Below are 144,179 nucleotides of genomic sequence, written 5' to 3'. Positions count from 1 at the left end.
GAGGAGTCACACGCCGATGAGAGCAGGTGCATGGCTGCGCTACCGACCTGCCCTGGGTGTTTGAGACATAAAAGGAGTTGGGCCCAGCCCAAGTTCAGATGTGAATTATTCAAATGGGTATCTGCTAGGCTATAGAACTAGTGAGAATAGCACCAGTCCTGCTAAAGGGGCCAGCCACAGGGACTGCCATGGGACCAGCACACACAGGCTGCTTTTCAGGGCGAGGGCCCTAATCCCAAGCCCCCTCTGCTGCTGGGGGGCTGCGGGCGCCCTGCCTGGGAAGGAGAAGTGTAGCACTTGGCACGTGGGGGGCTCAGTACAAGTACTGTTTGTACTGGACTGACTCAGGGCAGCCTCTTGGAACAAGGGAGAGAGTGCAGCCCCTCCAGAACCAGCCTCAGTCTGACACCGAGCTGGGGTCTTCAGTTTGTGCCTTGTGGCACAAGCTGGCTGGTGATGTGACAGTTTAATCCAGTGGATCAGGACTTCCTAGCTCCATAGAGAAGAGATTAACGTGCAATAGCCAATAACCATCCGTCCCATCCCACCTTTCCCCCTTATGACTGAGGAGCTGTTGGGGGCCACTTCATCTTGAAAAGTCCTTTGACATGTGTGTTAAACTACTTATGCTAAACAATCTGTTCCACCTTGTATTTAGCAGTGACACTGAATATATGTCCCAGACCTGAAGAAGAGCTCTGTGTAAGCTCAAAATCTTGTCTCTCACCAATATAAATTGGTTTAATAAAAGATATTCCCTCCCCCACCTTGTGTCTCTCATAACCATCCTTGTCCCAGAATCCGAACAGCAGCAGTGGCTGACTGTTACCAAGAGGCCCCTCTGATTGGCCTGAACACTCTTATCAAGCGACATTAGAGAAAGGGAGAGGTGAGAGTTGGGTCATTTAATTATTGCTACGCAACAGAAACTTGGTAAACTTTGGCCCTGTGTCAGTCATCAGGATTGAGGATGAAGTGTTCTGATTTTATGGCTGTTACCTGCACAGTTGACTGAATTTTTTTCTTCCAGGGGAAAAAAAAATGAAGCTTCAGTGACAGCTAAATATTTTGCAGATGTGTCTGTTATGCCAAGTTGTTTTGGTTGGAAAAACCCTCAAAGATTTAGGAAAAACAAAAAACATTGACTTTTTTACTCTAAACAACGGTTTCAAAATTTCCTTCCATCTTAAAAAGAATCAAAAAAGTGTTTTAGATGGTCAAAACAGAGGCACAAAAATAATCAACTTTTCAATTCATGAAAAGTTGATTAAAAAATTATTTTCGGTTTGTCCCAAAACAGATTTTTTTTATTTTTCCAAATGGACAGTGAAGCACACACACACACAAAAATCCATTATTTGCCTCACTCTAGTTATTTGCACTGTTGTGTTAGCTACATCAATGTAGCTGTCATTTATTCAAGTTGCAGTAGTGCCAAAAAGCTCCATTCAGGGGTCAGGGCCGAATGGGCTGGGTGCTGCACAAACACAGAGTAAAGCAAAGAGACTGACCCAAAAGAGCTCTTGGTCCGATGATGACAGGATGCAACAGACACATCCAAAGACAAACAAGAAGTGGCAAGACAAGGTGACAATGAAGATATTTGCATGAATGAGGAGTCCGAGCAGTCACAGTGTGTTTCTATGGTACAATTGCAATTAGTTTCTCTGCCTTTTTTGTGGGTTCTGTATTGTGGCCATAGGGTACAAATCAGTAGGAGAAAGAGTTTTATTTAGCATCTTCCATACTAACTGCCCCCCAGAATGCAACATGCTATTTGTCTGCCTTGATAGAATTCCATGAAGTTTATAGTAACGCTGAGCAAGGATTAATGGCTTTGCTAATTATATCACTATCAGTTGGCTACCAAGAGGACTGGTTATTGCTCAGCTGTATCTAAGCCCATTCATCTGGCATGCTGCTGAATTGCTATGTGCAGTATAGTAGATGTGCATCATTTTCAGTTTCAAGGAACTTCAAGCCTGCAGTGTAGTAAGAAAAAAAAATTTGCTTATTAACATCAAATGAGTCAAGCCTGGAATTCCTATTTATTCCAAGATTGCCAGAAACGAATCCTATCAATTCCAGGGGGCATCTCCTGGAGCAGCATTTCCAGATAAATACCAGCTATGATTTGCATTAAGTCAGGCTCAATTGGTTTCTCCTCCTGAGCGTATGAAAGCCCAGTTTCAGATCAACCTCCCATTTAGTCCTCTCTGCTAAATTGGCTTGCCTTGTTTGCTAGGTATGTGTTTGCTTTGACCTACAAGTCGTTTGTTTCAATTTGCCCGAGTAATGAGAGGAAGCATTTTTCACATTTTTGCACTGATTGATCTGCAATGAGCTTGAATCTCACATTTTCTTCACTCACCCACCTGCCTTCCGCCAGCTTCTTACACAAACAAGCTGTAAAACCTAATTGTCCTTTGTCAAATGTCTGCATTTCTTTTCCGTATGCCTTGTTAATAGTGCACTGAAGAATTTCTGTAGCAGAGGCTAATTTTAAAAACGCTATTAGCAGGGATGTAGCACTGGCAACACTCAGCTGGTAACCATCTCCCAACTGCCTTTTGCATTTTCAGTTTTGTTATCATGACAAGCACAGGTAAGATGCAGTTTCAGAGGAAAGTCAAGTATCGTATTTTGGTGCCAAAATAATTCTCCATCTAATGAATGGCCTATGGCTATGGCAACAAATGTTTTGTACTGAGAAGACGGCAGCTGTGTCATTTGCCTGGGAAACTTACTGCAAAGCTTAACTCAGTGGCAAAGGAATGTTTTGTTCAGCGACTGGCTGCACTGCAAACCTAAGTCTGCAGGTTATCCAGTTACGCTGCAGAGACAGACAATGTAACTTCCTTATACTGTCCTGGTGCCTTCCCAATCTTGATTTCGAAGAATGACTCTCTCGACTGTCTATTGCACTAAGCAGTACCCATTAGACTTTCCTGGAGTTGCAGAATAATAATGTGTCTCGGGCAAAAACTTTTCTTTTTCTGGTTTCACTGCAAAAGCAAATAGAACAATAAATAGACATTGGAGCTCGTCCCTTTATATAGATCACATTTTGTCCACCCCAGGGAAGGCAGTATAGGATTGCTCCCTACAGCACATTTAGTGCTTTATCACTTGAGAGACCTACAATTAAACCAGACAAAGACTCCACCACCGCTGTGGAAGATTGCTAAGCAAGATTTTAGCTCTGTCAAGGACATAGCAATTGCTGTGGATCAGGACCAGAACAGTCCATCCAGTTCAGTATCCTATCTCCAGCTATGGCTAGAATTAGGGTTACCATTCGTCCGGATTTACCCGGACATGTCCTCCTTTTTGTACTAAAAATAGCGTCGGGGGGAATTTGTAAAGCACTCACAATGTCCGGGATTTCCCCCCTCCCCCGGCAGAGCAGACCGAGCGGCTGGGAGGGCTGCAGGAAAGTCCCGGGCTGGACTCCGGAGCAGCTGTAGAGGAGCTGGATCCGCCCTGCATTCTGAGCAAGTGTATCAGTACAAAGTGCAGCCCTCCCCTTTTGCAACTGGGAGCGGTTTCTGCCATGCAGCGTAGCAAAACGGGAGCGAGAGCACTTTGTGCTGATACAAGGGCAGCTCTCCCCTGCAGCCCAGTCCGGGCCAGGGACCGGGTTTTGTTGTGCAGGGCCAGGGACCGGGTTTTGTTGTGCAGGGGAGCTCAGCCACGTGTCCGGCTCGCACAGAGCCCAACACTAGAGTTACCATACGTCCTCTTTTTCCCGGACATGTCCGGCTTTTCGGCAGTCAAACCCCCGTCCGGGGGGAATTGCCAAAAAGCGGAACATGTCCGGGAAAATGGCGGCTCTGTTTAAGAGCCCGGCTGCCTGAACGCTACCGGCTTCGGGCAGCCCCGTGCCTGGAGACCCTGCGCCGCTGGAGCCCGGGAGGGGAAGTGCCCGGCTGGGGGCGCAGGGTCTGGAGGCACGGGGCTGCCCGAAGCCGGTAGCGCTCCGGCAGCCCGGCTCTTAAATAGAGCCGCGGGGACTGGAGCCTCCAGCCGCCGGGGCTGTGTGTAACTGACACAGTGTCAGTTACACAGAGCCCCAGCCGCTGGAGGCTCTGTTTAAGAGCCAGGCTGCCCGAGCGCTACCGGCTTCGGGCAGCCCCGTGCCTGGAGACCCTGCGCCCCGAGCCGGGCACTTCCCCTCCCGGGCTCCGGCGGCGCAGGGTCTCCAGGCACGGGGCTGCCCGAAGCCGGTAGCTCTCGGGCAGCCCGGCTCTGTGTAATTGACACTGTGTCAGTTACACACAGCCCCGGCGGCTGGAGGCTCCAGTCCCCGCGTCTCTATTTAAGAGCCGGGCTGCCCGAGCGCTACCGGCTTCGGGCAGCCCCCTTGCCTCCGGACCCTGCGCCCCCAGCCGGGCACTTCCCCTCCCGGGCTCCGGCGGCGCAGGGTCCGGAGGCAAGGGGGCTGCCCAAAGCCGGTAGCGCTGGGGCAGCCCGGCTCTTAAACAGAGCCTAAGAGGAGCAGAGCCTCCAGCTGCGGGGGCTCTGCTCCTCTTCGGCTCTGTGTAACTTATACAGTGTAAGTTACGCAGAGCCGCCGGAGGGGAAGTGCCCGGCCAGGGGCACAGGGTCCGGAGGCATGGGGGCTGCCCAAAGCCCGAGCGCTACCGGCTTCACGGTTTGCTGGGCAGCCTCCAGACCCTGTGCCCCCGGCTGGGCGCTTCCCCTCCCGGGCACCAGCTGCGCTGGGGAAGCGCCGGCTGGGGGCGCAGGGTCTGGGGGCTGCCCGGGAAACCGTGATGCTGGTAGCACTGGGGCAGCCTTTTCCCCCTGGCTGGGAGTGGGAGGGAGGAGGGGGCGGGGCTAGGGGTGGGGAAATGGGCGGGGCCATGGCCCGTGGAGGGTCCTCTTTTTTTATTTATGAGATATGGTAACCCTACCCAACACCCTGTTCTGAGCAGCAGGGTAAGGGGGCCAGGGGGCAGGAAGGTTCTGGAGGTGGCAGTCAAGAAACGGGGGGGGGGGGCTTTTTGGGGGGAGTGGAGAAAGTTTTGGGCAGTCAGGGTACAGGTAGGGGGTAGGGTCCTGGGGGGCAGTTGGGGGGGTCTTAGGAGGGGGCAGTTAGGGGACAAGGAACAGGGAGTCTTAGGTAGGAGGTGGGGTTCTGGAGGGCAGTTAGGAGCAGGGGTCCCAGGAGGGGGCAGTCAGGGGACAAGGAGCGGGGTGGGGGGCTGAGAGTTCTGGGGGGGAGCTGTCAGGGGGCAGGAGTGCGGAGAGGGATCGGAGCAGTCAGGGGACAGGGAGCAGAGGGGTTTAGATGGGTTGGGAGTTCTGGGGGGGGCTGTCAGGGGGTGGGGAGTGGTTGGATGGGGCGTGGGAGTCCCAGGGGTCTGTCTGGGGGTGGGGGTGTGGATAAGGGTTGGGGCAGTCAGGGGACAAGAGGCAGGGAGGCTTAGATAGTGGAGTCCTGGGGGGCAGTTAGGGGCAGGGGTCCCAGGAGGGGGCAGTCAGGGGACAAGGAACGGGGGAGGATTGGGGGTTCTGGAGGGGGGGCGGGAAGTGGGAGGGGCAGGGGCGGGGCTAGGGCGGGGCTCCTCCCGTCCTCTTTTTTGCTTGCTGAAATATGGTAACCCTACTAGAATGAGGTGTAAAATGATCGGAATGGACAGTTGTACAATGGCATGCCTAAGAGGAAAGCCTCTTCCTAACCCCAGGCAATTAGTGGTTGGATTCTCTTGTGGTTTTCTTTGTATTCTGCCTAAATGTTCCCTTTCTTAATTCCATCCCACAGCTCCATGCACCTCCCTAAATAATTTCTCTTCATCCCCACATTTCCGCTTTTTAAAAAAGTTTCTTATGCCACGATAAATACATTGTTTGAGGACCGATCTTGGAACAAGTTGCACAACTTAACAAGATGTGCAAAAATGAGATTAAGAGTCCTCAAGCCAATTCAGGATTTATAGGGGAACAAAACAGGTCCTTTTGCTTCAGATGCTAGGAGACAGCAGCTACTGGCAAATGAGTCTGCTTATTTTAGCCCAGACCTTATGGTCCTAGGCCCCTTTCTGTTCTTGTGTCCTCCAAGAATGTTAGGTCCAAGCTAGCATGGACCTATCTATGGATAATAAGAACAGCCCCAGTTACTTTAGACAGGCTGTATACAGTTGGGAAGGGATGCCTCATCATGCTTCAGGGGATATGAGCTTTAGAAAGCAACTCCTTAGGGGCAGGGTCTTTCCTAATTGCCCACTTCAGGGTGTCCTGACCCTTCCATTGAAGCACCTAGTACACCTCTACCCTGATATAACACGACCCGATATAACACGGGTTTGCATATAGCACGGTAACCCCGGGGCTCCAGCAGCGGGGCTTGGCCGGCAATTTAAAGGGCCCGGGGCTCCGGCTGCTGCAGGGAGCCCTGGGCCCTTTAAAATCAGCATCGGAGCCCTGCCGCCGCTATCCTGATATAATGGGGTTTCACCTATAACGCAGTAGGGATTTTTGGCTACCGAGGACCGCGTTATATCGGGGTAGAGGTGTACTAGCCATGGTCATGAGCCAGGTTCCTGGCCTAGATGGCCCCAGTCTGATTCCATATAGCAGTTACCACCACCATGCCCATATATAAACACGTCATCAGTAAATCGCAAAAGCGCTTCCCAAAGGAGGTCTGCATCCTTAGCCCCGCTTTACAGATGGGAAAACTGAGGCACAAGGGAGGGAAGCAGCTCCTCCACGGTGAGCTAGGTAGAACCCAGGCCTCCTGAGTACCAATATAGCACTGCCTAGCCTATGTTCCCCTTGTAACGCTTACCTTACATTTCTGTTCCTTTGAACCCTGGACTTTTCCCAGTGCCTCGCAAGCTGCCATAACTATTTTTAAGAGCTAACAAGTGGCCCCAGGAAAGGTAATTAAATGCTACATAATCCCCCTTCAGTAGCACTGCCCAGAGTACACAGCTACCAACTCAGGTCCTCGTGCAATCCACAATAGCCATAGAACTGAGATACCAGCAGACAAACTACCTTTCCCTTTCCCCAGCTGCTCCATGATGAATAAACAACTCAACTCCCATTTGGTTTCCAAGGTTTCTCATTTTGATGTTTAACTCTGTATATTTATAGTGCCCCTTGCAACTGAACATGAGCAAAGGGAAGAGCAGATAAGACAGCCAGGCAGAAGTGTTCCTGAACAGAATGTTTTTCTGTTTTCCATGAGGCATCAGTAGCTCTTTAAAGTCTCCTCATTACCTTCCATGTTAGATGCAAAGTCATATTTCAAAGACACTTCAGCTTTGACAAAAAAAAAAAAAAAAATTAAAAAAAATATATGCAGGTTCTGTACTGAGCCACCTGCAAAGTAGAGCAACATGACCCAGATGAGAAGGAAACTTTGAAAGGATGGTGTTTTGGGAAAGAGGCTTGCCATTAAAAGCCTTAAAACCAGGGTGGGTGACAGAGAATGTACTACCTTCCGAATTAGACTCTTAACTTCAGTATTAGGATGTCATGGATTAGTTTGCTAATTTAGACGATCATTAAGCAATACTTAATGAATGTGGGTATGATAATTTCTTCTTTTGCAGAAAGCAGGTTAAGAACTCATTTATATCAGAGACAGGATAAATGGAAACAGTGCATTGGAGCCAACAGATAATCAAGATCCCAGCTCACCTCAGGAGCCGGCCTTCCTCACAGGTAATTAGATCTTCCTATATTTCATTAGTCTTGCTTTTTCTCCAACTAGTTCGCTCAGGCTGCCCCCTGGGCTTGAGAAAGGGCATTGCTGCTCTGGGAAGAACCTCAAGCAAGCTGGCTTTGAATTATGATACAAAGGGCCCTGCAGCCGGCCCCAGTTATGCATCTGCACAATTCTCTGTAATGCACAGGAGTCTGAACTGACAGGGGCCCTCCCCCTCTGTCAGATACGGAGCTTTGGGCACAAATGCACTGAGACAACTTTCTCCTTACAGGCTGGACAATGAGAGCAGCTGAGAGAACATGGAGCATCAGAATGGGTCCAGGAAAAGAGCCACTGTCAGCTTCAGGGGCATAGAAAGAATTTGTGATCAACTCCTTGCTTCATGCACTGCCCCTTGCACGTCTTTAACAGCACGGTTATGTCAGCATCTCGGGTGGAGAGATGATGACCAGGCTTCAATTCCAGCTGCTGCTTTCACTCAGTTCTGCGGCTTTTAGCCATGCACATCAGAGCGTCATCATCAGAAAATGAAGCAACACAAACAGCCCCTTGCCTGAATCACACACTAATTATACTGCCAGTCGCTCTCAGGACATGGGGAAATACCTAGGTCTGGCAGGAGCCCACTCCCAAACCCTTCGTGTATGCTGAGGGGCCCTTGGAGATCAGCATATTCGGCAATAATCACAGAGGATATTGGAGGAAATAGCCTATTTAGGCATCAAACCCCCATTCCAATCTAGAAGTCCCGTCAAAACTAGTTGTCAGACCTGAGCTGTCCTGCAGTGGCTCAAGAACAAAAGGACCAACCTCAGGGTAGACTGCAGGGAACCCGGGCACAAACCCCACACTGGCTGTGGGCTCTGCTTAGATTTCAGCAGCCAGTTATTTAACATGGAGTCAGACATGGGGTATTCCACACAGTGAGCCTGCCTTTGTGACAGATGGTCCCAGGCACCATGAACCACAGCAATATTCAGTCTGGTGGCACCTTAAAGACTAACAGATTTATTTGGGCATAAGCTTTCGTGAGTTAAAACCTCACTTCTTCGGATGCAAGGTTTTAACTCACGAAAGCTTATGCCCAAATAAATCTGTTAGTCTTTAAGGTGCCACCAGACTCCTTGTTGTTTTTGTAGATACAGACTAACACGGCTACCCCCTGATACTTGACAGCAATATTCAGGTTACTCCCAGTCCCAAAGGGTCAGTCACTTACCCCTTAGAGCGCACACCAAAGACAACCAGAGAGTTATTTACAAAGTTAAAGCAGGTGTAAACACACAATTTTATATAGAATATATGCGCGCACACACACAGACACACACACACACAAGTTCTAATCTTAAATTTCAAAAGGTAACAGATGCTTCTATAACAAGCAAGCTCTATACATCCTTTAGGGCTACCCAGACAATACACTGGGAGATCTTTTGCTTATTCCTGGTAATCCTTGCTTCCCAGAGCCCAAGCAGCATAAAGATCCAGTTCCTTCTGGTTAGGGGCTTTTATTCCCTTTCCCCCCTTCTGCTCTGAGCTGCTGACTCAGCTGACAAGAGGAATTCACTTGCACATCTCCTCTTCAGGAAAAGTGGCCGGGGGAGGGGGCAGTAAAAGTCTTTTGTCCTCTTTAATCTTCCACTCCGTCTGGTGTGGATGGGCCTTCCTTGTGGGACAGGACCTATGTTCTGTTGGCGAGTAGCATTTCCTGCTGGTTAATGTCTCTCTCCTGTGATTTACATAGTTAGAGGCTCACAACACGGATGCTCAAGTATTCCCTTACAATGGAGATAGAGATGTTATAAGTGAGATCAATGTCAGCAGCAACTCACAAGCATACAATAAACACTAAGCACATTCTTATAACTCTAATCCCTATTTTAACAATACTAACACCCAGGTGAGCCAGACGGATTCCAGCCATGTATTTGTCAGCGTTCCACTGAGCCATGGGGACCTTGGCAGGAGCTGGCACCTGCTTTGCCAGTGTCACAGTAACTTTACTAAGGAGAGACCTATAGACTCAAACAGATGGTACCAGTTTCCTCCTTACACTTTTGGATAGAATTGAAACCATAAAATGGAATATTGCTTGCTGGATAATTGCAACTGCTTCACACCCTTCCCTTGGAAGCCTCCCTGGGAACTTCTAAATCATTAAGCAAACTAATCCTCGAGTTGGCATGGCTGCAGGATAGAAACATAAGGAGGTGGCTCAAGGCACTCTCTGCAAGGAGACTGATGGGTTATTCCAGGGTAACACTTATCTGAGAAGAATTCGTTTACAGCCAATGATCAGGGTATTCTTTATGGAACGTCTACGGCAGTCCCGGCAAGTTACAAATAGAACAGCATCAGGCTATCCGCCCAAGAAGTGCTGAATGTCACCTTCTAGGCTGCATCCCAACCCTTCTCAGGCTCACTGCCCTGCCATGCTACCTTGACATTACAGAAACCTCTTGGCATTGTTTATCTACAGCACACCCAGCTCAGCTAGGCAGTTAGCAAACACAAAGGCAGGTCCCTGTTCCTAGAAGCCTCTCAGCCATCCAAAGTCTCCTAGAGCACTGGGCGGGGCATTTTATCTGCACTGTCAGTTAAACACCAATATGCAAAACCCCTTCGGCCAGCCCACCCACCTGCAAAATTAAAGCCTATGAAGCCTCCAGCGAGCCATGCTCCCAACCAAGGCAAGGCCCCGGATACAATTTCAAACTGCCTTGAAATCAGAGGGGAAGTACTCCAAGACCCTGGGTTTCAGCCTCTGGGGAAGCAGTTAGGGAAGAACCTCAGCTTAAAGCTATAGCAACGTATGACTTTAGACAACATGTACATGGCCCCAAAGCAGGTGCTGTGACTAGATCAGAATTAAGAGAAAGGGCTTGATTCTCTCCTCAGTGTGACCAGTGTACAGCAGGAGTGACCCACCATCATCAGTGAACTGCAGCACTGTAATGCTGGTGTAAAGTGTGAGCAGAATCAGACCAGGATCTTTCCTGGAGAGTTGTCGGAGCTCTCACTTGCCTTGTGTGAAATAGCACCTCACTTAGCCCTCGATTGGACACACCAGTCAGGTCTCTGTAGTGCCTATCACAGTTATAGTAGTACTTCCCCAGCAGGTAGGTCTGTAGGGCACAAGGTCTCCAGGGCAGGGAGTGTGTGTGTGTGTGTGTGTGTGTGTGTGTGTGTGTGTGTGTGTGTGTGTGTGTGTGTGTGTGTGTGTGCCTCAAGCACTCAAGTGCTGTAAAACGATAAACGACAATAACCTCAGCATGCCCACATAGGTGAGAAAGGCCCTTCTCTGTGCTAAGCAAATAACCACAAGGCCCTAGGAAAAGGGATGGCGTGATGCGTCTCTCCATTGCATGAGGGGTAGTGAAGTATCGATCGCAGAGCAGACCCTAGTATGGAGATTATAGTTTAAAAAAAAAAAAAAAAGAGAGAGAGGAATGTTCCCTGGGGTTTACCATTTTATCCAATTATCTAATTAAAACTTGCCCTAAAATTCCAGCTCTACATATTCTGTTTCAGGCTTTACCCTCAGCTCCTTACTCTGTTCAGTTTACATCTGGGGAAGTTTGGCTACGGAGCCAGCTCTGTGGGCTTGACTGCCCTACAGCGGCCTGCCTATGGCCACATGTAGTGACTGAATGACTTGTGGTCTGTTATAGGTGGTGTCACAGGGGGCTGCCTCTTGCCCTGGCTGGCAGAACCAGCACTGAACAGATGTATCTACATCATTATTTCTACGGCCCCTGAAAATGACGCTGATCACGGTGAGTCGATGTGGTTTGACCTTGCTCTCTTGCGTCCCTCTGCTTATCCTGATGCTGCGATGAGTCATCTTGATCAAAATTCCAGGCAAGACAACAGAAATCTTTTCCTACCATCTATTGAATGTGCATTCCCTGGGGGTCCTTGTGCCTTAAAGGCATCTCCTAGTGTGTCCAAGTTTCAGATGCTTCCTGAGTAAGGCACTTTATATGCAACCAATCGTTGTTTAAAGAACAGGAGTACTTGTGGCACATTAGAGACTAACAAATTTATTTGAGCATAAGCTTTCGTGGGCTACAGCCCACTTCATCGGATGCAACCCGATGCCCACGAAAGCTTATGCTCAAATAAATTTGTTAGTCTCTAAGGTGCCACAAGTACTCCTGTTCTTTTTGCGGATACAGACTAACACGGCTGCTACTCTGAAACCAATCCTTATTTACTATCACTGAAGGTTCTGACTGGCTGACAGGGAGGTCTCCACTTACAATGCAATTAGCATTCACAGCCACAAAGCAAAAATTAACTGACTTAGATTTTAAGATGCTAAACAAAAAAGCCAAGCTTTTATTTTTTGTTCCTTCTTAATTAGTTTATTAGTCTGCAAATTATGAATCAAAGAGTCATCTCATCTCCATGCCTCACAGCCCAGAGACTCGTCAATTTCTGAATTTTCTGGGGACCAACTTTTACCTTTTCATCTTTAAAAAGGAGAACTCTAAAAGTAGCAAGCAATTACAGAAACACATAATGAACCAGCTTGCGTGCTCCAGATTGGCTACACAATGAAGAGATTCCCCTGTAATTGGACTGAAATGGAACCTTTTGCGTGCTTCGCCTACCACCGCTCAATGATAAACGTGAGCAAATCAGATGGCATATTCTCATCAAAGCAATGAGAATTCTCACCCCGTACCAGCTAGAAACACAAAAGCTGCTTCCAGCCTTCTGACTTATTTAAAACAAGCCAATATTTAAAGCAAATTCAATCTTACAAAATCGGTCAAGAGAGATGACTGTAAGAAAAGCCCAGAGTTGAGGAAAGAAGCAATTTTAGAAGCATCCAGACTGCACGTATCCATGCCAACATTCTGCTCCGTGATAATCAGGGCATCTCCTTTGGCTTAGCTTGGGAAGTTTTAACCCCAGGGGTTTGGATGGACCAGGATCAACAAGGCCACGGTTACAATATTTATAATGTCCTTAAAATAAAAAGCACAAGACCACTCTCGGAGTTGATGCAACACAAACACCATTACTGAAACATTAACAAAACAATCAATATAAATTACGGTGCATTTGTCAAGGAACATTATTCTGGAGAACCATTTCCTAGCACACTGACTGCACATGTCCCCAATTAAAGATTGTTTTTGTGCAAAATGTGCCACCCAGTGGTATACATTGGTAACGCAGGAATCTTTTCAAAAGGAAAAACCAGTTTTTAAAAGCGCTCAGTGCCCATTTAGGCCCCTCAATAGCAAGGAGCAGATTTTCATCAGTGCTCAGCTCCCATTGGGACACTTAGGGCCAAAGGGCACAGCACCCAACTTGATAATTTATAGGTATTTATTTGAAGATCAATTCTCTCCCACCCTGCCACCAGTGCACTGACCCAGCCCATGTCCAGCTGCCAGCGATCACAACTTGGTTAGGCTCAGTAGGCTTCTCTGCTGCTCACTGTCAGTCACACAGCTCCACAGGTGGGCAGGGGACTTTGCAAACAGGTAGGAAGACAAGGTCCCTACTCCAAAGATCTTGCATGTTACGGGCCATGTTATTCCCATGTGGGAAATTCCCACCAACATTCACACATTTTCGCTTGTGTTAGAAACTCAAAGTTTCTGGGATGGGTGGGGCTGCCCATGGATGTGGCTGGGGTTTCAGTCCTCAAAACCAGAGACTCCCTTGAGATCTTGGGGGAAAAAAAAACAGAAAATCTGTGACTCCACACTGGCTCCCAACCCACCTCGCTCCTCTCTGCATTCTTGGCAAGATGATTCCTGCAGAGTCGAATGTGGGACCAGGATACTCAGCGAGGAGATCGGAGTGTAAAGAACACAGGACCCTCCCTAGGACATGCAATGCATTAACACATGGCATCCTGTTGGCTCCTTCCTCGACTCTGACAATAGTGCACATCAGGTGCATCTCTGCTGTGCTGGTGGATGGAACAGAGAAGGGAGGGACCCCTCACAAGGAGGGAGAGTGGAGAGATCTCTATAAGCCAGAAAGAAAGGCCCACTAGTCTAATTCAGCAACTGCATTGTGGTTGGTTTTATGTAGCTCCACTGGCTTCTTCCAATACCTTTTTCTAGTGACAGGTGCACTGCTGGAGTAGCTATTCCTATTCATGAGCAAAGTAAGATGATCTGCATAGAGTTTGTCTTGGGTCCCGTCCTAAAGCTAAAACTAGGAGCAGATTAAATTTTCTTCAGCTCAGTCCTAGAAAAGCACTGCTGTGCCTTCCAGAGCTATATAAACTTTAATATCTGCAGGCAAACAATGGCTCTTGTTCATAATTTACCTGCTGCTGTCTGCCCGGTTCTTAATTCCATTTTGTAATAGCAGAGGATTTGGCTTCTAGACTGCAATTTAATACTTGCATAAAAGTGACACAAGTATCCTGCCATTAAGTCAGTTTTACTTTGAGAAAACAGAGCATGTATTATTAGATGCTAATCAATTAAAGAGAGGGACCGTCAGGTTTACAAATGAATTGTGTTCAAAGGGAAACTGTTCTGTCTGGAGAAGCAGAAATCTCAATTATCTGGTGAAAGTCATTTCTTTAACTGGCTTTATGAGCAGGAGTTGCCCATAGCCTTTCCAGAAGTTTCTCGATGGCCATTAAACATGCACAGCAGGAGTTGAATGTACATTAGGAAGTTGCTCAGGAGAAGCCTGAAGTAGGAGAGGTTGATTATAGACAAAGAAAACCCACCTACTGCCTCATCTTAAAGAGGGGAGAGGGCTCTGGAAATAGCCAGCAGCTTTCAAGCAGCCAAGCAAGGCACTCAGACTCCAGAGCTTGTGAAAATCATGCCAGTTGTACTCGTTTAGATGCCCTTATTAAATCAATTACCAACCTGCATATTGTCACCATTGTGAGTGGAGCCAAGGGAGCACTGAAGGAAAAACGGTTTATGAATATTTATTCACATAAAAAAAGCCAGTTCCCCCCTAGTGAGACCCTCTCGCATTTGCCTTCACTGAACGTTCGCAAGCTTGAGTACGATTAGAGTGAAATCACAGTTCACACTCAAACACGGGAATATCTGCAGAAAGTGAATGCAAAATTTTACAAGCGGATATACCACCGGCAAATCCACATGAGTAGGTGTGCTGGTGAGGGATGCCAGCAATCCGATCAGGAACAGAAACAATAGCACCTAGCAAATTCCCAATTGTCAACTGGGAATATCCACAATGACCCACATGCAAAAATCATTTTGGAGGATGGCTGTGTTTGGGAATTTCACGTTCTGCCCAGGAAGGTGAAATTCACTCATCAGTCAATTTGTTCTGGATTATTCACTCAGCCCTGCGTGAGAGACTCAAGTTACAAGAAACGCCCTCTGGTCCTCTTGGGACAAAATTAGGGGTCCCTTCCCCCAGCCAAAGGGAGGAAGAAAAACAATTTATAAATATCCCTCTGAAAAGCTTATTTAGTAGTTGGGGCTTATATGTCACCTGACCAAGAGAACAAAACTACTACAGGAGGGCTTCCCTCTCCCTGCCAGAGTCCCTATCCCTGCCCCAAAGAGTGACAATCTGAGCAGACTGGCCAGGCAGAGGTGTGACAGAAAGGAAGTGCTAGTGCCACTCTCCCAGTTTGAGAGAGACAGAACGGAGGCACAGATATCAAGTGACTTGCCCCAGGTCACTCAGGACGAAGGGGAATCCAGCCCTTCTCGACCCCGTCTGATACTTTAATGACGAGACCATTTTTATCTCTGAAGTCTGGTTTCTGGCCCACACAACAGGTCAGTGATGACACTGATACAGAACCTCTCAATCAAGGACACTGTGTCCGTAAGGCCCTGTTCTTCCAGACACCCACGTCTAAGCCTAGGTCCCCCACTAACCGGGCCCACTTTGGAACACATGCTGGCTGTCGGCCAGCAGCCCAGCACTTGCTCTGCTGAGCAGACTGCATCTGCTGCTTTCCCTAGCTCTACTCTGTACAGTACTTGGCCTGGATTGCAGGGTCCATTTGTAAGTCAGCCTCTTAACCCGGCCTTGGAGCATGGGATTTCAGCTTGGTGCCTCAGTGTGAAGCTGATAAATAGGAGACTGTTTTTATTGATGCATATTCTAGTTAGAAAAGTTTTAGATGTCTTGGTGTTCATATTTCAATTGAGATTTATATCCCGGAGAACAATGCACTGTTATACGAGCGCTCCACTCTCCCGGCCAAGGCAGCTAATTCTCAGCAACATTTTTTCTTAGCTATTTTCTGGCTCCCAACTTTGACTCATTGTCTATTGTTGCACATCTGTCAAGCGTAACAAGGGGAGCTGTGTTGATGCTTACCCAGTTCAAGGGAGTTCCATTATGCAGTGAAATTTCAGTGCTTCGTTCAGGCTTTGTCTCTTAACCCTTGCACTGCTGTTCACGTGCACAAGGCATACATGATGTGAGCCGGAGCAAGAGAAGAGGAAGGAGACGCTGGGTCTCACTTTAGAGGCTGCCTCAGGAGAAAGGTGGGTGTCATACAGCCACCAGGTTCACACCTGAAACCTTCCCGGGTGGAACTTGTAGAAAAATCTAGTTCATTCATTGAGCTAAAATGGCAGAGTCCTCGGCCAGCTGCCCCGTCTCGCCCAATCATTCCAACTCCCCATGCTGTCTCCAGTGCACCTAATCCGACCTGTGTAATCAACCTGAAGTCGCTGTAAATGCTCAGCTCACACATGCTCCTTGCCTAAAGCCTGGCTTCTTCTCTGGGAAAGCACTAAACACACCAGAGAGAGCAGCGCTGACGCAGCTCTGGCCCACAGTCTGTAAGGTGCTCAGCATCCTCCCAGGATCAGGCCCCCTACTCAAGGTAAAGGGAAAACTTTTCTTAAAGGACCCCAGCAAATAAATTCAGTCACTACTGCCCCTCACCAGCAGATGCCCAGAACACAAACCCACACAAAGCTGCCACACTTGGTTCAGGTATCAAGCATCTTTCCTGAATGATGAGTGTTTATTACTAAGAAATGCGACGTATTTTCAGTTCAATTTCACTGAACAACTGGATTTTTTTTTTTCAAAAAAGAGAAATAGAATCTTTGTTTCCAGTGTTCTTTTTTGCTTTTGTTTTTTTCCTTTTCTGTCTCCCTCTCCTCCTCGCCTCCCCCACCCCATTCTGTTCACTGGGAAAGGGGGAAAAAGCAGCAGGGAGGGGATAAAAACAGAGAGCCAAAAATGTTTTGGTTCTCTTTTTTCCATTGGAAAAAATCAAATTAAACAGCTCTCCACGCAATGTTTGTTTGGGTGGACAAGCTGCTCTTTGTTTAAGAAACATTCCAACCACATGCCCAGCTCTCGTGACTGTCAGTGTAATTACTTGGATTGTGGTAGCACCCAGAGGCCGCAGTCTGGGGATCAAGGTCCCGCTGTGCTAGGCGCCGTGTGATCATGTAACAAAGGCAGCCCTCACCAGTGTCGAACATTTGTCATCAATACCACACAGACATGATGGGTTTGGCACTTTCAAAACTCAGAAGAAGATGCAGTACCTGTATTTTGGCTTTACTGGGCCTCATTGCATCAACTACCCTGTTCTGCCCTCTCAGCCATGGATTGAGAGCTAGCAGAGTTCCTGTAGCCAGGACACATCTCCAAGCTCCTCCTGGCGCTAGCTGGAAGTACCTGTTTACTGACTGCCCCAGCTGTCATACTAAGGGCTTGTCTACACAAACACACCCCTGAGCACAGCAAGTTTCAGCGCTGTAAAGCACAAGTGCTGGGAGCAACGCCCCTCGCGGAGGTGGATTTTTTTAGAGCACTGGGAGATCTCTCCCCCAGCGCTCTGCCACGACTACACAATTAACGTAGCCAGTGTAGACTAGCCCTCCAAGACAGAAGTCCCAGCTAACGAAAGCTATTAGCTCAACCGCTGGTTGCTGTGCTGCACCCAACTTTAGGTCAAAAAGGGCAGAAAAAAAAGATTTAGAACAAATGTTTCCCCCAAACTTTGAAAAATGTTAGCTATTCTACAAGCGGGTTGCAAAACAAAAGGGTTTCTTCAAAAATTGGCAAAAATTTTCAAATTTTTGTCTTTGTGATATTTTTTGCCCAGCTCTAGTATTCGATTTCTTTAAAATCGAAAGTACTTTTGAGTCACACTGCAAGACAGCACCATGGTAATCATCTAACAAGGAAAGAGGGGGCCAGGAGCACAGAGCCACGGGGCCACATTCGCAGCTGATATAAATTGGTGCAACTCCATTGTTGTGAAAGGAGATCCCACCATCTGTACCCACTCCAAATGTGACCCAGGGTAAGCTCTCCCTGTGCCAGCAATATCCTCTGTGCTCCAGCCATGCCTGCTGGGGACCTGGCCAGACTTGTGTTCAATATTTGATTAAAGAATGACTTGCTCCCCCCCCCCGTTTGAGTAACAAGTTGGTTTCTGAGGCCACGGGGGAATTGTTTAATATAATTTATGGGCATAGTTAGTAGAATTATTATTGCAGACTTTCCTTGCACACGCTGTCTCCTTGGCACTTCTCGGAAGGAGTTTGTCACTGTTGGTAAAGGGCTGACTCCAACAGATGTGTTTGTAAGCTGCAAAGGTTTGTTTTCCTGATCCGTGCAAGTTCCTTGTCCCCACTGTGCTGCCCCTTCCCCTGGGTCACACTGTTGTGCTGATCCTAGGAGCTGCAGAGCACCCTCCCACCTCCTTGGACCTCAACAGGGACTGGTCTGAGGAAGGTTTCACAGAATGGTTTCATGGTGAGGAGGATTGGGCCCTGCCACAGCCCCCATGGGGAAAGTGCATCCCTGGGTTTGTTTGGGGAAGAGGTGTCTGTTCCCCTCGAGCCATTCCTCAAAGTCCCATGCCGTAATGGCGTGACATGAATCACTATTAGTCATAACAGAGACCCCACCTCAGATCAGGGCCCTGGTGTGCTGGCACTGATCCCACCTGCAGCGAGAGACCTTCCCTATCCCAGAGAGCTCAGTCTAACTGGACCAGGGTGGTTTCATACAGAGGGAGCTGCAGTGAGGAAATAGCAGGGGCCAGGGTTTCATGAGAACTCAGCACCCATGTGTGTTTCTTTTGAAAGGTCTGTCCCAGCCATGCCAGGAGTTAACACGCAGCTCTTGAGTCACTGGCCAGCACCTTCCTCCAGACAGTCCTGCCTCCCTAGGGGCTAACGGTGCTTTGCCTTCAGGAAAGGTGAGCTAATAGCTGGCAAATGCTGCCTTTGCCCAAGGACTCTGCAGCAGAAAACTCACACAGGAACAGTGCCTTTTTGGCAGGACTTGGAGGTCATCTATAACCTCAGCGCTGTCAGCTTTCCCCCCTTCCAGTCATGAGAAGTGAGTGTCGCTTCCTCTCAAATGCTGAGCCATTGAGCAGATTAGCTTGCCAGCCCTGGCTAATGGGAGGCAGGCGAGACTCCTGTCAGGCTCCACTGTCACTGCCAGGGTCCCACCCCATGAAGGATGAGGGGATTTGGCTGGCTATCCATGGAGGAACAACATTGGCCTTGGGCTGAATCCAAAGTGTTCTTTGGCGGCGGGAGAGAAAGAAAAACATTGCTGTCGCCCAAGCTGCAAATATAGGTCCAGGTTTTCTGGAAAGACTGTATTTCAGTCAGAGAAAATAAAGCTCCAGCAGCTCCTTCCTCCTGCAGCAACACGGCCCCGCTGTGAGCTCACTGCTGACTTTGGCACAGGGGAAGGTGCCCGCTAATCAGAGAGGGATTCATCTCCCAGGTTTGCAAAGAACGATTCTGAAATTTGTCCAGAGCACTCAGCTGGTAACGTGCAGTGAATGAGGTGCCCAAGCCACTGCCTCTCCCACTCTCCTCCCATTGCCTTGGCAGAAAGAAAAATGAATGGGGGGGGAGGAGGAGGCTGTTAATCTTTATCTATGAAGTTCTCTTCCCTCTGCAGGGTAGGGGCCTCTGGCTCCTTTCAGAGCTTCCTTTTCATGCTGCTCCCTGGGATCCGAGGTTAAGACTCTCAACTCTAAACTAAGCACTCAGTCCTACAAGGAGAGCTGTGTGGACAGGTCCCTGCATCCATACAAGGTCCCATTGAATTCCAGGATGCAGGGGTCCATTGGCATCATGCTCTTAGTCCTACAACCTGTGCCTGCTCTCGCTGGAGTCAGCCCGGAGTGCTGCACACAGCTTCGGCAGGACTGGGCCCTGACTTTTAAACCTCTGGCAACCCTTTTGAAATAAGCCACTCCCTAGGGAGCTGTGAGGGATCCCTGTAGGAAGGGATTCCCAGCACTGATGAGACCACCTGAGAAACTCTTTCCACCTATTGGGAAAAGGCAGCTGCCATTTGCTATAGCAGATCAGAGAGAGAGCAGCGGATTTTGCATGGGTCCCCCACTGGTGAGAGTCCTTTCAGCTCAGTTCTTGCTAGCAGCGGGTTTGACTTACACTTTACCCTCCATCACCCCAGGCCCCCTGCAAGTCTCTGCAATACCAGAGATGAGTTTGCTCAACAGGCTGCTGTAACTCAGAGGAGCTGGAGGTGAGGGAGGGGGCTGTCTAGTCTATAATAAGCAGTTTTGCAAACAGGGAATTATATACAAACAATAAGACTTAAATAGCCAGGGAAATTGTAACAGAAGTTAAGAGCCAAGACATTCCAGGCCAAGTAATTTTTGTTTTCCTAAGGGCCCAGTCCGCATCAGCCAACTTTTAATGTCCTGTCTAATTCAAACAGGACTCTTATCACTTATGATAGATGGCTTTGGAGGGCTGGGATTTCATCATTTTGACTTAAGACAACGGAAAATTTCCTCACCCCACTCCCCTCTCTGATTTGCATTCATCAAATTCTAGATATTTGTGGGCCCCAACCTAGACTCCCTAATGGAGCTGATCATCATCATTATGAGATGCTAACGGAGTGCAACTGAATGATGTCACAGGGCTTGGACTACAACAATATTGCCATTTATAGTGTAAGCCTGTGTTACTTTTATTAGTGACCAACCACAGGAGTTCAGTTATTCCAACAATGGTTGTTTTACAGCCAGTAAGAAGGATCCAGGAAAACGTTTCCCTGTCTTTAAATGATTGCATCAAGCTGGCTGAAAACACAGCATTTGAAGTCCAAATAACATGAAGTTGAATGTTACCTGTCATAAATTGTTAGCTTTGACCAACATGGTTGGTGAGGCGCTGGCTGGAGTGAGGAGAGCGCGTGGAGTACTGTAGTTTAGGCAGCCTAACTAAACTAATTCTCTTCCAGGGGGGAGGGAGGGAGGGAGAGAGAGAGAGACTGCTGCAATCTACTACTTGAAAAGAACACAGACAAATCACAGAGCTTTTCTTAAGCCTCTTATTTGTATATCATGGCAGCATTAAGTGTAATTACAGGCTGTATAATCAGCAAGAATAAAGAAATATGTAGTAACTGATGCCATATTTTATAAATATTCTAACTGTTTAAGAAACTGAAAATGTTTTCAAAAGAAAGATGTTAGCATAATGATTATAAAGCCTTAAATGTGAGTGAGCTGCTTTCTGAGGCTGGGTTTAGACTCAATCTCAGGAACATAAATAGAGTTAATTACTTTATATGTGAGCGGGATGTTTGCACATTCCAGAAGAGTGTGCTTTTTCCAATGTGCCAATTCTAACACATTCCACCCTGTGCAATTTCTTCTTTTATGCACAGCACCTCTCTCTCTCTCACACACACACACACACACACACACTACAGTGCTTGTAGTGGTGAGCCTTGGAAATTGATTGAGACATCAACTGCCTACCCATATATTAACTGGATATTCAAGTGCAAATGGGGCTTTTCTGAATTCACCGTGCCAGGGAGACTGCGTTGATGTGCAAATCACAGGCAGCACAGAGAAGGAATTGCAGCAGCAGATCGGATCTGTACGAATGGTTAATTCAGGATTCCATTTTCTAATCAAGAAGCCCTTGCCATAAGGAGAGTGTAGAGGGCTTATTACTGAAAATGAGCCTTGTTATACTGGACGAGATTCAGGGCCAGCTCCAGGGTTTTGGCCGCCCCAAGCAGCCAAACAAAAAACAAACAAAAAAAAGCTGCGATCACAATCGCAATCTGCGGCAGCAATTCGGCGGAAAGTCCTTCGCTCCGAGCAGGAGTGAGGGACCGTCCGCTGAATTGCCACTGAACAGCTGGACGTGCCGCCCCTCTCCGGAGTGGCCGCCCCAAGCACTTGCTTGGTAAGCTGGTGCCTGGAGCTGGCCCTGACGAGATTCACCCCGAACAGAGGGGCCAGCCAGCACAAGGCTGATGGGATGGGCCTGCGGCCTTCAGGGGGAATTCAGCAGTGGCTCAGCCACTGGAAATCCCTGGTTACTGCATTGTGGGCAATGTAATCTCCTCTGTGCATGGCTGAGCTCTGTGGGGCAGGTACTGTCTTTTGCTAGGTCTGTGCACCACCTTGCACAGTGGGGCCATGGAGTGGGGCTGGAAGCTGCTACTGCAATATAAATCACAATAATAGCGCTCTGCATTATCCCATGTCATCAACACTCTGACCTGTGCTCTGCTCTTCATTACACCAGTATAAATCCAATCTGACTGCTGCGAAGTTCCTCCAGTGTAGGTGGCAGCAAAGTTCATCTGTCAGCCAGGGCTGGTGCTCTTACAACTCCGACTGACCCTTTGCTGTGAAGTGTTAGAGAGACAAGGCAGGTGAGGTAATACCTTCTACTGGACTAACGTCTGTTGGTGAGAGTTGGTCCAATAAGAGATATTACCTCACCCACCTTGTCCTGCTAACATCTTGGGACTGACATGCCTACAGTGACACTGCACACAACAATGTGAAGTTCATTAAGCAGTTAGAGCAGCTCAGATTCTGCACTGACTTTATCCTTCCAGCTCAACTCCTCACAATCGAGCTGGGGTTGCATGAGTGGTGAGTCCATGACATGGCTGGGAAGGAATATTCCTCCCTGAGGGCCATTAGACAACACCCTGACACCCACAGCTCATCTGCTGTATGATTCAGGTGCGAGTTAAATATGAAGGTGAATAAAATACAACCTGACTCTAAAGAGACTTTGTTGTTCTCAAAGGTAACACCACCACAGATTTTGTTCCACGGGATACAGAAACATGGCTAATTTGCAAGCCTTGGTAAAGATAACCAAAATGTAACAGTATGGATGTGTACTCAGTTCTACAGAGCGGGACACAACTTACTTGGAAAGTCATGACTGTGTAGATAGATTTGCAAAGATGCCCTCTTGCTGGGATCTCGGAGCCCAACCAGCCCTGGGCTTTCTGGTTTCTATGGTCAGTTGGTAGCTGGCATCCTCATTATCTCATTGCTTTTAATCATCTCCTCCAAGAAAACAAACCCTTCATCCTTTAGCCAGGCAGATCAGTTAATTAGAGTTGTCTACACATTTCCTACAGTGAGGCAAAGAGTGCCTCTCCAGACAGAGTGGAGTGCTCGGGATACCACACCCTGAGCCCTAGTACCTAATAAAAGCAGGGCATTTAATGCCCGCTACAGCCACAGACAATGTGCATACTGACTCTGCTACCCTCTGCCCCGGCACAGCGGCACCAAGCCCACATGCTTTCTGCCATAAGCAGCTTGCAGGGAGGAGGCCTGGGAGGAAGGTGACCCTCTCCAGAAACACCCGGTCACAGAGGGAACCTTTTACAGTGACAGCCTGATTAGCAAAGGGGACCCCCCGTAGCAGCAGGGGAAGGGAGGCAAGGATCATGCACTCTGCAGACGGGCATGGGACAAGGGGCAGCCGTCCCTGTTAGAGAACCTCCCGCTTGTTGATCTGTAGCCACTAGGGATTCTCACACTCGCTAGGCCACTCCATTTTCTCTAGAGCAGAACAAACAACAGCCAGAGCCAGACAACTAAAGGGGGAGGGGGAGACACACCCCTATCAGCACAGAACCAAGAGCCAGGGGCACAGCCCTGCAGGTCCCACCAGCCACCACATCTGCTGTCCCTTCAACTCAAATACCACCCCACTGACGGCTCCTTTACTGGCTCACAGGGTTCTTGCCTCAGCCCCCCCCAGTCTAACTGACAGCCCACAAGGAATAACATGAAACAGCCTCACCTGAGTCTTTTCCACCCTGGTTTGTCCCAGTTGTTCCACAGACTTGCGCTCATCTGACCCTGAGGAGAGAGAGACCCCCAGGTCCTTCACTCCCTGGTGTCTGCTTAGCTAGTGAGACCTTTCCACAGTCCTTGCCAGCTGAGGCTTAGTACCAAAGCCCAACTGTGCTGGAGCCCCTTGCCTCAAGCAGCTTCCTTCTGGCAGCCTTCTCTGGCTGTCCCTGCCTGAGCCCCGCTGCAGTGAGCATTATCACTCCAGCCCAAAGAGAGCTGCCAGGCTCCCCCTGCCTAGGGCCCTGTTTGTGCTATATTACCCTCTCAGCTGCTTTCCCCAGCTCATCAGCTCAGTTCATCAGCCACAGGTGCATCCCCTTTCAGGCTAAGCTGGCAGTCCTGACGAGCTGGTCACTGCACCCCTCCTACAGGGACCATGCCCCCTGTGACAGGGTGTCACCTGCGCTCATGGGATGTTCCCCTGCCCAGGATAGGGAGATCAGAGAGGCGCAGGGCCATGCTGCACCCATGGGCTGGAGAAGGTAGGGTGTCATCGGTCCCCATATGTCTGGGGTCAGTCAAGCCCTGCGACCATGTTGCTGCATTTTACACCACAACTTCCATTAAAGAGTTTGCATTCATTGGAATTTGCTGTAAGTCGCTTTGCTCCTTGTAGATGAAATAACCTTGCCCTAATACACAGCGTTTCCTGTGCCTTCCTCCTGAGTTATCACGTGTCTTCCCCACCATCGGGGAGCTGCTGAGAGCAGCCCGGTGCACACTAATTGCTTTGGCATGTGGGAAGCAGAAAAACAGCCAGGCTTTGCATTGAATTAAACAATTATTTTACTCTTCTTGGAACCTCTCTCCAGCCTGAGCGCCTTCACAATAGCCTAATCCTTTCTGCAGATATGTGCTAGAGAGCCTTGGCTGCATGTTGTCAGCTGTCCTGCAGTGACTCAGGAGCATGAGTGCCAACCTCAGGGCAGACTTAAGACCCAAGGCACAAAACCCAAATTGGCTGTGAGTTATATACTTAGGGCTGGTCTACACTTGGGGGGGGGATCGATCCAAGATACCCAACTTCAGCTACACAAATAGCGTAGCTGAAGTCGAAGTATCTTGGATCGAATTACCTGGGGTCCACACGGCGCGGGATCGACGGCCGCGGCTCCCCCGTCGACTGCGCTACCGCCACTCGCTCTGGTGGAGTTCCGGAGTCGACGGTGAGCGCATTCGGGGATCCCGGACAAATTGATTGCTACCCGCCGATACGGCGGGTAGTGAAGACGTACCCTTTGATTTCACCAACCAGTTATCAAGTTTAAACTCCTTGGCACTGTAACAGCCTAAACCTAGCGTCAGAGACAGTCCCCTTGGGTACTCCAATCTGTCCCACTGCCCAGGGGCACCTGCCTTTGTGATAGATGGCCCCTCAGGGCAGGTCTTCACTACAGGGAGGGGGTCGATTTAGGGATAACTAAGAAGAATTTTAGTTATAAGCTGGGGACGCATTGGTTGGAAGTAACAGAGGAGGAGAAGGACATCGGAGTCCTGGTTGACCGCAGGATGACTATGAGTCGGCAATGTGACGTGGCCGTGAAAAAAGCTAATGCGGTCTTGGGATGCATTAGGCGAGGTATATCTAGTAGGGATAAGGAGGTGCTGCTTCCGTTATACAAGGCACTGGTGAGACCTCATTTGGAGTACTATGTGCAGTTCTGGTCTCCCATGTTTAAAAAAGATGATCTCAAACTGGAACGGGTACGGAGAAGGGCCACTAGGATGATCCGAGGAATGGAAAACCTGTCGTATGAAAGGAGACTCGAGGAGCTCGGTTTGTTTACCCTAACCAAAAGAAGGCTGAGAGAGCATATGATTGCTCTCTTTAAATACATCAGAGGGATAAATACCAGGGAGGGAGAGGAATTATTTCAGCTCAGTACTAATGTGGACACGAGAACGAATGGATATAAACTGGCCATCAGGAAGTTTAGGCTTGAAATTAGAAGAAGGTTTCTAACCATCAGAGGGGTGAAATTTTGGAACAGCCTGCCGAGGGAAACAGTGGGGGCGAAAGACCTCTCTGGCTTTAAGATGAAGCTAGATAAGTTTATGGAGGGAATGGTTTGATGGGATAATGTGATTTTAGTCAATTAGTCAATAACGTGCCATCGCTGGTAAATAGTATCAATGGTCAATGAGGGTCTGGCTGGAGCATCTTGCCTGCATGCTCGGGGTTCTACTGATCGCCATATTTGGGGTCGGGAAGGAATTTTCCTCCAGGGTAGATTGGCAGAGGCCCTGGAGGTTTTTCGCCTTCCTCCGCAGCATGGGGCAGGGGTCGCTAGCTGGAGGATTCTCTGCGACTTGAAGTCCTTAAATCACGATCTGGGGACTTCAACAGCTGAGTTAAGGGAAAGTGGGTGGGTCAGCTTTTGTGGCCTGCATCATGCGGGAGGTCAGACTAGATGATCATAATGGTCCCTTCTGACCTTAAAGTCTATGAGGTCGATTTCTACCCGCCGATTCAGGCGGGTAGTGTAGACCTAGCCTCACACCCAGGATCATAGCAATGCAGGTCACTCCCAGTCCCAAAGGGCCAGTCACTTGCCCCAGGTCAGTTGCACCTCAAAGCTCACACCAAAGTCAATGCTTGTAGCCAGTCCTGTAATAAACAATATAAAGATTTATTGCATAGGAAAAGGAAACAAGAGTTATTTACAAGGTTGATGTGGGTAAACATAGATACACAATGAGTTTCAAAAGGTAATAAAAGCAGCATAAATATCCACTTCCTTCTTGTTAGGGGTTTTTATTCCCTTCCCTCCTTCTGCTCTGAGCTGCAAACTCAGTTAATGGGAGGAATTCACTTGCACATCCCCTCTTCATGGGTGGGGGAGAGAAAACAGCAAAGTCTTTTGTCCTTGTTAAAGTTCCACACTAGTCGGTCTGATGTCCATGAGCGGGACATGACACCTTCTGTTGGAGACCAGCATTTCATACTCGTTAATCCCTCTCCTGCCCAGTGATTTACACAGCTACCAAGGCTCACAATACAAATGCTCAGAGATTACCGTACAATTTGGGATACAGATGCTACAAGGGAGATCAATGCAGGCAGCCACTCACCAGCATTCGATAAAGTCTAAATACTAAACACATTCTTATAATCCTAACACCTATCATAACAATACCAACGCGCAGGTGAGCCAGACTCGCTCCACCGATGGATTTGTCAGTGTGCGGTGGAGACATGGGGACCTAACATGAGCTGGCAACTGGTCTGCCAGCATCACATGTGTCCCATGTGTGATGTCTGGTGTTCTTCAGAACAGAGCCATTCCCCTCTTCCTTGAGGCCTGACCCAAAGCCCAGCAGGGGTACCAGCTGTATGATGGCAGCATGGGGTCTAGGAGCCTGGTGCATCACACTCACCTCTTTGCATGTTAAAATCGCTCCTTTCTTTGCCTGTCCTTTTAACACCAATGTTTCATCTGGCGCCATCCAAAGCCTCTGCCCAAGAGACCTGCAAAGCAGCCAATGCAGGGCCGCCCAGAGGATTCAGGGGCCTGGGGCAAAGCAATTTCGGGGCCACTTCCATAAAAAAAAGCTGCAATACTATAGAATACTATATTCTCGTGGGGGCCCCTGTGGAGCCTGGGGCAAACTGCCCCACTTGCCCCCCTCCCCCCCCGGGGCGGCCCTGAGCCAATGGGGTACGCTAGCCATCACACCTCTTTTCCTGAAGCTACAAGCTGAGGACAAGGCTGAATCTGCCCATTTGTGCAGCACGGTCGGAGGCATCAAATGGTGAAACTCTGCTTGGTCGAAGTCTCCCTGCAGGTCAGAATTGTGTAATAATGTTCAATCGTGGTGATAGGTTTTATGAACGCGCCTTGTGATGAGATCACAGGACACATACAATGGATTATATTTGTGATCTGCAGGATTTGGAGGCTGGGTTTAAATAATCGTTGTTACAAATGGCACTGCCTCAAGTATATTGTACTTTAAGACACTGGGCACGTCCCTCTTTGGCTTTAGGGGATGCATCACAGCCAGTGTGTGCCAGCATGCACCAGAGAAAATGTGACCTATTGGAGCCCCTCCCCCCAACCATTTTGGAATGGTCTAATTGCTCTCCTACACTGCAGTCCCAATGCACCTTCAATCGGAGCATATCCAAGCACAGGCCCCAACGTAGCTTTCCTGAGGGTTCTCAGCCCCTGTTGCTCTCAAGGACTCACCAGTCACTTTGGCTAAGAGTGAAGCTGCTGAGGCTGAAGGACCAGCTGAGCATGTCCAGCCCAGTGTTGCAAAGTGAAGGGGGTATCTGAGTCGGAACAGGGGGAGGGAGGAGTGCAACTATCTCCCTTTCATCACAGGGTTGTCAGTCACACTTGGCTTATTGAAGAGACAGCTCAGAGGAGACTTAATCACCATCCATAAATACCTACATGAGGAGAAGATTTCTGAGAGCAGGGAGCCCTGTAGTTTAGCTGACAAAGAGAAAAGGAGATCCAATGGCTGGAAGTTAAAGCCTGACATAAGGCACAGATTTTTAAGTGAGGGTAATTCACCATTGAAACGACTTCCTTAGGGATGTGCTGGACTCTCCATCACTTGAAACATTTACATCACAACTGGCTGTGTGTCTACGAGAGATGCTGTCGCTCAGCCGGGACTATTGGGTGTGGTGCAGAAATCACAGGGTGACATTCTAGGGTCTGTGTTCTGCAGGAGCTCAGACTAGATGATCAGCATGGTCCCTTCTGGTCTTACACTCCATGACTCTCTGAACCACCTTGCAATGTGCCATGGAGGTAAAGCATCAGGACACTTACACCTTCTTCTAACATCAGCCCAGAACTCACAGATCATTTAGGGCAGTCACCCTATTTAGCACAGATAGTGTCGGTTTTACAATGTGGGCACCTATTGTCTAGCATGTTGGAGAGGCTGCAGATACGCGCAGTGATCATCTGCAGGGAAGGGGAAGAGGAAGCCCTTTAGAGAGAGAATTGCTGCTGAATGAGAAATATTTCAGCCGGAATTATCCCTCCAAATGAATTCTTCAGGAAATACATTCTGTTCTATAAAGCACAAATGCCAAACATATTAATGTAAAGACTGTACCCAGTTAGTTAACGGAGGTGTGAGTGTGTGCACCCACACGACCCAAAGGAACTCTAAAAGCAGTAGTGGTTCCAGCAAAAACTTCCCAAAATCTGCCTTCTACCCTAGAGGGTTTGAAGTCAAATTCTCTGTCTATTCAGCTTAGCTCAGGGGGCTTTATAGCCCTACAAATAATGGGATGAAACTGAGACAAGGGGAATTTAGACAGAGCTGTAAATATAAGAAAAAGCTATTTGACGATGAGACTGTGGACGAGTCTCCAGAAGGACATGGTCAATGTTCCATTCCCCAATTACATTTGAAGCCAGATTGAGAAAAACACTTCCAAGCATCCTGCACTTACACCTTACCGCATGCCTCTCAGTGTCCCAGGAAATACACTCTAAGGACCAGTCCTGCACTGGCTGCTGCTGGAGGGACTCATCCCTGTCCCTAAACGGGCTCGTTCGCTCCTAACTGCAGCAACACCTTCTTTGTGTTCTCCCCAAGCTATACTACTTTGATTTTTCAGACATGAATGCAAAATGCTCTGGTGCAATCAGACAATGAAAAGCAGAAGCACATCCCCTGGCAGGAGGTCACGGGACACAGTGCACAGAGCCAGAGACACAGCCAGTCATTTCTTGTCAGAATCTGATCTCCCTAGACAGCGTCTCAGCTCCACTGATGTTCAGTCCTGAAATGGGCCCATTGTTTCAATCCTCTTTCTACAGAAAAATTCTTGGCATAAGCCGTCCCACACTCTCGCATGCATCTTCTAATTCTAACTAAAACTGTCTGAACAGAGGCCAAAATTATTCAAAACTAACCTCTTGTACATCGCATGAGTCTTGTACATATATTGCACTGTGCTGGCACTCCACCTTCCCCAGCAAGAACGTGGTTTTGTCCTGGGCTGGAGCTCCAGAGGGAGATAAAAAGAATTAAACAGATTTAGAATTAGAAGGAAGAAGGTCTGTCAGACTTAACCACCGAGTCATGACTGAGGCTCCTTGCTACAGAAATACAGGGAAGAGGTTTGCTCTACAGGAACAGCTGATGATGCAGTAGATTGAGTTGAAGGGCAAAGATACCACAGCCACCCCTGCTGCCAGATCATACTCCATGTCTCCAGCCAGTTCTGAACGGGGCCAGACAAGCGCTCTCGTTGCCAGTTGTCAGTGAAGCTGCAATTTGGGAAGGACACCATTGAATTTGGCTCCCTGCCTGAGCTGAACACTGCCCCATTGCTCATCTGTTTGACTTTTCACCCATGTTACAGGCTTGAACTTGAAACCATCTGTTTTCCTTCAGCTTGGATCCAGCTTTCACTTGGAGAGCGGAGGCCTTTTCAGCCATGGCCCCTGGGCCCAGGTTGGGACGGCTGCTTCACTCACTGCTCCATGGAACCCTCTGCAAAATAAACCCCAAGTCTGGACACAATATCTGGTGGTGCTCATCTTGAAGGCAGATTTAAAGCCCAGCGGGGAAAATCTTTAGCAAAAGAGACAGAGGAAAGGGAGCCCAGTAGGTGGCTTAAGATGGAGGGGATGGATAGGAAGCTAATGAAGTTAGCCCAGAATGAGGAGTAGCATAAAATCAATGAAGGAGATGGTGCTGGGATTACATGGGCCGGATTCCTAGAGCAAGACCTGGAAGGACTCAGTTGCTAGATATGTACCTACTACCCTGGTGCTAAATCTCTGCTGAGATTGCACTAAAGTGGAACAAACTCTCCAATTAAATATCACTCAAAAGACCATTGGGCTTTAGGATATTTACTGCAGAGTCCCAAAGATGGCAGTGCTGCTGTGTTACAGCTCCAAGCCTGCATGTGGGAGAGGCTGGGGAAGAAACCGCCTCTAACCAGAAGTGTAGGAAGAAGCCACATTCAGCCTGAGCCATCAGGGCCTTCGGACCACAGTTCCCCTCTTGTAATATTTGTTTTAACCTGTCAGTGTGTTTTCTCCTTCCCAAATCAATGGGGTCTGGATTCAATCACCACAGCACAACTGAGTGTGTTTGGTTTGAGTTTTTTTCAGAGAATGGAAACAGCTTCACCGAACTGGTCAGCTGGTTCCTCCATTTAGTCTCCTTCAGATGGTTTTGTTTCATTTCAGACATGTTATTAGCTGGCATGTTAGTGTAAACATACATGATAAAAGGAGCTAGCACCACACAGCAGCTCTTCTATGCTGTGTACTCAGCACTTAGAAGCCTGGCAGTGTAGCGCGAGCGGGCAGCGTGTGAGTAAGATTTATTGAAAGCTGCGTATTTTTCATTCAAAGTTACAGTAAAGTTTCCACCTGGTAAATCAAGGGTCCAGTTCCCCCTTAATACAAACTACAGATCCTTAGTACTGCCCATGAGAAGCCAGTGGCACCAGTACCAAACCCACAGGCTGACACTGTCCCAGCCTACAGAAATAGCCCCCTCTGGGGGCCCCCAAGTCATCACTTAACACTGAAGTGGAGTGAGGCCTGGTCACAAATGGAGGGTGTGAGAGCACGAAGTACAAGGAAGGAGTTTTGCACCAATGTGTGAGGAGCCCGTTAACATCACCCAGCCAAATCCTATAGGGTAGAAATGTCAGTACTGGGGGTTAGACAGACAAGATGGGCGAGGGACACCTTTTATTGGACCAGCTTCTGTTGGTGGGAGAGACAAGCTTTCAAGCTTATACAGAGCTCTTCTTCAGGTCTGGTTTAATAAAGTGCAGCTGCCCTCTCTGAAACCTATGGAAATCAACTAAGTAACACAGAGTTTGAGCTTCTGCAACATTAAAAGTGCTTCAGGAGGGACAGAAGAAATCCTTCTGAATGGAGAGATTTCATAGATTCATAGATTCTAAGACTGGAAGGGACCTCGAGAGGTCATCGAGTCCAGTCCCCTGCCCACATGGCAGGACCAAATACTGTCTAGACCATCCCTGATAGACATTTATCTAACCTACTCTTAAATATCTCCAGAGATGGAGATTCCATAACCTCCCTAGGCAATTTATTACAGTGTTTAACCACCCTGACAGTTAGGAACTTTTTCCTAATGTCCAACCTAGACCATTCCATTCCATTTCCATTCCTTGGACCAAATGCAGACCTCATGTGAGCGGGTGCAATGCAGTGGACATTAGTGGAGGGGAGAATTGGACTCATTCCACTTGTGTTTTACACCAGAGAACTAAGGAGGTTGGAGATATAGAGTCTTCAATGTGAGAGCTTCATGTCAGAGAGCTCAAAGGGACATTAAGGACAGACCCACCCCAGTCCCAGCCATGATCACTGACACACCTGCACACTTCCCTTGACTGCATGCTGCTATGCAAACATGGAACCATCTCTTAGTCAGGGATTATCATATACACCCGGGATCAGATCTCTGGGGAGCACATGCAGTACTCATTGGGAACACGGCCATGAATCATAGAATCATAGAAGATGAGGGTTGGAAGAGACCTCAGGAGGTCATAGACTGGTTCCCAAAACTCAGTAGGTTTGTCAGATTCAGCACAGATACAGCTCTCCTCCAAGAAGGAAGAATGGGCCAAGGACCAATCGGTAACAGGAGTTGAGTGACCAGAGAGGGATGACAGCAAAGGTGCTGAAAATAGATTGAAATTGCTGCAATTTAAGCCCATTGCTTCTTGTCATATCCTCAGAGGTTAATGAGAACAATTTTTCTCCCTCCCCTTTGTAACAGCCTTTTATGTACTTGAAAACTGTTATCATGTCCCTTTTTCAGGCTTCTCTTCTCCAAACTAAACAAACCCAATTTTTTCAATCTTCCCTTCTAGGTCATGTTTTCTAGATCTTGACTCATTTTTGTTGTTGTTCTCTGGACTTTCTCCAATTTGTCCACATCTCTCCTGTATTGTGCTGTATTGTGCATCCTGTGACTGCAGAAAGAGGAAGGGCTGGATTCAGAGCTGTGGGGCTAGCCTCGGCTCCTTTTGGGCTTGCAGGTATGTGGGGAGGGTCATTCGGTGGGTGAGCGTGTGGCACCAGCTCCGTTATGTAGAGAACTTTGCCCCTCAGCTCGATGCTTTGCTATAAGGGTGGCAGAGAAAAGGAGGCCACAGGGGCAGCAGATCTCCAGAGAGCTTGGGAAAGGGGGTGTTGAAGAGGAGTGGGCTAACCATTGTCAAGGGCTTATCAAGCGGTTAATCGCTGCCTCAGCTCCTGGAGAGCTGTTTTCTCAGAGAGGTTCTCAGCAGGGCATTCCTGGCTCCTCTCTCCTCTCCGTACTTGCTCCACAGCCCATTCCCTTCCTTCACCATGAGATGGCACCAGTATCCCACCGCTGCTGATGGGGACATGGAGATGGTGGCAGACAACGTCTGAAGTGGAAAGCACAGTCCAGCTCTTTCCCCGGAGTGCTTCGGTGTACATGCTGTTGCTGAAATGCCTGGAGCTCTGGTTCTCTGCTGCTACCACCCCAGTGGGCACCTGGAATCCTGTTCAGTGAAATGAACATCCCTCCTACACACAGCGAGGAGCAACATTCGCAGATCTCAGTTTCAACCACTCTCAGGCTGATTTTCTTTGGCCCCTGTTGTCCTGTTGAGATGAGATGCTCCAAAGCATGCACAGGACCCACTAGCTTTGCCCTCACATCTCATGCCAAATGCTTACAGTCCAGGAGGTGAGTGTGCAGCCACAGAATACCATGCTGATAAATGCAGTAGTGGGAGCAGAGGATACGGGCCTTGAGCATCACTGGCAGCAACAGAAACAGCAGCTGAGGCATCGTCTGGGGAATAACAACGATTGTGGCAGAGCTGCCGTATTCACATGTGCAAGGAAAGGACACTCCGTCTATGTTAGCACAACCACCATGGCCCATTAGCGAGAGCTCTCCAGGCAGGAGCTTCTTACAGCATAGCGCTCACATCATAAGCCAGCTTGTTGTGCCTTCCCCGCTGAAGTGTCCAGGGATCAGGACCTGCACACAGGGCCAGCAGGAGAATTTGCAGGGGTGCAAGACTAGAGCACACTGATGAGAAAGCAGCACACCCTTTCTTTGTGCCTAAAATAACACATTTCTATCAGCCATGCTGGGCAGCTGGAGTGACCGATTAGAGATCTGAATTGCTTGGAAGGACACTGCTGCACTGGAATAACTGCCAAGTGCCAGATGAGTTAATATAACTGTAATGCAATATAGTTCTAGGCTTGAAACACTAGCAAAACCCTCACTGCAAGATAACGATTGCAATGCCCTAGCAATGCTAAGCTTGGGCAGCGAACACACATTTCCCCCTGCAGAGAGAACAAGCGCCACATAGGACCCAAGACCAAAAACTGGAATGGAGAGCACTCAGCCCAGAGATTTCCGTTGACACACTCTGGGCAGGTGGCTGGGTTTGTGCATCTGACCAGCAGGAGACACTCTGCCTGCTCCTGAGGTGCTATCACCATGGAGCAGTCCGGAAGCACTTTCTGGGACACCTCACGCTATTCCCACGCTGTGCCACTGGTCCTTCCCAAGGCCACTGGCATCCCCCACCTTCTGGTTCTCTGCACCCAAACCCCAGGCATCTGCAGTCTGGTGGCTGGAGCCCAGCACTTACACATGTAGCACCGTCGCTTTCTTGGGTGAACCCCTGACTTGCTGTGCTCACCTTCCCCAGCTGAGACATCAGAGACGACGCTACCATTCCCCAGCTCCTTTGCAAGGCACTTTGAGCCCTAAATGCAGAGGGTCACCTCCACCCTCGCTGCGCTGCCCACACAGCTCTCTGCAGCAGGCCAGTGTCGCCACGCTGGCTCCTCTGCACACCCTAGACTTCTTACAGCACCAGTTGCAATACGTGTCTTTTCACGCACACATTAGCCATGCAGTCGACAGGTCCTTTGTGTCCAGAGCAAGGACGCAAGCAGCAGAACCCCAGCTCCTGCAAATATCAATAACACAGTCAAGCCTCTGAAAGTCTCACAGTTGCCACTAGAACTTAAACCGTTCCAGCTGCCTCACATTACAAGGTGTCCCAAAGGAATCCTGGAGCCTGACATGCTGTCCCCACACAGGACCACTTAATCCCCTTGTTTATTGTTTCTCCAGCAGTGGCTAATGGTAATTTGCTTATTCTGGCTTCCGATTCGGATTACAATGGTTGCACCAGCTCACCCCGCATTTGGGGAAATCATTAGTTAACATTTGATGGATTTCACAGAGGCCTTCTAGTAGCTCAGAGGAGAAAGGCGAGACCTGCACAGACAGGCGAGAGTTGCTTTTCTGTCCCAGCTGCTGGCTGAGGATAGTGGGGGTGTGACAGGCCGAGCATGTGGAGGGAAGAGGCTCCTCTGCTGTAAGCTGGAGTGGGTCAATAGGCATTTTCGTCCAAACAGAGCCAATTTCCCTGTTGGTGGCAGCTGCAGTCACACATCACCTGGACGGGATCAGTGGTCCTCCTGAAGAGCAGGTCTGGCTGTGGGGTCTGCTCCATTGCTCCTGACCTGCCTCTGCTGGGCCCGCTTCTCCGTAACAATTGCTCTTTCCTCCTCACTCGCTGTCACACTGGGTTGTCCAGGGCCACACCCCTCTTTTGGGAGAGAGATGCTGAGTGTGTCTACACTGCAACATGAGCCCATGCTTGCGTCTACACTGCAATTGTGCTGACCCAGGGCTCAGACCCAGGGCGGGCAGTAAACTTTTCCCACAGTGCACCAGGTCCTATGGCTAGAGCGGCCACATTCCAGGGTGGGGGAGCACTTGGGACTCTGAGACATGGTTACTTTGACCCAGGTCTGGGCACTGCAGTGTGGACACCAGAGCTCTAGGTCCAAGCACGGGTTAGAAATGTCTTAACGTGGGGTTAAAATACAACATAGACACTCAAGCCCAGGGTTCCCGAACACAGGACAGCTGGCTCCAGTCCCACTAACTCGGGGCTTACACTGCACTGTAGCAACACCCACCGAGTGCTGCCGGAGCCCTGTTACACGTGGTTACCTCCCAGAGGCCTGGCACCTCCAGTCTTTCCTCAGCAGGCACCCTGGGCTTTTGTTAAGAGTGATCTCTGGTGTCAAGCGCCAAGAAAACGCCTTCACACAGCACTAGGCACAGCATGGGGGGAGGGGAGCTTGGCAGGAGGTTTGGTGTCCAGTGTTCCCTATGGCATTGTCCTCAGCGTCACTTCAAGCTGTTGGTGAGACGCAGTTAATGCCTGTCGCTACCTGCAGCGTGTTCTATAAACAGCTCGTATCCAGGGCCGGCTTTAGGCCAATTCGACCAATTCCCCCGAATCGGGCCCCGCGCCTAAGAGGGCCCCGCGCCCAGTGGCAGGGCTGCCCAGAGTGGGGGGCAAGTGGCAGAGAATCCCTTCCCTGGCTAGAGGCACCTTTTTAATTTTTACTCACCCGGCGGTGCTCCAGGTCTTTGGCAGCGGGTCCTTCACTCGCTCTGGGTCTTTGGCGGCACTTTGGCGGCAGTCCTTCAGTGCCGCCGAAGACCCGGAGCGAGTGAAGGACCCACCGCCAAAGACTAGGAGCGCGGCCCGGTGAGTACAAGCCCCACGTGTTTTTTTTACATGGGTTTTTTTTTTTTTTTTTTTTTTTTAGTCATCCCTATCGGGGCCCCGTCAAGACTGTTCGAATCGGGCCCCGCACTTCCTAAAGCCGGCCCTGCTCGTATCCCCCCAGCTGCTACCGCTGCTCATGTGCTGCATTTGGTGCATGGACCAGAACACACTACAGTCCCAGACACCCAAAAATCATGAGTCAGGACCCCCAAAATCACACACTGGTTTAAAACTCACAACACTTTTAAAAATAAGACAAATTGGTCTTTTCATTCATCTGCTAGTTTCTGAGCCTTTCAGGGTCACGTTTTCCAGCTTCTCTCCACAGCCACGTGGGCGAGAGACTTACTTTTGATTTTAAATAAAAGCCTGATACAATCACATGACTCCAGCAGCTGGGGCTTTAAGAAACAGGATACGCTCATAATGAAATGGTGAGAGGTTGGCAGCACTGCCTCTGGCACTCACACACAGAATCCTGTGGCCATTGCTACTCCTTCTATGGGGTATCCCCAGGGTAGAGATGGCCTGGAAAATATGCAGAAACGTATAGGGACTCACTGGAAGAATGGGCTAGTTTTAAAATGCATTAAGCGGCATGACCTGCCTCGAAAAGGCAGACTCAGTGCCCTGCGGGAAGGGTGGCCATTCCATTACCAGCTGCCTGTTCACAGACTGGGCACAGCCATTGCTGTGTGCTGATGCTGACCCCGACCCCATCCTCCCATGTGGCACGCAGAATACCAGCTGGCTAATGCCGGGACATGCTTCCACAAGCACCGCCTTTGGAAGTGGGTGTTTCCAGACACACTGTGCCAGCATCACCGTCGGTAAGCCGGTCTGTTGGCACAGGTAGCAAACATCAGCTCTAGCTGGTGTGTGCTTTAAGGGCATGTACAAGCAAATCCTGGGGGCTGGAGGTCTTTACCCCAAGCCGTAAGAATCCCAGGACATTGACTCCCAAAGCTAAAATGCCAGAGTGAGGGGGCAGAAAGGCAGGCGAGCTGCCTGCAGGTTGAGATGCTGACCTTTGAATGCCGTGCTGTCTAGAGCACCGCGCCAGCGCAGGAGCCCCTGCCAAATAGCACCAGGCAGAAATATATTAAATTACCTCAATGGGAGGTTCAGCATGAATGAATCAGACAGCTACATTTGCACCCACCACAAGACTCAGTAAAGCCAGAAAAGTCCATTGGGAATGGGGAAAGAACTGCCCTGGTGGAGCCACACGTGGACTTTGGGCCTGAGAGCTCCTGGATGGCATGTTAGAAATGGCAAAAATCTACCAAACTCTGGTGGGCAGCGAGGGGTCTGTGCGGAGGCCATGCTCACCTGAAGCTGACTCTATCCACAACACCTGGACGGAGCTTTTCCTGCCAAGTTTATAGCAGAGCGATTTTAGGAAGCTGCAGGAAACCCGCTCTCAAAGATGGTGTTGGGTCTGGGTTGGTGATGTGGAAATACATTTGTTTCAGTAACTGCCTCCTTCCTTTTCTTGCAGACCTGTGGTTAAATACTGCTAGCCCTATTCCAATGGCCTTGGGCTTTAGTCCCTAAAGCAGCAGAGCAAACTCAAGCCACAGAAAAAGAAAAGGAAGAACACACATTGCTCAGAGCCCGAGCCCTGCATAAGGGAACAGAACTACCAGTCACTGTCTAATGATTCCAATGAAGTCTCAACTGAAATTACCAAAAAAAAAAAAAGATCAATAAGTACCACTTCGCTTTTCTACTGTCTGCTACTTGGCTCCGTTATAGGAAGCTGGCTGATTGACAGAGCCATGCATACTCTGACTTCTCTCTGTATTTCTTGTAAGAGGATGGCATTACGATGTGTATTGAAAACAGCTCAGTGATGTTGAACAGAAGCAATTATGCCCAGCAAATCACAAATCAATGTTATATAGAAGCTGGACATATTATATACAAGGAATTAGTGATTCCAGAGGCGCATGCTGTCATCTTGGTCCATGAGGATTTATGGCTCTAACTCCCTTTACATCACAAAAAATATATTCCTTTGGAAGTGGGCAATGAAGAGGGTTATCAGGGTTACTGCTAGAGAGAACCTCCACTAGCTCATTGCCATATTATGCGTGAGAAGCTGCAATTTAAGAAGGTGAAAGGAGCACTATGGAGAGCAGGATTTTTATCAGTTTTCTTACACCAGGCTGTCATCCTTTGCCAATGGGATCCAACCCAGGGGTTTTCTGCAGCACACAGAAGACTTGTCACAGTGTGGACTGATAGAGTCAGTCTGTGTTATCAATTGTGGGGCCGCTCCATGCTGCCATCACAAAGCAATTACACATACAGGCTAAGGAAAGACTATCCAGCAGCTAGGAGGGTGCTTCCCAGTGCAGGTAGATAGACGCTAGCCAGCACGATAACAACAACATGATGGCACAGGCTGAGTCCAATCCTGCCCACCCCCCCGGGGTACATTCTCAGCTGGCTAGCCTGAGACAGCACCTGTGCTGCTGTGGCCACATTGCTATTTTTAGCACTCTAGCTTGAGCAGAGCTAGTGGATGTAGGTCAACCCACGTTTGGAGACATGCTCCCTGGCTGTGTGTAGACATACCCTTAATAGCCCCAGAGCAGCGCTGGAGAATGCCCGTCCCCCTTCCTTGGTAAAAAGCAATGGGTGAAGGTTCTCAGTTTGCCCGATTCATGTTGCCCTGTGGAAGGGTATGTTGTCTGTCTAGAGGTGTCATAGGCATGGCCAGAAGGAGTCACCAGCAAGGCGGCTGGCTCAATTGACCACCAAATCAGAGGCTGGGACACACTGCCGGCTCCAGGCTGGAGCAGCCTCTCTCATGCATGTTAATACCGCAAGTAGTGGCTTCATGAAGACCAGCTGGCGGGAAGGCAGTTTTATGGCCGCAGACTTCGTTTCAGCAGAGAGGGGGAAAGGATATGAAGACCACACATGCTCTGAGCAACATTTCACTCCTAGCACTTTTACAGGCAGATTCCACCATAAATCTCTCCCTCAAAAACCACCCTCATCTTAATAAATAAATGCCACTTAAGGGCCGCTGAATTTTCCTTTCCTCTGCATGGTGTAGACTTCCCCACATGCAGGTTGTAAATCTCCTTCCTGGCAGGGCAGCAGCCACCCCTTCCTCCACCCTTTGTTTTCCTTTCTCATTTGATCAATAATGGGAGTGTGGGAACGTATTGTGCACCTGGCCAGTTAGTACTGCTAACACTTACGAGACATGCAGCAAACAGGTGCCCTCCTGAGGCCCCAGGCATAGGGCCGAGCTCTGCTCCTATTAAAGCCAATAGGATTTTTACTAATGACCTCAGTAGCATCAGGATTAGCAGAGCTCAGAGCACCATTAAACCCCATTGACTTCAGGATCAGACCCAGAATAAGGGGAAATCTGTGCCACGGCAGCTCAGTTCTCTCCTGCACCAGCCCTTATCATGCAGATCAAAGCCCCCATCGGGTCCTGCCCAGGACCCCTTGTCCCTAGCCTGAATCATCACCTGCTTATCCAGGCCTGGATCTCCACCCAGAGAGCCTCCAGCCATTCCCGTGCTGGAGTCTGCCTGAGCCCACCCAGCCGGTGAGCGAGGGGGATGAAGGCGCGAGTCCAGGGAGTGACAAGCTGGGAAATGCCAAGCTCATTATCACTCCTGACCTCAAGCAGGAGGTGAAGCTGAGCTGGAAAGCTTGAGTGTGGACCCAGGATGCCGGCTCGCTCACCATTCACTGCCACTTGGTGCCCAGCTGCTAGTGTGAGCCAGACCGAACTGGCAGAGCCATTCAGTGTGCCATTGAAACACTGATTAAGTCTCCCAAAGGGTTAAGTGCTTGTCAAATAGAAGTGCTGCTTCCAAAGGTCTCCTCAGCTGTAGGAACCACAGGATCCGTCAAGTGCCGGCAACTGAGCTGAGTGAGTCTGAAAAGCTACGGAGCTGCCACCTGTTTTGCTAAGAGTGGCAGGAGTCACCCAGGGCTGAGCCAGTGGATTGAATTACCTCGGATCCTGAGAGGGAGTTCTGACCATTTGGGGCCTGCGCTGACTGCTCAGGCATTGTGGGTAATATTTTGGTGATGCTCTGGAAGCAGGTGGAGCGGGAAAATGCACTTGACAGGCTTGTCATGTTGGACAACTCATTTCAAATTGGTCCATTGTTTGCTCCATTTACAATTTCATACCCATCAAAGGAGAAAAAATAAAAATACCCCACTTTGTGCAGGCAGACAGGCACAGGCAGTCTCTGGGGAGTCCGTTTGTGACCTTCTGACCTGCTCCTCCATCCCACAACCTCAGTAACGAGCACCCTACCCTCTGCTCTTCCATTTGTGCTCCAACTCACCCATTTTCAGCATGGATTTTGACCCCAGTCCTGGTGTAAATTGGCCCTACTCACCCCTGTCTTATACACAAATTTGACACCAGCTTCCATGAGACAGCCCCATCCATCTCCACAAACAGCTCGGGCTGTGACCCATTTCTGTTCAGAGGAGGTTGAAGATCCTCCAGTTCCCTGCTGGGTTGAAAGGATTCCTGTGGGCGCCAATCCCTCACAGCCCAGACCCATTCTACACCCACATGAACACACAGCAAGAGCGTCTGTTGTCTGGACGGAGCAGAGACCACCCAGCCCAGGAGTTCACTGCATGAGGAGAACTTGTTTGCAGGCTCTGTAGCCATTTCCTGGGGAGCCTCAAAGGGCACATGGCCCTGTTAGATTCATCAGGAGACCCAGGTTCTGCTTTCATTTCAATACCAATTGGATGATATAAGCCATAGCAGTAAGTTTGGCTTCAAGAGCAGAGATTCCTGCCAGGAGATTCCACTGTGTTTTAGTGTAAACACTTTTCAGTGACAGATTCTATTAATGTTCCTGGCTAATAAATCCCAGGTGGAGGCAGCAAGGAGGTGTTGGTAAAATAATCAAACAGCTGGGAAAAGCTCAGAAGTGTCCTGAGGCTCTGGTCAGAGAAGCGAACCCGCATGACACCAGCCAGGCAGGAGGAGACGTTGGGGAATCAGCAAATGAGCCAGCCCCTGGAAAGTGGCATCTGCTTTCTCCATTCACACCACACATTGGCTCTGCAGGAGAACGGAGAGAGAGAGAGCGCGTGATTTCCCCCACTGCCCCTTCTGTCTTGGAGTGAGTGACTCCTTAGGGGTCAGGTCCAACCACTTGTGTCCATCGTCGCCTCACTGAATACCCTCCACCCCTTTCTCTACCTAGCTTGGGGACTTCAGGGCTCCCCTTTGGCTGACCACTTGGTCTTCAACAGTGGTCGGCTCCTAGTCAGAGTCTGGGTCTTCTCCATGTCAGATTTCCAGCTACCAAGCTCTTTGGTGTCTCTCTGCCCTCACTACATCTGACTTCTGCAGCTTGTGGCCTTCTCTTCGCCCTGGCCGTGCTGCTGTCTGGCAAGGAAGGGGAATGTAATGTGCATGATGTGGCTTAGCACACACAGCTCTGAGCTGCCCCTTATGACATCATGAGTGACAGTGCTTTCCTGCCCCTTGAGCTGGCGTGTGGTAAGGATTTTCCCCAGGAGGAGAAGTATCTCTGTGCTAGGACTCCCCCACCTCCAACGATGCAGAAGGCACAGCACTGGAATCCCTGTACCAAAACATCTCCCCAGAAACTCCACACAGCTACTTGATTTTTCTCTGGGCTTATGTGGCCTGTGCTGAGCATTGACAGCTGGGCCCAGGCCTATATGCTCCCACACAGCATTCGCTTCACAAAAGAAGTGTGTAATGACTATGTTCATGGCACTGAGCATGCTGGTGCAGAGCCTGCCCTGAGCCCTCGTCCTGCTGTCCTGAGCTGTGCTGGTGGGAATCTTTCCCACAGCACACAGGGCCCTTAAGACTCTGGCAGAGGGATTTATCTCACTCCTCCAGACAAGGAAAGCTAAATTAAAACTGAGAAAAGATTCAGCCACTCTAGGTGTTCTGGCTGCATGTGTCATTATCAGAGCCAGACTGGCTTTTCCCACAGAACCTGCATTCCTTCCACCCGAACCAGCTAATGTCTCCTGCCTGCATTCTCCACCCCAGTGCCCTGGAAAACAGCATTGCTGCTGAGTGTAATCTGGCTCCATGGAATAACACAGAAGAAAGAGGCTGAGCGCCATTGATTTTACTTCTGTGGAATGTGCTATGGACAAAAAATTCAGACTTGGGCGTGTAAAAGCTCTGCACCTAAATGTGCTCTGCATTCCAGAGGCACTGAGCACCCACCAGACAGGGCCAGCTCTACCATTTTTGCCACCCCAAGCAAAAAAAAAAAAAAAAGCCTCTCGGACTGCCACCCGAACTGCAGAAGCAAAAAATGCTGCCCCGTTAGCATGTGCCGCCCCAGGCACGTACTTCCTGCGCTGGTGCCTGGAGCCGGCCCTGCCACCAGAGCTGCCCAGCCCCTCTGAAAACCAGGGCATGCATGAAGATGCCCAGGTCTGTATCTAGGTGCTGACTTCAGGCACCCAGATGCAAGCCCTCTGGCCAGGGCAAAGCACTAACCTGCAACAAAAACAACAATGTTTCTGAAAGTGTGAATTACCACACAGCAGAATCAACAAAAGCCCCAGGTCAGAGTGGATGATTGGATGTATTGTCAATAGAGTCCTGAGGGAACAGCTCTCAGGTTGGAGGTTGTCAAGTATCAGGGGGTAGCCGTGTTAGTCTGTATCTACAAAAACAACAAAGAGTCTGGTGGCACCTTAAAGACTAACATATCTGTTAGTCTTTAAGGTGCCACCAGACTCTTTGTTGTTTAGGTTGGAGGTTATCAGCACTACAGCAATGAGGAAGTAAATATCACTGAAAGAAGAATCCTAGATTGGACATTAGGAAAAACTTCCTAACTGTCAGGGTGGTTAAGCACTGGAATAAATTGTCTAGGGAGGTTATGGAATCTCCATCATTGGGGATTTTTAAGAGCAGGTTAGACAAACACCTGTCAGGGATGGTCTAGATAATAAACAGTCCTGTCATGAGTCCCGGGGACTGGGCTAGATGACCTCTCAATGTCCCTTCCCGTCCTCTGATTGTACTCTTTTCCCAGGGGGTGGACTAGAGATGACGTAATGGGCTTTTCTTCTCTGACTCTGTGCTACTCGAAGGGAAGGGGGATAGCCCTTAATCACACAGGCAGTGCCATGTAAGGGCTCCTTTTAAAGCGCTCTGAAATAGAGAAGCACAGAGAGAGACACAACTATGGCAGCGCATGAATACCTGTTAACGTGGGTCCTGTCCACAGAATGGAGCAGTCCCAGGGGCAGGTAACTCCAAAGCTTCCACTACAGAGAGTGGCATGACTGGCTAGGGTAGAGTGCAGTAATCCAAAGAGTTCTAGAGAGGTGGATAGCTCCGTGAACAGCCAGGCCACTAGGAAGGACACAGCCCAATGGGATTTAACCACCCCAGGTTCACTGTCCCTAATAGAAACAATAGCTCTTGGCCAATGGAAATCCATTTCACACTCACCTAGTGCAGGAGAGAAGAGCCCAGACACTTCCAAGCAGGGCTGGCTTTAGGCCGATTCCCCAGTTCCCCCGAATTGAGCCCCGCGCCCAGCCAGAGCGCTGCAAACCCCGCGGCCCCGGCCCGGAGTGCGGCAAGTCCTGCAGCCCCGCTCCTCTGGCCCGAGCGGGGCAAGTCCCGCGGCCCCGCAACCTCAGCTGGAGCGGCCCAAGCCCCCCGGCCCGGAGTGCGGCACACCCCGTGGTCCCGCAACTCCCGGAGTACAAGCCCCACGAATTGGCCCCGCACTTGCTAAAGCCGGTCCTGGTTCCAAGTGCCTGGGCCAGAGACGCTTTGCACAGTAAGGAAGAAGGAATGGGTTTTGTGGTGAGGGTGCTGAACTGGGAATCAGGACCTCTGGGTTCAATTCCTACCTCAGCTACAGCCTCCATAGGCAAGTCACAGGGGGCAGATTTCCCAGAGCTTCCCACCCACAATTGGGTCCAGATTTTCCAAAGTGCTCAGGTCCCAGCAACTTCCATTGAGCTCCTTACAGCCAGCTCAGCACGCAGCATGCCAGACTCTGCTGATAATCTGGCTCTTAATCCCCTTATGCTTCACTTTCCCCATCTGTAAATGAGGATAATAAAGTTTCCCTTCTCCCCCCATTTGTCCGTCTTCCCTGTTAGATTGTTAACTGTTTGCGGGAGGGACAGTTTCTTGCTACAACGGAACCCCGTTCTGGGTTGAGGTCACTAGGAGCTGCCATGATAAGAAGAAGAATTCCCATCTCTTCTCAAAGTCAGGTCAGAAGAGTAGCTGTTCCAGCTCGTCGAGTGTTAAATTTGTGCACAACTCCTTCCCAAAAATCTATTTTTACCACATGCTCTATTTCTTTTCTTTTTTAATCTGTTTTATTTACTTATTTATTTTTGAAACTGGCCATTTGTGCGTGGAGCACAGAACCTTTTCGGACTGAAATCTTGTGCGTTTGGAATAATTATTTTATCTGCTAGACAGTAAAGAGCATTTGGTGGTTTTAAAGAGTTCTACCAAAGCTAAATAACACAAAAGCAACTTAAATCACAGAAAAATGTTTAGCTGGGAATCCTGAGCGCAGACCCAATCAAGGCCTTTGAGATGCGGTAGCTAGCAGGTATCCTTTCCGTACTGCATCTCTGAGTTGTAATCATCCATTGTTCTGAATTATCAATATAAATGGATAATCTCTACAGTGATTTCCCACGTCTGCCTGAATGCATTAAAGCCGGAGCTGGTTTTGGTCTGGAGGTACCATTTCAAAGGCAGCAATCTTTAGCTGTGTCAAAAAATCTTGGAGCTAGAATCTCTATCACTTCCACTGACTTTACAAACATGCCACTCCATTGAGTTCAGCAGGCACTGGAGCAACAAAGAGAAGCATTGAGTCTTTGGAGCCTTGAATTAGTCTCATGGTGACTTGTTTCAGAGTGGTAGCCATGTTAGTCTGTATCAGCAAAAACAACAAGGAGTCCTCAGGAGCGCTGCCCTAGGCAGCAGAAGGTCCCGCCACCAAAATACCGCTGTGGTCACCGCCCCCCAAATTGTAGCAGCATAGGCGACCGCCTACATCACCTAATGGGTTGCGCCGGCCCTGGGAGTCCTTGTGGCACCTTACCTGCTCCTGTATTTTTCACTTCATGCATCTGATTAAGTGGGTTCTAGCCCACGAAAGCTTATGCCCAAATAAATTTGTTAGTCTCTAAGGTGCCACAAGGACTCCTCGTTGTTTATGGTGACTTGGTTATCACCTTGCAAAAAACCTGACAACCCCACAGACCCAAACCCCTGCACAATGCTTTTCTTACAGGAAAGCAAAAATGGCTCAGACTTTTAATCTGGAGGCACTTAACACTAAAACATGGCTTCATTCTGTACTCAGAAAATGAAGAGGATAAGAATTAATCTGCTCTTCATAGGACAGGCAGCTGCCCAGTGCTGTTAGCTGTCATTGTTCATAGCAAGTCTCTGATTAAGGCCACTCAAAAGTCACTGAAACCCATCCCCAACATATGGCTGTGGAGGTGTTTGTCAGGGTGTGTTTTGCAGCTAATGGTGTATTAGCCAGGTAGCTCAGAGGGCAGGGTGTATCCTGGAGCTCCGTAGCTGCTGAGACTTTTGCCCCCAGCTTCAAATCTCTTTCCTAGTTTCTCTTTGATATCTGTATCCAGGAGACACATTTGTCCTTAGACAACAGGTGAGCATGAATGGGCCATCTGGGGCTTTTATCAGTATATTGCAAGGCAGCAATTCTGGACTATACTGAAAGCATGCTCTAACCTCCAGTCACATTTGGTACCAGCCACTGGGCTGCTGGTGGCATCCAGCCAGGTAGTTTGGCAGAGACAACACTAAAGAAAGGGGGGGGGGGTGGACACAACCTGATGGAAAAATGTCCCCTTCAGTTCTCTTGTTGAATTAAACCACATGCAAATGTTAAAAATATAGCGGAAAGAAACAACTCTCTGCCACATGTTTGAAAACAGAGTCTTATTTCAGAGATTTCAAAAATTAGTGGCTGAATGCTGAAACAATATAGCCCTTAGACAAGGGCATTTGGAAGTGATTAATGAGCATGAACTCATACATTCAAAATAAAAGTTGTTACCAGCATGAGGCACTCAACGTCAGGGACTGAAAATCGGAGTGAGTAAACAAATCGGTCAGCTGGGCAGGGAGAGACCGAGGTGGGAGGGCTGAGGTGTGTGAATGACACGAGAAAGCCTCCCACCCCCTGGCCTCAGCGCTCACAGTTGCCAGGAGCCCCCCTTCCACACTCCACACAGAGTAAGGCTATGGCTGGGTGGGGAGGGCGGTATCCGCAGGGGACATGGATAGAGCAGGCTACATCTGGCCCAGCAGGGGTGGATTTAGCACAGACACAGCCAGATATTTGCAGTGATCATCCCAGTCTTGACATAGGGAGAGGAGCCCAGTTGGGTCAGTGACCACCTACAATAGACCCTTGCTCTCTCCTTCACCCTACACAGTGCGAGCTAGAGGGGACTGCCCAGGAGCAGCAGGGGGCTCCCAATACTGCAGGGGGTCAGTACGACCTGTGAGCACGCAGAGCTTTTCACCCACGTTGGTTTCAGCTGGCCCCAACCACCTGGTTCTGTCTGAAGCCCTATGCCACTCTCCCTGCCCCCCCCCCACTGGCCCTTTTTCTTGACCTCGTTTCATTGTGCACAGAGTTGCACACATACATGTGAATGGACCCCCCCCCCTTCAGCCTTTGTGCAGCCCACCAGAGAAGAGCATGGGGCCAGCTCTTCTCTTACTTAGATTGGGGCCTGAGGGAAGGAAGATCTAGTGGTTAGGGTGCTCCCCTAGGGTGCAGGAAATGTGAATTCAATTCCTTGCTCAGCTACTGCTACAGTGGAAGACGTAGAAGTACTTAGATAGACAGCAAGTTGGGGTAACTCCACTGAAGTCAGCAGAACTGCACCAGCACAGGAACAGCATCAGAGGAGGATCTGCCCCCACCCCAGGCACTAGGGTGAGCAGCTGTCCCGATTTTATAGGGACAGTCCCAATTTGGGGGGCTTTTTCTTATATAGGCTCCTATTATTCCCCCCCATACACACACACACACACACACACACACCCCAGTCCTGATTTTTTTACACTTGCTGTCTGGTCACACTACCAGGCACGGAGATCTCATGGGGAATATCACCCCGCAAAGAGGCGCTAGTGCCTCAAGTGCATTCTTCTATTAGCATTGGTATGGTAGTGCCCAAAGGTCTCAACCCAGCTCAGTGCTCCATTCTGTACTCACAGAAGGCAAGAGACAGTCCATGCACTGAGGAGCTGAGTCTAAACCGACAAAAGATGGGAGACAAAAGGTAAAAAGCCAGGGTGACACAGCAGAGATAGGAATTGGATTCCGGTCTAAGACCCAGTTCATTGCCTTAACTATCATACTACACAGCCTCCCATTCTCCTCTTGCACTTTATTCTCACCCTCTTGTTTGCTCGTATCTGAACAGGTGATTTCAGGTTTCTTCTGGAAAGCAGGTTTGCTCAAGGAACATCAGTGAGAGCCTACAAGCCAGTGTGTGCAGTTCTAATGCTTATTCCAAAATGAAACCTTTCCTGGGTAACAGGCTGGGCTGACAAGTGCAAGACACTGTTACATTAAATACATTGTAAAACACTATAGGAAGTTACAAGCTACAGGGACACAAGCTGTCTTGACACCAGTCTTAACACTCTGTCCTCACACACACACACAGACCATTCAAGGTTATAACTGACTCGCACCCAAGCGGCCTTAATTCTTCCCAGTTACAAGCCACTCAATAGTTGCAAAGTGCAAATGGAGATTTATTACTATATTTTTTTAGAATGAGCTTTTCTGTGTAAAACACCCTGTGCTCCGAGGGGGTGGATGTGAGAGATTTGAAACACTCAAATATTTTCTGTGTTGAGAAAAAGGGGAGCACAGGATCATGAGGTGGCATGTTGACAATTAAACCCAGCTAACTGGAGACTAAGCACCAAATGAATGTGTCAATCTTCTAGTTTCCAAATTCCCACTAAAAATTCTTCTCCTGCTTTAACACCATGAATTAACCAACAGATTGCTTCCTTCAGTCAAAAGCCAAAGTGGGCAGAAAACAATGCAAGGTCTGGACTTAGCTATGGAGTCACTACCATGCCCTCTTACTAGGTCATGCTGTTGAACTCTGAAGGGGATACTGGAAGCAACTCTTAGGTCATATGCTCCTCCACACGACCCTCGAGGTGCCTTGTGAATGCAGGCTGGCAGTGAGAAGCAGAGTGATGCTGGCTGGGCACACTGGCACGGAAGCAGAGGCCTGGCAGGTCTCCTAGTGCATTTAATAAAAGGGCATATGACCTCATTCTAGTGCTGCATCCTGCAGGAGAGGAATCAATGGGCGTTACCTGCGTGGCGGGTGTGGAGAACAGGTCCCTGGGAGTCACAGTCCATAGCAGCAGGTTAGGGGTTGTTCAGCCATGTGGGGCTGGAGTTTTCAGGGAATTTGAACCTTCAGTTTTGACTATTTTCATGTCTTTACATGTTAGTAAAAAAAATGAAAAGCTGGCCTAAGGTGACTTGCTTGGTGCCCCGGGAGAAGTCCTGCCAGCTGCACACGAAGGCCCGGAGGATGTGGTAAAGTGCCCCTGCCCCTCTGAATACCGCAGTGCAGCACTCTGTCTCTTGGGGACTTCACAGCTTCGCCATGAGAACAGGGGAATGATTCACGGCTGTGTTGGTGGTATCAAGATCAAAGAACCCCTAAGCCTCAATGGAACAGAATTCAACAACTAAACCTGCCAGCTCTGAGCTCCTTTCAGCTGCTGGTTGTGCTCTGAAGCTCTGAACTGGTAAGGGTTGGGAACCGCTCTCCGCTCTGGGAGCCAGTCTGAAGAGCGACTTATATCAGCCAATCGAACCGGGAGTGAGGCTAGTGACGCTGAAGGCAGGCACTCGAAAGCACTGCCTGGGCAGGTACTATGAGAACAGCTCACCTGCAGCATTTCCTGTTATTGCAGCCTTAGTTGCAACCTCACCTCCCCCCACAGTTCTGTCAATGCACCTCAGTTCTGACATGCAGCATCTCTGCTATCCCATCCGCCCCACATCCCCCAAGCTCTGAGCCTATGACTCAGCCCCCTGCCATTTCTCAGCAGGAACGTCCAGGGATCGCACTTAGACAGTAGATCCATTCCGACCACAGTCCTGTGAAACGCAGCCACAGGACCCACTCACACCAACCCCTCTCCTGGTAGGTCGGCTTATTACAGGATTGCCGGAATGAGAGAGACTGTCCCTGCCCTAGCTTACCCACTGCGTGTGTGAACTAGAGCCTGTCATGGACACAGCCTTGTCCTGAAATCAAACCTCAACTCACTCTCATGGGGAGAGTTATAAGGAGCTGCTCTCCCCGATGGGTGTCCCAGGTGCCACGTGTATCCATACATAGGTGAGCCCAACCAACACTCACGGTTATTCCAACTCGCTGCTCTTGTCCAAGTCCCTCGGTAGACAGCTGTTAGCTGCAGCAACTGGAGAAGGTGAGCTCTGCGACTAGGCTTGGAAAGTGGGAACAATTTGGAGATCCAACCTGAGCTCAGGTGAGGTTTGTTGGGGGGGGGGGGGGGAAGAGCAGCTCAGGCTACAGACACACATGGACACATCATGGCAGCTCCTTGACAAGAGGGTGCTTTTCCTTTGTATACATGAGCAGGTCAGAGCTGCAGCCTCAGCTGTAGGGTGGGTGTAATCTGTTAATTCACTTCCCCAGCACCCTTCCCCTAGGTGCCCAAGGCTGCTCAGCGGATCAGTGGCAGAGCTCAGAACAGCAGCACCCAAGACTCAGACCCAGAGAGCTTGATTCACCTCTGCCTTGTCTCATCATTTACACCTGTGCAAAGTGGGAGTAAAATGTGACCCGCTCTGGATGGCAGTGCTTTGTACCGCCTGGGTCTTAAGCCCTGCCACAGGGAGCCAGCGCGCAGCTACAAGTTTTATCAGTCCTACAACATCCAGCAACTATGGCATGTATTCCTGAGCACCATCTACTGGCATCTTACCCATGAACTATTTACCTATACACAGCTAGGGAGCACTCCTGTAACACTGTGCACAGACTAAACTTTCTAGGACAGGGACTGCCGCAGTGAGGGCCTGACCTCAGCTGAGGTCACTAGATTCTACAGTCATACATCATGAAATGATATAACCCACAAAGGAAACCTGCAGTCGAGGACTTATGGAAACTAATTGCTTATTAATAATCAGCAGACAAGCCCATGAAAACAACACTGAATTTCCATCACTCCACGCAGCTGGGCTGGCAGTTTATCAGCCCATTCATGTGTGTGAAATTTAATGAACTGGCTTTGGCCTCGGTTTGTATGAATCTCTCGGTGCAGCATCCAGGGGGATTTCCTGGTTCCAGCATTGCTACCTGATAATGCCACATCCCTGTACAGACACAAAGGCAGTTCAAGTTTCCTTGCAAAGCCTGCCCGAGCCGAGTCTCTGCTCAGACTGAAATTAAATCCAGATTTTGTCTCCAAGTGGTGTGAGAAATTATTTTCCCCGTCACTCCACAGAGCTGCATCAGGCCAAGCAGGAATTGGCCGAATGGCTGGGGGTGCCTGTTGGGAAGCCTCAGAAAAGCATGGAAAGACGGTTCCCATTAATCCCATTCAGCAGGAGAACTTTGTGAGCTTCAGCTCTCCTTTGTCATGATCAAAGCTAATGGGAAACAAAGATTCTAAATCACCCTAGAAACATGTTTCTTATCGAAGTCTCATGTAACCACGAACGTCAGGAACCCACGGCAGCCTGGGCTGGGGCTGGGCATCCTCAGGCCGCATCTTGTTCTGGGGTATCAAATTATTTCACAGTGCCTCTGGCCCTTCATCTGTCCCCAGATCCCAGGCTTGGCTTAGTGCTTCCTGCCCTCTTGCACCTTTGGGGTTCTCTCTCTCTCTCTTTGGATTCATGGTGCCAGAATCACAGGGGAGAAATACATCATTTCTCCAGTGATGCGCTGCAGAAGGAACGTTGTGGCATCGGACCGGAGTCACCAGTGAGTGCCTGGCACATGCTGCCACCAACTCTGCTCCCATTCCCTCCTGCTGCTCCTCTAACTTCCTGCTTCCCTTGTACCATCTCCCAGTCTCTTCTTCTGCATTTTCCCCCCATGCAGCTTCCCCCCACCCATTTCATTCATATCTCACCTCTTCCAGCCAACCCACCACAGTTAACCCTACTATGCAAGAGTCACTCTCAGACCCATAATGGTGCCAGGCAGACCCTCTCCTGCTGTTCACCCTAGGCACTGTGTGTCTGAATCATCGGGGCTGGTTAGTCTGGCTTTACCCGCCTGGGGGCAGGAGCCACATCTTCCTCTCCTCGATATTATTTCTCATTGTAGTGCAGTGGCACCTAGCAGTCCTGTCTGACAGCCGGGCCCTCTTGCGCTGCATGGACATGCAGGGCTACTCCCCCCTTTTACACAAGGCTGTCATGTATATGGACTGAGCACACCGCTTGTTTTAGACCTAGAGCTGCCCAGGCATACATGGGGATGGCCAGTTGTCCAGAGAGGTAGGCTATCCCAGGTGAATCTCTGGCACGCTTAGCCTATAGCCCCAGCCCTTGCTTCACAGTGCTGCACGGGAGTTGGAAGACAGGCGGATGTGAACTTCTCTATGGGGCTCAAGTCTGAGACTTTAAAAAAAAAAAAAATTATGTTTTGAATTTGCTTTGGTAACAATAAATGTTTTCAACGTGACCAACAGCTGTGGTGTTTTAAATGAAGCCAGAACATTCCTTCTCCTTTAGGAACAAACATCTTCAGCGGGGGGAGCGCAGCGGTCCCATCCCACGCATCTGTCCCAATATACCAACAGGACTCAGCAGCAAGCGGTCCGGCAGCCACCTGCTTCACAGCTGGAGCGAGTCACACATTACCTGTGCCAATGAAAGCCACAGGCCCTTCCATATTACACATGTGAACTGCCCACCGCAGCCACTGGGGCATGAAAAATCCTCCCGGGAGCAGGAATTACCACCGTCTCTCCATCTTGCAGAACAGTGATGATGGTAGGTTTGGTCACAGAAAGCACACGGTCACTTTTCCCTATGCTTGGTTCTTCTTCCCACTGACTCCACATCCTTTACCCTCATCCCCAGAGCCCCCGACCTGCACTGGGAGCAGGCCCACTCAGGCCAACGTTCAGTGTTGATTCATTACCCAGGCCCATACACAGCTCTACGGGCAGGTATCTGGGGTAAGCGATGCACAGTTTATTTTGCTACACCTTCATTACGTACCATTTGCTGTGAAGGTAATTAGTACAACATTCTTGTGCATCCAAGCAGAGAAGCAGGTTTCTGGTGTAACATCTATACAGATCTTTGCGGTAGCATTGTTAGCACCTGGGTGGTACAGAAGCTGATGACGTAAGATTTGCATGTGCCACTAGGCCTTGGAAAGTAGGAACAATTTGGAGACAGGGTTATCTTGCAGGGTGAAGGACATGCTGATGCAGTCCTGGCAGCTAGTATGATGAACAATATCACTCTTTGTTATGAGGAGGGTTTGCAGGGACAGGTGCCCCTCAGAGTATAACAGCAGGTGCCAAGAACTTCCTAGCCTGCCTCAATAGGACCTGAGGATCTGTGGGCAGGCTCACATGCTGGATGGGTGCTAGGATCCCTGTGTTCGTGATCCCAGGCTCCAGGGGAAGGGTGGTTACTTTCCTCTGGATTCCTCTCAGCGAAGGAGAAGTGGGGGAGGGTTGGATGCTCTGGAGACTGATCTATGGGGCTCTGGAAGTCTGCCGCTCAGCTCCCCTGCACTGTATCTGTTTCAGCAGCACTCAAAGCGGCATAAAGTTTGGCAATTAGTTCAGGACTTTTGCCCCTCTAATGTCTCTGTCCCTCTCGCCAGTATGTTTGGGTATGTGGCTTTTCCTGGGTAGAAGGGGATTGTCTGCAGTTTGTTATAGCATTTGTGGTGGTGCTAGAGTGACCAGATGTCCTGACTTTATAGGGACAGTCCCGATATTTGGGGATTTTTCTTATGTAGAGGCCTCTTACTCCCCACCCCGTCCCGATTTTTCACACTTGCTATCTGGTCACCCTAGGTGGTGCTGGCATTAGCTGAGGGTTTACAACCTGAGAGTGGACTGGTGCTTTGGCAAAGCAATGATATCCACTCACTCACCCAGATGCTGCCATGTGCCTCCTAAAAATCCCACCTTTTCCAGAAGAGAGTGGCCCCTATTTTCTAGAACTTCCTTACTGAATCCCAGAGCCGATTTCTCAGCCTGACATTGTCCTCTTACCAAACTCCCGCCAGCTTTGCAGCCTTTTCACCAGCAAAGGGGGTTCTGTGAGATCTCTTCCCCTTTCTCTCTCGGCCAGGCAGCAAAGCTGCTTCTCCCCCCAGCCCTCGCTGCAGTGCGTTTCCTCTTCTCTTTGAGAATCAGGATTCTTGTTCCCGCTCCCTTGGATGGAATCCTGCTGGGAGGAGACCCAAGCAGCCCACTGAAAAGGGGAACGCATTAGATGAGAGGTGCTCATTGAGCTAGGGTGACCAGATGTCCTGATTTTATAGGCACAGTCCCGATATTTGGAGCTTTGTCTTGCATAGGCACCAATTACTCCCTCCACCCCCATACCACTTTTTCACACTTACTGTCTGGTCATCCTACATTGAGTGCACAGCAGAGCAGAGCAAGCTTTCTGCTGGCAACAGTGGCACAGATGAGCTCTGTAGTCAGGTAGCTGCAGCAGCCCACAGAGTGCCCAGCATTTCAGAGCTTTGAAAACAAGGTGAATTCTCTGCAGTGCTGTAGTTTGCAGCACAGGAAGCTAAGAGGTTTTCATACCCAATCCCATAAGAAGGGTCTGCATAGCCCATTCCCGCTGTGACCTTTTGTCTGAGCTATGGGAAAAATATGACCAGACAGTGCTACCTAATGCCCCCTGCTTTTAGCTAAGATGCAGTTTGTATTATCCTAGGCTGGTGACCTCTGCATGCTATAGCACGCGCCTTTCACATAGGGAATCCATCCCCAGATACCCGAGAGGAGGGGCTTATAATCCATAACAGTCAGAAACCAAGGGCTATTTGCCCAAACTGGGCAAAGACTTGATTTACAGTGTGGCTGCAGTATCGGCGCTCACAGATTTAGTATGCAATTTTATCTGTTTATGCACGTGGTCCCAGGTGTCTGACTTTAGCCTTTCATGTGGCTTCCTTAGCATACCCATCTCCTGCAGACGTGAAACAGGGGAGACATTATTTTTAACAGCCTAATGCTGCATTCCTTTACATCTGTTTGTAAGCACGGTGAGCTTGGTCTTTAGCTCTCACAGGCAACCTGAGTCAGCTCCCCAGGGAGACGCAGTCACTCAGCAACGGCAGAGCAATCACATACACATGGTCCAATCCAACACACCATGACTTTCCCTTCTAGCTAGAACTGAAGAGGCCCCGGGCCGCAGCAGACCACCATGCATAACATATAAGGTCTGGTCCAAGTAACCACTTTGGAAAAGGAGGCTCCACAACGTGGAGTCAAATGTTGAGCTTTGCCATGATGTAGGAATCTGGAGAGTACCCTCAAAAGTACCCTCAAGAACCACTAAGAGCAAGAGCCTGGCAGGCAACAGAAATTCCTTCCTTTAACTAAGGAATGGAAGCAGCAGTGCAGAGAATTGTCTAGGAAAAAGGCAAGGAGAGTAATGCTGCTGTAAGCCAGAAATAGACAGACCGTTCCTGCTGAATACATGAGAGCCACCACAGCCCCTGTGGCCCCATATCCCTCAAGTTAATTCTCTTTGTTCTAATTGAGTTGTGGGAGGCAGTCATATACTATAGAGCAAACTTGCAAGGCAGCCTGCAGCCAGCCGGGAATGGCCTTCAAAGAGCAGGAGAAGAACTGGCGGGATAGGGAGGGAACATATAGAGTCTTTTACTCTGCCTGGCTCAAGAGCTCCCCACACCTCTTAGAAATGGGGGCAGGGGAGGAGACTAACCGGGAGAGTGAGCTCCCCGTTGGCCCAGTGGGTGAGCCTCCCACCCCCGCCCCGGGTGCATGACCTGCAGAGGGAAGGAATACAGCTGGGCGCATCACTCTGTTTTGAGTGAGCCAACAGTTCTGAAAATCACTTTGGGAGAGCCCGAAACCCAAACTGTGCCAGAATTCTGGCGACTTGAGAAGTCTGGAAAAACCTAATTTCTGCTCAAACAATGTTCTGTTTGATTTCAGGCAATTTAACCCTTTTGGGTTTTAGTAAAAAGGAAATGAAATTGGAAACCAGAGGTAGAGATTCACAGAGCTCGGGAGGAGGAGGTGATCCCTTCTACCCAGTAGTCCGGTGGTTAGGGCATTCAGCTGGAATGGGGGACTCCTGGGTTTGATCCGCATGCTGAAGCAGGAGCTTGAATCCAGCTCTCCCACTTGCAGGTGAATGCCCTAACCACCAGGCTCTTGGCTATCCCCAGGGGTCTCTCTCTATGATTCTATGACCCTGCGGACTAACATCCACAGCACACAACCCACCCATTGCAACTGGCACAGACTAGCCATGCTCTGAAAGCACCTTGGAGATTGGGCTCCTCTCACCTGAGCAGCAGGAGGGAGGGGATAGGAATCTCTCCTTGCTGTTGCCTGTTCCCAGGGGACAGGGTGAGCTGTCCATCTGGCACCTTGCTCCAACACCCATTTTTAATCACGGGGGGGTGGGGGGGTGCGGAGAGGGGAAAGACAAAAGCTCCGTCTCTCAAAACCCCAGGCCATCCTGGTTAAAACCACACTTGTTTCTTGAAGGCCACTGTGACGTTGTGCAGTCTATATGGTTTTATAAAAACTTGATAATAAGTCAATATAATGTAACTGGGATAGTTTTAGAGAAAATATGGTAATAAGTGAATATAACGTAACCGGGATATGCTTCATGCAAAAAGTCTCTTGTAAGGTATCATTACAAAGCTTATAATCTACTGCGTATGATCATCTGATTTGTATAAATGTACCACTCTTGTATCTAAAACTAGAAATATAAAATATAACTCTGAGGGCCTATTGTAATTATGTAAAGTGTGGGCCATTAATGATGGTTTGGAATCGTGATGACTCCCATTAACCAGGACCATTGTCTGCAGATGGTTGTGTTTACCTGTTAGTCTTCCTGTATATGAGTGTGCTGGCAAGTGGGCAATGAAGTCTTGCAGTGACATGTGATCATGTCACCTGAACTGGAATCCATCTTTAACCTGGTGCTTTTCCAGTGAGGGGGGTGGAAACCCTAGGGTTACCATACGTCCGTTTTTTCCCAGACATGTCCGGCTTTTCGGCAATCAAACCCCCGTCCGGGGGGAATTGCCAAAAAGCCGAACATGTCTGGGAAAAATACCGTCCGGGCACTTCCCCTCCCGCGGCTGCTCTGCGAGTCCTCCCCTCTCAGACTTCGGCTCTGTTTAAGAGCCAAGCTGCCCGAGCCAGCGCTACCAGCTTCGGGCAGCCCCCCTTGCCTCCGGACCCCAGCTGCCAGCCGGGCACTTCTCCTCCCCGGCTCCAGCTGCCTCTGTTCCTCCCCTCTCAGACTTCGGCTCTGTTTAAGAGCCAAGCTGCCCGAGCCAGCGCTACCAGCTTCGGGCAGCCCCCCTTGCCTCCGGACCCCAGCCGCCAGCCAGGCACTTCTCCTCCCTGGCTCCAGCTGCTCTGCTCCGGCGGCTGGGGTCTGGGTCTGGAGCCAGACGGGAGTGTCTGGCTCAGCAAGACAGGGTGCTGGAGTCCTGAGCTGGCAGGGAAAACAGAAGCAGGGGTAGTCTTTGCCCATCGGGTGGCAGCTCCCAAGGGGGTTTCTGTGATCCAACCCGTCACAGCCACCCTGGTTCTGGCCACTGGCCCCACTCTGCCCTTTGGTTTACTTCCGTGTGCACCAGGGTGATGTGTTAACGGGTTGGAGCAGTTCTCAGACTGGCTTCTCTGCTCTGCATCTTGAAGGTTCCTGATGCGTTTGGCATCGACCCTCCGCCAGGGAGCAGGGCTTTAAAGGGTGCTGTACGAAACCAAAAACTATCAGAAAACATTTTCAAAGCCACTGCTGCAGCCCTTTGACAGAGACAGCATGACCCCTACTTGGAGAGCACAGGGCATTCTCTCTGGATATTAATCTCATGGCTTATTCCTTAATTTTGTAAAAAAAGACTAATTATTTCAAATGCAATATATTCCTCTGTATGACACGAGGAGTTATGAATTGATAAAGGTTTCCTATCATTTTATAAAATCTGCCATGCTGATCCTTCAACTCTGCCGAACCCATAATTGCAAACAGATGACTTTTCCTGCTGACATGTTAAATAGAAGCAGAAAGGCCCACTGCTATCTTCCATCATCAATTTGCACTAAAGCAGAGAACAGAACTGCTGGAGGAGCTGGGAGATTAAATTCCTATAGAACCAGGCATCTAAACATTATGGCAAAACAAGGCAGCTTGGGAAAACAATGAACTCTGAAAAAGGCCTTAATCCCAAACTAACCAAAAGCTTTTGTGAAGGAAAATTAATTTGCTGAAATTAATACGGCCGGGGCCTGTGGAAAACTTTGGAACTGAGGTAATGCACTGGGAAGGTTAGGTTATCTGGCTGACATCTTTTTAGCATTAACTCTCTCTCTGTATATATTGTATAAGCACTGTTGGCTTTCAGATGTCTATATTAGCATGTGTAAAAGCAGGACAAGTCTCCCTCCCCGTGAACAAGAGATGTGCAGGAGGTGGATCAGCCCCTAGCCTCAGGGAGCCTGCCGTGCCTAGCAGTGGCCTCTCACCCTGTGTAACTGAGGGACTGTCAAAAGCCCTTGGGTCCCACTCTAACAAAGGCTGCTAAGAGCCTTCCAGCTAGCAGGAAATGCAGAGCAGCCAGGCCATTCAGAGTCAGCCACCCAGGAAAAATGAGCAGCAGAACCCATTCTCCCCCCAGCTACCCAAGGATTAGTCATTGTGAACAGTTTATTGTGACAGAACTTGTCCATGTAACAGACATGGTGAATTGTCCTGGTGAACCCTTGTAGCTAGAAACTCACTGCATTTACCCTCTCCCCAGAGAAAGACATCTGGGCTTCTGCTGCCTCCCCCCCCCCCCCCCCCCGTTTGGGAGGTGCGTGATCCACATTCCACTGCCATTCAAACTAGCTTCAGACTTGGGACCCCTCTTGCACCTCGGGCCTGCCCACCCTGGAGAAGTGGCTCCTTCAGAAGCTAGTGCATCACCAGGCATCCGAGCAGTTACAGTTCTACATTGCAGCGCATTTGCTTGGAGCATCAGGTCCTCTTGCTCCAGTGCCATTCTGGGGTGTTCCACAACCAGATATGGGGGGAGGGGTGTAATTTTCTTTTAACAGAACATTAAAAACCATAGAGGGAAAAAAACCATCCCTGAATTAACACAATAAGTCTCTTGTGAGAGCTCAGCAGGTTTAGGGCACATCTCCCTGATGTTGTATAACCACTCACTTGGACACTAGCAGAATACTTGGCTTTTATTAAACACAAAGCAGAGACTCCAAAGAGGGAGGGATGAAAAGAACCAGCTAACCTGCTTTCCAAGTCAGCAGTCTTCTCCCTCAGTCTTTGGGGATGGCTAGAGCATCAGCTGGGATCATGGTTTCGTCCATGCCCAAGCACTTCTAACCAACGGTAACGTAGCAGGTATCTGACCACAGCCTGTTGAGCCCTTGGTTGCTGGTTTTGATTATAACAAAGTCTGACCTTGGGTTAATTCTAACTCATTTTTGTGCGCACTGGAGCTCCGAGCAGTGTCCCAGCCCTCCGCTGCTGGGAGAGCCATGGCCTGTTCCCATGGCAGGCTGTCCCCCTTCGGGTGCAAAATGGCCCAGACCTGTTGACCTTCTGGGCACACTGCAAAGCCCACCCACCTGAGCAGCATTGCAGGGGGCTGTGGCAGTTGAGAGGGCCCACTGGCTTTGCTAGCTGCTGATTGGTGGGCGATATGGGGAAGGACAGAGATAGGTGGCTGCTTTGGCTGATTTCTGCTTTGTAACGCCCCTGCTTGGTAGCTTTAAATCAGTGCCAGCATGCTCAGAATGCTGGCTGGGTGCCTTTGGGGTAGATAGATAAATGGAATCTCTCTTCCTGCTGTTTCTCTTGTACACAGGGGAAAGGAATGTGCTGTGATAACAGCTCTACATCCCATCCTTGTCTCCTCACTGCCCTGGGTGATCCAGCCAACTGCTGCCTGGCACAGTTCACTAGAGACCAGCTGGACAGCAGGGAAAAATGTCAGTGTGACAGCGGTAGAGCCTGCTGCAACAATGGAGTGCTGCTGAGGCTCCGAGCTGAGCGCAAAGGAATTCTGCAGCGCATCTGCTTGGAACAGAAGCTGAGGTGGCTGCAGCCCTTTTTCTGCAGCTGGGGAACTCTAGGGATAGAAATTCCATGCTTGAATAAGAGTCTAGCAGTGGGAATATACTACCCCACCTAACCAGGATCTGACAGGGACTGTGAAATGCTCAAGGAGATGAGAGGTTCCAAAAACAGAAAACTCAATAATAGTGGCAGATTTCAACTATCCTTATATTGATGAGGTACACATCACCTCAGGACAGGATGCAGAGATAACATTTCTAGACACCATTAATGATGGCTTCTTGGAGCAGCTAGTCCTGGAACCCACAAAGGGAGAAGCAATTCCTGATTTAGTCCTAAGTGATGCACAGGATCTGGTCCAAGAGGTGAACACAGCTGAACCACTCAGTCATGCAACCATAATGTAATTGAATTTAACATCCTGGAATGCGGGAAAATACCAGAGAAACCAAACACAGTAGCATTTATCTTCTGAAAGGGGAATGACACAAAAATGCGGAGGCTAGTTAAATGGAAATTAAAACAAATAGTCACAATAGTGAAATGCCTGCAAGCTGCATGGAAACATCTTAAAGACACCATAATAGAGGATCAAACTATACATGCACCCCGATTAAACAAACAGTAAGAGGGCTAAACAAATGCGACCATGGCTAAACAGAGTAAAAGAGGTTAGAGATAAAAAGGCTTCTTTTAAAAACTGGAGGTCAAATCCTACTGAAGAAAATAGAAAGGAGCATAAACTCTGGCAAGTCAATTGTGAAAGAATAATAAGGCAGGCCAACAAAGCATTTGAAGAGCAACTAGCAAAAGACACAAAAATGAACAACAATTTTTTAAAGTACATCGGAAGCAAGAAACCTTCTCAACAATCAGTGAGGCCACTGGACAATAGAGATGCTAAGGGAGCACTCATAGAAGACAGGGCTGTTGTGCAGAATTCTTTGCATCAGTCTTCACTGCAGAGGATGTGGGGGGAGATTTCCAAACCTGAGCCATTCTTTTTAGGTGACAAATCTGAGGAACTGTCCCAGGCTGAAGTCTCAATAGAGGTGGTTTTAGAACCAACTGATAAATTAAATAGTAATAAGTCATGAGGGCCAGATGGTATTCACCCAAGAGTTCTGCAGGAACTTACTTATGAAATTGCAGATATTAAGTGTGATATGTAACATAGGTGCTGGAATTAGGGGTGCTGCTGCACCCCCTAACTTGAAGTGATGTCATTATATACAGGGTTTACAATTTGGTTCAATTGCTCTCAGCACCCCCCACTATACACATTGTTCCAGCACCCCAGTTAAGTCAGCTTCTGTAGAAGATGACTGGCGGATAGCTTATGTAACACCAATTTTTTTTAAGAGGCTCCATAGGTGATCCTGGAAATTACAGGCCGGTGAGCCTAACTTCAGTATCAGGCAAATTGGTTGAAACTATAGTAAAGAACAACAGAATTATCAGACACAGATGAATACAATATGTTGGGGAAGAGTCAACACATCTTTGTTGAGGCATGATTTCCCTTTACAAATTATTATAATTCTTTGAGGGGGGTCAACAAACATATGGACAAGGGTGGTCCAGTTAATATAGGTTTCAGAGTAGCAGCCGTGTTAGTCTGTATCCGCAAAAAGAACAGGAGTACTTGTGGCACCTTAGGTCTGGTCTATACTACCCGCCTGAATCGGCGGGTAGAAATCGACCTCTCGGGGATCGATTTATCGCGTCCCGTCGGGACGCGACAATCGATCCCCAAATCGGCGCTCTAACTCCACCAGCGGAGGTGGTAGTAAGCGCCGCCGACAAAAAGCGGCAGAAGTCGATTTTGCCGCCGTCCTCACAACGGGGTAAGTCGGCTGCAATACGTCGAATTCAGCTACGCTATTCACGTAGCTGAATTTGCGTATCTTAAATCGACTCCCCGCTGTAGTGTAGATGTACCCTTAGAGACTAACAAATTTATTAGAGCATAAGCTTTTGTGGACTACAGCCCACTTCTTCGGGTGCATATAGAATGGAACATATACTGAGGAGATATATATACACACATACAGAGAGCATAAACAGGTGGGAGTTGTCTTACCAACTCTGAGAGGCCAATTAAGTAAGAGAAAAAAACTTTTGAAGTGATAATCAAGATAGCCCAGTACAGACAGTTTGATAAGAAGTGTGAGAATACTTACAAGGGGAGATAGATTCAATGTTTGTAATGGCTCAGCCATTCCCAGTCCTTATTCAATCCTTTGTTGATTGTGTCTAGTTTGCATATCAATTCCAGCTCAGCAGTCTCTCGTTGGAGTCTGTTTTTGAAGTTTTTCTGTTGTAATATAGCCACCCGCAGGTCTGTCACTGAATGACCAGACAGGTTAAAGTGTTCTCCCACTGGTTTTTGAGTATTATGATTCCTGATGTCAGATTTGTGTCCACAAAAGCTTATGCTCTAATAAATTTGTTAGTCTCTAAGGTGCCACAAGTACTCCAGTTAATATAGTGTACTTGGACTTTCAGAAAGCCTTTGACAAGGTCCCTCACCAAAGGCTCTTAAGCAAAGTAAGCATAAGGGGATAAGAGGGAAGGTCCTCTCATGGATCAGTAACTGGTTAAAGACAGGAAAGGGTAGGAATAAATGGTCAGTTTTCACAGTGGAGAGAGGTAAATAGCAGGGTCCCCCACGAATCTGTACCAGTGCTGTTCAACATACTCATAAATGCTCTGGAAAAAGTGGTAGCAGTGAGGTGGCAAAGTTTGCAGGCGATACAAAATTATTCAAGATAGTTAAGTCCAAAGCAGACTGTAAAGAGTTACGAAACTGGGTGACTGGGCAAAAAAATGGCAGATGAAATTCAATGTTGATAAATGTAAAGTAATGCACATTGGCAAACTTAATCCCAACTATACATACAAAAAGGTGGGGTCTAAATCAGCTGTTACCACTCTCAAGAAACATCTTTGAGTCATTGCAGATAGTTCTCTGAAAACATCTGCTCAATATGCAGCAGTAATTAGAAAAAGCTAACAATGTTAGGAACCGTTAAGAAACAGAGAAAATAGCATAATGCCACTATATAAACCCGAAGTACACCCATACCTTGAATATTGCATGACATTCCGCTTGCCCCATCTCAAAAAAGATATATTAGAAATGGAAAAAAATGACAGAGAAGCGCAACAAAAATGATTAGGGGTGTGGAACAGCTTCCATATGAGGAGAGATTAAAAAGACTGGAACTGGTTAACTTAGAAAAGATGACTAAATGGGGATATGATAGAGGTCTATAAAATCATGACTGGTGTGGAGAAAGAGAATAAGGAAGTGTTATTTACCCCTTCATATAACATAAGGACCAGGGGTCACCCAATGAAATTAATATGCAGCAGGTTTAAAACTAACATAAGGAAGTACATCTTCATACAACACAGAGTCAACTTGTGGCACTCATTGCTAGGGGATGTTGTGAAGGCAAAAAGTATAGATAAGTTCATGGAGGATAGGGCCATCAATGGTTATTAGTCAAGATGGTCAGAGATGCAATTCCATGCTCTGGGTGTCCATACACCTCGGATTGCCAAAAGCTGGGAATGGGTGACAGGATGGATCACTTGATGATTCCCTGTTCTGTTCATTCCCTCTGGGGCACCTGGACCATTGGCCTGACCATGTACGGCTGTTCTTATGAACTTTGCTTCGGTTTTTGAGACAGTGCAAGCTGAGTAACCACTTCCCCCCTTTGATTTACTGTACTTTGTTGTTGACGACAGTGACCGTGCCGAAGAGTGACTCACCGCTGCAGCATCCACATGTGGCTGGGCATGGCAGCTGTCTCCGCTCTAGCATCCCCTGCTGAGAGTCGCTCTGGTCCTGTGGTGGGCCTGCCTCTTCCGGCCAAGCCTTCCAGCTAGGTCCTGTTTTAGCCCCAGGTGCCTTTCCAAGGTAACAGAGCCCAGCACAATAAAAGATTCTTCTGTTGCCCTTCAGCTGTTCCTCATCCCATCTTTCAGCCCCACCCAGGCCTCAATAGTCCTCACTCAGGGTCTATAGGGGAACCCAGGCCAGTTCTGTTCTCTGGGTTCCGGCCCCAATATTAACCAGCTAGGTTTGCTCCTTCAGACATGCTACAGTTTACCTGGGCCAGTTCCTACCTCCAAGCCCCTTGTACTGCTTCCCTGTGGACTGTGCTTAACACAATCTCTCCTCTGGCGCCCTGGCCCCAGCTTCTCCCTAGACCCTCCCAGCTCCCCCTTTCTTTGCTGAATGCCAACCCCTCAGGGCTGCTTTTTTGTACCTGGCCCCCTCTCCAGGGCCCCCCATAGGGGGTTAATTCCATCCCTGAGGCCTTCTTCCAACTGTCTTCCCAGAGAGCCCCTTCCACCTCTCTTCTGGCTCCCCCCTGCAGCTTTCCCTCCCTCCTCAGCAGGGTCTCATCACAAATCAAGCCTGAGTCACCCTCCAGGTGAAGCTAGGTGGGCTTATTAAGAACTCAGACTCTTGTTAACCCTTTATTCACCTGTGTGGAGTAGACAGCCCTTCACAGAAGGTCTAAGAGTGCAGGCTGGAGCCAGGCAGTGCAGTGCAAGCTCCCCGTGGACAGTTCTGCTTATGCAGCTCTGTGCCGCCACGGTTCTGGGTCCTCCGCACAGTCTGGCCAATGCCTCTCACTCCAGCCGTGCTGCCACCCCTCCGTAGTGAGCCCTGCGTTCAGGTGGGGCAGTGGCCCAGTTGATAGGGAATGTGGTCCTGGCTCTAGCCATGGGCCCGGGGGCATTAGAAGATTGCACACTAAGCACTAAACTGAGTGAGGGCTCCCGGATGCACCACTGCTAGCTTTTTAGGCCTGACCCAAAATGCCCCATCAGCTGTATTGATGGGCAATGGGCTCTTTCAGCGGGACAGTGGAACAGCATTGTGGCTCACCCACAGGCCAGCCCCCAGCTGCTCCATGCCACCCTGCCTGCCAGCTCACCCCTCCAAAGGGAGCATGGTCATGGCCCAACCACAAGCAGCAGCAGGGACCCTTAGCTCCCACACTTATCTCTGAATCCTTAGTGACAGCTGCCCCAATGCCACTGCTGTAGCCACTTACAGGGGCCTCTCACCTGTCTGGGGACTGACTGTGCCCAGGGCAGAAACGAGGGTGAAATCGTGGGCAGGTGGGCTGGGAGGATAAGGGGAGGCAGTCAGATAGGGAGTGGGAGCCAAATGCCAGTTCACCAAGGACATCTGTACACCAGGACCAGTGCGCTCCTTTCTGAATGCTATGCCTAAGCAGGGCCCAGCCCCATGGCCAGAACAGGGACCCTGTAGCATGCATTGGGGTCATGGGATCAGCCAATCACACACACACATGCTCCCAGCTAAAACTGGCATGCAGAATTTAAACCAAGTGTCTTGGAGCTGTTAATCCAGGGCTGATTTGGCATCTTTAAGCCTCCTCATTAATTTTGTCCCTCATGACTGACCTGGGGGCTCCCGAGGCTGCGTGGATGGAGCTAACTGCTCTGCAGCAGGCGACGTTCCCATCTCTCTCTGAAGGGCTTTCAGACAAAACATAAAGTCTCGGCTATTCTGCAGCAGCCAGGGAATTATCACTAGAAGTGGAAGTGACAGGGTGTTTAGCAAACATTAAACCTAGGAAGCTTAAAAGGTCTTTCAGGATTATTAAATAAACATTTAGGATGAGTGAGAGGAAAAGATATGAAATAGCAAAGAACTTGTAAACACTCTGGGCTGGGTGGTTAGGGGTTGTACTAATGCAAAGGGGCAGCAGGGCATTTAATAATTAAATAAGGATCATCAGTAATTACATCTGCAATGTCTGGCAAGTATTAATATAGGGGGAAAGACTCGTATAAACATTTAGCTTGATATTAACATTTTATTAAGTTCATTTAACAAGAAATGTTAAACATGTCATCTCAGCCTTGCTGGAACTGCAGCGCGCTGGCTCTTTAAACTAAGAATCATGGGGAGGCCTTGGCAGGGCCTGTCTCCTCCAGACCTCTGAAGCAGGGAGCACAGCTGTTAAACCTAACAGTTATGCAGTTAGCACCATAAGAGGAGGGACAGCAAGGATCACCTAGTCTAACCCCCTGCCAACATGCAGGATTTCTGACCCCGGGGCTGGATGCAGGATTCACATCAAAGCTAGCAGCATAGTGGTGCTTGGAAAGCTAGGAGCCCATTCCAGCTGCACCAGGAAGCATGTTGTCTTTGAATGGAGGGATCAGGCTCACAGAAGTCTCTCAACGGCAGTTTGTTCAAAGACCATGTGAGTAAAATAAGCCAGATCAGCATGAGAGCTGCACACTGCAGCCCCGCAGTGCCGGAGAAGCTGATGGAAGGCCACACTTTTGGATTGCTGGGGATGGGTCTGAATTATTTGCTACAGATCTTGGGAGGGCATCATCCACTGGCTGATTCATTCCCCACTAGCGCTGCTGTCACCAGTATCACAACATGGGGCCTGGTAACTTTCAAGGAGTATGGCCCAGTGGGTGCACACTGAATGCCGAGTACTTGAGAAAAACTCTAGCATATCTAGGGCTTCAAAGCCTAGGGGCTTTGAAGCCCTAGAAAATCTGGGCCCCTGAGGCTGCTTGCCACCAGGGACAGTCTGTCACATTATGCTGCCCAATGATTAGATCTTTAGCCTCTTCTAAGAGGTCTCTCTTCAGGTGCTTCCATTATCTCCCTTCCCGTCACCCATAGACCAAGAACACATAGAAAGTTCACAGCTGATCCCAGCTCATCTCCCTCATCAGCACCTGTCTAGAGCATCTTTCTTCCACTATTGGCAGATTCAGCCAGTCCACTGTGGATTGGGCTGATTCATTAAACCCCACTCAGTCACCAGGCAGAGGAGCTTCGGACTACCCTGTTCTGAAGCAGCTTTGGGTTTATCCTGAGATCCTTCTGCTGCCGCTCTAGGAGAGGCTTTGGTGTTCTCATGACAGAGCTTGAATTCAGTAATCCATGGAATCACTCAGTACCATCATTGACTCTACACGCTTGCCCAGAGTTCCCTTTGACTCAGAATTAATTGCCTAGAAATCTAACATATAACACTTTTTACTTATAAAACAAATCCAGCCCTGGTCTGTAAACTGTGTGCATAACATCAGACACCCTGTCTAAACCAATGAGAATAATTTCAAACTACCCCCTATGCCTCCCAATGGCCCTAGAATTCATCCCAGTTTCACAATGACTCTTCTACCCTGAACTAAGGCTTTGTCTAATGCAGGGATCAGTATCATTTGGCATGTGGCCCTCCAGAGTAAGCCCCTTGGCAGGCCAGGCCAGTTTGTTTACTTGCCGCATCTGCAGGTTTGGCCGATTGCGGCTCCCACTGGCTGCGGTTTGCTGCTCCAGGCCAATGGGAGCTGCGGGAAGCGGCGCGGGACGAGGAATGTGCTGTCCGCGGCTTCCCGCAGCCCCCATTGGCTTGGAGCGGCGAACCGCAGCCAGTGGGAGCCGCGATCGGCCAACCTGCGGATGCAGCAAGTAAACAAACTGGCCCGGCCCACCATGGGGCTTACCCTGGAGGGCCGCATGCCAAACGTTGCCGATCCCTGGTCTAATGTCTGTTCTGGCTGAGCTAAACTCCCATTTAAACCCACACCTCATTACATGTTGAAATAGTTAACAGCTTCCAAAAACCAAGATTTAATACTTTCCAAATCAAAGCTATTTTAGAACATTTGGTCTTTGTGTGTTTATCCACCCTTGAAGATGGCTGTGTGAAGGCATCACATATGTGTTTGGTTATACACAATATATAGTTCGTAACTTGTTTTGGTTCAGTGCAATTATAAATATCAGACACGAGATGCTGTGGTGTGCTTTCCAAAGGATTTTAGAAGAAAGATTCACCCAGAGTTGTCATTACTTCCTAGATAGCAGCAAAGTGGCAGTCAGATGAGATATTCACTTCCCATCACCCTTCTGGGGCAATTACTTATTGATAACCTACACTGGAACTCCTAGTAAATTAACCTCACTGCCACATTAATAACCCAAGAGCTCGGGGAGAGTCAGGTTGAGATAATAAACTGTGAAAGCAATGGCTTGCTCACAACATCATGTCACCCTAGTTGAACTAAGAAGATGGAAGAGGAAAAGGCTTAATCTTAGTAACTGTCAAAAGAGTACCATTCAAACTCCAGATTCCTGAAGGGGAAGTAGAAACAGGAAAGAGAACAGGAGACAGGAAAGTTTGCAAGCAAGCCCAGATCTAAATATAGAGTCATAGATTCCAAGGCAAGAGGACACCATTATGATCATCTAGCCTGACCTGTATATCACAGGCCATAGAAGTTCCCCCAAATAGTTCCTATCGCTAAGAATCCAGACTATTCCAGGAAGAAGAGAGTGTTATAATGAGACAGATAAAGGTGCTACTGCAGTATCTAGTCTATGGCCTGTGTTCTGGATTTCTCTGGCCTGTGCAGTATGCAGGAGGTCAGAATAAATCATCTTAATTCTGGCCTTCCTTGCTCACTCTGGCATTACAAAAAAGTTGAGTAATCTAGAGTTGTATGGATAGGCCCCCAAAGCTGTAAGTTAGGAGATCAACTCTGCAAAGCATGACGTGGGTCTGGCATGGAGCAGGGGTGGGTAGGAATAAGGTTATGGTAGGATTATTGCCATTTCAGCATTCAGTACTATTCTCTATCCTAAGGATAACATTTTTCCAGTGTCCGATCTGCATTGGGAGAGGTATTTCCTGCACTGAGCAGAATATATTTTCAGCTTCCTGGTTATCACTTAGGAAATAGGCACGTGAAGGTGCATGTCCACACAGTTAGTGCCTTTCTTGCACACACATTGCCAGAGATAATCTTTCCGGACCACACTATGGGCTCTCAGTAGGCAATTGGAATAGGCAGCTGTGGGCATCCAAGATATCTTTCCAAGTTACCACCTCCTTCCACAACACAAAGGACTGCAGCAGGACACATGGAGAAACTACGTAAATGTATCATTTGTACTCACCCCCACACCCCTATGGTCAAACCCAGCCTATTACGCCAGGCAGACTTCCACTCCATGTGGTGAGGCACCGGGGCATTGTTAGTGTTGGGCTCCTTTGAAGGACCAGCATGCAGGAGTACAAAGCAGGCCCCAAAGGGTCTACAGTGCAGCAGTTTTCCACATCTCCACTCTGAAGGAGCGACCCGTGGCCCCAACGACTCTAGCAGCATGCAGCACACACTGGCTGCTCCTGCAAATGGCCCTTCCCATCTGTGCCTTGGCTTTCCCTAACGTCCATGCTAATGAAATGATGTGACAAGTATCTTCTCCTCATTACTGACATGAGTGGCTACCGGGCTGTGCACATTCATGCCAAGAAGTGCAGCTATCTGGCAAGCTCTGAGCAGGCCCCTCTGTGCAGCAAAGCATTGATGCCCCTGCACTGCTTGGAGAAGCCAGATTCATCTCTCTGAATGCGTGGTTAGGAGATAGGCCCAAGCTTCCTAATGGTGCCCGTGGTCTCTGGCACATCCTGCACATAAACTGCAGGGATGTAACAGACTCTGCTTTCCTAATGAAGACAACATTCTTGTGGCACTTGGCTCGTCCAGAAGAGATTCCACTTTTCCTTGAGAAGGTTCTTGGAACAAGACTCTCATTTTCTAAGCATTGGGTGGGTCTTGTTGTGAAGCAGGCTCCCCCAGCAGGTTGATTTACATGGCCCGGCTCACGGATCTATGGGCTGTGGCTTTGCCTCTGGAATCCCTTTGCTGCGGATTCTCTGAAACCGACATGTGTGTCTGCTTTGTAACACATGCGAGAGCTCTGACAGCAATGGTTACCCAGCCACAGAGACAGCGGACTTACCCCTGCCCTTTTCAAGATGTACATTCCAGCTTGAGTTGGACATCCAGGATTAATCAAGAAGGAACAGGTTAGCAAGCCTCTTGCTTTCTCTAATGGAGCTCAGTGAAAAAAAATAATGAGGAAATATTATGGGGTCACAATCTATGATAATCAGCTCCTTACAAAACAGAGGAGAGAGAGAGAGAGAGAGAAATTAAATCCACTTGCTGGTGATACAAGGGTATTTTTTCCACTTGATCTAATGAATGTCTTTCCATACAGCTGGCCCTAGGAAGGTGCATATCCAGTGCAGCTGCCTGTGAGAGACTTGGCTTCCCAGTTCCCAAATGTAGCAGAAGTACCAGAAACCCTAGCTCAGGTGTCAATGGTTTCTAAACTCCACCACCAGCTTGGACTGGAGTTTGACTTTAGCGTGTGCGTCCTTCTCGGGAGTATTCGACATGGCACAGCGAGTGGGTTAGAAGCAGCCAAGACAAGACAAGAAGTGGTGGTCCTTTGGAACAGAGCATCTTGAGTTTGGGTTAGAAAATGACCCCTTGGGATCTGGCGTGAGATGGAGTCTTTGGAAGAGATCCAGCACTCCCACATTGCTACTGGCTCCACGTGCCCGTTCCATCTGTGCCCGTGAGCCTTCACACAGTGCAGGGGCGGCCAACCAACCGCCCTGGGGGAGGGATAGCTCAGTGGTTTGAGCATTGGCCTGCTAACCCCAGGGTTGTGAGATCAATCCTTGAGGGGGCCACTTAGGGATCTGGGGCAAAAATCAGTACTTGGTCCTGCTAGTGAAGGCAGGGGGCTGGACTGGATGACCTTTCAGGGTCCCTTCCAGTTCTGTGAGATAGGTATATCTAGGGTTACCATATTTCAGCAAGAAAAAAAGAGGACGGGAGGAGCCCCGCCCTAGCCCCGCCCCTGCCCCTCCCACTTCCTGCCCCCCCAGAACCCCCAACCCTCCCCCCGTTCCTTGTCCCCTGACTGCCCCCTCCTGGGACCCCTGCCCCTAACTGCCCCCCAGGACTCCACTCCCTATCTAAGCCTCCCTGCCTCTTGTCCCCTGACTGCCCCAACCCTTATCCACACCCCCACCCCCAGACAGACCCCTGGGACTCCCACGCCCCATCCAACCACTCCCCACCCCCTGACAGCCCCCCCCCAGAACTCCCAACCCATCTAAACCCCTCTGCTCCCTGTCCCCTGACTGCTCCGATCCATCTCCCCACCCCTGCCACCTGACAGCCCCCCCCAGAACTCCCAAACACTCCCCCCCTGCTCCTTGTCCCCTGACTGCCCCCTCCTGGGACCCCTGCTCCTAACTGCCCTCCAGAACCCCACCCCCTACCTAAGACTCCCTGTTCCTTGTCCCCTAACTGCCCTCTCCTAAGACCCCCCCAATTGCCCCCCAGGACCCTACCCCCTACCTGTACCCTGACTGCCCAAAACTTTCTCCACTCCCCCCAAAAAGCCCCCCCCGTTTCTTGACTGCCACCTCCAGAACCTTCCTGCCCCCTGACCTCCTTACCCTGCTGCTCAGAACAGAGTGTTGGGCTCTGTGCAGCCGAGCCGGACACGTGGCTGCGCTCCCCAGCACAACAAAACCCGGTCCCTGGCCCTGCACAACAAAACCCGGTCTGGCCCTGCACAGTGCTGCCGGACTGGGCTGCAAGGGAGCTGCCGGCTCAGAATGCAGGGCGGATCCGGCTCCTCTACAGCTGCTCCGGAGTCCAGCCCGGGACTTTCCTGCAGCCCTCCCAGCCGCTCGCTCTGCTCTGCGGGGGGGAAATCCCGGACATTGTGAGTGCTTTACAAATTCCCCCCGGACGCTATTTTTAGCACAAAAAGGAGGACATGTCCGGGTAAATCCGGACGAATGGTAACCCTAGGTATATCTCCATTATTAACCAACTGGAGCTTGAGAAGGAGACAGAATTTACCAATGTACATTGCCAAAGAGCCACAGTAATACGTCAGCAGCCCCGTATCGGCTCCCAGCGCCTCCCGGCTCCCACCGGCAGCCCTCCCCATCAGCTGTTCTGTGGCATGCAGGAGGCTCTGGGGAGGAGCGAGGGCATGGCAGTTTCAGGGGAGGGGGCGAGAAGGGCTGGAGTGGGGGCAGGGTCTGTAGCAGAGCCAGGGGTTGAGCAGTGAGCACCCCCCAGCACATTGGAAAGTTGGCACCTGTAGCTCCAGCCCCGAAGTCGGTGCCTATACAAGGAGCTGCATATTAACTCCTGAAGAGCCACAGGTTGGCCACCCCTGACCCTGTGTATTGCTCCTCAGCTGTTATAAAGGGCTGAAACTCTTGCTAACCCAAAGGAGCCAGGGCTTCCCGGCTTACTGTTCTCGATCTCCTCAGTGCTCTATGGGGCTCTCTCTTCCTATGCCCCAGTGCAAGTGTCCCACCGTTCAAACGGTGTGTGAGCATGGGGGGGTGGAGGGCTGCCTCTTTGCAGGATTGTTTCTCCCCTCCTCTCCCCCTCCCCCACGCACAGACAGCCCTTCCACCAGCACAAAAACAAACACACAACCAGACCCTGATCCGCAGCATTTATAAAACGTTATTTCTTCAGGGCACTCGCTGCCTTGCCCTCACAGCTGCTCTGCCGGCTGGGACGTTCACCAGGGGCCTTTCTTGCCCGCCTGTTGTCACATGACACAGACAAGTGGGGTGGGCTGCTTTGCAAAGCTCACATTTAAAAAAAGAAAAGAAACTTGCCCCCAAGTATTTCAGCCTCCAGTGACCTCCCTGTGGAGGATCTGTCCATGGAAAGGGAGACTGTAGCACTTAAACACCCACTGATTCTTCGAGCGCATGCTTAGGGGCCTTTGAAGTCACCTGCTTAAAGTTAAAGCACTTTCTTGAATTAGAACCTCAGTTTCCCACCCACCCCATCTGAAAAATGAGGGTAATAACCCTGTCACCACCATGAGGGCGTGGTGACAACGAGATCATGTCTCCAAAGCAATTTAAACGTGAGAAGTGCGATACAGGTGCTCTTTATTGGGATACTAAATATATTAGTAAACTGTTGACCTCCAAAGCAAAGCACCACGTGACACAAGCACTGCACCCCAATACCTATACAGCCACCAGAACTTTGTTTCGGGAAAAGAAGTGTTCATTTGGTTTTCATAGTTTAACACTCCATTAATATTTCCTAATAGGGCCAACTGCTCAACCAGTGAACTACAGTAGCCCAGATCAGAAACCTATGTCTTCCTGGCTACCACTTCTCTGTTACCCATTAGGATAGAGACTCCTCTTTTCAGCACTTCCTGCGTACCTTGTTCAGCACTGCTCAGTGCTCTGGGACCTAGAGTCTTGACACGGGGTCTTTGGTTGTACGAGCAACCAAATGATTTTTGTCCCTGCAGCCCCGTGTATTTCTGATTAGCTGAGGTTTGGCTGACTTTCAGTGCATGCTTACTGTGCTGCTGGTGCACATGTGTGTGATGAAACGTGGCAAGCTATAGCATTTACACGTGGGGTTGTCACTGAACTCTGCATCTCTAATGTAAGCACCAGGAGATCGGGGCAGATCATGGTTGCTTGCTCAGTCACCCCAGGGCTCAGAGCACCCCCCATTTTATTAAAGGAACTCCAGTGAGGAGCTAACCAAATACACTCTTGCTGCTTTGTTTTTTCCTTATCTATGGAGGGATGGCAGCAGGATATGCAGTGTGGCATGAAACCCCATGGAGGGCTGTTTCCTCCTTTTGGTAGGTTTCAGGTAACCTTTTCTTTAAGAAGGTTTATGAAGAGGCTGCAGGTTTCTCAGCCAGGCCGAAGTGCTGCAATCCCTTCCCTGTTGTCATTTTGGGAGCCGTTGAAAAGAGAAGAGGAACATTTGGCAAAATGTTCACAAAATGACTGCAGAATTGACAAGTGTGTGGAATCACAAGGAATTCCAGAGAACAACAATGCTCCTGCTTTGGGGAGATCACCTCAGAAATACCTAGGCATCTCCTTCCCCTGCCCCCCACCAGCTCCCCTCGCAATGTATCCCAACAGTGAGCATGTCCCTCTCCACTGGGACAGGCAGTGCACTTGCACTGGGAAAGAAGCACTGATCATTGCTAGTGGGCTTCCCATAGCAGCTTGAGTGACTTAATATTGCACTATTATCACTTCACTTTGCTACAGCACAATGCCAAGGGCGAATTTCAGTCATTCACAAAGTGACAGCAATGTGAAGTTACTGATTTGCTGCTATGTGAAGGGTTAAGCAATGGAGCGAGTTTAGAATACTCTGAACAGTGCTCCAAGCACTGACACTTCTCTTTTAGGTCCCTAGGTCAGCTGCATTATGGCAGGTTTTCCAAGGTCATCAAATCACCAGTGAATTTAATCGCTGCACATCTACAGACTTCCAATGGCACTAAATGAAATCAGAATCCATGGAAGTTGTGCAGTGCTGCCCCATGGAAATTCACCATCTGACTGCGGTGCTCAATTCAGATGCCTGGGGTACCAGATCAGCATGTGCCTATGGTGGAAATATAGAATCATAGAATATCAGGATATGAAGGGACCTCAGGAGGTCATCTAGTCCAAACCCCTGCTCAAAGCAGGACCAATCCCCAACTAAATCATCCCAGCCAGGGCTTTGTCAAGCTGGGCCTTAAAAACCTCTAAGGAAAGAGATTCCATCACCTCCCTGGGTAACCCATTCCAGTGCTTCATCACCCTCCTAGTGAAAAAGTTTTTCCTAATATCCAACCTAAACCTCCCCCACTGCAATTTGAGACCATTACTCCTTGTTCTGTCATCTGCTACCACTGAGAACAGTCTAGATCCATCTTCTTTGGAACCCCCTTTCAGGTTGTTGAAAGCAGCTATCAAATCCCCCCTCATTATTCTCTTCTGCAGACTAAATAATCCTAGCTCCCTCAGCCTCTCCTCATAAGTCATGTGCTCCAGCCCCCTAATCATTTTTTGTTGCCCTCCGCTGGACTCTTTCCAATTTTTCCACATCCTTCTTGTAATGTGGGGCCCAAAACTGGACACAGTACTCCAGATGAGGCCTCACCAATGCCGAATAGCAGGGAATGATCACGTCCCTCCATCTGCTGGCAATGCTCCTACTTATACAGCCCCAAATGCCCTTAGCCTTCTTGGCAACAAGGGCACACTGTTGACGCATATCCAGCTTCTCATCCACTGTAACCCCTAGGTCCTTTTCTGCAGAACTGCTGCCTAGCCATTCGGTCCCTAGTCTGTAGCGGTGCATGGGATTCTTCCGTTCTAAGTGCAGGACTCTGCATTTGTCCTTGTTGAACCTCATCAGATTTCTTTTGGCCCAATCCTCTAATTTGCCTAGGTCCCTCTGTATCCTATCCCTACCCTCCAGCGTATCTACCACTCCTCCCAGTTTAGTGTCATCTACAAACTTGCTGAGGGTGCAATTATCCACACCATCCTCCAGATCATTAATGAAGATATTGAACAAAACCGGCCCCAGGACCGACCCTTGGGGCACTCTGATTGATACCGGCTGCCAACTAGACATGGAGCCATTGATCACTACCCGTTGAGCCCAACGATCTAGCCAGCTTTCTATCCACCTTATAGTCCATTCATCCAGCCCATACTTCTTTAACTTGCTGGCAAGAATACTGTGGGAGACCATATCAAAAGTTTTGCTAAACTCAAGGAACAACATGTCCACTGATTTCCCCTCATCCACAGAGCCAGTTCTCATCATAGAAGGCAATTAGGTTAGTCAGGCATGACTTGCCCTTGGTGAATCCATGCTGACTGTTCCTGATCACTTTCCTCTCCTCGAAATGCTTCAAAATTGATTCCTTGAGGAACTGCTCCATGATTTTTCAGGGACTGAGGTGAGGTTGACTGGCCTGTAGTTCCCTGGATCCTCCTTCTTCCCTTTTTTAAAGATGGGCACTACATTAGGCTTTTTCCAGTCATCCAGGACCTCGCAAGATCGCCACAAGTTTTCAAAGATAATAGCCAATGGCTCTGCAATCACATCCACCAACTCCTTTAACACCCTCGGATGCAGCGCATCTGGCCCCATGGACTTGTGCTCGTCCAGCTTTTCTAAATAGTCCTGAACCACTTCTTTCTCCACAAACGGCTGGTCACCTCCTCCCCATGTTGTGCTGCCCAGTACAGTAGTCTGGGAGCTGGCCTTGTTTGGGAAGACAGAGGCAAAAAAAGCATTTAATACATTAGCTTTTTCCACATTCTCTGTCACTAGGTTGCTTCCCCCATTCAGTAAGGGGCCCACTCTTTCCCTGACCACCTTCTTGTTGCTAACATACTAGAAACCCTTCTTGTTCCTCTTAACATCCCTTGCTAGCTGCAACTCCAAGTGTTATTTGGCCTTCCTGATTTCACTCCTGCATGCCTGAGCAATATTTTTATACTCCCTGGTCATTTGTCCATCTTCCACTTCTTGTAAGCTTCTTTTGTGTTTTTAAGATCAGCAAGGATTTCACTATTAAGCCAAGCTGGTCGCCGGCCATATTTACTATTCTTTCTACACATCGGGATGGTTTGTTCCTGCAACCTCAACAAGGATTCTTTAAAATACAGCCAGCTCTCCTGGACTCCTTTTCCCCGTCATATTAGCCTCCTAGGAGATCCTGCCCATCAGTTTTCTGAGGGAGTCAAAGTCTGCTTTTCTGAAGTCCAGGTTCCGTATTCTGCTGCTCTCCTTTCTTCCTTGTGTCAGGATCCTGTGCTTATGTGTTATTCAGAATCTCCTGACTGGTGTGATTCCGTCTCCGCCGGCTCTTTCCTTCCCTCCAGCATTAGATGGACAGTTTTTCTTCACTGTTTTTAAATTAGACAGTCTTTTATCATGCCTGATGATTTGAGACACTCTCTCTGCCCCACTCCCTAGCGTTTGAGTCAAACGCTCTCTGTTCCCCTACTGAGAATGAGGGCCCCTGCTGTTCACACCTGTGACAGAGCCAGAGCGCAGGAAGATTCATGAGCTATCATGGGGGTAGCGTTTGAATCACAGAGACCCATGAGTGATGAGGACTCTAATGTAGACGCCACTTCTCTAACCAAGTGCAGATGGGCACTTCTCAGCCCTTATCTCAGCACTCGGGCAGAGCCTTAGAGGCCAGGGTGAAAGCTGTCAGTGCTGATGAACTCTCATGTTTAATCCCAGGGGGATGAGCTGAAGCAAGCAGTGCTTTTGGGGCTCAGGAGAAGGGCAAGCAGCTCTGCTGCCCCTCGAGCGGCTGCAGACTGGACCTGCAATTACAGCACCAGGCTAGCAGCGTAAAGGTATTGGAGCCTGCACTGTGGATTCCCAGGGATGTGCCAGGTGCTACAAAATGGAGATGGTTTCAGTGTGAAATAATATGAACTGCTGCAGAGAAGCCAATTCGGTCATCCCCCAAGGCAAGGGTCCTTTGGCTTGCAGCCCCCCCATGCATTCAGAGCAGGTCTGAAGACTGAGTAATCTATCCTTTCACCCACTGTAATAACGCTGCTTGGAGGGAGCTGGGACTGGAGCATCAGTTCTGGGGCAGGGCTGACACACATCATTCCAGAGCATGCAAGGGCCAAGGTTTCTCTGGATGCTAAGGAAAAATGTTCATGTCCCCAGTATGCAGATCTTAGAGCTGGTGATGTCTAGAAAAGAAAGAGGCAGGCCCCCGCCCTCTCCTTCCCATCCCACCCAAGGCAGAATCACCATCCCTCCTGCACTGTCCCACACCCTACACCCTTGTGCATTCCTGACTTTCTCTTCCTGTCCGTGCTGTGAGTTCCGCTGATTACAGGCCCCCTGAGAGCAGGGGCAAGGACGATAGCTCTGCTATAGCTCCTTGTCCTGCAAACTATTTGCTGACTTCCCCAGCAGCTGTCTGTCCTGGCAGGGTCCCAGAAAGACCCAGTGGCTGGCTGGCAGGCTGGTGCTCTGCACTCCCCAGGAGAAGAAACCTTCCCCTTGATTCGTCCGCTCTTTCCAGTCCCCATATTTCCCAGCAAGGGTCAAGGCAGAATGCAAATTGCCAGCGATGTGGAAAATTTACTGAGGGTTGGAAGAGGACTTTTGTCTAGCGCGAAAGGAAATGTTGTTTGTTTATAACTCCGCTACAGACTGAAGGCCAGAAACTCAATTAAGAGATGAGACGCAGCAGAAGGAATGCTGGAGGAAACACAAAATTAAACATAATTGGGGAGGATCAACTGAGTCACAAAGTGATGGCTCTTTATTATGTGCAATAATTCATACCTAGAAGATCCACATGGCGGGCAGCTCCCAAGCTTGAAAGGCCTCTCATCCCATCGTTTAGCTGCTACGACCCACATATAAATCAACACTGGCTTCCCAGTCAGGACAGTGCAAACTGTCTCTGCTCCAGCTCCGTGCAGCTGCCGAGGAATGTGAGGGGGATATAAAGCCTGAAGCCGAGTTTCCCATTAAAAAAGTGGTGCCCTTGACCTTTAAAATGGGAACAGACTCCGGCCTGTGGCGATGAGTGCTGTGTGGCACAGGATCTATTGCTCCACCAGTCCTTCTCCCTTCAAGTCTCACTTGCAGCATTCTGCAGGGACTCGGTTTGCCAAGGACTGAAAGACGAAATAAAGTCACTTTCACAGTGCCCCAGGGACTTGCCCCATGCCTGAGATTGCACCATCACAAGGCATTACAGCTCCTGGCTTGCCCTGCCTGGCTACACACCACCAAGTCTCTTGATTGCTTCATGCTCAAGAGAAATTAAGTACTTGATGGGGTTTCTCTTTAAAATGCCCAGTCTCAACCCCTTTGTGTTACAGCTAATCAGTCAGTCATCCCACAGCAAGGCTTTGCAAAGAAGTGATATATTCTCAACACCACCAGGCAAGCTGATCTCCAGAAACCAGCTCCCAACTCCTGCCGCAGCATCTGAAAGTCAGCCAGTTTCCCTCTTTCTGTACTAGTCTGTGTTGAACCCTTTGTGGCTAGAAGATCCTGCTGTACCCACATGGCCAGCCAAGAAGCTGCACCCAGAGAGGCTGAGTCCAGGACAGTGGGATTTGCAGCCCAGAGAAATAACTTGTTTTGAACCCAAACCACCTGCAGTGTATCAAGCGGCTCCTGATCCAGATGTGTTTATGCTTACGGTGGGTGCAATCCACCCCAGTGCAGAGGGGCCGGCACAAGAAGCCTAGACACCATTTTAGTCCCACTGGAGGCTTATTTTCAGCCTTCACACAGTTAATGTTTTCTAGACAAAGTCCCACGGGAGGTTCAATCCATTTCCAGTTAATATAATTTCTTTCTAAACACGGACTGTTTGGGGCTCCTGCTGTGCGTGTAGCCAGCTAAGCAGGGAAGGGACTAATTTAGACTCCTGTTCAGCAAAGAACTTAAGCGCATGCTTAACGTTCAGCCTGTATTTGAGTCTCATTGATCTCAGTGGGATGCAAGCATGTGCTTAAGTGCTTTGTAGAGAACCAGCACCTTAAAGACAATTGGCAGAACTCCCTGGGAACGTGGACATGGGCAGAGATTGCCCAGACTAAGCAAATTGTACCAATGCACCAAGCATGGTCAATTTTCATTTGCACTATGTGATTGAACTGAGAGAAGGTCAAAAAAAAATCTCCATGATGATTGTACACCAGAGCTCTCAAGACTCATCGGAGTATATAAATGATGCAAAACAAGGAGACTACATCACAAAACCAGCATATTCCTGTTCCTCAAATTACTCCATTGTCCACGTGTGAACAATAAAAGGAAAGCTGTCTCCCAGCACAATAAGGCGTTAATTTGTCTGCACATATGCTCAGTTTAACCTTTTAAATCTATTTTATTTTAACTATTAGGATTTAAATCTGAGATTACAATTAAAATGTAAAAATATGCAAGACAGTTGCATATGATCTGGCATTTCAGCTCCCAGCCGGTTCCAGTTTAGCAGAGCCCTACAGATTTTCTGATTTAACAGTTTCTCATGCTTTCAAATGTCAGCGTGTCTATTTGTTTGACTCCCTACATGACCTGATATCTCCATGCAACTTTTTCTCACAGCATATTTCCCCCATCGTTTACATTCATTGGAGGTTTCATGTTTCAGTAACTTTTTCTTTCAAGAGAATCTAAGGGAAATATCTCCCGTCTCTACCAATATGGCACAGCATGGGCTCTCTGTTTGGCTATTTTAATCCAATAACCTGGAAGCGCACTCTAATTTGGTACCCCACACTTCTGACCAGATGCCACCAAAGCCCTCAGATGGTCAACACATTCTGAGTTTCAAAACTTTCAGTAAAAAAGGGGCACATTATCTGAGAAAATGTTCCCTTGTCTCAAACAGCTCTGCAAACATACCTGTGATGTTCACTGACACGCCACCCCCTGATTTGGTAACTCCCTCTTTAAGTAGCAGCTTAAGAAAATCTAACCCTGAAAAACTTAGTTGCAGAGCATGTGATAAACTATTAAAATCCCCAAATTTAAGCAATCCCAGATGCCAATTCTTAATTGTCCTATGAGCAGAGATAAGATAAAACTTCAAAGCCCTTCAAAGCAATAGGCCAGGAATCCTGACCCCTAGCTTTAACTTGCCATAATTTTGATATAGTGTCAGTTCCAGTCTTTCTTGCCAGAAATACTCTATAAGCAGCTCTCTCTGATTTCACTGGGATATCAAAAGGATTGTACATCTGATGCGCGCCACCTGTGAGCCATCACCATCTGCAGCACGTTCAGATCAATTGACCGTTTCTCTTTAGTGATGGGGAAATAATTAGTTTAATCAAAATGGCCTGAGAGTAGAAGCCTAGATTGACTGGAGGGAGGATACGGGGGCATTTTTATTGGAAAGTTGCCTGCTTTCATTACTGCTAACAAAACAAGGACACTCATTGTCTCTAGAAAATTCACTGGCATAGAAGTTTTCCAAATGACACTGTTTGCTACCAAAAGGGCTAGTTCCTTTCTGGCCTTCACATCAGATATTCAAAAACCCAGAGAATTCAGTGAGACTAGGAAGACTGTGGTGGCATGAGTGACCAACGCTGAAATGAGCATGTATTTCAGGGTACTCTAAATAAAATCACAGAGGGGTCCTCTCTGCAAAATAAAAAAAGAAGGAATTTTTATAGGAATCTTGTGGCTCATGTTAACAGCTCCAAGTATCCAGCTTTGCAGCATGTTAATCCCCTGGCACCTGCAATACAAATGAGATTTAACATAGTTGTGGCAAAATAACTCACCGGGCCGGGCACCCCAGATTGAGAGGGATCAGCAAGCCAGTCTCTTCTTACTGTGTCTCTGTAGGGGGCCAGGGTGGCTGCCCTCCGAACCTGAGGGTAAAGGGCCTTTCCCTCAGCCTGAGTGGGCGGGGCCAGCCCAAGCTTGCTCCACCCCCCGGAAGGGGAGGGGTGGAACAGGAAGTATAAAGGGCGGGGCCCTTAGCTCAGTTAGGGCAGCACCAGGGAGGGAGGCAGACACAGACTGTGGGCTGCTCCCTTCAGAGCCTGCTGCCACACCAGGGGAGGCCCTGGACCCATGGAAACCTCACCTGGAGGACGGACTGGGGCTGCCAGGACTGCCCGCTGCCGAGTACCCAGAGGAACTGGAGGAGTCGGAGCGGGAGCTGCCAGCAGCCGAGTACCCAGAGGAGCTGGAGGAGCCTGAGCCTGAGGGGGAGCCGGAGCTGCCAGCAGCGGACTACCCCGACGCACTCACGGGGCCAGAGGGATTCGGGCGAGCAATCGGGTAGGAAGTAGCCCAGGGACAGAGCTGCACAGTGGTGAGTCTATGTAGCGGGCTGACCCCGCTGACCCAGTGGTGGGACCCCCGTTCTGCCACTGTCAGGGCCCTGGGCTGGAGCGCAGTGGTGTAGGGTGGGCCTGCGCTCCCCTACCCGGCAGAGCCACGCCGGGACCTTAGCCGGCGCTCCCCTGCCTGAGGGGCGCGCTACTGACCTTAGCCGGCGCTCCCCTGCCTGAGGGGTGCGCTACTGACCTTTGCCGGCGCTCCCCTGCCTGAGGGGCGCGCTACTGACCTTTGCCGGCGCTCCCCTGCCTGAGGGGCGCGCTACTGACCTTTGCCGGCGCTCCCCTGCCTGAGGGGCGCGCTACTGACCTTTGCCGGCGCTCCCCTGCCTGAGGGGCGCGCTACTGACCTTTGCCGGCGCTCCCCTGCCTGAGGGGCGCGCTACAGACTCTGGCTGGCGGCCGCCCCGCCGCTAATTCCCCGCTGACGGAGGTGTGACGCAGGCCGGCCAGTGACCTCATAGCTCCCCACCGCCCCCTAGCGGGTAGGTGGGCCAACGCCGATCACAAGTGGTGGAGAATGCGGGTAGCGCCCCCTATCCCTGCCGGAAGGGATTAGAGCAAGGAGGCAGCGACAGCCCCTAAACAGAAGATGGAGATGGAAAGGCTCATCAAGGTACTGGCCGAGACTCAGCAGCAGCAGCAGCAACAACTCATACAGCAGCTGGGTACCCACCAGCAGCAGTTGCTTCAAACCTTGGGGGCCCAGCACCGCGAACAACAGACCCAATGTTTCCAGCAACTTGCCGCCCTGTGGCCGAGCCCCGGTGGAGCCCAGCCGGGTGGGGTGACCAACCCCAACCCGCCTGCTCCACCAATCCGTCTGGCCAAGATGGGGCCTGAGGATGACCCAGAGGCTTACCTGGTGACCTTCGAGCGGGTTGCTGCAGTAGCTGGTTGGGCGCCGGACCAATGGGCCACCCTGCTTGCCCCCTATCTAACGGGGCCAGCCCAGAAGGCTTACCGGAGGCTACCAGATGATGAAGCCCGTGTTTACGCCAGAGTAAAAGCGGCTATCCTGGATGCCTTCGACGTCACCCCGGAAACTTTTCGGCGACGGTTTCGGGGAAAGCTTTACCCCCCGGGTGCCCGGCCCCGGGCTGTGGCACAGGAATTAAAGGATGCAGCGTGCCGATGGCTACAACCTGAGCATCGAACTGTGGCTGAGGTGACAGAACAGATCATCCTCGAGCAATTCGTGCACATCCTTCCGACCCCAGGGAGGGCATGGGTGTTGCGGCACCGACCTCAAACTCTAAGTGCAGCGGTCACACTTATGGAGAACTTTCTGGAGGCTGAGGCCCCGATAGCACCGACCACCCGACCCCCAAGCTCAGGACCCGGCGCTCAGAAGCCGGAAAGGGGGTCCACCCCCAAAGTCAATGTGCCCGCTCGAGCCAGACGACCAAACGGCAGCGGCACTACTTTTCCCCGACGGCCCGAGGCCCCACAAACCGCACCGTCCGGACGTCTGGCCCGTCCATCGGGCCCCGGCCAACCCCGCGGCCACCCGGGTGACCCTGCACGGCCGGGGCGCACAGAGGTAGGACCTTGCTTTCAGTGTGGTGAGTACGGCCACCTGCAACGAGACTGTACGGCGATGGAATGCGATTTTGGCCAGGTGTACACTGGGGAGCGCCGGGCCCGCCCACCATCCACGGCCAAACTGACGGCCCCCATGAGCATCGCCGGGACACCTGTTGTGGGTCTAGTTGATTCGGGCTGTGGACAGACTCTTGTCCGCCAGTCCCTCCTCCCGGACACCGAGCAGATCATCGGGGAGGTACGGATACAGTGCATACATGGAGATGTGAAACCGTACCCCACGGTGCAGGTCCCTCTCACGGTAGACGGGGCAACTCAGTTAATGAACGTGGCTGTGGCCCCATCCCTTGCCTACCCAATCATCCTGGGCCGGGACTGGCCAGAATTCGTCGAGGTGCTCCGGTCCCTATCTCCGGAAGAGGCTTTTGAGGGAGCCCCCTCTGCGACGGACTCAGGCCCAGGCCGGAGCCCCGACCCCGGCGTTGACCCATCCCTTTCACCCAGGCAGGATGGCCAGGAAACAGGGGGCCCCCCGGTGGACATTAGGGACTTTAGCCGAGACCAAAGGGAGGACCCTACACTCCGATTTGCCTATGAACAGCTGGCACGGGTAGAGGGGAAGGTCGTGGAGGCCCAGCGGGCGACCCAATGGCCTAGATTTGAACTTGATCGGGATCGTCTCTACCGCGTAGAGCGGGACCCGCAAACTCAAGAGGTCCGGACCCAACTCGTGGTTCCCCGCATTCATAGACGGGCGGTCCTAAAACTAGCCCATGACATCCCAGCCGCAGGCCATTTAGGACCAGAGAAAACCGCGGCTAGGGTCCTGGCCAAGTTCTTCTGGCCCGGCATCCACCGCGAGGTGAAGGATTATTGTGGGTCATGCCCGGACTGCCAACGCGCCGCCCCGGCCGGGGTCCGGAAGGCCCCCCTGGTTCCGTTGCCAACAGTGGGCGTTCCGTTTGAACGAGTAGCGATGGACCTGGTCGGACCCTTCCCGAAAAGTCAGGCAGGCTACCAGTATATCCTTGTCTTGATGGACTACGCCACCCGCTTCCCTGAGGCTATCCCCTTAAGGAGTATCACTGCCCGCACTATCGCGGCAGAGCTCGTGAAGATCTTCGCCAGGGTAGGCCTCCCTCGAGAGTTACTTACTGACCAAGGGACCAACTTCACCTCTAAGTTGTTCCGGCAAGTATGTGCCCTGCTGGGGATTAAGAAACTGCAGGCCTCAGTTTACCATCCCCAGACAGATGGGTTAGTCGAACGTTTTAACCGAACCCTGAAGGGAATGTTGCGACGTTTCCCCACCCAGGACCTCCGTCAGTGGGATCAACTACTTCCCCCTTTACTACTGGCGGTCCGGGAAGTTCCACAGGCTTCCACGAAGTTCTCTCCATTTGAGCTCCTCTATGGGCGACGGCCCCGCGGAGTGATGGACCTCCTGAGAGAAACCTGGGAACATACACCATCCTCAACGCAGGGCCTTTTACAATACGTCCTGCAGCTGCAGGAGCGGCTGGCCCGGGCAGGTGAACTCGCAAGGGAAAACTTAAAAACGGCCCAAAGGGGCCAGGAGCAGCAATATAATCGGGACACCCAGGTCCGATTATTTGCCCCCGGGGACCGAGTTCTCCTCTTGCTCCCCTCGGAGGAATCAAAGCTGTTGGCCCGCTGGCAGGGTCCGTATGAAGTCCTTCGCCAAGTGGGGCCTGTCAATTACGAAATCCGGCAGCCTGATCACCGAAAGGGAAAGCAGATTTATCATGTAAATCTTTTAAAACCCTGGCGGGAACGGGAAGGACTACTAATTGCCCCGTACCCACCTGAACCAGACCTTGGGCCACAACCCCCCGAAGACTCTGATAATGGGGAACCCCAGCTGGCCGAGACGCTCACTGCTGAGCAGCGGGAACAGGCCCTCTGCTTAGTGAAGGCATTCCCCAGGACCTTCACCACGAAGCCCGGACAGACTACGCTCGCATACCATGCAATCCAGACCGACCCCGGGGTGGTGGTCCGAGAGACGACCCGGCCATTGCCTAGGCGAATGCGAGAGGCTGTGGAGGAGGAAGTCCAGGCCATGTTGGAACTGGGGGTTATAGAGCATTCCCAGAGCGAATGGCGGAGCCCCGTCGTCCTCGTTCCGAAGCCAGATGGGAGCCGGCGGTTTTGTATTGACTTTCGGAGAGTCAACGCCATTTCAAAGTTTGATGCGTATCCAATGCCCCGCGTCGATGAGCTCCTTGACCGGCTGGGAGAAGCCTGCTATATCACCACCTTAGATCTCACCAAGGGGTACTGGCAGATCCCCTTGGAACCCCGATCCAAGGAGAAGACCGCGTTTGCCACCCCTTCAGGCCTGTACCAGTTTACTCGGATGCCTTTCGGCCTCCATGGGGCCCCAGCAACCTTCCAGCGCTTGATGGACCGGCTTTTGCAACCTCACACCAAGTACGCCGCCGCCTACCTGGATGATGTGGTCATCTATGGCAGTAACTGGGAGGAACATCTCAACCAAGTGGCAGCTGTCCTCAGGGACCTCCGCGCCGCCGGCCTCACAGCCAATCCCAAGAAATGCCGAATCGGGCGGGAAGAAACCACTTATCTGGGGTACACCCTGGGGCGGGGACAGGTACGCCCCCTCATCGGAAAGGTTCAAGCACTCCAGGAATATCAGGCGCCAACCACGAAGAGGCAGGTGCGTCAATTCTTGGGCCTAGCCGGCTATTACCGGCGGTTCGTACCCCACTTTGCGACCATTACGGCCCCTCTGACAGAACTCCTGACCAAAGATAGCCCCCGCAGAGTGTGCTGGTCTGGGGACTGCGAGAGGGCCTTTCAAACTGTCAAAGACAGCCTGTGTAGTGAGCCCGTACTCTTCAGCCCGGACTTCGATCGTGACTTCATTGTCCAGACCGATGCCTCCGGCGTGGGGCTTGGGGCTGTCCTCTCGCAGGAGGTGGACGGGGAGGAGCATCCTATTGTTTACATCAGTCGGAAACTGTTTCCCCGGGAGCGGAACTACTCCGTCCTGGAGAAGGAGGCCCTAGCTGTTAAGTGGGCGGTTGATGCTCTCCGCTACTACCTCCTCGGGGCCCCCTTTACACTGGTCACAGATCATGCACCCCTGCAGTGGCTCAACCGGATGAAGGACGCGAATGCCCGCCTGCAGCGGTGGTATCTCACGCTACAAACCTACGCCTTCACGATCCGCCATCGGGCGGGACGGGACAACGCCAATGCGGATTTTTTCTCCCGTCTGGGGGAGGCGGGGGACACCAGCTCCGAGGTTCGGGAGCTGGATTTGAGGGGTGGGGTATGTAGGGGGCCAGGGTGGCTGCCCTCCGAACCTGAGGGTAAAGGGCCTTTCCCTCAGCCTGAGTGGGCGGGGCCAGCCCAAGCTTGCTCCACCCCCCGGAAGGGGAGGGGTGGAACAGGAAGTATAAAGGGCGGGGCCCTTAGCTCAGTTAGGGCAGCACCAGGGAGGGAGGCAGACACAGACTGTGGGCTGCTCCCTTCAGAGCCTGCTGCCACACCAGGGGAGGCCCTGGACCCATGGAAACCTCACCTGGAGGACGGACTGGGGCTGCCAGGACTGCCCGCTGCCGAGTACCCAGAGGAACTGGAGGAGTCGGAGCGGGAGCTGCCAGCAGCCGAGTACCCAGAGGAGCTGGAGGAGCCTGAGCCTGAGGGGGAGCCGGAGCTGCCAGCAGCGGACTACCCCGACGCACTCACGGGGCCAGAGGGATTCGGGCGAGCAATCGGGTAGGAAGTAGCCCAGGGACAGAGCTGCACAGTGGTGAGTCTATGTAGCGGGCTGACCCCGCTGACCCAGTGGTGGGACCCCCGTTCTGCCACTGTCAGGGCCCTGGGCTGGAGCGCAGTGGTGTAGGGTGGGCCTGCGCTCCCCTACCCGGCAGAGCCACGCCGGGACCTTTGCCGGCGCTCCCCTGCCTGAGGGGCGCGCTACTGACCTTTGCCGGCGCTCCCCTGCCTGAGGGGCGCGCTACTGACCTTTGCCGGCGCTCCCCTGCCTGAGGGGCGCGCTACTGACCTTTGCCGGCGCTCCCCTGCCTGAGGGGCGCGCTACAGACTCTGGCTGGCGGCCGCCCCGCCGCTAATTCCCCGCTGACGGAGGTGTGACGCAGGCCGGCCAGTGACCTCATAGCTCCCCACCGCCCCCTAGCGGGTAGGTGGGCCAACGCCGATCACAGTCTCCCACTTAGTAGTTAGTGGGAAAAGGTTTGTCCTCCTCCCAGGGCTGGGCCCTTCGGAACCGGGCTTCTCCCTTTCAAGGGTCCTCCTCCAAGATCATCATGCCTTGCAGGTGTGGCGGGGCAGGGCTCCCTGAGCCACCAGCTGCTCACCCACTGCAGGGTTTGTAAATCCTCTCCCAATGCTCACACACAGTATTTTTCAGTCAAAAATAATTAAAGAAGTTTTAACTTCTTAAAGCAAGAAATACAAGCTGTTTAATGGTATGAACAAAAAAATTCATATTCAACTGCTCTGAACATGCCTTTTTTCCTTCATTGTTCATGTTTAAAAAGTGAAGCTATAAAAGGCACCTTTTGTGTTTCCAGTATGCATAAAATTATGTGTTTAACCCACCTTGTCCATGTGGGCCAGGCACCTGTGCACTAAACCTGCTCTGGAAGCAATGACCCACTGCCATTTTGGGGGCACTTCTCCCCAGAAAGTGAGAGGGTACAAGATATCCAGTAGCATTACGCACAGTTTCTTTATTGCAGGCTACTGCAGACATCACTTCATTGTTCTGTTCTGTACTCTTAGCCCCGCACAACCTTGTCTGTAGTTGTGTAATGTTTAGCTAGTGGCTGTTGGCCAAGCCTAGATGATGCTTCTGATACTCTAATACTTATATTTACTAGATAACATTTCCTAAACTGAATGCTGAACTCCTATGGAAAAACAAATACTACCCACATAAATATCACCGAAGATAATCTTCTAATAATATCTCCTGATGGAAGTGCAGGAATCTCCGTGTAGCAGAAAGGATTGCACAAGGACCAGCACAGTAAGAGATACTGATATGGAAAAGTTTGTAAGCAATTGCACCGAGACAAATGTTCCACAAGGGAGTCATAATTATATGAACACATCAGTGATTATGAAGCAATAGCAGCAAATTAAGACATTGATCATTTTACCTCTTGCAAAGAATGTGCAGCCTACTGATGCGGTTTGGGCCTTATCTGGATCAACCGAGCAACTGTGTGCCTGGGGGCCGTTAAACATGTTGACTTAATTTGTGTTAATTCATATTTTGCCGTTTCTTTCCATGAAGCAAATCACAAAATACAAATGCAGGCTGGCTCCTTTTCTTACCGGCAGCCACATTTCCGACTGGTGGAGAAGCCAGGCTCCTGGGGAGAAAATGCTGGGCTGAAGCTTAGGGGTGGAGTATACTGTCAGACCGGGTAATGCACAGAGAGGCCAATAGCAGGACTGGGAAGAGAACCCACATCTCCTGACTTCTAGCTAGTGCCCTCTCCACTGGGTCATGATGCCGAGCCCGGTTGTGGGTGCTCTGGTATTACTGCAGTCCCCACACATTAAAGCAATGCGGTCCTGTAGGATGCTGAACACCCTCAGCTCTAGGATGACCAGACAGCAAATGTGAAAAATCGGGATGGGGGGGGAGGGTAATAGGAGCCTAGATAAGAAAAAGACCCAAAAATCAGGACTGTCCCTATAAAATCGGGACATCTGGTCACCCTATTCAGCTCCCAGGGTGACTCATTCCCTCATAGGACCAGGCTCCTTACTAGGGTCTGCACAAACCATGTGAGTCTCCTGTGCTGAGGCCCTCCCTCTGGCAGGCTGTGCCTGAGAACATGCTCTCTGGCCTGCTCTTGGCCCACGACCCTATAGAAAGGATGGTGGCAGCCGCAGGCCACCAGGGAATGAGATGAAGAGGGTAGTGCAGAATTGGAGTTAGGCCAACAGGCCTGGGCTTTGCAAATCCAAACCTGGGGGAGGTTTGATTCCCGTGGAGGGTCCTGTTTTATCTGCCCCACCAGAGCTCAGAGCTAACAGGGTCTGGCCTCAGCAGCAGGACATGTGGGGCTTTGCTCTCTGATGAGTCTGATTCCTCCCATGTTATCCACGCTGCATGTACATTACAAACACCCCGAGCACCAAATCTATCAGCTTCTCAGGGGTAACACTTGGGAGTCTGGTGAGGTTACGCAGGCACTGTTTGCAATTAACAGCTCTCCAGGAGATGCCTCTGGCAGCTAATTGGCTTTAGCTTTCTTGCTCCATTCACAAATGGGTGAAACACCATGGAAAAAACAAGTGCAGTCCATCCCCTGGCATACACACAATTCCCAAAGTTCGCCTGTGTCTGAGGCTCCGAATTGATTGGACAGTTTGTTTTGTTTGGGGATTTTTTCCTCCATATTTATTTATTTTGTGGATGGAGGGTAGAACCAGAAATTCTGAAATCCCACCCCTCGGAAAGTGGTTCCCATGATATTTGCAGAAGCAGCAGCCATGTCCCATGGAAGCATGTTCTCTAGTCTCCCAACTAATTTTGCAGACTGAGATTTGGATAGGTGAGCTATGTTTCAAATAAGCATCCACACAAATGGATCATCTAAAGGCAGCATGGCCACATCTGACACTGGGAATAAATAATTATTTAATATCAATCTTCTCAATAGTCTTTTCCATCCCCAATGTCTGTGATTTTATGATCTAAATGTTTTTCTGAACTACATTCTGAACTTTCATTTCATCCATCACTGGACAGCAGTGAGCAGCATCTCAAAAGAAAACGGACAATATGATTATGCCACATGAAGCTGACATCTGAAGGCATGGGAAATACAGTCTACGTGGAAAAAGTTATAATAAAGATTGATTTGGTTTCTTTTACATTTGTTTTATGGAGGGTGTTGTGTACAATTGCAGAAGAGAGAAAAGCAAAGCTCAGAAGTTTATATACTGGATAAAAGTTTAAAATAACAACAACAAAAGACAAATAGGTCGAGATTGTCTCATCAAAATGTACCATTAGAGAACTGAGCAGTGTTCTGCCACAGGCATTGTATCTATGTATCTTATTTACACCCTTGACACTGGTCTGGTGGTTTACTTCCACATAAAGGCCATTTACACAGCCAGGCAGAACAGGGCCATAGTGCTAAGGAGAACAAGGGCCTATATGTTCTTGTGGCTTTTTCCCATGAAGCATGTCTTTGGGATGCATTGCTCAGACAATGGACTCCATGTAGTTTGCACTAATCTAAGTTTTACTCATCTTAAAACTCAGAGATCAATGGAGGGACAGGCAGCCCTTAACCAAAGGAAATCTCTGCCATCTACCAGGGGCCTAGCTGAGAAGAGCATCTCTCTCTCTCTCTCCCTGACACTGTACCTCTAGGACCCATATTAAGCTCAGTGTCGGTACAGAATTGCCTGGGCCCCTGACATAGAACAATTGCACAAAACCTGAGATCCTTCTGGACATTCTAACCCATGGCGATTCACACTTAGCCCAAGTTTACAAATGGCTCCGCCACACTACAAATTATTCTGCTCTGTGGTATCCAGACAAGTTTGGGTTCAAGGTAGTGCATGCCGAACAAGCCGGTAATGAACCTGCATTCTTCACTCCCCCCAGCAGGAGCACCCAGGAGAACATAACAACGTCGGTAGTTTATTCAGGTGATGGGAGAGGAATGGCCCGGGAGGGGGGAAATTATAAAGGACTTCAGTCAATATTCTTTCCTTTATTCCTCACAGATCAACACCAAGTGCCGCCTTGCTGTGCCTGGCCTATCCCAGAGGAAAGACTCCAAATATACTTGGCTGATTAAACTATTTATTAAGATGATGTTAAAATAAAGTGAACGGCACAGAGTTTAAGCATAGAAGTTTCTGGTTATCAGGGAATAACATACTACTATATTCTTCATACAGGTGAAAGTGAGAGTGGGTCAGTTTACAGAGTCAGAAAACTACATTTCTCTGGGGCTCACCCACAGTGCAACAGGGTGAGGTGGTAACTCGTCACTCGGGCTGGGGGAGTGCTGGGTCTGTTCTCACTGGGTTTGCCTCAGTTTCGTCTGTGCATTTGCAAGGAGCAGAGATTGTGAGCTGGTGTCCATTATTCTTCCTCCAAACCAACATTCTACACTAGCTAGACACACGCTCAGCTGTTCCTGTTGCTAAAGCAAAGAGGATCCACGGAAGCTTGCGAACGTGGCCGTTTGCACGGTGCCGTACTGACTGTGTTCCCTCCCACTCGTGCTTGTCGCCCTCTCTTTTAACATGTAGGTGAGAAAATAATTTGTCCTGTCAACAACTGTTTATCTTCCAGGAGACCCAGATTTGTAAAGGTATTTAGGTGCTGCTGCAGGCCGCTTTGCAACACCTGGTTTAATTTCAAAGGAGAATTAGCCACTTGGGAGCTAAAATCTCATTGACTGTCCTAAATCAGCTTCTAACTCAGTTAGGCGTTGCAATGCTAACTGCAGCGATGCCTAAATCCCTTCAAAAATCGGGGCCTAAATAACCTTACAAGGATACAGCGAGGAACCACAAAGCATTTTACAAAGGCAGCAACTCTGTACCTGCTAAAGCACAAGTGACTCTGAGAGGGAAGACAGCAGCTGTTTCACAGAGCACTCTACCACTTGAGAGCAAAGGGCCCAACAGAACCCCAAAGCCAGCTGCAACTGTCCATAGAACAGAACCATAGAATATCAGGGTTGGAAGGGACCTCAGGAGATCATCTAGTCCAACCCCCTGCTCAAAACAGGACCAATCCCCAATTAGATTTTTGCCCCATATCCCTAAATGGCTCCCTCAAGGATTGAACTCGCAACCCTGGGTTTAGCAGGCCAATGCTCAAACCACTGAGCTATCCCTCCCCCCATTGAGCTATCCCTCCCCCCTGTCTGTGGATTTAGGGTGTGATGCTGGAGGTAGTTATCTGATTTGGAAAGGAGTTAACAGCCACTGCTCAGAAGGTCCAAGGGACATTCGCTCCTGCTCTCCTTCATGCTGTCATGCTGGAGCACTGCACTAGCCTGATTAACTCAGAGAGGAGCACCACCAATACCATCCCCTGAAGCAACCTGGTTCTCCCTGCAGCTCTCCCACCCATGGACTCCCCAGGCTCATCCCTGCTTAGCTTGTCGGACGTGACAAGTAATGTCATGCCCCGGACAGCAAGGGAGAACCTTTCTCACAGCAACCCAGCAGTAATGGCCGCCTCATGTCTGTCAGCAGGGAGGGCACCCTAATGGGAACCACATCAACCTGATGTGCAGGGGCTGCAGGCTGGAAATTGCTGGGGCTTTCCCTACTTTCCTTTTAAGCAAACAGCTCTTGATGTGAGTGAGTGCACAGCTGTGACAGGGGAGCGAGGTTTGGACTCATCCTGGAGCTGGCTCTGGAACCCATCTCCCCTTGGCCTTCATGCTGCAGCCATGCCTGTCCATACTGGGCATAATTAATCATTATAGACTCCTCTAGAGGGCCAGCAGCCACCTGTCCCCAATTGTTCTCCTGTCAGTGGATCGAAGTATTTTTCTGTCTTAATTCTTTTCCTTCTGCAGGGAACCAACCCAGCTGCTAGCAAAGGAACCATGAAAGCAAAGTCCTGTCACCAGGCTTCCTAGTCCACATTCCTGTTCCAGGTGAAACTCTGAAGAAAACCACCTCAAGCTTTCCCAGTTCAGCCCAGCTTCCAAGCCCTCAGCAGCCACACAAGCCGAGCCACGCCACTGGGCAAGCTGGGTGTAGGGTGACCAGATGTCCCAATTTTATAGGGACAGTCCTGATATTTGGAGCTTTTACTTATATAGTCACCAATTACCCCCCACCCTCGTCCCAATTTTTCACACTTGCTATCTGGTCACCCTAGCTGGGTGTGAATATTCTTGGTAGAATTGGTGCAGCCAGCCTGCCAGTCAGCATGGAACTTACCTTGGTACAGAATGCAAGCCAGAAATTTCCCATAACCCCCCTCTCTGCTGCAGGTGAGTCAGTGAGCCCTGCTGGCTGGGGTGGGAACGTGGGAAAGGACAGGCACAATCACTCTTCTCTTACTCTCAGTAGTTGTGATCCATTCGGTGCAGCTGAGAAGGAGAGGGCAGGTTTCTCCACAGCTCTGTCATTTTCCCATGTGGATAAATACTGTTTTGATTGCATCTCTGGGGGGTGGAATGCAGAGGTGACATTCAAGCGGAGGGATGCTTTGCTGTTTTGTTTTAAAGCACGTCACTTCCTACACTGGCCCAATTTGGGCTGCGATGTTTGCTCGTTTGGCTTTTTTGTTTCATGTAACTGCTTCTGTAGGACTAGCTGAGGGAGCCCAATGCATTTTTGTAGGCCCTGTAAATCCAGTGCTGATGGAACCTGTCCCATTAGTTGGGGGCCACTGGACTCTGTCCTCAGCAGGTTGGTGGCTGAAAAGTTTTGACGATTTCCCTCTCACAACCCATAATTTTAGCCTCAGGAGTCAGTGATGTCCCCACACTGCGAGGTGCCCCAGAGAGAGGCTACCACATAACAGGAATGTTTGAATGGCCACAACTTCCCAGGCAGGGATTTCCCTACACCTCCCCTGAATTTCCCCAACATCCCGTCCCCCAGTTTTGTGAACTAGTTACATGCAGTGTTGCCAGTTTAGTGATTGTTTGGAAATTTTAATTGAAATTGAAACATTAATACACACTAAAAACATATATAGTGTATAATAATAATAATAATAATGGAGATATCCCATCTCCTAGAACTGGAAGGGACCTTGAAAGGTCATCGAGTCCAGCCCCCTGCCTTCCTTAGCAGGACCAAGTACTGATTTTGCCCCAGATCCCCAAGTGGCCCCCTCAAGGATTGAACTCACAACCCTGGGTTTAGCAGGCCAATGCTCAAACCACTGAGCTATCCCTCCCCCCATTATGATAAAATATATGTATCTGAAAAAGTGTAATAGATTTGAAAAGTCTGAACATAGACTAGCTTCCTTATACAGCTGTTGTTTTTGATGACAATGTCAGTGCATTCATTTCGGTGATGTTGGCCAACCTAATAATTTCAAATGATGATTTGTATGCAAAGTCTAAATGAGCTCTCCCAGACAGCTAGTGATGAGCTGGGGCTGGGGGGACAGGCTTCAGGACCAGATTGTATTTACATTCACACCTATGCATCCGAAGAAGTGGGCTGTAGTCCACGAAAGCTTATGCTCTAATAAATTTGTTAGTCTCTAAGGTGCCACAAGTACTCCTGTTCTTCTATTCACACCTAATCTACCTAAGTATCCAGCAAACAGAGCTGTGTTGCCCAAGTGATAGATTTTGGCTGGGGTTGGGTTACAAATCACTTGAATGCTGGGGTAATGAAATGTTGTTGTTCTTATTGTATGAGTAACGGGCAGTAGAACTGTACTTAGCCTGTGCTTGTTGAGGTCATCAAGAGAGAGGGTGGGACAGGTGTTTTGCTTGATGGTCTCCACTGTTTAAAGACAGCTGATTAGGCTCCATAGATAGTCTTTTGTTTTGTTAAGTGACCACTACAGCTGAAATCACTGATGACCAGGTCTAAGTGCTTAGATCTGCTGTGGGACAGTGTTTCTGTGGAAGAGACGGCCCAATCTAGCAGTGAGATTCCCCCACTGAGAGATCAGCTGAAATCACTGAGAGCTGGGTGGAACCTCAATAGACTAACTCTCAGAGGTCACAGTGGCAGGTGGCAGTAGAAGGTGACGGCGCAGGGCCATTAGCAACAAAGCGATGGAGTGAACAGTGGCACAATGAACAACAGTGGCCAGAGCGAACAGTGAGCAGCTGGAGGAACGAGCAAGGTGCCTTCTTGCCCCCTCACTTGGAAGGTGAACTCACGTGAAAGCAACTCTGAACTCTGAGTCTCCACTGACCAAGGACAACACCGGTAAGTGTTAATGAGGCTGTTAAGAATGCTGGAGACACAACACAGTTCATGCGAACAAACATGACTGTGGCATTATACTTTCTATTTAAGCAAGAGATACCACACACTACAAACTGGAGGCCAATGTTAAGTGCATTGTCACTTGTTCATCCTGAAGTTGGACACTGGTTCTGAACAAGACCAGCAAATGCTCACTATCTTTCTGCAAGAAACTCAACTGACTGGCTAAAAGCATGCGGTGCAACAGTGAAAGACTCAACAGTTGATAAAGTGAAGAACTCTCTCACCACATTCAAAAAATTTGCATACATGGCTGATGAATGCACCGATGCAAATGGGCATCAAGTATTAAATCATTGTGTACGTTATCTTGATGTCAGTGGTAGGCCAGTCGATTCATTTCTAGATGTTCAAGTTATAGAAGACACATCAGCTGCATCTGTGACAACCTACATCTTAGAAGAGTTAAAAGCTTGTCAATTGGAGCCCAAACAGATGGCTGCTTGTGTATTTGACAGAGCTGCAAACTTCTCTGGAAGACATGGTGGAGTACAAGCTTTGCTCAGAGAAAAGCGTAACCCTAGTCTCTCCTATACACACTGCAGAGGCCATCTACTCCAACTAGCGCTAGTACGTGATGCAGACTCCTCAAAAGACATTTAAAAAGCTATAAATGTAATGTCTTCATTATATCCTTTTTTCAGCAAGAGTCCAAAAAGACTGAATATCTTGGAAAATATAGAAGATACACTGGGACTGAAGTTCAAATAAGTCCAACCTGGGAAAACCCGCTGGCCTTCTCATGAGCAATCCTTGGCTGTTGTCTTAAAATTACTCCAGCCGTTATTACTGGCTTTGGAAAGTATCTACCAAGATGGGATAGATCTAAGTAGTGAGGCTGGTGGATTACTTTTGCTACTACTTTCAGAGAAAACTACTGCCATTCTCTGTCTTGTAAGTCTACTGTTGAAACCACTTGGGTCATTAAACAATGCCATCCAGGCATCTGCTACAACAGTAGTAGATCTTTGTCCAGCAATAGAGGCTACATTTGGATCAATCAGAGAGCTATCCATTGAAAAAGTACTGGAAGAAGCAAAGACCTCAGTCCAGAAGTTGACTAATGAAGGCATTTATATTGAATCATTAAGTGAAGAGGACAAGAAGTGTTTGTTAAGACAACTGAAAAAGTACACAGACTTGATTCTTAAAAATCTACAACAGCAATTTCTAGATTCTACTCAACCTCTGCGTAGCTTTTACAGATCCCTATCCTATAAAACACCGACAGTTGAGTGGAGTGCGGCACTACCAGCAATGGGGCTGCCATGTATTCAGGACAGAATAGAGAATTTGAACACAGAGTGGAATATCCTACGACGACTGAATGAAGATTTGACTTCAACTTCTTTTTTATCATCACTAGTGGCTCAACCCGATCTTTATGCTATGTTTCCTGGGATGAAAGAAGTAGGAATTCATCTCTTGCTACTCCCAGTCACGACAGCTACAGTTGAGCATTCTTTTTCATCATTGAATAGAATTTTGTGTTCTGAAAGAAGTCACCTTCTGCCTGATCATGTGAATGAACTAATGAGCATATCAACTGAAGGAATGGAAGTACCGGACACATGAGAAGCCACCAAAGATGAATGCATTGCATTCAAGAAGTTCATTAACAGAGTTGTGCAAAATTACAAGAAGAAACCAAGAAGAATGTAGATGTAATGCTTCATAGAAGGCTTGAGTAGCCAACTTTAATTTGTGTGAAGATTTTAAAACATGAGTTAAATCTAATAAAATGGTCATGAAACATTTTTCAGTTTTTACTATGGTGCCATACAGCCCCCCTTCACCCTCACGGTCTCATCCCTTATCGGCCCTGACTCCCCCCCCCATAAATTCGAATACCCCCCCCCCATTTCAATTCCTGGGGAAAACACTGTTCCCAGGAGTAAATTCCATTGCACTGAGCATACAAGTGAAGTGAGTGCAAGGACAGCGCTGAGACTACAGGGAGAAACGGTCCGGCAGGACTTAGTGAGGGCAGCCAAATGGCGCAGCAGTGAGGAATGCACACTCTAGCACTCCCGCCACTCTGTTCTTTTCAGGCCTGATGCCACGTTGTGGGGCAGAGCCAGAGCACATCGCTCTTGCAGACCAGCAGAATCTATGCCTCCAGAATATTCACAGAGAGCTTATTAAACATAAAAGGAGACAGTGCAGCCAGAAACGGGATTTCAATTGATACAAGGAATACAACTAGGAAAATCCCGTCCCACGTAACCCTGGTTAGGAGCAAACCTGCAAGGGCTCCCGGGCACCTCGCTGCAGCTCCTAGGAATGGATATTTTACTCCGTGGTATTCCAATCCAGCTCATTGACTGGGACAATTAATCTAGATGTATTCCACTGAGCAGTCTACACACCTGGCTAGGGCAGCCGGGAGCATTGGCTGAGTGAGCATGGGAATAGCTGCAAAGCTGTGTTGCTGTCAGTGCCACCTCTGACTGGATCCCAAGTAACAGGGACCCCGATCTATCAGCAGCAGCAAAGCAGGGGTAAGAGAACTTCTGCTTGCTGGGCTGCATGCTTGGACATCTGCTTCCTGGCATACGTTTAATAGGCTTTAAAATCTGCTTTATGGGGCACTTCTGAGACCCCCTGCCACGTAGAGGGGCAGTTTGACTCTGCTCTTTAGTATAGATGAGCAGCCATGGTGTGAGTGGAAATATGTGATGTGTCTGATGTGCCAGAGCTTTAATGGCAATAATACCCAGCTCTTACGTAGTGCATTTCATCAACAGTTCTCAGCGTGCTTCCAAAGGAGGACAGTATCATTACCCCCATGTCACATATGGGGAAACTGAGGCACAGAGAAGGGAAGTGACATTCCCAAGGTCACCCCACAGGCCAGTGGCGAATCTGAGACTAGAGCCCGGGTCTCTGGAATCCCAGTCCAGTGCTCTATCCACAGGCGCTTAGAGAGGGGATGGTAAGGTCTGGACTAGAGATGGTTGGAAAAAGGGAATCTATGTTTGCAAAAAATTTCAAAATTGCAAAGCTGTTTTCATGTTGAAAGGTTCAAACATACCCATTTTCAGTGTCGCTGTTTGTTGTGAGGTTTTTTCCATTTTCTTTTTCAAAACTTTTTCAAAAACATAATTGTATCGATTGAATGATTTTGTCCAAACCCTGGTTCTTGGTAAATGGAAGTATTATAATAGTGTTTTTGATAAAAGTTGGGGGGAGGGGATTTTATTTTTAAAAGCCATGAAATTTTTGCCAAAAAAAAGAAAAATGTCGCCAATGTCAATAATTTCTCTCTCTGTCTCTCAAACACACATATTAGGAAAGGCCATTTTTTCAGTGAAATATCTTTTCATCCTCAAAGTTTTGGCCAGCTCCATTCCGGACAGAGCTTCTTGAGGTGTTTCCCATGTGATACCCCAGCCTCAGTTATTCCATTCAACTAGCTGGAATGCTCCTCACAGGTCGCCCTATTAACCAGTTGGTGCTGGATGCACCTGCTAAGCAATCAGTGACCCACAGGACTCCCTTGACAAGCCTGATTTCTCCCCACCCTGTGTCCCCATGGTACTCTGGCTCCTTCATCTTTCAGCAGTGAGTGCCCAGGGCACAGCTGACCACGTGATGGCGGCTGGGTTTAACTGTGGTGAGAAAACGCACCTGAAAGGTGAAGGGAGCCGGAGGCTGGGCAGCACTGGGAAGCATACAGCAGCACAGCATGCTGCGGCGCCAACTGGGGAGTAAATGTGAAAGAAGCTCATCCAGAAGTGCGCACATGGGAGAAGCCTGTGTGAAGGTTTCCTTTAAGAATGTAAGAACGGCCATACTGGGTCAGACCAAAGGTCCATCTAACCCAGTAGCCTATCTGCCGACAGTGGCCAATGCCAGGTGCCCGGGAGGGAATAAGCAGAACAGGTAATCATCAGGAATTAACAAGGATCTTCCCATAGGCTTGACCATACATTACTTTTGCACCATAAGAGTTCCAAATAGCAGTTTCAGTGGGTGTTTTGGGTGTGTGAGGAATGCAGTATCAGGACCTAACTATATCACACTCTCTCTCTCTCTCTCTCTCTCACACACACACACAAACACACTCTCTCTCTCTCTCTAAGCATTTCTGGAAGTTTTGCAGAATGTGTAAATACACAATGGGTTCTGTTGCAGATTATTCCCAAGTGCCTGATTTAATCCATCCTACTTCAGCGACCATTTGAAAGGCACCAGACTAGGGTTAGAAAACAACATCTCTTTATAAAAAATGGGGAGGAGGGGAAATCACATTGTAATTGATTAATTCAGCAATTTTAGTTAAGTGAATATTGATACATGGATGGAAAAACAGGGAAAACATATGCAAGAATAAAGAACAGATACTGGACTTGCTATTAAACATAAGTCGTAACATCAAAACAGCTGGTAAAATAATGTAACATGAATAAAACGCTGAAGTAAAAAAAAAAAAGGAATGTCAAACATTTTCACAGTATCCTAAGCTTTTATACACATCTCAGGAGAAAGTAGAAGCCGATACTAGTTCTAAGAAGAGTCAAGCTTCTCAGAGAGGGCCTGAGCCAAAACCCAGTGACATCGGAGGAGACGCTGGGAGACTTCAATGGACTTTGAGTCAGGCCTGGAGCATCTGTGATGTGGGCTAACGTGATGTTGTAAGTGGTGCATACCGCCTTGTGCAGATTCCCTGCACCAGGCTGCTTCACCCTTACTGCATGAAAGATAGGTACTGCCAGTCCATTAGGATACATCAATTGCTTAATGTATATAGCTAAAATAGCTATTCAGTTAATGCATGTGGAACTAAATATATCAACAGCTATTAGATGGTGATTCCTGAAAAGGAGACAAGAACTGGGTTCTGACTTTCAAGAGCATGAAACTTACTGGACCTTTTCTAGAAAGGCATCTTCATCTGAAAATTCAAATGCATTTGCCCCGTCAGTGTAGGAATCATTTAAAAATCGAGGACATACCATATGTCTGCTGCTCTGAGAAGGAATTCAAGAAGTACCTATTAGAACTGCAATGAAGTACATTACAAAAACCACACACTATTTTCTCATGAAATCATCAATGCATTACTGAGGATTTTCCTTTGGTGCCAATTCTAACATTTTCAGGTCATGTCTCTCAGTGAACCCTTGATTTCCCTGGCAGGTTTATTTTTATGATTACACGAAAACACCATAATGTTATCTAGCAAACTGGCGTTATAGCAACGATTGTAGCTAAATTCCTGTAACACACAAAAACTCTCTCACCATCTGTGGCTTAGTTTGACAAGACTAGATAAAAGCCTGTTATTGTTCCAACAATACTGAAATGTTTTGGACGTGCTTTCAGGTTCTATTTCTGTTCCAGAATGTGGAGCTGCGTTAGCCTTCACACGAGTGGCAGCAATATCTTTTTTTGTTTTTTGAAAGGTGTAATAACATTTGTAGAAGCAGAAAAAATCAGGCCACCTTCAGGAACAACACAAAAGCCTTGCGTTCATTTTTACAGTCCTTAAAAGGTAGCTCTTTTCCGTTCCAATTCTTACTAACCTTTTACATTTCACTTCCTCTCTCAAAATCTCTATTTACAAACAAAAAAACAAGCCCCCCCCCCCCTCCAATCTGCCACACTTCCCTAAATTAACGCTCTAAACAGTTACATTAAGACAAAATGTAAAGATACTTTAACTGCTCACAAAGAACGTGATGTTACATCGGACTCATTTTCTTGGGTGCTGTTAATTTTATCAAAAACTGCACATGCATAAAACAGAACTAAAAAGTCCGATTGACGACCAATCAAATCTAAAAACTAGATCCATACAGTCTCAGAATCGCTGACAGTTCACCAAGCAGTGTTGCAAAGGGGAAAGTAAAATTGCTATCCAGCTACATAAAAATGTCCAAAAAACCTTGTCTGAACTATAACACACAAATCTGATAAAAGGATCTAGCTCATCCTCTTTTCAAAGGACTAGAATACAAGATCAGAGAGCTGGTAAACTAACTGATTCAGTACCTAGAAACACACAGTTATGCTAGGCTTTAAATAGGTAACTACAGTAACAAATTGCTTTTCCACAATGTAACTTTGATAGCTGATAGCTTTTCTCAGTCCTCCTGTCCCAGAGCAATACCGTCCCAGTAACCAGGACATACAGCCTGACTGACTTCAGAACCCCTATCTCGTGCCAACCAACCATGTTCTGGAATCAGATACTTCTTTAGGCCCTGGTCCTGCAAAATGGCACAAATGTCTGCTAGAGCTGGTCCTTACTGTATAACTGACCTGACTTTTACCAGGTAATTAACATCCTGTACATAATAGTTACAGAGGGAGAAAGAAATGCAAAGAACGCATTATCCTTCTAAACTGGCTTCCTTACAGGATTTGTGTAGGAAACTAATTGACACTGCTAAAAATTTTAAAGGATCAGATATTTTGTTTCATGCAATATACTAAAACACTGAAAAAAGCGACGTACTGCTCAGTTCTGTGGCCCCAGTTGTCTCTGAACTTGGACTTTTTGGCTCCAGATCCACTTTGTAGAAATCAGTCTAATTCTGAGAAGTGCCGGGGGGGCGAGTGTGAGTTCAAATCTACATGATTTGAGTTTCTATTTGAGCTGATGGTTCCTGCTGAAATATCTGTATTTTGTTTAAAACAATCAGCTTTTGCCCATCAAGAGGCATAAGGTACATTCCTATGATTGAGGCAGTGATGAGAGAAGGCCAATAAAACCAGAGGGACCAGCATGAAAATTCCCATATCATTAAAACCCTTTAGCATCTCCCCTTCTCTGATGCAAAACTAATCTCTTTTCTGTCCCTGCTACTCTGCAAATGGAAATAATCCTTGTGTGGACTTGGCAGGCTTTCCCCCATGTCCCACAGTGCTTTGCAGACAGCTTAAGCGTATGTTGTTTTAAAATAACCGCTACAGATATAAACTCTACGGCTTATAGTCCCGACTGAACCTGTGTTTTCCTTAATGTTACACCTCCTGATGGCTCCAGGTTTGTCACCTGCTTCCCCCATGTCCTCACCTATCTATGGTATTCAAGTCTGCAGAATTTAAAAAGCAACTAATGATAAAGTTCTTCATCTAGAATTAGCTTTGCATCAAAGATGACACTGCAAATACTGGTCTAAGATTACAAGGTGGGGTTTTCTGCAGAATTCATGTCCTAATTCCACCACCCCATTAGCTTTAAAAGGCCTTTCCCCACAGATAGTATTTCACAAAATTGGCCTGCAGTAAGAACTGTGGAAAACATCCCATGTAGGGAATAAACACCCCTGAGCTAAAGAAAAATCAATTTACCTAGAATTATTTCACTTTAGACCAATTCAATAGGATTATCTAGTATCACCCCCCGCCTTCGCTCTTTTTATCTGACAAGTTCCTTATTTAAATAGATTTGCATATCATTACAGCAACAGGTTACTTCTGACATTGCAGGTGTAAATAGTTTGTGACCTCAGTGACTGTTCTGTATGAATGTGTTGCACTTTCAAACATTCGCTTACAGGGAAATACTGATACTGGGGGTGGAGCTTTAAAGGAAGCTCAAAAAAAAAAATACAAAGAAACAAAACTGACTCAGGTACAACATCCACTACTACAGAAGGAGCAAAATTTGAACCCCGAGTCCTAGGGCTGTGCAAGTTCTGGGCCAGCAGGAGTCCCTCTAGCCACCTGATCATTTGAAGAGCGACTGAAATGTTGGACACTCCAGAGTTTTCATTTTCTTCATGAACTTTTTGAACTCTTTGTTTTTCTTATCCCACTTGTGAATGGCCATCAGCAGGTACTGGGTCTTCACTTTGCGGCCCATGATCAGGAAGTGGTTGCTGAGGTTGTCCAGCTGGTGGCAAGGACAGTCTGCTCCATTCTTTAGATACAGTACTAGCTTCTTGAGGTCTTTTCTCTTGATTGTTCCCAACTTCAGGGGCTTCTTCTTCTTTGGAACAATCTTTTTGTCCCCGTTCTCCTTTTTCACTTCTTTTATTTTCATCTTGAAAGCTGAAAAACAAGAGAGAGAAAACAACTTCTGAGCACCATTTGCATACATGAAACAGAAGCACTGCAATGCTCCTGGGCCTTCCAAAGCGAACTGAGACAGTGCCAGCACACTGCACATCTGGGCCAGGTGTGCTGAGAGCGCTGCTGAGCAATAACGTCTCACTGTTTCCTTGTGCTCCCCCACCTGACTGTCCCTATCTGCCTATTGTCTCCTGTCTTCTCCTTAGATTGTAACCTCTCAGGAGCAGGAACGGAGGTTATGGACTGCAGCTCCTAGGTGCCATGCAATACAAATAAGAAAGAACAACTAGCCCCTTGCTTAACCTGTACCTGTAGAGATGCTGCAGCAGTTACCTCCCTGCTGTGTCAGTAGCTATGTATGGACACCAGAAAGCCAAATGAACTGGCAGTGCAGATATCCATTCTGCTCCTTTAGACCCCATGCCTTTCCCATCAACTGCCACTGCTATTCTTGCATCCTACCCAACCACCAAGAAGGGAAGGTCTGGGTGAGGAGCTAGTGAAGTTGGGATTTTCAAGTCCCTGTTTCAATCCAAAGAGCAAAGCAGGCTATTTCTTAAAACCATGCTGCATGCTTTTTATTTGAAAGACAGATGTGTTTAGTTGGCACTGCATACAGTTTGCTGGCAAGATGTTAGTTGAATAAACAAAGCTATTTCCTTACTGTACAAGCACAAAGAGAAATTCCTGAAAGGGCCAATTAAAAGGTCGACTCAGCTTTTCAAATGCATTTTTTTAGTTGCTCCTGGCCCTGGGGTGTCTGTGAAACAAGTTTCCAAACACAGTGAATTTCTGCAGTTGAGCAACGAAGGCTCCTTGGAAATAGGTCTGTCTAATGGGGACCTGAGGTGTAGGAGGGCGAACCACATTGCTCTAACGAAGGTGCACACACCTTCCTGTAAGAGAAGGAGAGCTCATCCAATATGACTTAAATGGAAAAGATTTTCCTCTTTGGGCTCCCTGATTTCCTGAGCTAATGGCAACCTGAATAAAAAATTAATGTTCCTTCTCCGCGACCATGCAGAGGAATTTAGTTTACATGGGAGAAAATGATGAAAATGTGTTGTACATTAAAGTATCCCTTCAGTGCCATTTGGCTCTGCCTCTTCTGTTTTTGGGGGAAAGCACATGTGGCCAAAAATTACTAACATGCTTCCATCGTTTGGGGTTTACTTTAGGGCTGCAGAGAAACAGGCTTGAATAGTTGGTTAATTGTCTTGTGCCCCTTTCCTTTTGCATCTTAAATGTATCTGCAGAAGCAGACATGGTGGCAGCCTTTGGTTCTAGCAGGGAGGAAGCTCCCCCCGCCCCCGACATCTCCCTATGGGAGTCTGCCCTGTGGAGCCCCCCTGCCACTGCACAGTACATGTTGAGTTCTGGAAAGCAGCTTTGTGGACCATTCCAGACACAAAGGGAGGAAGGAGATGGTGATGATAATACTGAAAAGGCAGCGGAATCTGTCTATTACCCCCATGCTCCTAGCCACTGCATTGGCAGCGGGAATAATGGTATTTATCCACTTGTGTGCCAGAAATATCCAGCCCACTTGCCAAGGGCCCTGCTGTGTGATACTATTACCATACATGAGAGTAATGGAGCTGGAAACCTCAGTTACATTTTCATTCCATTTGTTTTCTGGATTCAGGATATTTAAGGAGCTAAAGAAATTGACCCAGATCAATTTTCAACGGGTCTGGAAAATACAGTAACAGTTTTTAGTCCACTCTACGCTCTGAGACACAAATTGGGCTGCAATCTCCTTCATTATGAATCCCAGTTTCTTTAGCAGTGCAGAATTTTAACTCCATACGAAGCACTGCAGATGTCTATGCAGGATGAAGGGTCCAGGAAACCTGTATAATCCTAGAGATACTGAATATGCAGGGACTCTTTGGAAATGTCCTGTTTGCAAACTGACTTCGTTATGTCATTGGTAGTTGACATCCTTGTTGCTAACACCCTTGGAAAGAACACTGCCCATCAGTTCATGGGGGTTTGTTCTGCTCCAGGCATCAAAGTGTAATGGAACCCCCATGCCTGGGAAGTGTCCTGTTCCCAACAGCTCTGACCTCTTCATTGTTCATTGTAACTAATGTTTATGGGACAGTTATCCATGCTTGGGGGTGACATGTAACCTGCTCAGACAAACCATAAATCCAGGGCTTGGCTAAGACATTGTAAAATCCCTCACCCGTGTACAGCGATGTCTCCAATGTTCAGAACTGGGAGCCAAAAACAGGGAGATATGAGGAACAAAAAGGTGGCTGACCCGGGACAACAATTTCAGTTCAGCAGACTCTGCTGTTCACAGCAAAGACATTCTGGTCATTTATTCTGATAGCAACACATAGAACTTGTAGTACTGTCACGTTCAAATACCATCCAGCCTAACAAATCAGATGCTCCTAGGTTATAGCCTCAATGGATATATGTGAAAAAAAAATGGCATAAAAGCAACATTCCCTCTCTCCCCTCTGCTGGTGACCTGGATTCTCGCAATTTCCTGGGACATCTCAGAGTAGATCATTTAATGTCGGATGTATTTGCTGGCTGTCAGCTGCCTGGGGACTAAGGACACGTTCTGAAAACAGTGGGGTCTGGCCAACACCACTGCTTTTTGCATGAGCATTGTGAAGGCAATTAGGAATCCTTAGCCTAATGGCTTGATTCATCCCAAGCTGTCTGATGCTGCTGACTGATGCTGCCGGGTTAGCATTGGATATTTAAGGCAGGGCCACTTGTATTGTGGTTTTATTAAAAAGAAATGCTGTGGCAGTGGAGACCATTGTGCGAATCGTCATTGAGGAGCCCTGTCCTGGCACACACTGATCCCATCCCAATAAACACCTTCACTCCCAGCAACAGGCAAGAAGAGGAGGAGAAGGGTTTAAATAAAGTCAGTCATCAGGACTGATTGAATCTTGGCTCCAGGGTCTAACAGCGCTGCCAACACAAACAGCTTCCTTCCCTCGGAGCCCCAGCCCTCCAGCTCCCCCAGCATTAAACCAAACTCAGCTTGAGATGGTCTTGACAACCTAATGCCAGATGGAGTCAGGGAGATTGGGGCTGGAGGAGCTGAAATTGACTCCAGTCCCCAGGAAGTGCTTGCTCACACTGCCTCGGTTTTCAGCCATCTCATGCAGGCAGGTACCAACCCCTGAGAGAGCTCAGCACAAAGGGCTATTTATAGCACTACAGCATGTGCAGCCCTTCCCAACCCAGGAGCTGGGCTGCCTGCATCTCGCCTGCAAAGAGAGCATGAATGAACTGGCTGGAGGGGGCTGTTCCAGCCCGAGCTCTGCATCTGGGCAAATTGCACTAACTTGCAGACACCCCATCAGTGCTGCCAACTCTCATGATTTTGTCATGAGTCTCGTGATAATTATTGTTTTCCTTAAAGCCCCAGCTCCTGGAGTCAAGTGGATCTGTAATGATTTCAGCCTTCATTCTTAAAGAAAAAGTTAGTTTCTAGCCCTCATGGCTGTGGAGAAAGCTTCAAACTGTGTCCCCAGTGCACCCTAAAGGCTCTAAAAGCAGAAGGCAACGACAAAGAACCCCAAATCTATTATTTTTACAAAACCTCATTATTTCTGGCGAGCCCGATTCACGATTTTTGAACATTTGGGGTTGGCAATACTGCCCCACCACTGACCAAGCACAATCTACATTTGCAAAGTGTCTGGGGAGAGCTCCTGCTCCCCTCCCCTCCCACCAGCGACTCAGCACAGGTGCCTGAGTTTTGCCAGTCCGGTCTGGGAAGGGCTGTGTCCCTGTATTAGTTCAGTGGGACAGAAAACAGCAGTGGCACTGAGCTACCAGGGCAGGGTCATGGCAGGTCACTTGGCAGGAAGAGAGCAGAGACCAGCAGAAGGCTCAAGACCCAGTGAGAAATGCTCCCATCTCTCTGCCACATCACAGCAAGCCAAATGGAGGCAGCTCTCTGCAGTGAGGGACAATGGCCCTGCTAGGGTGACCAGACAGCAAGTGTGAAAAATTGGGACAGGGGGTGGGGGGTAATAGGTGCCTAGGTAGGAAAAAGCTCCAAAAATCGGGACTGTCCCTATAAAATCAGGACATCTGGTCACCCTAGGCCCTGCCCAGCATTTCTCCGGGAGAAGGTGGCAGATTGCCCACCGAGGATTTCCAGGGCAGCCTGGTGTCAGCTCTCATTTAGGAATCAAACCCAAAATGGGCAGGCGGTGCCATGCAGCGGAGTGGCTTGAATTCACATGGAAATGCGCACAAGCCCCTCTCTGTATAGAGGGCCCTGCAGGGCTTGCTGCACGTTACAATCCCGCTGTTGCTACAGCAGAACCCCATCATGATCAGGCCAGTGCTGACCCGTTAACAGCTACATTTGTGAACCCCTCTTTGCCAGTCACGATGGGCTGGTTTCCAGAGGTGCACAGAGCACTCCCACATCCAGCTGACTCGTGGGAGCTGCAAGCACTTTAACAGTGGCACAGCACTACAGAACGGACATCTTATTGTTTCTGTTATCGTGTGTTATTTGCATTGCAGAAGTGCCAACAGCCCCAGCTAAGATCCGGGCTCCGCTGTGCTGGGCGCTGCACAGACACACAGGGCTTGTATACACCGCCCCGCAGCTCGGACTGTGGAGACCTGAACAGCCGTGCGCACCAAAGTGCTACGCTGTAAGGTCCCCGTGTGGACACTGTGGGCCCAACCAAAAGGCTCCTAGTGTAGTCTGCACTAGTGCAAACTAGGAACCTGTTAGTTCAGGCCCGCAGCATCCCCATGGGGAAGTTACGGAGCAGCGCTTTGGTGCTCTCTGCTATTCACATCCAGGTAGTCTGACCTGTGGGGCAGTGTGGACACAGCCTTGCTAACAGACTGTCCCTCCCATCTCATTAGACAAGCCAGACAAAGGGAGTATCCCCATTTTACAGATGTGGAACTGAGGCGCAGAGAGGCCAAGTGACATGCCCAAATCAATAGCAGAACTGGGACCTGAACCATGGGCACTGATGCCCAGTCAGTGCAGTAACCACAAGACTGTCCTTCTGCTGTTGTTTGTGTGACTGTATCAATATACACACACAGCCAGTCCAAGCTCTTCGACTCCACACTCCCCCTTACCTGAATCTCAATTATGTCCCCTCACTTACTTGACCATTCATGGCTGTGATGGCCTCAAAACTCTTTGGTTAAATAATGTCACACTGTGCAGGAATACATATGACAGGCCCCATGTGCCACATTCTGCCAGACGGGCATCGTTACTGCACAAGAGCTGGAGAGGAAACTGAAGAGGAAAAATCTCTGGTCCAGCGATAAACTCTTGGGCAGAGAGAATTATTCTTCATCCCTCACTACCAATCCTCTGAAGTCTTTAACCCAATGTCTCTCTGAAAAAGACGCCCCAGCTCCTCTCGAAGCTATAGGTTTGGGTGAAGTTCTCTGGTCTGTGTTACGCAGAAGGCCAGACTAGATGATCAGAATGGTCCCTTCTGGTTTTTAAATCTACAACTCCAGCAATTTTCACTCCTCTGGCCACTCACAGACTGAGGGAGAGTTTTGCTATTTTGTTGTCTTTGATGGTCAGTCTGAAGTGCATCTTCTGGCTCCCCTATCTAAGGTATTTCTACAGTGCCTGTAGTGGAAGAAGTGGAGGATTGTATTTCGCAGTCCCTTCCTTCATGGTCTTTGAGGTGGGTCGGACACACCAGAGCTGACCAGACCCCTGTCCAAACCAACATGATAGCAGACCAGCAGGTCTGGTCCAGTTCAGATAATCTCGCTTACCCAATGGCACTATGGCTAAGAGGGGTAGGGGTAGGAGTGGTCATGCCAGTATTATTAATGCAAGTTATCATAAAGGGTGTTTCTGCAGACCCTCCCCACCATCTTCCAAGCACTGCTCCATACAGTCGGCTGCACTCACTTCACTTGCCCCCAGACATGCGTGACTCAGCCTGCGAGGCTGGCCATTAGCCCTTCTCGCCGAGAAAGGCGGAAAGGATGTTAGCAAATGGAATTCCGGTTCAATGTTTTATTTCCTTTTCAGCTGAGCATGAAACCGGTTTTTAAACCAGATCAGCAGCGCGCGCGCACACACACTGTTCCACACATGAACTCTCACATCAGCTGAGATTTAGTCAGTGAGGAGCTGTCAACTTCCAGTAGTGACAGAACGTGCAGTAATTACCGGTCCCTCCCCACTGGCTGCCCCGAACGGAGCCAGCCTTCAGCGCTGTCTGACAGCTGAGCAAACTGCATCCGCCACCATCCCCAGCAACAAACTCAGAGCTCCAGGGAGTCATCGGGATTAGTGCCCAGAACACAGCAAAGCTTCTGCTGTGTCCCAGGAGAGATGGGTGCAAGAAAAGACGCTTTGCTTGTGCTGCTGCAGCAGTAGAAGCCAGCCACCTTCAGGACGACACACAAGCCAGTGAAGGCTACTTCAGATCAGGCCATTATGCCAGCTCTTGTATGCAACATCACATCGCTGCCGAGACACTATGTGAGCTGCAATATAAGAACGTAAGACTAGCCACACTGGGTCAGACCAATGATCTATCTAGCCTGGTATCCTGTCTGCCAACAGTGGCCAGTGCCAGATGAGACACGTAGATAGAGATGTTTGCAGAGTTGTTGTAGCCATGTTGGTCCCAGGATATTAGAGATACAAGATGGGTGAGGTAATATCTTTTATTGGACCAACCTCTGAGAGACAAGCTTTCGAGCTTCCTTACACCTACACTGACCTGAAGAAGAGCTCTGTGTAAGCTCGAAAGCTTGTCTCTCCCACCAACAGAAGCCGGTCCAATAAAATATATTACGTCACCCACCTTGTCTCACATAAATAGAAAAATCAATGATATGACATGGGGGTCACTGCTGTGTGTGCAGCATCCCCAGTCCTGTTTAGGAGACACAGACGGCGCTTTCTTGGGGGCTGGCCCAAGACTGTGGAATGAACGCCCCAGTAACTAAGGGCCATCCCAAACCTCACCAGCTTCCAATCCCAGTGCAAGGTGCATTTCTCTGACCTGTCTTCTCCAGCAGAAACATAGAGCAACACAAATGTGTGTGTGTGAGTGTATCTATCTATCATCTATCTAAAATAAATTCCAAAGCAAGACACTCCCCTGCACACAAACACGTGACAGATGTTAGGCACATTGCTTAATGAACAACTGGAAGGCACTCAGATACTATGGTGATGAGTCCGATATAAGAACAGAGTGGAGTTTAGTGTGTTCCTTTCTCTCCAGGATTGTCTACACTAGAAACCTCGACCTGACTACAACCGTTCCCAAGCATGGACGCTGCTTTCTCATGACTGAACTGGTCCAGGCCTGCTCGAGGTCTCCATGACCAGTCCAGTCGAGATCATGTGTCCCCCTGCACCAGCACTAGTGAGCACACGGCTCCTCGCCTCAGCCTCTCTCCCAGAACACACACACCCTGAGCGTCATTGCTTCCAGATGTTACTTACGTGGATCTGAAAATCCAAATACAATTTTTAAAAGTACTGTCTGCTGAGAGGACTTGTCAATCAACTGTGCGACTGCCCCAGGGAGAGGCGCGTGGGGCTTGACGATGAGATGCAGTCCCAGAATGGAATCTCCCCTGTAGCATGTCCTGTTTGGAATGCCAGAGCCGCAATCACTTTCCCAGAATAGTAACGCAAGACCTGATGGGGCCAGTGAGAGTCACACAGGGACCAGCTGGATGTCATTATTATTATTCATTGCTCATATTAGAGTGGCCTCCAATCCAGGCTGGCACCCCACGGTGCTAGGCAAGAAGCAGTCACTGCCCCAAAGAGTTGACAGACTATGTGAACAAGGCAGCAGCTAGTAAGCATTCTCCCAGGATCTGAGGCACTGAGACATCCCACAGGAACTCAGTGGCAGGCCCAGAATTGAAGCCAGGTCACTGGAGGCCCAATCCAGAGCCCTGACCCCAAGACCAGTCATCCTCTCTAGTTTGCCAGTAATTTCCTACAAGCCACCTGCTCTGTGCGGCAGTCCAGTGATAAAACCTACTCCATGTTTTGGCCACAACACAGCAAGATACTTATGCGTGTGCTTAACTTTAAGCATCTGAGTAGTGTCACCGAAGGCCCTGGAACTCCTCTCACAGCAAAATTGGGGATATCAGAATGGCCATACATGGCCAGACCAATGGTCCCTCTAGCCCAGTATCCTGCTTGCTGACAGTGGCCCACACCAGGTGCACCAGAGGGAATGAACAGGACAGACAATCATGGAGTGATCTATGCCCTGTTGCCCAGTGCCGTGCTGAAGTGGCGTATTGGGGACAGGAGTGGTGGTGGTGGTCCTGTTTGGGTTAGGATTTAATTTCATACCAGATGCCATTATGAAACAGGCCATTCCTGTGAGCGCTGCGGTTGAGGCCGCTTACTGGTGAGTAACGAAAGTTTACTACTGTGAGCACAAGTTTCCAACCACCCACTTCAAAGCCTCTTCCCAGAATGCCTGAAAGTTCAAGCTTTATTCAGGCTGAGAATCATCTGGGGGGGAAACGAGGCCAGATTATAGGAAATATTTTTAATCTCAGACCTCAACATATTTCAACCATATTGTTTTTACAACAACAAATTCTAACCCAGGGTGTCAACTCACAGGCTGCACCAGGGCTCACGCCGATACAATCCTCACCTGCCCTTCTCCAGACTTAGGGTCTGGGCAGCAGCCGCTTAACAGACCAAGCACAACAGCGTAACCAGACGGGGTGGCAATGTGACATCCAGCCCCGCACAAGGTATGTCTACCCTGCATTTTGGAGTGAGTGGGAGCAAGCCACTGCCCTGGCTGATAGACTCAGGCTAGCAGAACTCACGCTAGCGCTCTAAAATAAATGCCTTGACAGCGCTCTGAAGTTAGGGCTCGGGTGGGAGCTCGGGCTCTGAAGCTGAGGGAGTGGGGTAGGTTCACAGCCCGAGTGTGTGCATGGAGTTGATTCTCCCCCAGCATCCCTGCCTCAAGACACTGCACCATGGCAGGAGAGCAGAGTCCCACAGACCCCTCCCGGGGGGCTGCTGTCTGAGATGGCTCCAGTCACAATGCTCAGAGCCTCCCTTCCAGCGGGCAGCTGGGAATCAGGAGCCCCCCAACACCCTATGGGTGGGTGAAACCAAAGTTCAGTCCAATTTTCTCCCTGAAGTAAGGACGTTCGCACCAGCAACTACCTCCACTTGGTTAGGCTGGCACAACCCCAGTGCAGATGGGCTGCAGCAGGCCGGCACCAGACTGTTAGGGGACTGAGCTGCCTCCATGCAGACCCTGCTTTTCCCAGTGCAGCATGTCCACATTAGTGGTTTTCACTGGGCCACACTTCCCAGCCAGGCGGGTCCTTTGTCCTGCTCCAGCTTCCACCATGGGCTCCTTGCCCTGCCTTGGTATCCCCATCTGGGCCCCTCGCCCTGCCCCGGAATCCCCATCTGGGCCCCTCGCCCTGCTGTGCATCCAGCTTTGCTTTCTACTTTGTCCTTTTGTTTTTTGTCTCACTTCCTGGAGCACAAAGAGCAAGTTTGAGAGGGACAAGCCAATGGCTCTAGGAGCTCAGCCCTGACACCACCATGAATCTGGGTCTCCAGGAGCAGTATTCCTCTGCTAAGACAACATGCAGCCCGGTTAGACTGAAGCCAGGAATTTGGCCTTGACTACAAAGGGGCTGTATCAGATTGTAGCATAGTTCTGCTATCGCTAATGCAGATAGAGCAGTAAGCACTGAAGATATAAAAGTGTCCTTTCTGATTTCCGCTCACATGAAACAGGATCTATGAAAATGTTTGTTCACTCAGAATGAAATTAGTCTTGGCAGCGACAGCTCCAGAAAGAGCAAAGGCCCCCAGAAGTTGGTAGGGCTCCAGTCTGGGAGAGTGCAAGACGTTTTTCATCGTTCCTGCAATTCTTTTGCAATAGTCTTCAAGGCTCAGGCTGTCAAACCCCATCTCCCAAATGGGGAAGGAGGAAACTCAGTCTCTCCAGCAAACAAGATGCTTTGCCTTGGTGCTTCCTGAGAGCCGAGATAAACCTGGCCTCACATTCCCACAGCCCCAGACCTGCCAAATTCCCTTCCCTGGGAAATTCTCTGGAAAGCTGTAGTGACTTCTTCAGCACTTGCAAGCACCATGTTGTAAGAAGTGTGGCTGTGCCCAGATGTCCTCTGGGGGGTGGGATGTCTGGTCTGCTTACGTCAGACTCAGCCTGTGCTGGCGGGCGGGTTGACGACCCATCCCCAGGCACACCCCTCTGGCTCTCTGTTGGTGGTACTTATGTGGCTCCCATGGCCATGTAATTGGAGCACTTCATCACACCCCTGTGAGCAGGGAAGGCCGTGCCGTACCCAGGGTCTGGCCCCTGACACCCCTTCAGCTGGGATCATCTAGCTTGCTCTTTGTTTCACAGCACTCAGCAGTGCCCTCGGCGCGCCACAGGACAGACGCAGAAGGCACAGTTTCTGCTCAGAGGAGCTGCCAGTCCTTAGTAGAGAGGGCTGTGATTTGTGAGCAAAAGGTTCTGGGTTCTGCTGCTCCATTCCCTTCTCTGGATGAGCATTGACGGCAGAGGGGACGTGAGGTCGACTTGGAAGGGCAGGATTTAAGGAACATTTTTCTCCTCCCCGAACTACACTTTGTCTTCTGCTTTGTCCCCAGTTCTTTACCTCTTGCCAAAGGAATTGGTCTGGCCAAGCCCCACTAGAAACCCCGACAGCCTGGTGATCTTACCCTGTTTGGAGTTCTATGCAGCACCAGCGGCTTCGGTAGGATCCAGCTGCCTTGTCTCTTACCAAGGGACACCTTTCAAAGCTCTTCCTCCACCTGGCTACCCAGGCTGCACCCCAACGCTGACACTATGAATCTCATGCTCCTTCTACCCTCGGGAGGAGGCTGGAGTGTCAGAGCACTGGAATCTATTCATCTCCCTAAGCCAATCCACGACAATAGCTATGATAGGTTATAGACTACACTGCGCTCCTCTCTGGAGTCAGGAGGTGGGCTGGCGAGGAGCCAGGCAAAAGCTCCGTGCTGGGCATGGTAGGGAAGGTCACAAACCAGGTGCCTCCATCAGACCCTCACCACAGACAGTGCGGGTGAACTGCCAGAATGGGCAGCCTGTTCCAAGAGCACAGGAGACAGCAGTGAAACAAGACTCCCCCAACCTCCCAGGCTTTAGCTGCGATGAACCAGGCCTGGTGCAAGACCCAGGCACCTCTGGAACCACAGCCCTGCTCTTGACACGCTCCCCATTCCACTGGCGAGGAGCAGGTTTTATAGCGCTCCTGGCGTAACACTGAACACCTGTCCTGGCCGTCTGCCCTGCCCAATCCACGCCCCCTGCCTGCAGAGAAAGCTAACCCTGGTCTGACGGGGTCAGTAGAGCTCGCCTGTGCACCTAGTGTTGCCGCCTAAATGGGACAGAGAATCGCTAAGCCAGGAGCAGGAGTGAGGGGCCTGGGCCGACTCAGCTCCAAAGGCAGGATCAGAGGGGAGGCAGCGACATCTACCTCTGAGCTGGGAGGGGTAAGTCCCAGCTTATGTAGACGTACTTGCGCTAGCTCTGCTGGGGCTAGTGCTAAGAAACAACAATGTAGCTGGAGCACCATGGGCGGCAGCTTGGGCTAGCGGCCTCAGGACAGTCCCGCGGGGACCCCCAGGCCCATAGACCCAGCTGCTGCCGGTGCTGCCCCAGCGACACTGCTATTGTTCCTGAGCTAGCCTGAACAGAGCTACCATGGGTAAGTCTACACGCTGGGAATCACACCACCCCGCCCAAATACAGACATACCCTGTGTGTAGCAAATCTCCCGTTATACACAGCATTCCTCTCTGCACCCAGACACTCCTCCCATCACTGGGAGATTAAGGCCAAGTGGGACAGGTGACAGGATTCACGGGGGCTGGGGGATGTCTCTCAAAGACTGCCCCCATACTGCCGCCCTTGGGCTATCAATGGTCACCATCTCACTCCCTCTTGGCTGGAGGGACAGGCAACACAGAGACAGGAGCAATGAGCAACCTGCTATGGCAAAAGACCCAAACCTCCATCAAGATATTACTCAGGACACAAGCAGAGAGAGATCCCTTCCCTCCCCTTTGCAGGATGCATGCAGAATTTCTTTGTAAGGATTAGCACAAAAAACTCCATCCCTAAAACATCTCAGTAAGGCCCCTCTGAGATAGGTGTTGTGCAGTCCGGGAGCTCAGCTGTGACTGGCTCTTCCATGTGCAGTTATAATCAGATTCTCTATTTCCTCACCTCAGAGCAGCTACAGCCAATTGAACTCCTTGTGGTTCAAGAAGTAGGAGTCAACATGAACATGCTGGTTGTGCAAAGTAACCTCCCGCACAGAAAGCCCACCGCTGCTGTGACTAGCTATGCTGCTCCTGCTTATTCACTGAAGTCTGGCGAAATAGCCCCACATTCTTGTCATTCCCAAGCTCTCCTATACAGTTCTTACACTCCAGAACCTGTCCTGGCCCTGACACTTGGGTTCCACAAATAATTCTTAGTGGAACTGGTCAAAATTTTTCAATGAAAATTTCAAAATTTTAAAACAAAAACTGGGAAATCATTGATGCCATTTCCCAGTTTTTCACCCTTCTAGAGCTGATGAAAATTCCAAGAACAAAACCAAACCAGGAGAATCTCACGTTTTCCTTTTTTATTTTTGGTCCCAGCTTTAATTCAGCTGAGCCTGCTGACGCAATGTGACAAAGGGCCCTTACCATCCCCGGGCTGGCTGCGTTGGTTATGAACATTCAAACTTTGTCAGCTCCGGCAAGGCTAATTCATGTGACCTGTGACAAAACCAGCAGGGTGGGCACAGGCGAGTGACCTTGCCATCCCTCCCCAACACACGCCTCTGAATATAACACAGAGAAGGCTGAAGGGAAACTCAGAGACAAAGTAACACACACTTGGACTGGACTGAAAGCCATTGGGTTGCTGTAATAACAAGCAACTGGGGTATAAAGGAACTGTAGTCCTGGGAAGCTCTGGGTCCTAGATAACACGGGGCTTAGCAGCTGGGGAAGGCAGGTAACTACCCTTGGTCTAATGCTGACAGAATGGCAAGTGCCCAGGTGAAAAGAGAGATTTGATAACCACCGGTACGTCCTGCTAAAGCCAAGTCTACGCTAGCTATGTCACAAAAGACGTAGCATCAACTCCCAGCCACAAGCCACGAATCTACAGAAGAGCCAAGTGTACCATGGCTTACTGTGACTCTGCACCTAAACTATTAGCCCTGTGGCATTACATGCATCTGCAGTCCCTGCTGTTGTCCAGAATGTGGAGTCAGGCACTGGGGAAAACCCGCCTCCATCTGCTGCAGTTTCCCGGCACGTGCAGACAGGGCCCCACTCCAGCACCACTGGGGGTGGGGGAAAGAGAGAACGGAAAAATTCGGCTTTTCCTTCAGCCTAACTGCTCCTTCCTTTAAAAACCACTCAAAGCAAGGAAACCTGCCAGGAGACACATTAGGACTGTAAGAGAAGAAGGCTGCAGGCAAGGAGCTGTCAGTCAAGGGGGAAAATAAATAGAGTGTATTGATTTTACTCCAGTCGCCACTGCAATCAGAGCCACGGGTTCAGCAGGATCCCCTCCCACCCCAGAGAAAGGGCAAGAACAATAAATAAAATCACCAAGAGAAACAGATCCAGGAATGAATCCCAGGAGGCTCCAGGATCAGCCTGGCCCGAGTGAGGAGTGAGAAGCGAAGTCTGGTCACATGCAGAGGAGCGAGATTCCTGGGAGGAGTTGTGGGAGGCCCAGGAGGGCATCCCTGCATTCCAGCCTCCATTTGTCAGTGCCCTCAGCATGGCAGAGGCACGCTGAAACCTAACCCCAACGTCTCTGACACGACCATTCCTGGAGCTGGTCTGTAGCACAAGCAGAGAGTAAATAATCTCATGCGAGTCTCTGTTGCCTTCCAGCTCACGGCATCCCCAAGCACTTTACAAACATGACAGGCACGGTAACCCTGCGCTGACCAGGTCCAACCCGCAGCAGTCGTTTGGCCCACCACTGACAGGCAGCCAGGCCCAGGGTGGGACATGGCAGCAGGCCACGACCCACGAGGTTAGCAAGGGAAGGGAAGAGCCCTCTCTCCTGGACCCACAGCAGGCGCTGAAGGGAGGTTGCTGGCATGCAGGAACTGTAGCTGTGACTCCAGAAGCTAACACACCTGCTCCTGGGAAGGGCCTGGATGGGCTCTCACGCCCAGAGCTCGGCGTTTTACCCACTGCGGGTGAGAAGCACTGAAGGGGGAAGTTGACTTTATTGTTAGATTTTATCTCCCAGCTGGGGCAATGACCTGCAGTGCTGAGCCCTTTCAGGCTGGGACCGGCCCTAGGGAGATTTCCATCTACTGGTAGCTCTAAGGAGTTTGTGACATTCCCAGTGCATAAAATGATTGAGCTCCAGGCTGGTCTCACCATCCCCCTGAATGAGGAGAGCTGCAGGGTCCTGGTGGGGTAGGAAAAGCAGGAATGGCTGGGTGCCTGGGCAGGAGTAACGATGCCCAGACCCTGGCCAGGCGGTGGAAATAAGTGCTGAGATGCTCTCGGTTTGTGCCTTCTGCACCAGAGTGCACCGTTTGGTCAGTGGTGTTGACAGGAGACACACATCTCATCTGTTTCTGAGTCCTTCTTTTCCCCCGCTTTGAGCCTGGGACCCATTCTGCTGGGACAGCCACTCAGCTCACAGTGCGGTGCAAATCAGTGCTCCGTCTCTGACTCCCCTGCTGCCACTGCCTGTACCCAGAGTGCTCTCAGATCCTGCCTGCCACACAACGTCCCCCTCCTCACACACATCCTTCCTCAGAACCCACCGCTGCCTACCCCCCCGTCCAGGAACAGCCCCACTCTGCTGACTTTGTGCTGAGCACGCTGCAAACACAGAGACAGTCCCTCTCCTGGAGAGCTGACAGCCTAATAAAAGCAGAGCTTAGAACTATCAGAGCCTAGAGCTCCAGGAAAGAAGTCCCAGCTGTTGGCAGGAGCTGAGAAATGACAGTTGTGACAGGGGAGAGAGAATGGATTTTAAGGGAGACCCTTTGATTACCAAGACTGGTTGAAGAAACATCCCAATGCTCCCATCTTGTCGCCTTCTGAAAACCCTGAAGGATCACCCTGGAAGCACATTTCGGGGCTCTCCGCAGATTCCCTCTCCAGGAAGGGCTTTGTGAAGGAGACAAAAGGCAGTTTCTGGATGTTACTGATATAACACAAATAAAAGCCATTGCTAATCTCCAGGCATCCAGCTGCCTTGAAGGGATGATCCCTCATGGCCTCTGTGGCAATGCATACGTCAAGGTCTCATTACTTCGCTCCAGTCAATCGAGGCCTCCATTACCGAGGGTCAGAGCCCCGCTCCTTCCGCGTGTGAGGGGGACACCGACCGTGGCGGCAGACAGCGGCAGTCCTGGTCACTGCGAGAACAGGTCTGCACAGCCCATCCACTGGCGAACCATGGCCAAGGCCATGCCGGTACCTCAAGGAACGCTGGTGCTCTAGAACTATTGCATGCAGCCCAAACCTCTGCAACACACCAGGACTGATGTTATTCCTGGGCTCGTGGCAGGAGACATTTCCCCACTGATCCTCCGACATTCTGAACAGCCCCGTAGTGAATTTTCCAGGCGCTCGCAGAGTATCTGGGCTTGAGCTATGCCGTGCCAAGTACTTGGGAGTTCAGGGTACTGCAACACACGCTCTGCCCCCTCCTGCAGAGCTGTGTCTCCTCCAGGGAGAACATCCGTGTGCACTACAGCATTTCCTCTGCTTCAGAGGGGGATGTGTGCTCAGGGCAGGAACCAAGAGTTCCTGCTGGGTTCTAGTCCCAGCTGTGTCACAGATGCTCTGCTGGTGACCTGCTCTGCCTCAGTTTCCCCCTCTGCAGAATGGAGCTGTGAGCATGATTGCAAAGAGCACCGAGGGTGTGGAAACGCTCCATGTCACCATCTCACACGAAGCATCTCACCATTGATTCAAAAGCTGCTCTGCTGCATGGAAGTCAGTGGGCTTGGCACAGAGGCAACCTGAAGGCACCATGTGTCCTTGGGACTCAGAAAGCCTCTGCTTTGATGGGAACTGTGCCTTGCCTGGCTTTGCCAATCGACAGTCTAGGGGCAAAACTACTGCTCTGGCTTTAAAACTCCCACTTCCCTTTCTCTGAAGGTCTCTGCTCACTGCCCCAGCCCCTCCAGGCCCCTCTGCTCCCTGCAGGTCTCTGAGATCTGATTAAAAAACATAGAGCCACAATGCCCCTTGGCTACTGGCACACAGTGAAAGCCAAAGCAGAGGGTCTGAGAGGCCCGTATCAGAGTGAGGCTTTCTCTAAAGCTGCTGAAAGAAACGTCTTTAACACTGGAAAGTGCATTTTCAAGCCTTGTTACTAGCCAGTAAGCAATCCTCCGAACGTCACCCCTGCGTGGGCGAGTGAACCTGCGTTAGATGTTACACTGGACCTCAGAGATCCCACACACAGGGTTCACCCCACGGCAGATACAGGAGTGCCAGCCCCAACTCTGCCAACTGCCTTCCAAAAATACAGGCCTTGGACCCAGGGCCGGCTCCAGCCACCAACCAACCAAGCATGTGCTTGGGGCGGCACCTGGAGGGGGGCGGCGCTCCGGCCGGTCAGGGAGAACGGGGCCCTGGCCGGGCTCTCCGCCCTCCTCTCAGCGCTCCGGCTAGTCGGGGACAGCGGGGCCCCAGCCGGGCTCTCCGCCCTCCCCCCAGCGCTCCGGCCGGTTGGGGAGAGCGGGGCCCCGGCCGGGCTCTCCGCCCTCCCCCCGGCGCTCCAGCCAGCCGGGGAGAGCAGAGCCGCGGCCGGGCTCGCCGCCCTCCCCCCGGAGCTCTGGCCAGCCGGGGAGAGCGGGGCCACGACCGGGCTCAGTGCCCTCCCCTGCCGCGCTGCCCGCCAGGGGGCCAGGGGCAGCGGGAGGCTTTTTTGCCTGGGGCAGCAAAAAAGCCAGAGCCGGCCCTGCTTGGACCAAGCGCTACGCTCGAGTCATGAACATCTAACTGCAGCTGCACCTACATGAGGTCTGTGTGTGTGGAAGTGTCATCCCAGTTACACCTGGGCTGCCTGGCTTACTCCCCCACTGCTCACGAAGAGGGGAATGAATCACAAAGAAGCGTCTGTTACAGCCTGGGACCCAGGAGCTTGTCAGAAGTGACTAGGAGTCATGGAAGAGCAGCCTGGATCAGAGACTCACCCAGTCCCTGCTAGGAGTGAACTATTCCCCCTCTTCCAACCTCACTCCCCTCAGACAGCTCTGGAGTGGACATCAGCTTGGTCCCTGGCTCTCCGGCTCTGCTCCCCTTCGGAGACGGAAGAGAAGTGTTACTCAATAACAAGGTCCCACTCCCCTTCCCACAATGGAAGAGTGAGGACAGCACCATCCCAACCACAAGTATCTGTAACACATCAGCGTTCACATGACATCTGTTCCCAGAACTGGCGTTCCTTTGCAGGCACAGACTGTAACATTACCAGCTGTTCCCAAAGACAGAACACCCCAGTGCCATGCCCATCATCCCACTGAACTGCCATTGTGTGGAGGTTACAGCCGCCCCTTTGTCCTGAACACGATTGCTGCCGTTAGGACCATGTGCCCTTAGCAGGTTGTCCGGGGGAAAGCACCCGACGAGGTGCAGTGCCTGCTGCTGGGGCAAGGCTGCGCTGGGGCACAGATCCATGGGCCACTTTAAACAATCCCAACCTTGAAGGTGTTTGTTAAAGCTGGGTGCAGCTGTACAACTGAGATGTTATCCTTGTACAGAGACATTGTGAGCTGCCTGGGCCAGGGCAGGGCATTGAGTAGTTCACTGGTACCAGGTTTGTCACAATGGGGCCTTGATCCCTGATATGGGTCTTTAGATGCTACCATAAGAATAACAATAATAATCATAGGTGTTAAGAAAACAAAGTCTCACGGGTATTATAAGGGCTGGAAGAATCATTCAAAGCCCCATCTCTTCCCAACAGCTTTGATGTTATGAAGGGTGATGGCCCATGAGAAAGGGGGTTAGGAAAAGCAGCTCCTCTAGCCTCAACTTAGCTGTGCATGGCCCTGCCTTTGACCTTGGGATTCCCAACAGGTGCTGGGCTTTGCAGCCAGATGTTACAGACAGGCTGAGTTATGCAAATGTTCTCCTTTATCTTCCCCCTCCTATGAATCATGCCAGGCCCTATCTTTCAGAACTCCTTCCAGGTTCGCCTCCTAGACGCAACTCTCCTCTTCGGAGAGCTGTAAAGTATTTTGCCAGTTATTTCACCATTATAAGAAGGTGAGGAGGGGAGAGCTGTTCTGGCAGAGTGTTTGCCATCATAGCTGGAAATGTGTTAGCACCACTTTCACGACACCCAGCTGATGTGGAAACCTCACCCACCATCAGCCATCTGGTTACACGGGGAAATGATTCCTATTCATAACAAGGAACAAAATCACATTTTGCAGTGAAGCTATTCAGTTCATTGGGTTCATCAGGGATCCCAAGGCTGTGAGAATATAGACCCCAAAGTGCCAGAAAGCTCTCTGGGCAGCCCCCGGGAAAGTGCAGGGGGCTGTGACCCCATCAGACATCAGAAGTGTAGCAAAGTCTGTCTGCACTAGAACTCAGAGGAGAAGCCTCCAAGGAACCATCGGCTCTACAGGAAGTGCCGCTTCCCTGTGAGTCAGTGCTGGTGCTAGGGGGCTGCTGGAGAAATGCATGAAATGCAACACTGGCTCCTCACCACTTGTGCTCATAAAAGATCCCCCTAGCACTTTTCCCAGGCCTCAGCGTGTGAACCCCAATGTCCTGACTCCCTAACATTCCTCCTGTGGTTTCAAATGGATACAGAATTCTTCACTCCATTTCCTAATTAGCTGCATAGTGTTGCTGTGTGCTGTTAAACTGCTGCTGCCTCCCACCCCAGACATGACTGCATTTCAGCAGTGGGTGAGACAATGCTTAAGCCTAGTCTGTAAATTGCCACTGGGATGCAGGCAAAGTTTTAGAAGTGTAAACTAGGATTACAAGAATGAATGGGAGAGGGCTGTAGAGAGCAGAGAGGTGTGGTGGACCCAGTGACAGCTGCCCTTTATAGCAAGCTTTAGTTTAAACATTTATTGTATGTGTCTGGCTTTGACAGAGAATCTGTAACCTGCCAGTTACCAGTGTTTACCTTGGTGGAAATTCACGAGAAATCTCAATCTGAACATCTTAGAGTTTATTTTAGTGCCAGATAAACAGTTCTGCTTGATAAATCACCCATGTGACAGTATCCCTCAAAGACTAAACAAAGATCTCAAGCACAATCCAGAGCCCTTTGAGGAACTTTCCAAAAGCTAATGCATCCTTAATTAGTTGCTCTTAACAGGTTGGAGCAGATGCCCGGGGCAGGATCTGAAATGTGCTGACACTCCTCCTGTCACTTTCCTCTCTGTTAAAGCCACAGGTAAGATTTACTGTTTCTAAATGGTGCTGCTTGCCAAGGGAGCTGAAGGTGTTAGCTAAATACCAGGAACATCTGTGGGAAGAGAGGAAATGAATTTACACAATTCCAGGGAAGGAGAGGGCGAGAATCAAGAACATCAGAGCCATTCACTGAAAAAATGACTTGTCCTCCAAAGTCTTTCTTGTAGGTGAACGGGAGAGACCTCTCTGAACAGCTAAGCAGATGCCTTAACTATGGTTGGGCTAAAAAGAAAGGTCTGGAGAGATGGAGAAAGGCATTGCAGATAGATGTGATGGTGCGATTGGGGCTCAAGGCGCTTCTGAATGTTCCCAGCTTTCCCTCTAGCCTTCATCCTCTGGAGGGGAAACTGGTAACAAGCTCATGTGCTGTTTGAAACTGTGCAGCTAAAGCAGGACCAGCAAGATGCTAGGACTTCTCCTCCTGGTGCCATGGGAAGTATTAAAGCCAATTGCCTCAGTGCAAATCAGAATCCTGCCTCTGTGTCACCTTCACTTGCCTGGCAAGTCTTTAGTGACACCAAAAAGACTTTTGTCAAAGTATAAAGCGGTAACCCAGGTCTCAGCACAAAGCCTAGTTGGGTGGTCTGCTAGCCCATGACCCACCACTGCAAACTCCCTTGTCATTACAAGTAAATGACATAGACAAAAGACATTAGTTGGTCAAAACAAGGACAAGCCGTGGAAGTGAATGGCAGGATGGATAAAGGTGACTGATCAATTAGCTTTACCTGCAGCTGACCCTCTTTCATGCAAGGGTGGCCAGAGTGGAGCCAGAGGTCCGATGCCCAGACCTCCCTGCCACATGAACAAGGGAGCAGGACACGAAAGATTCACATTCCCTCCCACTATGGCATGAAGTCATGGCAGGTGTTCACAGAATTCCATCCTGCCCCCTTTTCTCCCCCTCCCCCTGGTATAAATGGAACACGCTGCCCACCGGCACATTTGCAGGTACCCTGAATTAACTAAGTAGCTAATACATCAGGCTATAGTGTCTCTTATTCCCACCCTCCTGACTGGACAGATTTGGAAGCAGCATTATTAACCCTCCTCAGGACTTCCACTTAACGGAGAGGAAAACACAGCAGCAGGAACTGGAACGCTAACTACAGCTGCATGAACCGTGAGTCTGTCCCCAAAAGAACAGCAGTGAAAACGGACATGGTCACGAAGGGATATCAAAGACCTAGCCACCTTCCCATTGTCACTGAGATTCACCAGCTGCCAGGCAGGACCAGGAAACTCATCCACAACACACACCAGCCATGTGCTGATCAGCTTAGTGGAGACTTTTCTTGACTTGGGAGAGCATTTTGTTTTCAAACAGAAACAGTTTCTGGAATCTGGGACAACCAGGGGAAAGAGGCATTGGGAAGAGAGGAATGGGTTGAACTTCAGATCCGCAACAGCTTCAGCACTTGTTTAAAAAATACAGATACACCTCAGAGTCATGCTGGTTTGGGAAACAAAGACTGACTTCCAGGTGATTTGGAATGGCTGAAAGACCTGTCCAACTCAGGTTTGGCCGAGAAAAATCCATCAATGACAACATGGGAAAACACACTAGTATCTAGTGCCAGATGGATGCATTCATGTCGTTATGATGTAACAGAGCTCCTGTGTGATGTCATTGCTAAAACAACTTTCTTTCAACCAGTACACGCCAACCCTATTCCTCTTTCCTGTATCTGGGACTAACAAAGAAGATAAAAGTATACTGCAGTATGTTTGGTGATGTCATGATGTTTGGTTTATTCATTTAAATATCTCAGCTCATGCATTGGTTTGATTTTGCATTCTTCTTGAAAAATTAATAAAAAACATTATTTTTTTTAAATGGCCAGACATGGCACATGTATTTCCATAATAGTCCAGTCTATGAAAAGTTCAGGCCAAATAAAATGAGTCCCAGAGTCTATATTATCCTGCAGCCACACACACAGCAGTGGGTTTACAGATCTGCTTATTGAACTCCAAATGGTCTGGGGCCCTGAGAACACCAGGAATTCAAGATCTGTCAAATCACAGTAAAACTTCAGGATCTTACAGTGATCTGAAGATGCTGTAGCTCTGGTTCTGATCATATGAATTTTTAGAATTATATTTCAATTGATGAGCATATGCAGCCATTGCCAATGGACTCTAGGTAGATTTTAGCAGTGCTGGCACATACCACTAACCCCAGGTTTCTAGATCTACATTATTTGAGGGGGACTCCCCCCACCCTCCACTCCCAAGTGATTTATATACTTTATACCCCAAAATAATATCTGAGTAGAGCCAATAGGAATATTCCTGAGAGCTGCTGGTTGGGGCATGAGCCCTCTGGCAGCATCTAAGGGTCTGTCTACACTGCGGTTAGACCCCCGCGGCTGGGTGGGCTCATGGGGCTCTGGCTAAAGGACTGTTTAACTGTGGGTTGCAGCCTGAGCTTTGGGACCCTCCCACTTCGCAGGGTCCTAGAGCCTATTCTAAGTTTAACCCAACTTCTTCATCTCCCCACAACCACTATGAGACCTGAGGGGAGGTAGCTACATGGGCAGACTGGCCCAGGGAACTGTCTCCAAAGGAGTATTTCCACCCCATAGACTCTGTTGCAACAGCGTTTCTCAATAATCAAACTGCCATATGGGTTAGTTAATGTCCTGGGCTGCTCCACTAAGGGCCTGAATACTTCTGGTTTGGCCACCCTGGTGTGTTGTGTAACCATCCCAGCATTTGGGAAGAATATTCAGAACAAGACACTGATGACAAGCATGTGGTTAAATGTTTATTTCCCTTCCCAGTGTTTGCCCATAATGGCTCATTCCTCACATTCCAGTTGCTGTGGATGTAACGTGCATTGCAGGGACAATTGTTCTGAGTCTGCCAGCCCGACTTCGGGGAACAGCTATTCCTCCCAGGTTTATTTATTTTTGCTCTGAGCAAAGTGGGTTTGTAGATGCTACACTTTCCCTTTAAGTGCACCAGCTCTGGTGCTCAGGCAGTGCTTGTAGCTGTTCCTGCACTCAACCATGAAGTGCAGGTTGGCGTTCTGGGGTTATTAGCAGTTGCTTGGAAGTTTCTTTGCTGACTCACTACCCATGGGGCTCAGCAGGCATGGACACCTCCTCTCTCCTGGCAAAGCCATAGCTAGGTCTAACAAAATATCACGGCATTTGCTTTGTTCACAAGCGGAGTCTCCCCCTTTCCAAACACAGACTAAGCGAGAGCAAAGACTGGGTGTGCAATGTAGTGCTAGCTCCAATTGCTGCAGTCACCTCAGCGGCTGAGCTGCAAACTCCAGAAGAGTTGCAAAGTCCAATGCAAAGAGCGGGCAGGGTCAGCGTAGGAAATATGACAAGGGAGACGTCTAACAGCAAAGAAAAGCCTCTGTTTATAGACAGAGCAAACCAGACAGCAGGCAGCAAGTGCTGCTGTCTGAGATCAAGCCCAGCAATGAGGAGAAGCTGCATCCGAGACACGATGGGAGAAGGATGTGACACACTTCAGGGAAAGTTCTATCACCATGTAATGCTAGAGAGGGCAAAAGGGAATTGCTAAACAGTGGGAGAAGATAGAGGGAGTCGACAGTCCAGTGCAGAGACATGATCTTATGGAAAACAGGAATGACATAAAATTATAGACGCTGGTGTTCAGCTGCTAATGATCATGTAGCCTGATTTCTAGGAACACAGAAATCTCCAGACCAGATCAGACCAGGGCCCCATCTAGCCTGGTATACTGTCCCTGGCAGTAGCTGGTACCAGCTGCTCCAAAGCAAAGTGCAAGAACCCTGCAGTGTGGGACTGATGGGCTAACCTGCCCACAGGAAGTTTCCTCCCAACCCCCAATAGCTAGAGGATGGTGCCTGCCCTACAGCAGAAGAGTTTGTATCCCTTCCCAAAATTTGTTCAATATTTACTACAACAGCTCTAGATACTAGTTTCACCTGTATGAATGTAAATCCCTTTTTGAATGTTGTCAAACTCTTGGCCTCAATAATATCTTGTGGCAGTGAGTTCCACCAGATAACTGTGAGTGTGAAAAAATATTTCCTCTGATCAGTTTGGAATTAGCCACCTTTCCATTTCCTGGTTCCGGTGCTTTGGGACATGAGACAATCCCCAGCAGCCTTCTCTGTCCCATTATTTATTTTGAATACCTTAACCATGTCCCCCCCTTATTCATCTCTCTCTACAGTAACCAATAGTCTCAACATGAAAGTCAGACAAAGCCCTGGCTGGGATGATTTAGTTGGGGACTGGCCCTGCTTTGAGCAGTGGATTGGACTAGATACTTCCTGAGGTCCCTTCCCACCCTGACATTCTATGATTCAGGAGACTGAGAGGAGACCTGTGCAACAGGGCAGAACTCAGACTGCTTTCTCTCACCTGAACAAGCATTTCTAAAGACAGGAGACTTGCAGGCTGGCTGCCATATTGAATTCGAACTCCACTTTGGCTTCCACATCTGTTACTTGATCCAGTCTGAAGCATATGCATTCCTGGGAAGCGATTACATAGGTTTTCCTGTCTATGTCTTTTCCTTGTTGGAAAAAATCTGCCTTGAACTTGGGACATTTGGCCAATCAAATCTGCGGAGAGTCAAGCATTCATTGCCAGCAGAAAGGGTAATGAGGCCTGCATGCTGAGCAGGTTTGGGATTGCATAGCACACTTTGGCACAAGGCACGTTCAAGTGCTAATCCCTGAGGAATGCACACCTTGTTCAAAAGGCCTTTAAGAACCTTCCAGGAAAGTTACATTTACCAGCAAGGATGTCAAAAACAGTTAATGCTGGTTTGATCTGAAAAAAACTAATATTTTTCCTTACAATATTTTTCATTAAGTTCTATTTACCTCTGATTGTCTGCCTCACATACTAAGCCACCAGCTCTGCATTCTTGTCCTCATTGCTCACCATAAGGGCTTATTTTTGCTTTCCATAGCTGCAAAAGTTGCACATGGGTTTGGCAGACGAACGCCGAGTTGATAAAAGGAAGCCAGCAGAACAGGCCAACATTGGGGATTTTCACTCGCCCATTGCTACAAGTTTGTGCCTTGTCCACAAAAGCACGAATCGAAGCTGGAATGTGACACTTTGAAGTAGATAATGGAGTTAACTGAATTCATTGCACAGCCACGCGCGAGCATCCACTCACGACAGGCCTCCCTCTTCATCTCCCACCCTGCCCCCCTCAATCCAAGCCTACTGCAAGCCTTCAGGAGGCAGCTGGGGGGAGCGGCTGGCATAGCCTTTCTCAGCTATATTTCTATGCCTGGATATCCTAGCACCAGGAAGCCTTGCAAGTCCTGCAGAGCAGTCTGGCAGGCCAAAAGAGCTCAGAGAAGCATCCAAACTTTTGGGTGCATCTTGATGACTCTGAAGTTCTAAGACATGCTGTCATCCTGCAGCCCCACTCCCCATGGGAGCCCCTGGGCAGATGTGCTGGGCAATGCACGGAGTCATGGGACAAGGCAACGTAGTTCCCCTGACCCTGCTCACACTTGCCTGCATTGCACTAGCCATATGGCACACACTTGCCTTGTGGGCTTTAGGCTGCATCTTGTGGAACCAGCTAGCAATAGACTCTCGACTCTTCACCGACTCTAAGGTGAGAAAGGACCAATATGATCATCTAGTCTGACCTCTTGCATCGCACAGACTCACCCAGGAAAGCCACTGAAGCCCTGTCAACGTCACAGCTCAGCCAGCTGGAGCTACAGCCACATTCAAGAAACCCACATTTGAATCCAAACCTTCACACACACACCCCACCCATTCCACAGTGGGGACACCTGCCCGAGGACAATGCCTTAAAGCAATAGCTGAAAGTACCCAGCATTCTGGGTCACCAGGTGCCCGGGGTGGGGCAGGGGGTCGTGTGTGCATCTCCTGGGGTGTTATTCATTTGAGGGAGCAGAGGAGAAAGGCAGAGTGACCCACTGAGTGGAGCCATAGGGAGATCTCTCTCTCAGGCCGGGGCAATGCTGATTGACAGGGGCCTGGGAGGATCTGTGGTTCCTTTGCTCTGCGCTGGCTCCAACAGAGCTGGCTGGGATTGCTCCTGGACACCCCTGCTCCCCGGCGCTGGTGAATGGCTGGCCAATCAGATAACTGACTGGCTGAACCTTCCTGACCTCCAGCTCCGAGCAGAGACAGGGGCTCCGTGAGCCATAGAGCAGCTATTGTAAACACACAGGCTGCCCCATGGGGAGGAGAGGGGAAGGGGGCGGAAGTCTAGATGGCTCCTGCAAATGGCAGAGGACTGCAGCCAGGGTGGTTTGGAGGGAAAATGCTGCATTTTACATGAAAATGGAGTCACTAAGGGCACTGGCTGGCTCTACAATGTGTCAGCAGCACGTCAGCCAGGAAGCTCAGAGCATTCACTTCAACCAGCCCTGGACTCATCGGCCACCTGATGGGCACACCTGATCCCCCTGAAGCTCCAGACTGGCCAGCAGGGGTGCAGCCCAGCACAGACCATGTCCCTGAACCAACCACTTTGCTGACAGCCTGGCTCTGTCCCCTCCACTTCAGCCTGGACCACACTGGCCTCCTCTCTGCAATGGCCAGACAGCAGGAGCGGGCCCCACCGAACAGCAGCACGGCCCCACTCCTGCAAACTCCTCCCCTGTCTCAGACATGGCCAGGGAAACCTGCTAGAAGTTTACTCTGCAAGAGTCACTGGTGACTGGGAGGCATCTGGAGGGAGTTTCCTTCCCACGTGAGTCAAAAATGCTCCTGCTTGAACAGTGAGCAGTGCCAGAGCTCCAGCAGAGAGTGGGCGCTGGGCCCCTTCTCTGCAGAGCAGCTCAGCCCAGCTGGGAGCCTGCATCGCTCTGCGTGGGGAATACGCTCTTCCCTTCTCCTCCAGCCGAGGTGCAGGTGCAAGGCTCCTGGGATGTCACTCGCAGTTACTAATCTTACTTACGCTCCAGGCAGAGAGCCAGCTCAGCTCGGCTGCAGCCTTCCCCAAGGCAGACCACAGGCTGACTGGCCAGGACACAAATCCCCACACGGATGGCTTTAGAGCCAGAGACGCTGTCGAAACACAAATGTGCTAAGGAAGCCACGTTAACCCTGGAGCACCTAACAATCTTTACAGCAACCACCAAACCCGCTCCACCCCCTGCAGACACTAGGTGATGTCTCCTGCAGTGCAGAGTTAACGGGGTGAGGCGGCGGTATTCAGGAGGGGCTGCCCCATTTCTGCACAGGGGACCCACCCGTGCTGGAGGCAAGACCATGAACTGCCCCAAGCAGGGTCTAGTAGGGATGGGCAGCCTCCCAGGGAGAGCCCCCAGAGAAAGAGATGGGCGAAGAGTGGGGCCTTCAGCCACGGGCAGTGGGGAGGCTGCTGTGTGGAGGAGTATAACTCCAGAGCTGCAATGGCCTGGCTCCAGAGAGAGGAGGGGAGAAGTAATCTGGGTGAGGTGGGTGATGACAAGGGTTTGCAGAGTGGGACAGGGAACAGTGAGTGGCTTCTGGCTGTCAGAGACCTTATCAAGTCCTGGGAAATCACAATAGCTTGGTCAGAGAGACCGTGAGACCCCACGCTGTCCTTGCTTCTGCTCCCGGAGAGCAGGCCCCTGGGATTGCATGTAACTGCGCAGGGTGGAGGACGCTGCAGAAATAAACATCTTGGTTTTGGATGACTAACCACAGGGCCCGCTGTGTAGGGTGGAGTAGGGCAAAGCACCACAGGGGACACCGAGCTCTCTCCCCACCGGAACAGGAGTGTGGGAGTTTCCCCCTCCACAGTCCCAGCCCCCGAACTCAGCTGCACGTGGGCCCAAGTTAGCAAAGCAAGGCAGGATCCACGATCAGGAATGCACCCCTTCCACTTCCCACTGCCGCCACCTCCCCAGCTTCCCTGCATGGCTAAGTCTGAGTCACTCAAACTCCAGGGCTCAGCTGCGTCCAGGCTGTAAGCACCTGAGCTTTTTATCCCTCACTGCCTGCCTTCCCGTTAGCCTCCTGATCTCTCCACTCCCCTCTCCCCGCCTCCCGTGGCACAACAGTGACATCTAGGGGCATGTCCATTTACTAGAGAGAAACCTGCCACCCAAGTGCCTCGGGGAGCCCCGGCTGGGGTGACATTGCAGCTGCCTGGGCATGGCAGGGAGGCACCCCAGTGGCCAATCCCACCCTGCTCTGCTACTTGAGTGGCCACGCTCCCCACTGCCAACTGGGGGTGCCGTTCCGCTGCTCCAGGCCAGTAGCCCTGGGCACTGGGTAGATGATGACAATGGGGCGCAGGACATGTACAGGGTCAGGCCCTGCTTCTGGGTGCGAGTTGCAGTCCCAGACTCGGCTCCATGCAGCTCCAGCACCAACAGTGCATTTCCCATCTGATAACCAGACTCAGCCGAACAGCCATGGCTGCCCCAGGGGAACTTCCAGCTGGGCTCCTGCTGGCTCAGCGGGATGGATCCACATTGGTTTTTGACGCAAGCACCAGAAAGAAAAGGCAATGCACGGTGGCCCTGCAGCAGCCATGCAGTGCTCCCAGCATGCTAGGAGGGAGCTGCTTCTCCTTCACCGAAATTACTGCACCATGGCACTTCCTAACCAAGACCGGAAACTGCCAGTAACTAGCTGAGCAGCCCAAGGAGAGGGGGCTCTGCATGATATCGAGTTTCTCCTCCCTCGTGTACATTAGAAACTCTGGAAAGTGAGACGAGGAGGCCGGAATGTTTCCTTACCGAATTCACTGGCACACAGGTGTTCAATGATGGCGTCTGACTTCATCTCGTTGTCGCAGGGGGGACACACAGCCGTTCCTAGCCAGGGAGGAGAGACGGGATCAGTACAGAGCACACTCAAACTGGAGAGATTTGGTGCCAAACTGGTTACACTCTCAGACCAGTTCCCACCAGGGCTACCCTCCCACAAGGCATTTGCTATGCATCCCATGACGTGCTGGACCAATGGCCCAGCCCTGTGGAGGGTCTGAGGCCTCGGAAACATTTTGCCACCTGTAGCCCATGGAAAGGCGTAAAGGAGCCACTTTCAGATGGATGAGGAGCCTGGCTTGGTGCGCAGATAAAGGGAAATGCGTTAACGTTCAGTGAGGGCTGGTCTATATTTAAAACACTACAGCGCAGACACTACCTACGCTGACAGGAGGGGTTCTCCTATCTCAGAAGAATTCTTCTGGCTCCTTCCTAGTGCTGACTACACAGGGACTTAGGTCGGCTTACCTATGTTGTCCCAGGGTTTGGATTTTTCACACCCCTGAAAGAAGTAGCTAATTTTCTAGTCTAGACCAGGCCTAAGGAACTCTGCTGAAAGAGGCTCTCAGAGCCCTGGCCAGGAGCTTTCTGTGGTGAAGTGGGGCTCGCAGCCACAGCCTCCTACAGACAGAAGTTCTCTGCACCAACTTCCTTCTACAGTTCCCAGCTCCCCGTACAATGGCGCTGAAGGCTAAAGGCTGCCAGCCGGGAGTTGTGCCACAAGTCACTGCTCAGCAAATAGGCCAGAACTGCCACTCTTGTGATAACCCCAAAAGGGCCAACTGGTGAAATCCTGCCTGGTAAGAACAGAAGCTATGGAACCAGAAATGTATTGAGTTATTCCATCTACATTAATACCATCTTTTTGGTGGTCCAACGTGGGACTTAAAGAGTTACCCAAACTTGTACAAAGCTTGTTACCCAGTCAGAGGTTTGTTTAGATTTGAAGGATGGAGAGGAGGGAATTATTCGACTGAGATGAGGCTTTTACCTGTTACTGGTCCTATTGCAGTGGTGCTATTTTCCACAGGCTTTGAGGAGACTCAGCTCACTCTCCTCCCTCCCTGAGCAAACAAAACCCCTTCACCACTAGAGCGAGTGTGTGTGGGGGGGTCTATGTGTCACACAATATCTCTGTGGCTCAGGAAGGTTTTAGCGCCATGTCACCTGCTGGGATGGCCCCCTAGGGACAGTCCCCACTGAGCATGTGTCAGGAATTCCCACCAAGTGCTGGTGGGCTTGTTTATTTGAGAAGTGGAGGGAAGCGCGGGACCCATCGTTTCTCCTTTTGCACTGCACTCATACCGTCCCTCCTTGTTACAAACCACCCTCTGGGCTGCAATGGTGCTTTTCTGCCCCTCCCCGCCCCCCAGTCCCACAGCTCTGCTCTTGAGAAGCTAGTCTCCGCTCCTGCTCCTAAAGGTCTGACTGCACTTGGGCTTCTCTGCCGCAGTAGGGGCACAAGGCAACTGACTGATGCCCTCCCCAGGGCTGGCCTAAGAGCAATACGGTGCACCCAACAAAGACACGCACAGAACTGCGGCCTGGCTTTGAGCTGCTGGGCAAGGTGGGGAGCCGGCCAGGGAAGGCAGCTGCCAAACTGGCAGGGAGAAGCTGTTCTGGGGCCCGATCCTAAGCAGCATCACTCCATGCTGCCTCCAAAGCTTCCAATGAATGGCATCACCACAAGTGACATCCTGGGCAGCATGGCTCAGCCGTGTAAAATCCCAAACTAACAATGCAGAGAAGGGGTGAGGCTCCCACCGAGATGGCTCCTCTTTCACCAGGGCGTGGCTACAGCAAGGACTCCTGCAGCCGCAGAGGCGGAATATACATCAGAGGGGGCCTGCAGGTTTGACAGCCCTAAAGGCTGGAGTTATCCACAGAACAAGCCCAGCCTGGGCGGCAGCAAGGCAGCTACACCCCTCCCACCCACATGCCTCGCTCTGAGCCCTAGCATATACTAAAATTGGACTGCAGCGGGGGCTCTTAGGAGAGGATGGGATATGCCATCCCGGGTCATTTTCCTAAGATTCGCCTTCTGAAGAGAGTATATTGTGCCCAAAGCCAGGTACTGAACTACCATCCTGTTTCCAAGGCCCTGCACCCAGCTCTCGGCAGACGGGCTGAGACCACCCAGCAGCACAGATTTATGCTGCTGAAGGATACATTTGTTGAAAATGAAACACTGCTTCTGTTCTTGTTCCAGCAAACTAGAGGGCCTTTTTTCACAGGAGAGAGATTCTCAGAGAATAAAAGAATACACCTCTGCTTGATACAACATACAGAGAGGGTAATTAACCAGTAGAACATTTACCAAGGGTCAGGGTGGATTCTCCCTCACTGACAATTTTTAAATGAAGATTGGCTGTTGTTCTAAAAGATCTGCTGCAGGAGTTATTTTGCGGCATGTCTCTGGCCAGGAGGTGAGACTAGATGATCACAATGGTCCCTTCTGGATGTTAAATCTGTTAATCTAGGAGGCTTTCCCCCAGGCTCTTGAGGGCAGAAGAATGGGCATCCCTCCTCAACGATCTTCAAGATTATTGGACAAAGAAACAGATCCCATGTGAAGTGAGGTGTAAACTCAGAGGAGAAGGATGGTCTTGTGCTTACGGTATTGTCCTGCCACTCAGGGAAGCAGAGGGTCAGTTCTCTGCCACTGGCTCCCTGGATAGCCTTGTCCAAGTCACATAGTAATTCTGTCCCCCTCTGTTAAATGGAGGTGATAAACCTTCCCTTGTCTATGTAGGTTCTAAATGCTTTGAGTCAAGGACTATCTGTTACTATTTGCATGTGCAGGTCCCTGCCCAATGGGGCCCTGATTTCAGTCAAGTTTGTAAATGCTACTGGGGAACAAATAATTAACCACAGTGTTCATGTAACACTTAGAATTGAGCTCATCTCATGATCCAGGTGTCCATTGATTCTGTCTCTCTTTCTCCATCATGGGTGGGAGGAGGAGTGGGCAGGGATGTATGGCACAGGCCCCCTGTGAAACAATAACATGCAATCACCACTTCTAGCTTTTTAATTTACAAGTGACTTTGATAGGAGCAGGATCCAGCCCTCAGGGCTTAATCAGGGCCTCAGTTTACCCCCCAGCATGTTGTTTTTCAATAAGCAGTCAAGGAAGATGTCCATCCAGCCTCCAAACATTAATGAACTGGATGAAATGGACGGAGGAAGCCACAGGGCCTCACCAGGGCATTCTCCTCCAAGTGCTTGGACTGAGAGCCAGGAGGCTGTAGCCGCATGTCCCGAGAACAGCACAGAGCTGGGAGGTTAGTCGCACAGCTATTTGCATGCACCACACTAGGGAGAAAAGGTGGGGTTTCCCCATGTATTACCACACTAGGGAGAAAAGGTGGGGTTTCCCCACGTATTACCACACTAGGGAGAAAAGGTGGGGTTTCCCCACGTATTAGCTCACACCTGGAAACAGCCATGTGGCCGGGGCAATCTGTCATTTGCACACCTGTTAACGGGCTGAGGTAAACACTGAGGGGAGCTGAAGAGTTAAGCCAGTTAGCCCATGTGAAAACCACAATTGCCTTCTCCACACCAGGATTTTACCACGTGTTAACCCCCGTGTCACTGGAGCCCCGGAGACTCCCCGTTGTGCTGGGTGCTGCACAGACCCACAGTAAGAGAGGGAGGGAGGCAGAGCAGGGAAGTGACTCCACCACGGTCACAGAGCAGGGCAGGGTAGATGTGAGAACAGAGCCCAGGCTCCTGAATCCCAGCCCAGCGCCCTGCGCTCTGGACTCCCCGATCCCCTCACTCAGTGTCTGTAACTCGATCATTCAGTGTGACTTTTCACTGCGTTCCTCCTGTTAGCAGACTCAACACCAAAAGGCTGGCTGTAAAAGATGTTTGCAGCAGGGCTAGACTCGCTGCAGGGTTTATGGCAGCAGAATTACCTGGTGGCAGGAATTACCCCAGAGCCCCAGTGCATGGCAGCAGAGCAAGGTGCCCCCTACACCAAGGGCCCAGAGCCAGCAGAAAAGTCCTGAAAGTAACTGACCCTTTGGCCAATCTCCTGACTCAGCACATCCCCTGTGCAGCCTCTACCAAGACAGCTCACTGTACTTTAAAGCTGCCCTCCCTTGCTGAAGCCCACCTGGAAGCCGGAGGGTGCCAACACCTGTTGTTGGGTGGGGGTGAATCAAGCCAATTTCTACTTGTTTCAATTGAGAATGTGCTTGGCAGATAAGAATACATCTCCAGATGGCTTCACAGAAAGTCCTAGCCAGCATCAGACCCAGACGGAGACTGCAGCCAGCAAAGTGCAGCAAAGTGCTGGCTGAGAGGGAATCTGGTTCCAGGCAGGTGCAGTGACAGCAGAGTCCTTCCCTTTTCCCACAGAATAACTGACCTGTGAGCACAGGTTTCATCTACACTGGGGCTGCCAGTGGACCTTCTACTCTTCTACCACCTGCTTTCCTTGGGTCTGGTCCCACTGCACTTTAATCCATTGTTGGGCCAGCCCCCACATCCCCTGGAACATGCATGCAGGCTGGTATTTGGGGTGCAGGGTGAGTTCAGAACCAGCCTCCCACCAGCTGGTGCACTCTGCTTTGTACCTTGAGGGAGGTGCAATCCGTGGGGTGGAACGTACAAGCCCCCTCTCACTTCCACCAGCTGCAGAACAGTTTCTAGTCTGACTTTACCCAAAGAAAGCAGTAATGGCTTGAACACTAGCCTAGGCCTCCGGAGACATGGGTTCTCTTCCCAGCTCTGCCAGTGATCTGGGCAAGTCATTTCCCAGCTACGTGCCTCAGTTTCCCCATCTGTAAAATGGGGTTAATGATCCTGACTTCCTTTGTAAAGTGCTTTGAAGCCTACTGATAAGAGTGAGGCACAAACAATAGCAGCAGTGTCCTCAGACCATTACTAAACTTCTTGCTGGTTCAAGAGCAAATGCAGAGTGCTTTCCACTCGGTCAGGAGCTCCAGGAGTTACTTCACAGCATACCCACAAGAGAGGGGAACTGCTGAGGACCATGACACCAAAGCTGAACATGGGAAAGCCCAAAGAGCAGCTGTTGCTCTCTGTGGCTTGAAGGGCTGGTGCTGTGGGGAGCTATCAGGCTCAGAAGGATTAGATTTTTATCAGTAAGTGTCAATAAACACTGATTTCACCGAACACAAACAAACTGACCACAAACATTTCCATCCATAATAACAGAAATTCACAGCTAGGCACAGTGATGAAAATGCTGCATGAGAACTTGTTAGCGTTTGATTTAAGGCTATTTACATGTGATGTTGACAGCTTGTGTTTTACTGGTTATAAAGCTTTAACTTTATGAGTCTCGACATCTGCTGTCATTAAATAATTGTCTGAGCCCCCCATAATTTCCCACAACTGTGAAAATTTAAATAAAAACAAATCAGAAAAAAAATGCTTAAAACCCATAATTTTGCACAACTGTGAACATTTAAATGATAAAAATTGAAAAAACAAATCCTTAAAAATAAACATTGACGTTATCTGTCAATATTATATAAAAAACAGTGAATTCTGCCCAGCCTATTTGTGAGCTAATTGCTGATAATATCTGCCCCGGGGATTGTCACATAGTTTCACACAAGCCATGTGGTTCTTCCTGTGAAAAGGCTGCCATCTAAAGGCAGAGCAGCGCCCAGCATGCCTCGTGGAAGTTAAAGTCTTTCTGCCACATTCCTTTCAACATCCCACCTGAGAAGTAATCAGCAGCTCTGCATAAGCTTCCCTGCCTGGCAGGATGCAGAGCAGGGACTGTGCGATCCCCACGCTGGAAGGTGTGACGGAGAGCAGCCAAACCAAGCTTAAACACACACGTACACTCAGCCCCACCTCCACCAGCACTAAGACCAAGCGCCTCAGTGGTGTTTCCTAATGATAGCTGCGCTTTCTCCTCTCTCTCGTCCACTGTTAATGGCCACGTCTCCTTGTGCTGTGCACGTACAGCCCCTATTCTGGGGAGAAGGCCATCACATCCCGTCTCCATCCATCCTGCTGGAGTTCACCCTGCCTGCATGTCAGGCCCCTGGTGAGGTGCAGGCCAAGGCACAGGATGTACTATCCTATGGTTACCATTGCAACCCACAGAGAAAGGCACATGGACGCTGGCTATGTACTCATCTCCTCATCACAGATATAAGAGTGTGAGCCTGGCTAGGTCACCGGCCCGCCCTGTGCCGCCAACTCCCCCCAGGGTTAGTAACATTTACCTGCCTGAAAGGATGGCTTGAGGATTTACATACGAGTGTTTGCACAGCACTTGGAGATCTCCAGCTGGAAGGGGGAGGGAAGGGCTTGGCGTTTCAGAGCCTCGGCACCTCTGGGCCTGGTGGTTCATCGCCCCAGCACCTCTGGGCCTGGAGGTTCAGAGCCCCAGCACCTCTGGGCTTGCCACGTAAGTTATGTATGTAAAAAAATTGCTTGAGCCCCCGCCCCTCTTTCATTACAAATTAAGTCCTGTGTACTGGCAATACATATTCAGAAGCTGGCACTTGGCTGGCTCCCAGGAATGGCTTGTATGGACACTGGGGGGCAGGGTAACCCCACAATGCCTGCGGGACTCTGGTGAAACAAGTTACTTGTTATCTGGGCCCAGCAGGATTCCCAGGCGTTGTGTCTCTTAGCCCCATGATGCCCTGGGGGAGGGAGCATGCCCCTCAAGGACAAAGGGGACTCTTCAGACTCCGAGACTCCTTGCTGGGCACTTGTGAGAGCTGTCTGACTTTGAACAGTCACTAGCCCCCAGGCTACTCAGAATAGGTTTAGTGACCGGACCGAGTCTTTCCCTGCAGCCTATGGCCCAGCTCCACTGCCCCTGCACTGGGCCCAGGAGAGACCCAGAACAAACTGGGGAGCAACACAACACTCGGCTCTGACGTGGGTCAACGCCCAGCAGCACTGAGGCCCCGTCTGCACTCCCAAGTTACGTCAGCCTCACTTACGTCGGCATACGGCTCCCACAGTTATTAAACCTCTGGGGTGTGCACACTTGCTCCAGGTATCGGCAGTGCACGTACTCACCATGTAGCAATTGTACTGTCAGTGTGGGGCATTGTGGGATGGCCCAGAAAGCCAGTAACAGTCGCCGTAAGCAACACAGTGTCTACACTGACACTGCGTCGACCTAACTACATCGACCGTGACTCTCCGCCGCTCGGGGAGGTGGGGTTACCAAATTGGCTAGAGAGGCACTTACATCGGCTGGAGCCAAATTTAAGTGAAGACACTTCCACAGCTAGGTCGATGCAAGACAACTTACGTCGACCTAACCCTGTAGTCCAGACCTGGCCTAAACTAACGCTCTGGGGCTGCAAAGAAATTGATACTGGCCTGGGTTCCCAGGCTACACAGTGAGCTCAGACCACCGGAGGCCTGGACAAAGCCTTGCTTGAGCATCTTCTAGCTGGTGTGAGCTGTGACTGGGCCAACACGCTGTTTTCTGCATTTGACAGCAGTTCTGTACACAACCTCAGTCTGTTCCCAGCCTGGTTTTCCCCTGCTGCCCGTTTCCTACCGCTCAACTTTCAAGCCGCCGTACTCCAGGGGCAGGAAGAGGAATGTGTAATGCAATATTAATCTGTGACTCCCCTGATGCATCCTGTAGGCCTGCAGGCTTTACCGCCTCCTACTTAAGGAGAAAGGAATTCAGCAGGTCAGCTCTTTGAGAGGCAGAACCAAATTCCAGTGCCAAGGTGTTAATGGGGGAAAATACTGAAAGGGTTCGTTCGTTTTTATTAATATGGGAGGGGGGAGCAGTGCTGGGCTCTGTCCTTATTTAAGTCAACAGGAAACAAGCCCCAGCACCTGAAATGTAAGGGGGCTCCAGTTCAGTTTGGATTTTTCTTTTTATTAAAGAAACAAACAAACAAAAAAACTACCCCCAGGAGCAGAGGAGCCCAACAGCCCCAACGGTTTAGCAGCAGAAAAGCCCAGGCTGAACTGCTACACTGCAACTCACTCACCTCGTTGGTCCGTTATCAGCCCATAGCTGGGAGGCTGGGGGCTTTCTGAGGGAGCTCTGCAACTCGCTCTGCAATGGTTATTTGCAGGAGTGTGAGGTGCTGGGACCTGCAGAGGCTCAGCACCTGCATGTATTGATCTTCAGTCCAAGGTCCAACTCTTTGCTAGGCGGTTGGGTAGGAGCCGTTGGCTGGGAAGGGGTCCCAGAGTTGCTGTAGATTAGGGAGGTGGTTGGGATTAACATGCAAATTCACTCTGCCTGTTAGCTGTTTGTTTCTAATAGAAGGGGGCAAACAAATCTTAGTAAATAATGCATCTGGGAAACTGAGCCCTCTTCTCTGTTTGTCAGTTATGCACAAAGAGACTGTGGTCCAGCCTCCACTGCTGTAAATCGCTCCACTGACGTCACTGCAGCTACATCAAGTGATACCAGCTGAGGATCAAGCCCTATGATTGTTGCAAAATGTTTTCTATTTGAAACTATGTGCCTGATGCAGAAATATCCTGCAGATGGTCACACAGCAGTCGCTATTTGTTATCCCTGGTGGGTGACTGGTCAGCTATTGTATTTTTTTCTCCAAATGGACAACTGAAACCTTACCAGCAGGAGCCAGAAAAGTGAAAGGGATTTCAAGATGGCTGCAGGAACTTTCCCATCATGTGCCTTCACGTGAACACACTTTTGCACGAGAATCCAAAGACTCTTGCTTTCTGGAAATGTTCTTGCAAACAAACAAAATCACTTGTGTGAATATTCACGGCAAACAAGAGTGTGAATGCCATTTAACAGAGGTGTGGGTGTAGCTGAGGACTTCGGTACTTTCTTTCCACAACTTGCCCAAGCCTAGTTACTAATTTGTGCTTTTAAGTGAACTGTCAATGGATCCTGAAGCTTTTGTGATGGACTTGTTTCTCAAGTGCTGATAGAACAGGGTCATGTCTACATTATGGGCACTACAGTGACACTGCTATGGTGCTGTGGGTTCCTATACTGATGGAAGGGGTCTTTCCATCGCTGGAGGCAATCTACCTCTTCAAGAGGCAGTAGCTAGGTCAACAGAAGAATTCTTCCATCAACCTACCCGCTTCTAGGTCGACCTACTCAGGAGTGTGAATGTTTTTCACTCTCCTGAGCACTGTAGCTATGTTGATGTAACTTTTAAGTGCAGACCAAACCTAGGTCCTTTCTGCAACCCACAGAAAAGGATTCACAAAATGCTTGAAACCGGAGTTGACGTCATTTATTGTAACACAGTCACTTTAATGACTACCGTGAATGGCATAATGATATTTATATTGTGTTGGCGAGCATGTTAGAAATGGTTAGAGAGGGACAGTTCTCAACAGCACTGCCCAGGGGAGGGCGCTGAGTTTTAAATCCAGTGTTTATCTAAAACTATAGTTGGACGTTTCTAAAGCTATGTCTACACCTAGCACTTTTCTCGGAAAAGCATTTGTCAGTGAAAAAAAATCACCACCTCCCCCGACTGACATAAGTTACACCAACAGAAGCAGCAGCATAGAGAAGCTCTCCTCCCAACACAGCTACCGCCGCTCGTTTGGGATGGTTTAATTATGCCGACTGGAGAGCTCTCTCCCACCAGCAAAAAGCAGGTACACAGGAGACCTTACAATGGCGCAGCTGCAGCAGTACAGCTGAGCCTAACTATATGGGAAAGCTGAGCAGAATCGGTTTGTTCAGAAAGATCTTCTTTCCGAGCCCCTGAAAACAGCACTGATTTTAAAAGAAGAAGTCGGGAAGTGCTGAGTCTGGGCTGACCCAGAGCGGTGGGAATCTGTAATGATAGGTGTTACCGCGAAAGCACATGGGGACAGAACTGCCCTGGGAATTCCAAGAGGCACAGAACAAGTTCTCCTATGTTCTCAGAAGACGAGAGTGCAGCTCTGCTGAGTTGCTGTAGCCTTTCAAGACAGTGATTTCACAGCCTTCCTTCAAAGTAAAACACTTTTCCAAAAGATAAAGTTGGGACAAAACCCAGCAAAAGCCTGAAAATTGGAGATTGTGCTCCACAAATCCCTGCTATTCCCCCATGTCCTGCCCCTCAGATGGGACTCTCAGTGTACCTGGGAACTCACTTGGGCTGCCCAGCTTGCCTCGACTGTGGGTGGAGTGGTGGGTTCCCTATGGGGATGTGATAACAGACTAAGCTTCTCTCCTCCCCCACCCCCTCATTTACTGGCCATGGCTGGACCTTACAGTGCGTATCATACCCCACATGCTGCTGTCCAGACAGATTGTGTTGGCCCCGCTGCACCAGGTGACCCCTGAGAGATGGCGTCTCCCCCAACACTCTTTGTCACACATTGTCACTCGGTCAGGTTAGTAACCCAAACACGGCGTCACTCTGCCCTTTTCCACCTAGTGTTAAACTGAGGGCTCAGATGCTCTAATTCACAGCAGCAGGGGCTATCCAGCTCCCCGTTCTCCAAGGAGCCACCCTCCCTCCTGCCAAGGAAGGTTCAGGAGATGGGAAACGCTGTGGAAGCCTCTGCTGCACTGGGATGGAGAAACGGGTAAGTCCCATCCCTGCTGAACGAAAGCACCAGAACTCTTACTCTCTGCCCAAACTGAGCAGCCCCCATGTTGGCAGGGGCTGGGATCCTAGCTGTGAATGGACAGGGAGAAAGTACCTTCCATCCCCCTGCTCCCCACTCTATTCAGCACTAAGAGTTAACTGAGCTGTGCCTCTCTCTCTGCAAGTGCTCTGTGCTCTAATTTTTACAGACACTCTGAGGATGTTACTCCTTGATTCCAGACTGCGTTCATTTCCTGCCCTAGAGAGTGGAAATTAAATGATAATTGGAGGATTTAGGGCAGTACAGTTTCTGGTGTGGAAAATAGCATAATATTATATAACCCGCAGTGAGAGGAGAAACCCAGGCTGGCTGGGCAAGGGCTCTCCCTCAGCACTGAGCAGAACATAAAGTACTTTGTTTGCCAAAAGTAACTGCATTTGAGCAGCTATAGCGAATGGCAAATTTATCTTCAGATGAACCCCGGACACACAGGGAATAAATCACTGGAATTATTCCCCTGGCTGCCGCGAACTCCCTCCAAAAGCAGCTCAGGAAAACCAAGTAAGCCTGTCCCTTCCAAGTGAAGCTAGAGGCACCAGAAGAAGAGAGCCGCAACCCCTTTTTAAATACATTGTCTTCATTTTTTTATATTCTCTTTCCTGCCAACCTCTGAAATACTTTTAGGATCCAGAACTGGAGAGCTAAACACTAGGTCCTGTATTTGTTTTAAAAGTTTTAAGCAACATACCAAAGATTAGTGTAACTCAATCCACGCAAGCCCATGTAATATCAAATAGACCTACTGTTCAATAGAATCAAACAAGCAGTTTGCCTCTGCTTTGTCCAAACACCTGGAAGTCTGTTTAACTTACAGTAAAATTCTTGATCAGAAATGTTGCCCTGTACAAAACTCCAGCCCCAGGTCCAGGTTTACAGCCCTCACCTGAAATGAACAGGATTTGTTTTTCTAAAATAGGTGTAACCTGCTGCACTGAGGCTGCTTTGTGGCATGACTGAAGCAAGCCCATCCAGCCTCAAACTTCAGCGCTGCTAGGAAAACAAGGTGTTCCTGACAGGTTTATTTTCACTGCTTCCCCAGGTTAGCACAGGTTAAGACATGTGGCCTGGGCGTTTACTATAAAATGATTCCACGAGACTTAGGAATGCAAGGAAAGGTCCCTTAGAACAGAGGCAGCAGCCATCCCTTTCACGTCACTGTCAATAGAGGTAGACGGGTCCCAGATATCAATACTAGGCTCCAGTCTAAGAGAATCAGAACCACCAGGAAGGAGCCCAGCCCAGAGGAGAATGTTTACATGCTTAGAGGCTGATCCTGCTAGTGTCTACGATACTGAACTTCGGCAGAACGCTTGCTGCAGAGAGGGGACACTCAGAGAGAAGAGTTGCTCACAAAGTGGTAGTTGGGGCAAGTTCTAAAGGGAGAATGTCCCTTTGCATCCCCCCTCTGTGGCAGGAGGACGGGCTGCTACCCCGGAGCAGAGTTCAGGTAACTCTTGCTATCGCTTCTGGAGGGAGTTCTTCTTTGGACTGGAGCTGCATCTCTCTCAGGCCAGCCTCTGCTCTGCTAGGAAAGGTGGGAAACCAGGGGTTAGTAGGGCCAGGGCCAGGGCCAGCACCGGTGAGACTTACCTTGGGGCTTGGAAGCCTCTGTGGCATTGGGAGTGGTCATCGCAATGCAGACGTCGTCCTGGGGGAACTGGTCGCACTTGAGCATTTCTGGCCAGTAGAAGCCAAAGAACTGCATGACGGGCTCGCAGGAGTCACGCACGGCCTCGCAAAGCCAGCGGCAGGGATAGATGGGCCGGTCCAGGCACACGGGGGCAAACAGGGAGCAGAGGAAGACCTGGGTGCCAATGTGGCAGTTCTTGTTGAGCAAGGGCACCCAGCTGCTGGCCTGCTGCTTCACCTCGGCCATGGTCTCGTGGTCCAGCAGGTTGGGCAGGACCATCTTGTCATAGCCGACGCTGTGGCAGAGGCGCAGGTCTGCTGGGATGGCCACGCACTGCGGGGGTTTGGTGTAAAATCGCCCACTTTGGTAAGAGCCTATGTCGGACTGGAAACTCACATAGTCGTATTCATTTGCATTACTGCAAGCAAAGAGTCCGGCCGCCAAGGCCAGCAGAACCCCGGCTCCGCTCCAGCGGGGGCCTCCTGGACTCTGGACTCTGCCCATCCTTTAAGCTGAATGAAATCAAGTTCCAGGAGCTTTCTGCTTCCTTTCCCCTCCTGGGTTGGAGGTCTGCAAGGAAATCCTCCCGCCCGGTGCAAGGCAGAGGTCTGCCCTCCTTCACTTGCCTCTGAGTGACTGAGCGAAGGAAGCAGCCTCTCGCCTGGTGGCTGTGCCTGGAGCACCTACTCTGAAGGCAGCAGGACTGAGAATGGCCAGAGCTCTTGTTGGAGAGAGTTTCTGAGCCTCACACACCAGCCAATCAGCACTGAGCTGCCCCTAGTGCACTCATTTACAAGTGTCAGTCACAGACTCAATTAGCCAATCACCTCCCTAGCACGAGCTCATTTGGGTATAAGCTAGATACAGGTCAACTCCCCTTAAAACAAAACCCAAAGCT

The 144,179-nt window shown here is 49.8% G+C and overlaps 1 protein-coding gene across 1 annotated transcript; it reads right to left on the bottom strand.

The window, feature by feature from the left end:
- Nucleotides 1-99,042: 99,042 nt before the first annotated feature.
- On the bottom strand, nucleotides 99,043-143,979 carry SFRP1 (secreted frizzled related protein 1). Its single transcript, XM_054020130.1, has 3 exons — nucleotides 143,242-143,979; nucleotides 131,056-131,133; nucleotides 99,043-102,877 (listed from the first exon to the last, which is right to left on the bottom strand). Exons 1-3 carry the CDS (start codon nucleotides 143,783-143,785, stop codon nucleotides 102,555-102,557), a joined length of 945 nt encoding a protein of 314 aa, XP_053876105.1. The 5' UTR covers nucleotides 143,786-143,979; the 3' UTR covers nucleotides 99,043-102,554.
- Nucleotides 143,980-144,179: the final 200 nt, after the last annotated feature.

Source organism: Malaclemys terrapin, chromosome 2, assembly GCF_027887155.1.
Source record: "Malaclemys terrapin pileata isolate rMalTer1 chromosome 2, rMalTer1.hap1, whole genome shotgun sequence".
NCBI classification, from domain to species: Eukaryota; Metazoa; Chordata; order Testudines; family Emydidae; genus Malaclemys; species Malaclemys terrapin.
Note: the sequence above shows the minus strand (reverse complement) of the source record. Positions and strands in the feature narration are given on the sequence as shown.

Bases quoted from the DNA above. Each gene is read 5' to 3' on its own strand.
- SFRP1 (XM_054020130.1), bottom strand. From the start codon at position 143,785: ATGGGCAGAGTCCAGAGTCCAGGAGGCCCCCGCTGGAGCGGAGCCGGG. The intron at 131,134-143,241 runs GTAAGTCTCACC...CTCCCTGGCTAG, and splicing joins AGAGGCTTCCAAGCCCCAAG to GAACGGCTGTGTGTCCCCCC. The intron at 102,878-131,055 runs GTAAGGAAACAT...CTTGTTTTTCAG, and splicing joins CCTGTGTGCCAGTGAATTCG to CTTTCAAGATGAAAATAAAA.